The 122,734-nt window shown below is 51.2% G+C and overlaps 4 protein-coding genes, 1 long non-coding RNA gene and 2 other non-coding genes across 14 annotated transcripts; 4 read left to right on the top strand and 3 right to left on the bottom strand.

The window, feature by feature from the left end:
- The first annotated feature begins 23,932 nt into the window (after window positions 1-23,932).
- Window positions 23,933-24,005, top strand: TRNAV-CAC (transfer RNA valine (anticodon CAC)). The gene has a single exon. It is a non-coding gene; the product is annotated as a tRNA-Val (tRNA).
- A 173-nt stretch (window positions 24,006-24,178) lies between these two features.
- Window positions 24,179-24,250, bottom strand: TRNAG-UCC (transfer RNA glycine (anticodon UCC)). Its single transcript has one exon. It is a non-coding gene; the product is annotated as a tRNA-Gly (tRNA).
- A 429-nt stretch (window positions 24,251-24,679) lies between these two features.
- DPP9 (dipeptidyl peptidase 9) lies at window positions 24,680-49,175 on the top strand. Of its 3 annotated transcripts, none has more exons than XM_073324269.1 (21): window positions 24,680-24,841; window positions 26,763-26,852; window positions 30,695-30,948; window positions 34,324-34,436; window positions 35,575-35,748; window positions 35,974-36,142; window positions 36,326-36,439; window positions 36,700-36,828; window positions 37,332-37,393; window positions 37,665-37,765; window positions 39,701-39,878; window positions 40,732-40,897; window positions 41,047-41,123; window positions 42,780-42,932; window positions 43,413-43,548; window positions 44,567-44,712; window positions 45,144-45,290; window positions 45,453-45,605; window positions 46,347-46,489; window positions 47,161-47,272; window positions 47,846-49,175. In XM_073324269.1, exons 2-21 carry the CDS (start codon window positions 26,797-26,799, stop codon window positions 47,936-47,938), a joined length of 2,676 nt encoding a protein of 891 aa, XP_073180370.1. In that variant the 5' UTR covers window positions 24,680-24,841; window positions 26,763-26,796; the 3' UTR covers window positions 47,939-49,175. The 3 variants fall into 3 exon arrangements, with proteins under 3 accessions (XP_073180370.1, XP_073180369.1, XP_073180371.1); XM_073324268.1 differs by having other exon boundaries at window positions 41,044-41,123; XM_073324270.1 differs by lacking the exon at window positions 36,700-36,828 and having other exon boundaries at window positions 41,044-41,123.
- On the bottom strand, window positions 30,702-68,703 carry LOC140903273 (uncharacterized). 3 transcript variants are annotated; one of them, XR_012156203.1, is made up of 4 exons: window positions 68,443-68,703; window positions 50,550-50,734; window positions 36,685-36,785; window positions 30,702-32,137 (listed from the first exon to the last, which is right to left on the bottom strand). It is a non-coding gene; the product is annotated as an uncharacterized lncRNA (long non-coding RNA). The 3 variants fall into 3 exon arrangements; XR_012156205.1 differs by lacking the exon at window positions 68,443-68,703 and adding an exon at window positions 64,000-64,553; XR_012156204.1 differs by lacking the exon at window positions 68,443-68,703 and adding an exon at window positions 53,806-53,943.
- Window positions 49,665-66,055, top strand: LOC140903269 (procathepsin L-like). Of its 2 annotated transcripts, none has more exons than XM_073324271.1 (8): window positions 49,665-50,084; window positions 58,634-58,766; window positions 59,435-59,557; window positions 60,125-60,274; window positions 61,213-61,437; window positions 61,528-61,696; window positions 62,829-62,943; window positions 64,385-66,035. In XM_073324271.1, exons 2-8 carry the CDS (start codon window positions 58,644-58,646, stop codon window positions 64,482-64,484), a joined length of 1,005 nt encoding a protein of 334 aa, XP_073180372.1. In that variant the 5' UTR covers window positions 49,665-50,084; window positions 58,634-58,643; the 3' UTR covers window positions 64,485-66,035. The 2 variants fall into 2 exon arrangements, with proteins under 2 accessions (XP_073180372.1, XP_073180373.1); XM_073324272.1 differs by lacking the exon at window positions 49,665-50,084 and adding an exon at window positions 57,678-58,378 and having other exon boundaries at window positions 64,385-66,055.
- Window positions 68,524-76,582, top strand: MYDGF (myeloid derived growth factor). The gene is made up of 6 exons (XM_073324276.1): window positions 68,524-68,701; window positions 70,837-70,887; window positions 72,436-72,497; window positions 73,467-73,548; window positions 74,443-74,515; window positions 75,681-76,582. Exons 1-6 carry the CDS (start codon window positions 68,552-68,554, stop codon window positions 75,758-75,760), a joined length of 498 nt encoding a protein of 165 aa, XP_073180377.1. The 5' UTR covers window positions 68,524-68,551; the 3' UTR covers window positions 75,761-76,582.
- Window positions 71,089-100,036, bottom strand: TNFAIP8L1 (TNF alpha induced protein 8 like 1). 3 transcript variants are annotated; one of them, XM_073324274.1, is made up of 3 exons: window positions 99,781-100,036; window positions 88,033-88,281; window positions 71,089-81,307 (listed from the first exon to the last, which is right to left on the bottom strand). In XM_073324274.1, exon 3 carries the CDS (start codon window positions 81,300-81,302, stop codon window positions 80,742-80,744), a length of 561 nt encoding a protein of 186 aa, XP_073180375.1. In that variant the 5' UTR covers window positions 81,303-81,307; window positions 88,033-88,281; window positions 99,781-100,036; the 3' UTR covers window positions 71,089-80,741. The 3 variants fall into 3 exon arrangements, with proteins under 3 accessions (XP_073180375.1, XP_073180374.1, XP_073180376.1); XM_073324273.1 differs by lacking the exon at window positions 88,033-88,281; XM_073324275.1 differs by lacking the exons at window positions 88,033-88,281; window positions 99,781-100,036 and adding an exon at window positions 86,547-87,068.
- Between the last annotated feature and the right edge of the window lie 22,698 nt (window positions 100,037-122,734).

The following is a 122,734-nucleotide window of genomic DNA, read 5'->3' as shown; positions in this document are numbered from 1 at the left end:
TGGGTCATCATTTGAGACTGCTGTAACATGAAATATATGGCAGAATGCAGGTAAAACAGAACAGGAGACATACAGTTCTCCCCCAAGGAGTTCAGTCACAAATTTAATTAACATGCATCATCAGCATGGAAGCATGTCCTCTGGAATGGTGGCCGAAGCATGAAGGGGCATGCAAATGTTTAGCATACCTGGCATGTAAACACCTTGCAACACTGGCTACAAAAGTGCCAGGCGAACACCTGTTCTCACTTTCAGGTGACATTGTAAATAAGAAGCAGGCAGCATTATCTCCTGAAAATTGTAAACAAACTTGTTTGTTTTAGCGATTGGCTGAACAAGAAATAGGACTGAGCGGACTTGTAGCCTCTAAAGTTTTACATTGTTTTGTTTCCGAGTGCAGTCATGTAACAAAAAAAAATATCTACATTTGTAAGTTACACTTTCACGATAAAGAGATTGCACTTCAGTACTTGTATGAGGTGAATTGAAAAATACTATTTCTTTTTGTTCATCATTTTACAGTGCAAATATTTGTAATAAAAATAATAATATAAAGTGAGCCCTGTACACTTTGTATTCTGTGTTATAATAGAAATCAAAATATTTGAAAATGTAGAAAAACATCCAAAAATATTTAATACATTTCAGTTGGTATTCTATTGTTTAACAGTGCCATTAATCGTGATTCATATTTTTAATCGCAGTAAATTTTTTTGAATTAATTGCGTGAGTTAACTGCGATTAATGGACAGCCCTAGTATACACACACACACACACACACACACACGCTCAGATTCCCTCCCTGGTACTCACACACTCAGAGCCCCCCCCTGTTGTATGCACTCACACGCGCAGAGACCCCTCCTTATTCAGATACATGTGGAGACTTCTCCCAACACCCACACACACTCTCCCTGCACAAGCACATGGGGACCTCTCCCAGCTCATGCAGCGTGGCACTCTCACCCATTCACCTGTCATCCCGAGACTCTCAGCACCAGTGCATCACAAGCCTATCGCACGCCACACTGTGTCAGCAGGCCAACAGGCGCTCAAAGGTAATAATAAAGTTCCTGAAATGGCAAACCCAGCTAGGCTGGTAAACACAAAGCACTGAATCTTTCACAAGATGAGCAGAGATTATTCGGCTACGCTACACAATCCAACAACTCTCTCCTCCCTTCCCTGGCCCCTGACAGAGGCCCCAGAAGGGTTTGTGTGTCTGCAATAGATGTTGTCGCCAATAATTCCCCATGGTTGTTCCCACTGGCTCAGTTCCACCAGTGCTAGCCGTGGGGTAAGCATTAGAAGAGACAGGGATGCAGCTGTTATGGCCATTGTGCCATGAAGCTCTGTACCACTTGTGCTCGCACCATTGCTAGCATGGGGGCGGATGGAAACTGCATGCTGTGGGCCAGATCCTCAGCTGGAGTAAATCAACGTCGCTCAATTGATTTCAACAGAACTACACGGATTTATGCCAGCTGAGGATCTAACACAAACTGTTGTAGGCCGGAAACACACCCAGAACCAGGCGCTGCTCTCTTGCAGCAGTTACCGTGCAGGCTTTCCTGTTATAGCCTGCGATTCCTTCCCTGTCCCGGCAAGGAGGCAGGCGCTCAGCACCTTGCCAGATCAGGCCTTCAAACGGCTTTCAGGGGATCTTCTCTCCATGACCCACAGCCTGGTTTAGAATTGGGTGAATAGGGGCAGCCCCTGTGCACCTGCAAGAATCTAAGAGATGAAGTAACTTCCGCTGGTTTCAATGGAGGCTCATTGTATCCCACAGGTGGGAGGACAGAGCTGGACCCCACGGGTCTGGTTCTCCTGCTGCTTGGACCAGTTTTACACCAGATTAGATCTGTGGATGTCAGTGGAGTTACTTCTGAGTTACACCAGAGGGGAGAATCAGGGCTGAGAGCTCTACATGGTGTAAAGAAACAAACAAATATGAACTGGATCAAGCCTTTCATTTTAAAGGGCTGTGTGTGTCCGTCCGCGTGAAGGGAGGGGCACACCTAAGGCACCTCAGACTGGGCACCCTAAAAACCCAGGCACCCAAAATCTCTAATTGCTTTTGAAAGTTTGACTGCCAATGTGTGTAATGTTTCCTGGACAAACACCAAAAGTTTCCTGCCCCAAGGAGCTTACAGCCTAGATGTTATTGTATGCATACCAGTGCAGGGGTATGTGTGTGTGAGAGAGAAGTGCAGTTTTGGGGAGGGATGTGCAAAAGGCAAGCAGCAGGGTGTGTGTCTGTACCCTGGGCAGCACATGAGGCAGGCTATTTCTGTACAGCTTTGTCTCAGTACTGTATTCAACTCTGTGTGGATGTGTTTGAACTTGTGACATTAAGAGCATGAGAAAGACAAGGACTAGGAAGCAGTCATTCAGCCAAGCACGCCTGTCCTTGGTTAAACTTGTGTTTACCTCTCCAGGGCCAGACTCTCACGGTTGCTGAGACACTTAAAGAAAGTTAAATAAACAAGATTGGCAAATTAGAACAGTGGGGACAACACTTTCAAAAGCATCTAAGTGATTTAGGAGTCCTGTCCATTTTTATAAGTGACTTAGGAGCCAAAACCCCACTGACTTTCAGTGTGACATAGACTCTTAAAGCATGGAGAATATTTTGGAGATTTTCCCCTAAATTATGCGGTAGGATTTTCATCCGAGGCTAACTCCTTGAGCTTCTTTTTGAACATCCCAGCATCAGGAACGCTCATTTACACTGGTGTAAATCAGGATTAACTCAATAGGACCCAGTTGTGTAAAATGTGTGTAATCAGTGAGAGGTGAATCAAGCCCCACACAGTTAACTTAGGCTTTGCCTACACTGGGTTTGCTCCCATTAAACCCAGCTGTTCATAGGTTCCAGCACAAAGCCCTACTGTAGACAGGCAAAGCTGGTTTGAATCAGTGATAAGCTGCACCAATGCAACCTGTCTACACTAGGGACAGGATTCTTCAGAAGCGCTCAGCCTTGCCCTCTCTCTTCTCCCATTGAATCAATGGCAGGTCAGCAAGTGTCTGTTGAATAACTGGTGTGTGTGGGGGGGGGCACAAAGGTCTCTGAGACCACATCCCAGCTGCCACCATGCTAGCAACAATCCCTAGCCTCCTCTGCAGTGAGGGCTGGGCTAAGAGTTGTTGCTGGCTTGGCTGGAGCTGTGATTTGGAGGCAGCCTGTGGCGTACGTGTGTATGGAGATGAGTATGTCTGCGGTGCAGAACTGTCTCCAGGCCTGACGCAGCCATGACTGCTCCTCCAGCGTTTTACTTAGCACGGACAGGGTATCGGCTTTGCTGCAGAAAAGGCTAAATTCATTCCCACACAGTCCTGGGAGCAAACGCAGAAAACTTTCTGTCACAGGGTTTCGAAGAGATTTTTCTGACGGGGCTGCTCTCTGAGTCCTCTTCGCCAGCTGAAAAGCAAACTGTACAGAGAAAGGGGCCAGGGGGTCCCAGCACCGCTGGGGTCAGTGTGGAGACACTCCTGGTTTTCGTTGGGACAACTGAACGCAGAAACTGGCCGACTGTGAACGAATCTGCTACAAGCAGAGAAATTGATGGTGATGAGGGCCACTGTCTGGTAGACGAGGCCGGGTTTAAACCACAGCTTGGATCATCTGTTATTAGCCATTAGGGCTAGACAAATAATAATTGCTATTGATATGACAATATTACCTAGAGGGCCAGTGTTCCCTCTAATTCTTCCCACCCATGTGAGGAATGAATTTTGTTATGTGCACCAATATGGAGGTGAGGTGTGTGACACATGACCTGCATATGGGTGCACATAACAAAATTCATGTGGCGGGGGTGGGGCCGAGGGGTTCGGAGGGTGGGAGGGGGCTCAGGGCTGGGGCCGAGGGTTAGGGTGTGTGTGTATGGGGGTGAGGGCTCAAGCTGGGGCTGCAGGCTCTGGGGTGGGGCCGGAGATGAGGGGATTGGGCTGCGGGAGGGGGCTCAGGGCTGGGGCAGAGGGTTGGGGGGTGAGGGCTCCGGCTGGGGGTGCAGGCTCTGGGGTGTGGCTGGGGATGTGGGATTTGGGGTGCAGGCTGCCCCAGGGCTACTGTGGGGAGAGAGGACTTCCTCCCAGCTCTCTCTCCCCACAGCAGCACCTGGGTTGGGGGAGAGGAGAGCCTCTCCCCACTCCTGGCTCCAGGGCCGCGGGATAGGCGCCTCTCCCGCGGCCAGGACAGGTCCCTGGCTGGGCTGGGTTGGGGCCGGGGGAGGGGGAGGGGTGCGTCTCGTGGCTGGGCTGGGTTGGGGCTGGGGCCGGGGGAGAGGCATCTCTTCCCACCACAGCCCTGTGCACCTGCGTGGCTCTTAATAGGCTGCTGCATGGCCATGCACCTTAGAGGGACCTTAGGGCCCCAGCCAAGAACAGTGACCCGTTGTGCTAGGTATTGTATGTACATAGTAAAAGACAGTCCCAGCCCCTAAGAGATCACAATCTAAATAGGCAAAGAATCAGTTACAGGCCCTATTTTCACATGGGGAACCAAGGCGCAGAGAGATCCCGGGGCCAAGAGGACAAGGTCAGACAAAGCGTCTGAGGGAAAAGCAGGAACTGAAAATAGATCCTACGCCAGTGCTGTAACCACAAGACAAACCTTCAGCCCCAAATACAGCAGCCAGGTGTCCATCAAGATGTATTTGGAGTTTCTAACACCATTTGCTTTGGCCATGTTTGTGCTTCTTTGGCCTTCGCTTCCCCTGAGCATTCAAGTCACTGAGTTGAGCTGGGACAAATGGTCCCGGAACTCAGGCAGGCCTCACTGCAGAATGGACGCATCTGAGGAAACCGCAACCTGATGGCAGACATTTCATGAACAGCCGAAGGGGCTAAATTCATCAGCTAGATGATCTGTTGCAAATTATTCCCTTGGCTCTATGAGGGATAAATTATGATCGGTTTGCTTGGGGGATTAGTGACCTTTGTGAGGTGTGCTCATTGGATCTGGGTGTAACAGAGGGGATTAGCGGACAAGCTACATGCCTGGTTAAAATCTGGAAGGTAGAGCAGACACACACGTGCACAGGCTCGATAAAAGCTGGTGCAAACACATACGTGCCCCTGCATACCTGACTCTTTCCGTATCATGCAAGAGACAGGTGGAGTCATGATAAGGCCAGATGCTGACCTCAGTTACGCTGGCGTAAATCCAGAGAAACTCCATTATAGTCAGTGGAATTACCCCAGACTGATACCCCTATAGCTGCCATCAGGGCCTGGCCCGCTGTTGCTGATTCCTGTGCAACGTTGCTGTGGACACGTGTGATCCACTGTGCGATGCCGCGGTGTGTGCACATGTGCGTGATCCACTGTGCAATGTTGTGGCGTGTGTGTATGTTGTATGTGTGTGTGGAAAACCCACAAGAATCAGCTTCTGGTGATCAGAATGGCCCAGGGCATGGCCTAGAGCCTCCTTATTTAACTCTGGTTCTTTCTTCACTCCTCTTTCTTCCTAGTTCTCATTCCCTCCCTTTTTTTCATACTCTCTTTCTCCCTCCACCTCTCCCTTTGCTCCACTCACATTCATATACCAAAGCCTTTTTTGGGGGGAATAATTATGAAAAATAAAGCCCTTCTTCTGAGCTGCAGCGTGTCTGCTGCCAGACAGGGGTCTTATTCATTAAGGTAATGGTCTCATATGCATTTGGGTCTGTTATCAGCAACACTCTGAAGGGAAACAGGCTACTTAAACCTATTATATCACTTCTTTATTCACCCTATGCTGCCATTTACTCCTACATGACACTGGGCTCTAATAGCCCCAGTTCTGAGAAACCCTTTGCATTAGCCACAAGCAGCTCAGTAATTCACTGTTTTTATTCTTGGGAACATAGACGCCGACTGCACAAAAGCTCAGACACCGAGCGCTCGGCCGAAAAAGAAACGCTTTCCTGTGCCAGCATCCCTGGTGCAACCCTCTCCCGTCCCCATGCCCTGCACCCCGCTCCGCACACGACACCCTCTGCTGGAGGGCGCTGAGACAGAATGAAAGGCATTTGGGGCGAGTTAGAAGAGCAAGAGGGAGACAGACGGACACACTGCCAATTACTGAGATTCTGGTCATGCTTAGGACCCAGGGCCATGGCCCAGGGCCCCCACAGTGCTAGGCCCTGTACAAACACAGAACAAATAGAAGGCACATTTCCTGGCTCACTGGAAGCAGCTAGGGCAGATGTATTGGAGACCTGGGGGTTAGAATAGGTCCCATCAAAAGAGGAACAAACCTATCCTGGCCATGCTAAGGCCCCGCCATGGGGAAGATCAGGTGGATGGATTCCCTGTTGGTACTGGCAGAGCACTACTAAGGAGAGGTTTACAAGTTCAATGGGTGGAGAGCAGTGTGTTGCCAGGGTTTCCCTGAGAAATTCTACTGGAGCTGCACTTTGAAGGAAGAGAGGAGCCCAGGCCATCTGCAGTCTGCCGGGGTGGCAGCTCCTGAGAAGGGGGGTATGTTGCTTGGCACAAAAGTTGCCAGCCCCCTGAGTGTGTGTGTGTGTCCCCCAGAAGCTTCAGGCCTTGCTCTCCCCCAGTCTGAGAAAGGTCACATACCTCACACCCTTGAGGTTGCTGCTTTTCTGCTTCCCAAGCCAGAGAGGAGACCCTGCTGGTTGCAAAGACAGTCCTCCTAAGTCCTGCTCTGCTCTGGGCTTCACAGTTGTAAACCAGGAGCCAATCGGCCAGATCATCAGCTGGTATAAATCAACCTAGCTCGACTCTGAGTCAATGGACCTATGTGGATTTACACCTGCTGAGGATCTGGCCTGGTAGAGTGACTCCAGTGAAACCTAGATTAGGCACTGGCCATGGCTGTTTGATGCAAGCCCTTGGCTGGCCACACTTTAATCCCAAGGCACAAATTGTCCCAGGTGGAGCCCTCCCCTCCCCCTTCCTCCCTTATGCTCCTACTCTGGGGGTTGCAAGCACTTGATCAGGCAGAGAATTGAATGTTTAGATGATGGCAGAATTAATTCCAGGCAGGTACAATGAGACCTTCCTTGAGAGCCCTTGAAGGAAATGAAAGGCCCCTCATCCCAGCACCGAGCGGCAAATCCGTACACGCTGCCACTTCTTTTCAAACACACGCATCTGCTTCATGAAAGACAAGGACTCCGCTGAGAGCCCTGCCTCCCTCGTCTGTCATTCTCCTGCCTGGGCCGTGCCAAGTCGGCACGATGCTGCCATTCTCCTGGCTCTTTGGTCTCTGTGTCCCCAGCCTGCCTCCCCGGCTCAGGGAGGTGGCAGGCTCTGATGAGCGGTGTGTGTGCCGGCTGTGGTCTGTGCTGATATTTCCAATTCCAGCAAACGAGGCTTTCTGGTCACCCTAGGGGGCTGGGCTCCTGCGAGGAAACCCGCCTGAATTCTGCTGCTTGCCTGCAGCAAATAGCCTTCCTGGAAAAGAACAGGAGGAACGTTATGCCCATCTCCTCCAAAAAGGCACCAGCTCGAGATGAGCAGCAGCATGGTCTAGCAAGGGAGGGCACTAGCCTGGCCATTAGGAGAGCTGAGGGCTAGTCTTGACTCTGCCACTGATGTGCTGTATGGCCTTGAGCCTGTCACTTACCCTCTTGCCCTTTGCCCTTATCTGTTTGGATTAGGAGCTGTTTCAGACAATGATGCCTCTGACCATGCCTCTGTGCAGTGCCTAGTACAATGGAGCTTGGTTAGGACCTCTAGTTACTACTGTAATGCATGTGATAATAAGGAGATGTGGCTAAGCCAGGACCCCAGATCTGGTCCTCCTCAAACTTTGGGATGGTTCCTCTCCAGATCTGTATACTGGGTTAATGGCTCCCACGTCTCAAGGCTCAGAGACATGCAGCAAAGCTGGGCCTGACCTCCATGATGTCACCGATCCTCTTCTACAATATCAAATGCTGTCGTGGAATCCCCCATCCCTAAAGAGCAGCCAGGTTTCAGGACAACCTAGGGGGATCATATTTCCCAAAGGGGAAAGGGGACATCACGTGGGGCCAGCCCAAGCCCCCTGCCTGCCTCCTGCGTGGGGCTGGCCCGAGCCACTCACCGCTCACCCTGCCTGCCCCACGTGCAAGGCTGGGGTCACCGCTTGCCCTGCCTGCCCCCCGCACGAGGTGTTGCTGCTCGCTCGAGCCCTGCCTCCCCCCTGCATGGGGCTGGCATCACAGCTCGGCCCCCCTGCACTTCCCTCCGCACCACTCCCCACTTTTTTGACAAAAGCGGGCACGGGTCCCATTTGCTCTTGCCCACTGATTGTCAGCATGCCCACTTTTGCTAAAAAAGTCAGGACAGGGCTTAAACAAAAGGCCAAAACAGGACGGGGGGGGGGTCCCCCTAGGCTCTACATACTGCAGTTGCGGCGAACCCCTTCCACTCAATGCACTTTACTCACGTTCGTTCATTAGGCGCCACACGACCATTGGGCTGCAGGTCAATATCACGATCCCTTCTTCGGGAGACATGGAGAGGGCAAAGGGACCGGACTGTGGTCCCACAGCAGGCCGGCTGCAGAACGCGGGAGTCATTGTAACACTCAGCAACCCTGCCTCTGGGGCCTTTGTGCTAACCGCTAATACTCCCTCTGCTAGCCCTGCCACTGAGCATTATCACCAGCATCTAAACTCCAGCTGTCTTTTCCCCTTCCTGTCCTCTTAATGGACAGCTGTGTAGCGATAACAACCCGCTGCAGGTGTTTGCCGGGGGGCCTGGAGTGTTTTGTTACCACCTGTGCCTATCTCCCAGCCAAGGCAATCCCCTTCCCTGCTGGAAAGGAGGGCAGAGGCGCTGATAGACAGGAGGGGAAGCTGGGTCCAGGATCCTTCCAGGATTAACCCCAAGAGACTTCCATTTCTGTCTCTGTGAGCAAATTCTCCCTCCCCTTTCCACCAGGCTCCTGGCTGGTGCATCTGGCTAGCAAGCAAATACACCATCAAATACCTGCCTGCCAGATGTGCACAGCTGTACGCGTGCCACGAGCGAGCCATCTGTGGCCTATCCAGCGGTGCGAGCCGGTTGCGTTATCTGGGGTGGCATAAAGAGAACGTCTACGCGTGTGTTAAAGGAGGGAAGCGGGGCTCAGGAGACATGCAACCGAATTCTCTGCAGCAGGGTTAGAGCTTGATGCAAAGAGGATGAGGTGATGGGAGGCCACAGAGGTGCCTTAGTCAGACGGACCCGTTTATCTCCGAGCGGGAAATTGCATCTCTGCTTTTAAAAGAAAAGATGCAACGGGGTAAAAAAAAAAAAAATCCACGCTGATGAGGTTAAAAGCTCTGGAGAGCAGAGCCGGGCAGACGTACAGCACAAGCTGCCCAGGGAGACCAGGGCTGATAAAGAACCTGCTGCGGACAGGAAATGCGATTACTGGCCTGATCCTGCTTCCAGCCTGTTCTTTTGTGTCTAAACAAAGCAGGTCATGGCGGGTGCACGGCCGAAGGCTTGGATTTAACTCCAACCGCGGGTACGTTCTCACCTGGGACCTGCAGCCAGCTCCTTTGCCAGCGTGACGCCAATGACATCAACAGATTATTACTATCGGAGGGAATTTGGCCCTTGCTGTTTCACCCCGGCGCACTGTCATGTTCTCGCTCTGGAACACATCATGCAGTGTGTGTGTGGGAGCGACATAAAGGTTTCGATCAGCGCTCCCCTGGGACAGGCTGTAGGATTCCCTCGTGGCTGTGTCCACTTCAAGCCTTGAGGCCAGTCAAGCCATCCTGCCCCGTCCCAGAATCTTGTGTTTTCTTCCCCCTCATGCGAGCTCAAGCTTACCCAGAGACCTGTATGGAAGGCAGTGGTGTCAGGGATGCCCCCCAGAGCGTCTACTTTCACTGCCCCACCTGAGGCTTGTTTTCTCTCTCGATGCCTCTAATGAAGCTAAGTGGCTGCCACTTGAAAGTTTCCGCTTCCTGCCTCAGGGCTGATTACTGCTGAACTGGTAACGACAGCATCCCAAGGCCTAGCCTCAGCGGATGGCAACCCCCAGGGAAGGGGAAAAGGTAGTGATCCGTGCCCTCTGCTTACCGAGGGCCATTAGAGCACTGCCTGCCTGACCTAGGGGCCTAGGAGAAAGGGGGCTCGGAGGCCCGGCGTCTGGGACCAGGGCATATAGGAAACATGCACTAATGCACGAATGCATGATCTCCTTTGACACCCTGCACGGCTCATCTGCTGCGCGTTGATGTTACAGGCTGGGACAAAGAATAAGCAGGGCGGCTTTACTGGCCGAGGAACAGCAGCAATTCTCCACCGGCGCTTGGCAGAGGGGAGACTGGTTTCTCTGCTGTTTGTGTGTACGTGTAGCTCAGCGGAGAGACGCTGGATGTGGTTCTCTGTTTATCCAGTGAACTGGTGCAGAAGAGGCAGCTGCAGGGTAAGAGCTCCCCACTTCCCTCCACACACACGCCACCCACCCGCCCTGCTAACATGCAACTTGGCCTGGAAGGACCCACTGCTAAGGGTAAGAGAAGAGTGAATGCAGTGAGAAGGGAAAGAGCAACCTGATGCCAGGAATATAATACATTCAACTAGTCGTAACACCTAGACCATCGTGGGGGCGCTTTTCAAACAGCCCCTTCCCGAGGTAGGTCACTGTCAGTGCAATCAGCAAGTGACAGAGCCAGGAGAGGAACCCAGGAGTCCTGGCTCTGAGTGCCCGGCTGTCACCATAAGACAGCCCTGCCTCTCGATTCTCTTTAGACCCAACTCGACTCTCCTTAAGCTGGCGAGGTTGAGGGGGGGATGCACTGGAGCTCTCTGCTTAATTAGTAGCAATAGCTGAAGCACTTGAGAGACAAAGGCTCATCTCTGTCTGCCCCACTTTCACCAGCACTTGGGAGCCAGGGGTAGGGAGCAAGCCACTTGGAAGCCAGAAAGCGCCCTGGATTCTGTCACCATGGCTGCACAAACACAGCTTCCGTTATCTACAGAGAGGAACAAAACCCTCCTCCCGCCCCCTTCCTGTCTCAGCTGCAGCTGATAAAAGAAGGAAAAATAAACTAAAACATCAGGAAACAAACAGGCAGGGAATAAATCAGCCTCCTTCAACACATGAAGGGGCCTTGGAACCGCTGGGCTTGCTTGATGCAGGGACTTATATTTCAATCCAGCCTTGCCAGCCACTGGAGTTTCAACAGTTTGCAGCCAGGCCCCCCAAAATCATGAGGGTTTTAAAAAAAATAATACATATACGGGATCCCTTTTATTTGACTTCTGGTTTTGGAACCATTAGGGTTTGCATTTGTCTCCACAACCCCAAGGAACAGAAATGAGATTTTGGTGTATTCACATGACACCAGGGCTTTAAGAAAAGCGTCAAATATTGCACGGCTTGTGATAAACCCCTGAAAACTGGCAACACTGTGATCGCCACAGGTTCATAGAATTGAGGCCAGAAAGGACCATTAGGATAATCTAATCACACAAGCCAGAAAGTTGCATCCAGTGACTCATGCATCAAGTTTAACTTCTGGTTGAACTCCAGCATGGCTTTTAGAAAGTCGCCCAGTCTCAGGTTAAAGGATTCAAGTGACGCAGGAGCCACCAAATCCCAACGTAAATTGTTCCAATGGCTAATTGGAAGAATTAAGTAGGGGAAGCAAAAGTGGATGGGAACCTGGGAGGCAGTGACCATGAGATGGTCGAGTTCAGGATCCTGACACAAGGAAGAAAGGAAAGCAGCAGAATACGGACCCTGGACTTCAGAAAAGCAGACTTTGACTCCCTCAGGGAACTGATGGAATCCTTATTGAGGTTACAGGGACAAACCATCCCGATGTGTAGAAAGAATAGTAAATATGGCAGGCGACCAGCTTGGCTTCACAGTGAAATCCTTGCTGATCTTAAATACAAAAAAGAAGCTTACAAGAAGTGGAAGATTGGACAAATGACCAGGGATGAGTATAAAAATATTGCTCGGGCATGCAGGAGTGAAATCAGGAAGGCCAAATCACACCTGGAGTTGCAGCTAGCAAGAGATGTTAAGAGTAACAAGAAGGGTTTCTTCAGGTATGTTAGCAACAAGAAGAAAGTCAAGGAAAGTGTGGGCCCCTTACTGAATGAGGGAGGCAACCTAGTGACAGAGGATTTGGAAAAAGCTAATGTACTCAATGCTTTTTTTGCCTCTGTCTTCACGAACAAGGTCAGCTCCCAGACTACTGCACTGGGCAGCATAGCATGGGGAGGAGATGGCCAGCCCTCTGTGGAGAAAGAAGTGGTTCAGGACTATTTAGAAAAGCTGGACGTGCACAAGTCCATGGGGCCGGATGCATTGCATCCGAGAGTGCTAAAGGAGTTGGCGGATGTGATTGCAGAGCCATTGGCCATTGTCTTTGAAAACTCCTGGCGATCGGGGGAAGTCCCGGACGACTGGAAAAAGGCTAATGTAGTGCCCATCTTTAAAAAAGGGAAGAAGGAGGATCCTGGGAACTACAGGCCGGTCAGCCTCACCTCAGTCCCTGGAAAAATCATGGAGCAGGTCCTCAAGGAATCAATTCTAAAGCACTTACATGAGAGGAAAGTGATCAGGAACAGTCAGCATGGATTCACCAAGGGCAAGTCATGCCTGACTAATCTAATTGCCTTCTATGACAAGATAACTGGTTCTGTGGATGAAGGGAAAGCAGTGGACGTGTTGTTCCTTGACTTTAGCAAAGCCTTTGACACTGTCTCCCACAGTATTCTTGCCAGAAAGTTAAAGAAGTATGGGCTGGATGAATGGACTATAAGGAGGATAGAAAGCTGGCTAGATTGTTGGGCTCAACGGGTAGTGATCAATGGCTCCATGTCTAGTTGGCAACCGGTATCAAGTGGAGTGCCCCAAGGGTCAGTCCTGGGGCCGGTTTTGTTCAATATCTTCATCAATGATCTGGAGGATGGTGTGGATTGACCCTCAGCAAGTTTGCAGATGACACTAAACTGGGAGGAGAGGTAGATACGCTGGAGGGTAGGGATAGGATACAGAGGGACCTAGACAAATTGGAGGATTGGGCCAAAAGAAATCTGATGAGGTTCAACAAGGACAAGTGCAGAGTCCTGCACTTAGGACGGAAGAATCCCATGCACCGCTACAGACGAGGGACCGAATGGCTCGGCAGCAGTTCTGCAGAAAAGGACCTAGGGGTTACAGTGGACGAGAAGCTGGATATGAGTCAAGTGTGTGCCCTTGTAGCCAAGAAGGCCAATGGCATTTTGGGCTGTATAAGTAGGGGCATTGCCAGCAGATCGAAGGACGTGATCGTTCCCCTCTATTCGACACTGGTGAGGCCTCATCTGGAGTACTGTGTCCAGTTTTGGGCCCCACACTACAAGAAGGATGTGGAAAAATTGGAAAGAGCCCAGCAGAGGGCAACAAAAATGATTAGGAGACTGGAACACATGAGTTATGAGGAGAGGCTGAGGGAACTGGGGATGTTTAGTCTACGGAAGAGAAGAATGAGGGGGGATTTGACAGCTGCTTTCAACTACCTGAAAGGGAGTTCCAAAGGGGATGGATCTAGACTGTTCTCAGTGGTAGCAGATGACAGAGCAAGGAGTAATGGTCTCAAGTTGCAGTGGGGGAGGTTTAGGTTGGATATGAGGAAAAACCTTTTCACTAGGCGGGTGGTGAAACACTGGAATGTGTTGCCTAGGGAGGAGGTGGAATCTCCTTCCTTAGATGTTTTTAAGGTCAGGCTTGACAAAGTCCTGGCTGGGATGATTTAGTTGGGGATCGGTCCTGCTTTGAGCAGGGGGTTGGACTAGATGACCTCCTGAGGTCCCTTCCAACCCTGATATTCTATGATTCTATGATTCTAATTATCCTTGTATGGCCTGGCTCCACAAAGGTATTTAGACTCCTAACTTCCATTGCCTGGCTTCAGCTTCTAACCATGGGAACGTTGCGTGTACGTGAAAGGCTTTGTCTGTGTTAAATGTCTGGATCTGTTTTTTCTTTGGTGGGAAGTGCCCTGCCTCTGCACACACATTTCCGCTAGTTAATGTTTCTTTGGTCCTCTAGCAATGCAACTTCGCCTCCGTTGTTCTAATCTGGGGCAGGAGAGACGTCACTGGGAGATTTATTAAGAGAGGCCTCACAGGAGTGAGCCCTTGCTCTTAAAACTCCCCGCGAGTAGCAGACTCACCTACATGAACTTGTTTAGTTTGCAGATTTCAGATCGTAACAACAACTCACCAGGCCAGGCAGCCTTCAAAGATCAGGTTCTTGTAAATATCTCTGGCTGCCCTGATCATCGCCACAGGAACGGCCCTGTTCTCTGCTGCCAGATAAACAGTCACAAATGTAAATAACCCCTGTTGTAATAATACTAATTATTTGATAGCCTGGTCCGGGGCTGGAACCAAATTTCCAAGGCCCAAGAGCTGGACCCATGAGGCTATTTTCACTAGGTCTCTGACTCTCTCCAAGGTCCATCCATCAGCCCAGAGCTAAGAACAAGACTTCATAGAACCTCAAACATACGACACGGGAATAGATTTATTAGGTCACCCTAAATGGAAAGGAGTGATATCCAAGGGGTTAATTCTGGGGACTGTAAACCAAGCTGGGTTCTAAACCCAGCTTTGCCACTGACTTGCTGTGCGATCTTGTGCAGTGTCTCAGTACTTCCATCGCCTCTGCGGTACAATGGGGATAACAGGCCGGTGCTTCACAGCGGGGTTGTGAGGTGCAAGGAACGAAAGAAAGCTGGCTGGACAATTGGAGATCTTCAGATGGGGTGGAATCCATCCCCATGCAGAGGGACCAGAACAAGATCCATGCACCCGTAAACTCTGTGGCCCAGATTCTCAAAGGTGTTTAGGAGCCTAACTCCCACTGATTTCCTAACTGCTTCTGAGGATCAGCCTACTTGATGCACGGGAGAATTTGTTCTGCAAAGGAGTGAATTTCTCCCCGCTCTCCCCATCACCTACCGGTCAAGGCTGCAGAGTGTGTTGCCATCTCTATTGATTCAGTAGTCCCTGGCTAAGCCTGGGAAGCAGTGGGGTTGGCTTATCTAGGAGCAGGGTGTATTTTTGACCAGCCTGTTTTGTGCAGTCCATTCAGCCCCTTTTCTTCTTGTTAGAATAATTTTTATTGCAATATGTCCCCCTCTGCACCCGCCCCCTGTGCCACTTGCCTGGTCGGTCTTCTTTCCTTTGTCTGCCCCCTCCCTGGTCGTGTGACTGCTATGGTACAACCCCTGCAACTCAAAAGCCAGCCTGACCTAATTTGAATCAGTGCTATTGAATCCTTTCTTGTTTTATCTCCCGGCACAAGGGATGTGCTCCCAGTTCTATGGGTGGCCCAAATGAATGGCTAATTGGAGGTATTGTGAAGGCAGCTTTGTCTTTCAGCCCTGGTTGTCAACTTCCCTGCTTGATGGGGCTCTGAGCTCCCCTGAATGTCTCTCCATTCTTATGTAACAAATCATGCCAACTGTTGGGGCGGGGGGGGAGGGTTGGGCAGACGACTTTGGAGTCTATATGGTTTGTCACCTAAACAAAGCAGAGCATGACACCACTCATTACACCAGTGAAAAAGCCAGTTTAGAAGGGGGTAATTCAGCCAGTGCAGTGACTGGAGCAATACACAGGGTCATTTACCCCTCACATCTAAGTTAGCCCCTGCATGCTCTTTTACTGTTGTTTATACAACATTGAGAGGCTTGCAATTTAAACAGACAAAAGGCAGGAGGGGATACCACCTGCCCTTGGTCTCACAGCAGAATGGGAATAGATTCTAGGTGTCCTGATTGCGAGGCCAATGGCCTACCCACTGGGCAGCACCACCCCTCTCTGTTTTACTCTTTCTCATTGGGCCCATCTAGATTATGAAATTGATCAGATTTAAGCCTGTTTATTGAATGTGGCTAGAGTGACTGCAATGGGGTGTTGGTCCTTGTGGTCCCTTCGTGCCTCTCTGGGATTTTTTTGGGGCCTGCTTCTGCTCCTACGACTGCTGCAGGGATTGGATCCACTTGTGCCCTGCCGTCGCCTGGGCTGTGCTGTCTGTGTGAGGCGCAGCACAGACTCTGCCCTGTCCTGTCTCCAAAGAGTTCACTTATTCTTGGAGTTAAATAGGTCTTCGCGGTGTGGTTTGAAACCATCTGGTCTTGTCCAGACTGATATTCTCCCACCAGCTCTGCTGGTGCATGCAAAGGTGGGAACACTCCTCTGGCCTCTGTTTCTTTCACCATCGGGTCAGCTAGATGGGCTACACTGTTGCTTTCACGGCTGTTAGCCCCACAGGGGCTATGCTGGCAGTGGTGGAATGCTGGGAGACATTAACAAAAATGTGAATGCAGACACGGTCCCACAGCTTCAGTGTGGCTACGGAACATAATTTAAGATCCAGACCCTACCACAATCTGAAAGCATGTTTACAATATTGCCAACCCCCAGACTCATGAGCCAGGTCCTCAAAACATCACGAGATTGGCTTAAAAATCACGAGATTTTAAAATAAATAAATAAATGGGGTTCTTTTGATTTGCCTTCTGGAATCTGAGCCTTTGGGATGCATTTGCATCACATTTGCAAGCTTTTCTCTGCAGCCACCAGGGCGAGAAGCTTACTTTGTTTAAAACATGGAAGCCAAGATCCTTATGTAACCTCATGACTGCAAGAGCTGGGGCTTTCAGAAAAACTCCAAATATTGTGAGACTCACCATGAAATCATGAGATGATTTGCAGATGATACAAAACTACTCAAGACAGTTAAGTCCAAAGCAGACTGCGAAGAGCTACAAAGGGATCTCACACAACTGGGTGACTGGGCAACAAAATGGCAGATGAAATTCAGTGTTGATAAATGCAACGTAATGCGCATTGGAAAACATCATCCCAGCTGTACATATAAAATGATGGGGTCTAAATTAACTGTTACTACTCAAGAGAGAGATCTTGGAGTCATTGTGGGTAGTTCTCTGAAAACATCCACTCAATGTGCAGCGGCAGTCAAAAAAGCAAACCGAACATTGGGAATCATTAAGAAAGGGAGAGATAATAAGACAGAAAATATCATATTGCCTCTATATAAATCCATAGTATGCCCACATCTTCAATATTGCGTGCAGCTGTGGTCGCCCCATCTTAAAAAAGGTATATTGGAATTGGAAAAGGTTCAGAAAAGGGCAACAAAAATGATTAGGGGTATGGAACGGTTTCTGTATGAGGAGAGATTAATAAGACTGGGACTTTTCAGCTTGGAAAAGAGATGACTAAGGAGGGACATGATGGAGGTCTATAAAATCATGACTGGTGTGGAGAAAGTAAATAAGGAAGTGTTATTTCCTGCTTCTCATAACACAAGAACTAGGGGTCACCAAATGAAATTAATAGGCAGCAGGTTTAAAACAAACAAAAGGAAGTATTTCTTCACACAACGCAGTCAACCTGTGGAACTCCTTGCCAGAGGATGTTGTGAAGGCCAAGACTGTAACAGGGTTCAAAAAAGAACCAGATAAATTCATGGAGGATAGGTCCATCATTGGCTATTAGTCAGGGTGGGCAGGGATGGTGTCCCTCGCCTCTGTTTGCCAGAAGCTGGGAATGGGCGAGAGGGGATGGATTGCTTGATGATTCCCTGTTCTGTTCATTCCCTCTGGGGCATCTGGCATTGTCTGCTGTCGGAAGACAGGATACTGGGCTAGATGGACCTTTGGTTTGACCCAGTATGGCCATTCTTATGTTCATATGAGAGTTGGTAATACTGTGTTTGTCACTGGCTCAGGGATCAAACTAGGTGATTGAACTCCCAGACAAGGTCATATTTATTGATAGGTCCTTAGTGAATGGAGCCTTCTTCAGAAAAAGATATTCAGGACAATGTTCGGGAAGGCAGCCCTAATGGTGGCAAAAGGCTTTGGTTTATTCTGTCCCTTCATTGGCAGACCTAGTTATTCGGCCTCAGATCCAGCCAGGAGCATAAGTAAGTTTAAACCCATGATTTAGCCCCACTGAAGCCTACAGTAAAGTCAAAGGGACTGCTCATGCGTTTAGAGTCACTTGTGTTCAAGTGCTTTCCTGGATCAGGGCCAAGGACTGATGTAACTGTGTATGGAACCCAGATACCATGGTGCCAGGTGAGGCAGAAAAGCCTAGATCGAGAGAGAGATTCATTCAGTTCACATGTGAGTCTCTCTGATGAGTCACTCTCCAGCATACGGTTTTCTTTTCTAAAATTGCACTGGCAGTGAATTTCTACAGGCATTGAAACATGTCCTTGAGGAGCATAAAGCCATAGACACGGCCTCAGCTCCAATCTCACCAAGACCTATCCAAATAGATGTCCCTGGAGCCGGGTTCGCGTTGACATACACTGGCAGGTGTTCAAACAGCCTCCTTCATCTCGTGGCTGTTCCCCAGCAAGAGCTGCACTCACTTACAGAGACACAGGCACAAACATTCCAATCTTACAGGAAGAGCTGGCTTCCTCCTCTTGCCTACCGGAACAGTGTCCACATATGGACTTTGTGTGTATGTCCCGATTGGAGAAGAGGTGGTTAGAGGAGATCAGTGCTGGGGTATGTTGCATGCACAATATTGTGCAAGCTCTGATTTCCAACAGGAGGGATTTTTCTTGTGATGAATGGCAGTTTCTTTTTGCTCTTCATCAGGACTTATAGCCCAGTAGGGATCAAAGTGGTGCAAGGAAGCACAGCTCTTACTGACATTGATGGGGTTGCATCTACTTATACCCAGCACTGAGCCTGGTCCTTAGAGCTATCCGTACCTTTTGGTGCAGAGGACAGATTGGGCTGGCTTACAGCAGTTCAATGAGCGACTACTTTTCCTGGGATGGGGCTTCCACTTGTGCTCCAGAATCCAAGCTTCAATTTATTAAAATAATAATAATAATCATCATGATGATAATTAACTCGTCAACCCTTATGGTAGCAAAGAAAAACTTCAAACTGTAAACTGATGCAGTGACATCTGCCTGAGTCTGTCAGCTGCCTGAAACAAGATCTCTGAAACAGGTGCGAACTATCCCTACTGTTTGCAATGAGGTATTAACACTGAAGTCTAATGTCAGCATTAACTAGTTCACTGCTGACCAAAGCATGTAAGAAAGGTGAGGGATGACCGTGTTATGGAGAGCTGAATGGCCTCAAGTTGAGTGGGCAGAGTTGGGCTATGGGTGGGGCGTGGTCTGTGGGCGGGTCGTGGGCTGTGGGCGGAGCTTGGGAGAACATCTCCACTCATGTTCGTTCCACTCTCAGTATTGCCAAGCCCTTTCAACATTGGTCCATGGTTAAAAATCCTGAGTCAGCCCCTCCCCCCCAAAAGCACGAGATTGGCTTGAGAATAAATCATGAGGTTAAAAAACTAAAAGAGCATAAAAGTTTGGGGTCTTTTAATTTCTCTTCAGATTTCTGAGCCTTTAGTTTAGACAAGGGTCGTGTTTTCATGGTTAAGTGGCTCGCACACTGGACTGGGATGCAGGAAATGTGGGTGCTTTTCTTGGCTCTACCACTGGCCTATGGGGTGACCTTGGACAATTCACTTCCCCTCTCTGCCTCAGTTTCCCCATCTCTAAAATGTGGATAATGATGCTGACGTCCTTTGTACAACGCTTTGAGCTCTGCTGATGAAAGTCGCTATAGAAGGGCAATCTGGTGTTATTATTATTCATGCTTCTCTTTGCAGCCATGAGGGCTAGGAACATAATTTTGTTTAAAAAAATATATGGAAGCTGAGTGTCTCATATAGTTGTATGATTCCAGCAACTGGGGCTTTAATAGAAACACCAATTATCATGAAACCCGGTAGAGCTGGCAACATTGCATGGTGAGCCCTGGTTGTGGAAATAACCTGTTGGGTGACCTTGGGCACCTCTCTGAGTCTCAGTTTTCCCATCTGTAAAATGGGGTTAGTGGCGCTGACCTCCTAAATAAAGGATCCTTTGAGATCGATTGAAAAAGAGTTAGGGGTTATTATTATATTGTGCCCAGTCCTGCTCAGGGTTACCCTGGTAGTGCTGCGTGGTGGTCACGGAGAGCAATATTTGGCCCACGGTGTACTGGAGCAGCTCTGCTTGCAGGCAGGGCTTCTGCCCAAGAGTGTGGAGCAGGCAAGGGAGTTGGCCCAGGCCGGAGTGGGCTGCTCGAGCCCTCTGAATCTCAGTCAGGGCTCTGGCGCCTCCCTGCTGGCTGGCTCCATGCCTCTGACATCACCCCGCAGAGCTGTTGCCCAACAGCGCTCCCTCAGGACACCAGCAGAACTGCACCCAGCTTTGATGCGGCTGCAACGGAGGCTGATTTACTCCCCACACGGAGTTCCCTTCTCTTCCCCCTTCTCCAGCAGCAGGTCCCTCACTCCTTCAACCCACCCCCAGAACTCCTCCAAGCTCCCTCCACATCTGTAGGATCTCGCATTACTGCCTTCCCTACAGGCCCCTCCCAGAGTCTTGCTCAGAAGGCCAAGGACAGACCTCTTGTTGCTACTGTCAGTTGCTCGGAACTCTCTTTCCTGAGCTGTGGGATCCCTGCTCTGCAAGGAGGGGAAGGAAGGCCTGTCCTGTATTCCTACTGTTCTGCCGACACCTGGTGGCAGCTGCATCCACACTAGCAGCAGCTTGGAGGCGGGTGGGTTGCTCAGGGATAGCACACATGAGCCATACAGAATGCAAATCAATCCAAGGAAAATGCAAAGCTGAGACTCCCTGCCAGGCTGTCAGACAAATGAATCAAGCTGCTGGAATAACATGAGGTTGTGAATGTACCAGCTCGGGCTAGTCACTTCTTCCGTGGATGCCCTCTACTCTGCGTGGGTTGGAATGGCTCAGGGGGCTGCTTACAGGCCTGAAGGCGAGGGACTGGGGCTGGTAGTGGAATGGAGGATATGAATGGAAGATGCCTACTCTGGCCCAATTTACGAAGTGGCCCCTTATCCTAACTTTTAGAGGAGTCCAGCAAGATGCAGCGCCCAGTTGCTTCCTTGTGGGTTCTCAGCAGTTGTGAAAATCGGGGGTCTCAGGCCGGACACCACAAATATGGAAGCACACAAAATTGTTGGCCTCTGTCATTCTGAGCTGGGCTTGTCACAAAGGGCCATGAAGGAGATACGCGGCCCTTGGTCTGTGCATGGATCTGCAGATTACACGCATTTTAACCCTCTGCAATTGAGGGGTACTGGGTGTTGAAACCCCCTGTGTAGATATACGATATGCCAATACCACGGGATGGATCCCGCAAGACAGCAAACACCCTCATTTCCCATTGATGTCAACAGGAGCAGAGTCAACTCTTCACAGGATCACGCACATATTGCTCTTTGTAGTTATTACTAACAATATATTATACTACTCATTAATTACAATGGCCCATATTCAGCCAAAGACTTGACCATGTGCTTAACTTTAAGCACGTGATGTGTTGCCAACCATCATGATTTCATAGTATTTGGTGGTGCTTATTTTTAAACCCTCAGCTCCTGAAATCAACATGAGGCTCTCAGTTTTCATTTAAAAAATGTAAGTTTCTAGCTCTTCTGGTTGCAAAGAAAACCTGGAAATGTGAAGCAAGTGCACCCATAATGTTCTGAAATCAGAAGACAAATAAAAAAACCCAAAATTTCTATTTTTTTTAATCTCATGATTTTGGGGGCCTACCTCATAATTTTTTAGTGCTTGGGGTTGGCAAACAAGTGACAGATGTCAGTCACGTGGGTTAATGCATGACTGGAAGGCCGCCTTGGGCCCAGATCCTCAAAGGCTCATAACTGCCATTGAACACGATAAAAGCACCCGTGGAATAGAACAGTATAAACAAGAACCCATGCTTCAATTCATCTCTAGGCCCTGATTCTGCAAAACAATTATGTCTGGCCATAGCTTGATTGATTGATTTAGGTTATTCACACTCCTGAAGTTAAAACACAAACATTAGTGTTTGCTCCAATATGCGTTATGCACACGCTTAAGTACTTTGCAACATTGGTTCCAATAATACTTAGCATTTAGACTGCACTTTATAATATGTTCAAAGTGCTTTACCTACGCTGACTTACAACCAACTAATAGTGTCGCTTAGTTGTTATTAATAATCAACATTTATTTTAATAATCAGTAATGAATTAATAGTACTTAACTTTTAGGATCCCTGCGAGTTCATTGCAGGGCTGAGGTGTTGTATTGCTGTTTGTATCTCCAAAGTGATTTATGAATTTTTGCTTACTCTATTCACAGATTCGCAGTATTTATAATTTATATTATTAATAATCCAAATATTTTAGAATCAGTCACAAATCTATTATTTTTAGCGTTGATATCACACCCTAGTTTTTCAGCTTGTTTTGTGAACGTTAACTACATTATTATTATGTGTTGTTAATTAATAATAAAACCACCCCGTAATTAATAAATTAAGAATAATTAGGGCTTACATTGCACTTTATATTGCTAAATTACAGGTTTCAGAGTAGCAGCCCTGTTAGTCTGTATCTGCAAAAAGAACAGGAGGACTTGTGGCACCTTAGAGACTAACAAATTTATTAGAGCATGAGCTTTCGTGGGCTACAGCCCACATTATCGGATGCATAGAATGGAATATATAGTAAGAAGAAATGTATATACATATAGAGAACATGAAAAAGTGGAGTGAGAGGCTAATTAATTAAGATGAGCTATACTCTGTCCACATATATATTCAAGTGACACCATCATAGGACCTAATCACATTAGCCACGCCATCAGGGGCTCGTTCACCTGTACTTCTACCAATGTGATATCTGCCATCCTGTGCCAGCAATGCCCCTCTGCCATGTACATTGGCCAAACCGGACAGTCTCTACCCAAAAGAATAAAGGGACACAAATCCGACATCAGGAATCATAACATTCAAAAACCGGTAGGAGAGCACTTCAACCTCTCTGGCCACTCGGTAACAGACTTAAAGGTGGCAATTTTGCAACAGAAAAGCTTCAAAAACAGACTCCAGCGAGAAACTGCTGAGCTTGAGTTCATATGCAAACTAGACACCATTAAACTGGGTTTGACTAGAGGCTGGGAGTGGCTGGGTCATGCCACATATTGACTGTATTTCCCCATGTTAAGGAGCCTCACACCTTCTTGTCAAGTGTCTAAATGGGCCATCTTGATGATCACTACAGAGGTTTTTCTCTCCTGCTGATAATAGCTCATCTTAACTAATTAACTTCTTACTCCACTTTGTCATGTGCTCTATATGTATATGTATATGTATATGTATGTCTTCTTACTGTTTGTGCCATTCTATGCATCCAACCAAGTGGGCTGTGGCCCAGGAAAGCTGATGCGCTAATAAATGTGTTAGTCTCTAAAGGTGCAGCAAGTCCTCCTGCTCTTTTCACATTGCTAAAGTGCTCCTTGCCTTCTTCTTCTGTGTTTGCCCTGAGTGTGACTGCAAAGTAAAGATCAAATAACCTCTGGCGTCTAACATTAATTAAAAAAAAAAAAAAGGAGGACTTGTGGCACCTTAGAGACTAACCAATTTATTAGAGCATAAGCTTTCGTGAGCTACAGCTCACTTCTTCAGATGCATATCGTGGAAACTGCAGCAGGCTTTATATATACACAGAGACCATGAACCAATACCTCCTCCCACCCCACTGTCCTGCTGGTAATAGCTTATCTAAAGTGATTGTGCTGGAAATCACTTTAGATAAGCTATTACCAGCAGGACAGTGGGGTGGGAGGAGGTATTGTTTCATATTCTCTGTGTATATATAAAGCCTGCTGCAGTTTCCACGATATGCATCTGAAGAAGTGAGCTGTAGCTCACGAAAGCTTATGCTCTAATAAATTGGTTAGTCTCTAAGGTGCCACAAGTCCTCCTGTTCTTTTTGCAGATACAGACTAACAGGGCTGCTACTCTGAAACCTAACATTAATTAATTACTCAGTCTTTTCAGCAGCAGCCCAGAACACACAGATTGTTAAGAGATATCAGGACTTATGACAGAGCTTTTCTCCGCCGGTTTCCGTAGTGTAGCGGTTATCACGTTCGCCTCACACGCGAAAGGTCCCCGGTTCGATCCCGGGCGGGAACATAGTATACACTTTTTAAATCTATTTCCTCAGTTTCATGCTCATTGAACATCAAGGTTTATGAACCAAGAAAAAATATTAGACTAAAGGTTGATCATTATTTACCACGAAGCAATTAACGACTAGTGTTTAAATTTAATTTTTGAATGAATTAAGAAAAGGTAAACGATAAGGCTGCGTTGGCCGGGAATCGAACCCGGGTCAACTGCTTGGAAGGCAGCTATGCTAACCACTATACCACCAACGCGCTTCTGACAAAGCTTCTTCCAGAGTCCTACAGGAGAACAGCACAACTCTGGGACTGTACCACTCGGCATGTCTTAGAAGGGGATAATGCTACGAAAGACTAAACCAACGCCAGTGTGGGAAAGAGGGAGGGCTGGGCAAGAGAGGGCCCAGGCTCCAGGAGGGGGACAGAAGCTTCTTTCTCTGTGTGCCCTCCTCCCATTAGGTTTAGTTCCCTCCCTGGACCGTCAAATTCCCGGTTGAATGGTTCCATCCCCCTCCTGGAACGTTGGCTTCCCCTCCCCACCGTGCAATGGTTGCTCCCAAGCTCCCCTATCCTCGAGAGTGGTTCCTCCCAAGCGCTTCCGCCCGGTGAACCTCCCAGGGGCGGGCTGGTTCCTCGCGGGCCTCCCCTCGCCACCCCGAGGCCGGCGCGCTTCCGCCTCCGGGTCAAAGGTCGCGCCTGAGCAGGCCGCCCCTCCCCCTTCCCCTCCCCGTTTCCGGGGCCGCTGTCTGAGTGTCCGGGACATGGAGCGGGAGTGAAGGAGCCGCCGCCCCCCCCCCCTCCCCGCTGAGGAGCCGCCCCGGCCGGGGGAGGACGCCGAGCCCCGGGGTGAGTTCGGGGGGGGACCCCGCTCCCCATCGGGGCTCTGACTCCCCCTCCCCCAGCCTGAGGGGGGCTGCCCCCCACAAGAGGGGCGGGGTCACTGCCCTCCTCCCGCAGGGCCGGTGGCGTGGGGGGCTCTGCCCCGGGGGAGGGGGTGTCTCTGGCCGGGCCTCTGTCCCCATTGCCCAGGAGCATGGGGAGCCGACCCAATGCCGTGGGGGGGGCTGTCACTGGCTCCCCCTCCCCAGACTTCCCGGGAGGAATGGGGAGCCTCGCCCCTATTGCCCTGGGGGTGGGGGAATGTCACGGCCCCCGGGCCCCCCCCCGAGTCTCTTCGAGGGTGGGGGCGTCTGCTCCCCGGGCTGCCTCCTGGGGGTGCGGGTGGGGGGGGGAGGAATACGCTCACTCCTTATTTTCACAGGCAACCGTCGACTCACTTTTGGCAGGTGGGACAGAGGTTACAGTGACAGAGTCCAGCTGCCCTCTTTGCCTGGCATTGCCTTGGCAGCCGGCTCCCTCCTACGGAGAAATAACCGCTCCTCTGGCCTTGCCGGTGACAGGAGCTTGGGCAGGGCTCCTCTGCCTCGCCATTAATGCCAGTGGCTGTTGGCAGCTGCTTCACACCAAGCCCCGTTCCTTTCTGTACAAGTTCTTATTGATTTGCCTATTCTGGGGTAGGTAGGTAGGTCTCAGAGCTTCCAGACAACACAGGGAAACATTTAAGGCTGGTGGGCCTGGAGGTGACAGACTCTTTGTGGGGCTGGCAGACACAGCAGCAGCAGTCCAGGGTCTTGCTGATGAGATTATAATTGCCCATGTCCTCAGCCTCTCTGACAGATTTCTGATTCTTTAGGTCCCATTAGTTTGGGCCATCTTCAGTTGGGATCCATGGGCACTGCTGTGGCTCTTCTGCATAGAATTTGATCCCCTAAGGGATTGTAAAAGGGTATCCCTTGGATCACTATCCAATCCCAGTCCTGATGTGGTTCATATGCACATCTAAAACTATCTATGGGATGTTTCTGCCTACTCCCACTTTGAGCTTTCCTGAGTCAGGGAACATCACTGCCGGGACCTCTCCCTGATGGAGCGGGCAAGTGAAATAGCTTCCGTACCTAGCCTCCCCTGGTGTACTGTTGGATGGATAGGAGCTGGTTGTTGTTTGGACAGGCCCAGGGGTCTGTTAGTGAAGACTGTTAGTGCTGCAGATCGGGGGTGTAGCTACAATCCAAAGGTCTGCTAGAGAATGGGTGATGAGGTGGAGGTCCCATTGTACTTTCAGGATTTTCTTGGCTAGGATTTTGGGTGAGGGAATAGTTATGTGTTAAAGACACATTCCTCCTTATGGTCTTAAGGAGCAATAACATCTTGTAAATACCAGTGACCCTGGCTGTTCTGTCGCAGTCATCAGGCTGTTGCTGAGACAGAATTGCCAGCTCTGTAAACAAGTGGGGGTTATATTCTTGGGGGAGCTGTGATGCTGACAGTAGTGGGCCTGCTGACCCTCTCTCTGGCTCCTGGAGGTGCCCCTCTGTTTGGCACCTGCCTGAAATATATGCACCAGGTTTGAGTACTCTAATCTAGGGCCGTACAGAAATCTGGGCATTAAAGATTGAGATCCCTCAGAAGATTTTAACTGGGAATTTTGCAGAATTTTGACTACCTGCATGGGTCACTGCATACACTGAGCTTCAATGCTGAGGAGCTAGGAAATCCACCTCTTAAAACATCTGAGTATTAATATCCCCTATGGATTAATTGGAATGGAATTGGACTGTAAAGCAAAGATATCCCCAGAAAACTGCTCAGTAGGCCCCAGGTTGTGTTGGCAACATGATTGATGGAGGGCTCTTTTTATAGTGTTTCATTCCCATGCCAGGGGGAACTGCGGTTACATGAGATCTGTTCTTTCTCTCTCCTCATCTAGTTTCCTGTCTTGCCCAAGGCTCGCTGAGTAGTTAATGCAGAAGATAAAGAGGGTTCGTCTGGAAAACGAGACTGCAGGAAGTTGGAGAAGGTAAATTTCCTGGTCTCTGTCAGGGTCTTTGTGGCCTTTGGGACCAAGTGGTCAGAGGGCTACAATCAACATTCTGAATGAGTGATAAACCATCACCTGTTAATTCTGCCCATTACATCCTGTGTCCAACTGTATCCAGAGTGCCTGAAATGCTTGAGGAAAATTACCTCTTTTCTACTGAATTTAGGTTCCAGGCTTTAAAAGGTCTTTGTCTGCATTTTTCTACTCTAATGGTCCTTGCTCCCCTACCTTTGCTGTTTCTCTTCAGCCTAACTTTATTAAATTTCCCCTCTCCCCAAAACCTGCAGCCACGTAACCTTGTCAGATGTGGCAGACTAAGCAAGATGGTAAAACAGTATATTTGGACTTCTTCAGATTCTTTTGTGATGTGGTTGAGGAATACTGAATGTAGGATTAAAGGCTGACTGCTCCGTTTCTGCTGAGATCATCTTGGATCTTGGGCCATGTCTATGCTGCAGAGTCTAGAGCAGCATCTCTGGTGCCGTAGCTGTGCCAGTTTAACCCCATTGTGTAGACGCACTCTGCAGCGATGGAAGGGTTTTTTCTGTTGCTGTGGGAAAACCATCTCCCTGAGTGACTGTAGCTAGGTCAACAGTAGCATTCTTCCCTTGACCTAGCTGCATCTACACCAGGGGTTAGGTCTGCATAGCTGTGGTGCTCAGGAGTGTGGATTTTTCTCACCCCTGAGTGCTGTAGCTATGTCAACCTAAATTTTAAGTGTAGACCAGGCCTCAATCACAGTGTGTTCTACAGACAAAATTCATCAGGGAGGGGGATAACCCCAGGATATTTTGGAGTGCCTTTTTCTACCATCTAATTGTTAGCAGTGGGGTTAGTCACTGTGGAGTAGGTGGTTGCAAGTATGTATAATCTGGGTGTGAATGGACTGTCCTGAATTTAGGTCATTGAAACCTGATCTGGCCTTGAAAGCCCTTCTTGTGAGGAGCAGTGTTGTTTGAATGATCACGTCACTAACCTTGAAGAGGCTTCACCAACTGGATGGGAATTAGCTGTAGGGTGGAATGTATACAGTTGCATGAAAGCTATTTTGTTTTACCAACTGAGTGGACTTTTAAGATCCAAGTTGCAGTGGGATTTGGGAAGAGAGAGGCGTGTTCCCCAAATCACTGCTCTATCCTTTTTTATATCCTTGTGTTCTCTGTGATATATTTTTGATAGGCAGCAGTTTGCCTTGAAACACAGTATTAGTTGCTTTGAAGGGGAAGGACATTAGACTGAATTTAATGCCCCCTGTATGGTCCTGGGTGCACACTGGAGAGACTCAAGACCATTGATGCTCTGCAAAGTCTTGGGAGAAAGTTCCTCAAAGCTTGTTCCAATGTTTCATCACGTTGTCTGCTGTCTCTGCCACTTTGGCTTTACTTGTGCTGCCTGCCGTGGTCTGATTGGAAAGTACTTTTCTTTGTTTAATTTTCAAGCTGTGATTTGTTTTGTTGTTTGGCTTCAGGGTCATAGATATTAGGAGTAGTGGGGGGAGGTTTATTTTGAGAGCCCCTTTCTGTAGCTTCCACATTGTATTCTCTGCACCACTGAGAGACTCAGGAATTGGAAGCTGCCATTATACTCTGTAGCTGTAACTTAAGGGAGTCAAGCTGTATTTTAGTTCAGGTTTTCTGGCCTGGTGTACAGTGGTGTGGTCTGCTGGTTATGCAGAGCCCACTCCATTCACTGGGTCTCAGGCAGCAGATTCTGTGTGTGGTTTGGATTGCTACTTGGCTAATCTCAGGTTAGTCTCTCAGAATGAAGTCGGGAAAGTAACAGATTGGAGGAGGAACTGTAAAGACTTTCCTTTTCCCTCTTGGTTAAAGGAAAAGAGGTTTGTGTTTTTGACATCACAAGAGGTATTTATTCATTAAGAGGGAAATCAAGTTGTCCTTGTGCTTGAACATTGAAAGGCATAATTTTGTAGTACAGAATACATGTCTATTGACAGTCAAATGAGATCAAGATGTAGGGAAGGAAACTTTATTCTTAAAAGGCTATTGGAAGGTTGTGGGGAGTCCCCTAGGAGTGCTGAGAGATTTCCTGGCAGAATCATTTGTGAGATAAAGTGGATTGAGATGAAATGATCTGATCTAACACTGGCTTATAAATTAACCACCCACCCCCAACTCCCGCCAGAACCAAAGTGCGAGAGGGCCTGCGTGGCGCTGAAGCTGCACTTTCAGAGATTTGGTGTATATTTCATGCAAATTAAATACTCAAGTCTGACAGGCACATGGTCGGATGTCCTCCGTTCAGAATGCAGACAAATCTCTTAAGGGGCAAGCTGCATTCACTCATTTAAGAAATGTGACTTTAAAATGGAAGTCTTGGTTAACTCAGGGTGGTTTAGAACAGGGGTCTCTCTCTCTCTCTCTCACTCTCTTTTTTTTTTGGTAAACTCCTATAGACTTATTTACTATATTGTTAGATTGCTGCAGCCTCTAAGATGGTGATTCTGTCAAGGTGATGAGACTGCTCTGGTTTCATTTATTTTCCAGCACACTGAAATCTTCAGATACCCACGAATAGCTAAATGTCCCAGAGTAGGAGCCTTGACCCCATAAGATGACCATGAAGAAAGATGGTCCAGCCATTAGGATGTTAGCATGAGACCATGAAGAAAGATGGTCCAGCGTTTAGGGTGTCAATTCCCTGCTCCAGCACAGGTTTCCCTCAGTGCGTCAATTCCCATTTGTAAAGAAGCACTTGCTAACAGCATTGGCCTACCTCACGTGGCGCTGTGAGGCTAAATGCATGCAAGATTGAGGTGCTCAGATGCCATGTTAATAGGTAGGAATAGGAAATAATAAAGGGACTAGTGCTGTGGTGACTTGAGGGTGCCATTACAGAAATGTCACTTTTTTTAAAGAAGAAAACGAGTCTTGCAAATTAGCTTGCTACTGGTTACCTGGGTCTATGCTCCCTGGGCCCCAGTTCCACTGAGAATAAGGTCCCTACTCTGACTTGTGAGCCCTTGCCTCATCTGGAATAAGGTTGATCAAGGGTAGTGTATCCTGCTTCATATACAAATGTTGGACTGTGCAGATCCCAGAAGTGACTAATGGCTGGAGGGGCTGGACTGGAAGGTTTTATGACTGTGGGAGTTGGGTTGTGGGTTTTATATAATGTGATACTTTGGAAATCAATGAGGGATTCCTGCTGATTATACAATAAGAGTCCAAGATATGCATTATTCCTGTGCCACTTACCATTAGCCAACTCAGTTGCACTGGTATCTTATTTTGTCATTTGTGCCACTTCACTCCTGGTTGCAGCAGCACTTCAAGTAAGTCAGGTGTCATGCCTTCGCTAAACTTATTTGAGTTGTGTATCTGATCTCTCTGCAGGACAGGAAGGGGACTTTACTCAGGTCAGAAGTTTCTCTGTGTGCTCACCCATACATTGATGGTATCTTCCAATCAGGGCCTATCCCATCTCAATGCCTGGAGTATGTTTCACTTAGGTCAAATGATTAAGCACTTGCTACACCAGATGTTTTCCTGCCCTGACTGATTTAACAGTTGACTTTTTTTCTGGTTTCAGAGTAACAGCCGTGTTAGTCTGTATTCGCAAAAAGAAAAGGAGTACTTGTGGCACCTTAGAGACTAACCAATTTATTAGTTTCTTTTTTTCTGGAAGAAGTCCTGCAAATGAGTCTTGGGCTCAGTTAGCATCCTTTACCAAGTTGGGTGTGGGAGATGGAGTATTCCTTTCCATCTGGTACTGTTTATGTTTAACTGAGCTCCCTGTGAGCGGATGGAATGTGCCTCATCCAATCCCCCACATTAATTCATCTCCTACACCTTCTTTCTCAGTTTCTTGACCAGTTCCGAGGAGGAAGAGAGGATGACTGCAGTGGATGCGCTGTCAGACAACACTGAAGTGGTTGAGATGGAGGACGTGCCTTCCCAGTTCCTGGTGGAGAAGCATTCGTGGGATGGGCTGCGTGACATTATTCACAGCAGCAGGAAGTATTCAGGCATGATAGTGAACAAGGCGCCCCATGATTTCCAATTTGTCCAGAAAACAGAAGAGTCCAGCCCACATTCTCATCGCCTTTACTATCTGGGTAAGCCTTGCTTCAGCTAGCCACCTTCCTTAGCAGGTTACCGCAATAGTCCCTTGGCAGAGTCAAACCTGTCTCTGTGTCCGCAGGGTAAGCTTTGTTGGCTGATGTCTTCATTCAGCAGCCCAGTGCCAGAGAGGAAGGGGAAAAGAAAGGATGGTCTTGTGGTTAAAGCACTTGGGACTCGGAAGATATGGGTTCAGTTCCTGGCTTTGGTGTAGGCTTCTTGTACGATCTTGGGCTAGTCACTTAATCTCTCCATGCCTCAGTTCCCCCAATGTTAAATGGAGATAAGCCTGCCTCTCTCCTATCCTTTGTTTAGACTGGACACTCTTCAGGGCAAGGACTATCTGACCATTTACCTATAGTGGCTGACCCAAACAGGGCCCCAGCTGGGGACCTCTGGGTGCTGCTGCTTCTCCATTTCTCATGTGGACTTGGTTTGGTCAGTTCTCCGATCTATGGAGCATTTCCTCAAAAAAATGGGGATAATTGGTTCTTTAAGCAGGTTGGCTATCTAGGGACCTGAGGACTCTCCCTGTGGTTCTTGTATCCTTGCAAGCCGAGTGCAGTTCATTGATTGGCTAGGTGATATCAAGTTTTTTTCATAGAGACAGCCCATCAGTCAGCCTTGTTGCTATTTTCCCCAATAAACTGGAAGAGTCTTACCTCGGTGTGGGTGTTGAGGATAAATCAGTGTTTATAAACGCTTTGACAAGAGGAAAAATAACTAGATAAGTGTTGGGTATTAATGATGTTTCCTAGAGAAATATTCTCTTCCTTACCGGAGACTTGAGAGAAGGCAGATTTTTGTGCTGTACCAGTTTATAGTTATAGGCAGAACCATGATGTAACTAATAAGCAACAGCTAAATACAGTGGCTGGATTTTATAAGGGCTGGATAATTTTATGGTCAGTAATAATTAGTTTTACAGGCTGTGAAAGAGAAATATTTCATGCTCCAGGGCAAAAGCTAATCGTTACAGGGCTCAGTAAAGAACTTTCTCCATGTGTGACACTCCACACAACTGACCATGTTTTCCTGCAGTGGCCCCATTTTCCTTTGAAGCCTTGGATGCTGGATTTGATGAACCAATGGTATGACCCATTCTGGTAACTCTTGTGTGCCTGTGACTGTTACTTATTATAGTCCTCAGTACATTTTCATAGAGAAATTAATGGAACGGGCACCCTGCAAACAAGTTAAACAGATGTGTTAAGAGGGGGGGAAAAAAGCATCTGGGCTCTTAGAGAGAGAGCATGGACAATAATGGCTCTTCATTAATTAAGTTTGTCCATATGTCAGAGCAGAATAGACCCGTTAGACCCCTTTGGTGCGGGTTCTTTGGCTACCTTTTGTCACTTACACCAGATATTTTAAGTACAGTAGAACCCCAGAGTTATGAACACAAGAGTTACAAACTGACCGGTCAACCACACACCTCATTTGGAACTGGAAGTACGCAATCAGGCAGCAGTAGAGATGGGGGGAAAAAAGAGCAAATACAGCACAGTACTGTGTTAAACGTTAACTACTTTAAAAAAAAAAAGGGGGGGGGGAGTTTGCATTTTTTTGACTAGTTAAGGAAACTGTTTCTGTACTTGTTTCATTTAAATTAAGATGGTTAAAAACAGCGTTTTTCGTCTGCATAGTAAAGTGTCAAAGTTGTATTAAGTCAATGTTCAGTTGTAAACTTTTGAAAGAACAACCATAACGTTTTGTTCAGAGTTATGAACATTTCATAGTTATGAACAACCTCCGTTCCCGAAGTGTTCGTAACTGAGATTCTACTGTAGTTGGCTTATGAGTCTCATTTGATGTTAGTAATTTTTCTCCATAGTGTCAGGAGTTTCTAATTCATATTCACAGCTGAAGTTGTACAGTAGAATGACAAAGACAATTCCCGTACCCAGTGTTAAATGATGTATCCATATGTTTGATGTTTAACTTTCATTGCTCCTCAAGAAGATATATGGAACGCAGGAGCAGATTAGATATTGGCTGACTATTTCAAAGCAGTGTCTAGTAATTCGATTTCAAAATGTCTTAACTTCAAGGCATTCCCACAATATTGAGTAAAACCTTCCTACTCTATTACAGTCTCATTAAGCTGGGGTTGAGTTACCTGTTCTATTTGCTCTGTACTGCATTAGGTAGGTACTGTGTAGAATCTGGTTCTGAGTTAAGAGATGTGCCTATTGACGTTTCACCATACCAGTATTTTCCCAAGTTTAGCATAAGTATTGCTTTCCAAGCATCAGTGTGGATCTTATTGGAGAGAGGAGTAGTCATAGACAATATTAGTGGAGTATGAGAATATGCATAGATGGATCTGGAGGTTCACAGGTTGTTGTAGTCATGGCCTTGAGAATGCATCTGTAGTATTATCTATGTCCCTGACTACATCCTGTTCTGTTTGAACATGTTAGATCTTTCCTGGGCTGTTCCCATAGACTCTGATGTTGTATCATGGCAGATGCTGCTTATATTAAACACCACATGCTCAGCATTTCAGTGTTTCTGCATCTCTGAAGATTGTATGCTCATAAGTTGCTTTGCTTCCGGAGTACAAATATATTTAAATGTTAATTGTTGTAAAGTGAATTTAGTGACAGGTTAACAAGCTTGGAGACTGAAGGCTTCCTTTCCTGCACAGAATAGATGCCACAGGGACAGCAGCATGGCAAGCTTCCCCCACATGGCATCCTGTCAGCGTACTACAACCTTGATCTAGAGTGTCACCACCAGTAAGGGTGAAAGGAAACATTCATTGTCTTTGGTGCCTCTGTTGAAACTGCCAGCATAGTTGCCAGCTGTGTTAGGATTTTGATGTTGGAAATTGGACCGGCACAAATAATTTCATTTGACCAGGCCACTGAACAGCCAGCATATAGCAATGCCTTTTGGCCACTGTTAAACAAAGCCACATTTGAACCTGGTCCCTAGGACCTAAAGGTTTATATTCCTGTAACAGGCTGACTGTGTTAGCAGATCTTTGTGGTACTGAGGAATGCTAAGAGGGTTCTGCTGACTCAGACACACACAGCTACAGGGGTTAGCTCTCTAGAGTGAGGATCTAGGGTGGCGGCTGAGCAGCCTGTAGAGAGGAACCCTAGGAGCAGTCAAAGCTGGGAGAAGGTTTGAGTAAACTTAGTCCTGTTGAAAAATTTGCATGTCGGTAAAACTAAAGCGTTTGGACCCTATGCAGTGAGTGGACTGTGTAAGAGCAGGTTGAGAAAGTCCTCTCTTAAAAAGCCTCTGAGCCATCTCGGCTTCCTGAATATTTAAGAAAATGGCCTTGTTTATCCGCCTCTCCTGGGTTAGTCCTGGCTGACTTCTCTGAAATTGCCACGATTATTTTGTTTTGTTCCATACAGGGATGCCATATGGCAGCCGGGAGAATTCCCTTCTTTACTCAGAGATTCCCAAAAAGATACGGAAAGAGGCCCTGCTACTCTTGTCATGGAAACAGATGCTGGATCACTTTCAGGTGAGGAGATGCAACATACTCTTTGCTGTGGTGGTGCACAGGGACCCAGGCTGACGGTAGGATGTTGGAGTGGTAGCTGGTATATTGGGTACCACTCTGTTGGACTGTTGGAGTTCAGTGAAGTGGCATGTAAGGCAGGAAACAGGGGCAGGGGTTAATGCTGTGGGCATGGCACTGATAGAGTGCTGTGTAGGAAGATGTCTTCCAAGGTAATACGGGAGAGTGGCTGGTGTGCCAGGCATGGGGCTGGCAGTGAGAGCATGGAATAGCAGCTGGCAGGCCAAGGACAGGTTTAACACTCTACCTAAGTCTCTTGTTGCCTGCAGTCTGCCTGCAGTCATAAACCAGTAAAATAAACTGGTGGGAGAATAGACCAGAGCTCTGGCTGTCTTGGCCAGACTCCCCACACCTGTCCTCCCTCCATTTGCACATTGATTATCATGTTATTTTTGATAACTTCGTGCTTTTATCAAATGTGTGGAATAAGGTTCAGTCTGCTGCCTGCATTAGAATCATAGAAGATCAGGGTTGGAAGGGACCTCAGGAGGTCATCTAGTCCAACCCCCTGCTCAAAGCAGGACCAATCCCCAATTTTTGCCCCATATCCCTAAATGGCCCCCTCAAGGATTGAACTCACAAGCCTGGGTTTAGCAAGCCAATGCTCAAACCACTGAGCTATCTGACCCCCCCCCCCCCCCCCATTCTAAACATACATTGCCAATTAGACTCTCATAAACCAGATTGAATTGGATCTTCTCAGAGTCCCCGTGAAACTAACTCAAGATTCCTGGAAGCTTTATATGAGAGGACATGGATAATATCATTAGGTTAATTGGCTGCTCCTAATTTGCATAAAAAAGCAGCAGCTCTTCCTCAGTTTTAAGGTGGAGGTGCCACTCATGGACTACAGGTCCAAGTCTTTGGCTCAGATCTAGATGGGGACATTGCAATTGGAAGGTCATGGGGGTGTAGCCTTCATGGACCATGCTTTCACACTAAAGATGGCCATGCTGTCGTACTGCTGGCTGCATTTGGCTAGTGGGTTATAGTCTGGCCACTCCTGGATTAGATGGTCTCATTAATAAAGCATTGCCATTCCTTCAGACCTGCATATTGTCTCTCTGTCGTTCGCAACCAGGCAACCCCTCACCATGGGATGTACTCTAGGGAAGAAGAACTCCTGAGGGAACGCAAGCGTCTCGGGGTCTTTGGAATCACTTCCTACGATTTCCACAGCAAGAGTGGCCTCTTTCTTTTCCAGGCCAGCAACAGCCTCTTCCACTGTCGAGATGGGGGACAGAATGGCTTCATGGTGGGTCCACTAATGGCTCTGTGGGAGGTTTGAGGGATTCTGCAGCTCAGCGTGGTGTTCCCATAGTGAATACCTCTTGAGCTGGACCTTGGCTCTGGTCTGCCATCAAGTCTTGTTTTCTTGGTCTTGGTTCCCTCGTGGGTGGGCTGGATCTATCAAGAAGTTTGTGCCTTTGTTTGAAGCTGAAAGCAGAATAGGGGCACATCCTGTGCCTTATTTCCCCAGGTGTCTCCAATGAAACCCCTGGAGATCAAAACCCAGTGCACGGGACCTCGAATGGATCCCAAGATCTGCCCGGCCGACCCCTCCGTCTTTTCATTCATCAATAACAATGACCTGTGGGTAGCAAATATTGAGACGGGAGAGGAGAGACGGATGACTTATTGCCATAAAGGTAACCGGAACTGCTCCTCCACATCTGGAGGAGAATCACCTCTTAGACCAAGAGTCTGACTAGAAGGATTTACTCCTGTTGCCCCCCCCCCCCCTTTTTTTTTCTTTCCATCTGAGTCCCATTCCCTTTCTGGATCAGTCTTTCCATTAACTTCAGCCGCTCTCTGCTCTTTTTCCTTTGCAGGTTTATCCAATGTGTTAGATGACCCCAAATCGGCAGGTGTAGCCACATTTGTCATTCAGGAAGAGTTTGATCGGTTCACAGGGTACTGGTGGTGCCCCACAGCCACCCTAGAAGGTCAGTGTTCTGCTTAGCCCTGGAGAGACGGAGCTGCATTTGTAGCATCATTATTGGCCCCTTTAAGGTGCTGAGTTCCAGGTCATTCATTAGGGGCTGTGTGCTGGTAAATATTTGTGTGAATAGTTAGGTGCTGCATGATTCTAAGGGAGATGTGGAAAACCAGTAGGCCCAGTATGTGCTGCTGTGGGAGTCCTGGCAAGTCGACACAGTTGGGGAAACTGCGTGAAGGCAAACAGGCCTACCTTGTTTTATCCTAGGTTCAGAGGGTTGGAAAACGCTGCGGATCTTGTATGAGGAAGTGGATGAGTCAGAGGTGGAGATAATTCATGTTCCTTCACCTGCCCTGGAGGAGAGAAAAACAGATTCCTATCGGTACCCCAGGACAGGTCAGTGAGGTGCAAGAGTGTGACTAATGCAGCTGCTGCCTCATGCGGGCTGAAGCATCATCATCTGTGCTATTGACTTTGCATTATTAATCTAGACACTTACCAGGATTTAGGAGAAGGTCCATAAATATTCAGGACAGTCTCCAAATCTGTCAGCACAAAGGTCATTACAGGAAGGACAGCTAAAGTCCAGTTTAAGTAAAGGGATTGCTGTTACGAGATGGAGGGTATTCCTTTGTCACACTGCTGAATGCACTTGGAATCCCACCTTCTCCATGCTGGGAATGCTTGCTCATGCATTCATTCACATGGGCAGGCATATTTCTCCACACACTGGTGTGGAGGTAAGAGCAATTCAATCTCAGCATTGCTATTCCACAGGTGTATATCCACACACAGCCAGATAGCATCAGGCTCAGATTTTTGTTCTCCTCAAGCATGGGATGCTCAGACCGCTTGGCGTCTGATAATGGTGTTCTCTCTCCTTGCTTCTTCCTCTGCAGGTAGCAAAAATCCCAAGATCTCATTAAAACTGGCAGAGTTTAAAATGGACAGCCAGGGAAAGGTAAGTAGTGATTACTTCAACAGGAGGGTTCTCCCGTCAGCATAGGTAATCCTGACGGGCGGTAGCTAGGTTGACAGAATTCTTCATCTATTGACCTAGCACTGTCTAAACCAGCTGTTAGTTCGGCTTAGCTACATTTCTCAGGGATATTGGTTTTTCACACCCCTCAGAGACATAGTTAGGCTGATGTAAGTTTTCGTTGTTGACCTGCCCACAGTGTTGGAACATCCTGTTTTGTTTTTTTTAATACTCTTTTGGTCTCTTGTTGCAGATGGTGTGCGCCCAAGACAAGGAGCTGGTACAGCCTTTTGCCACATTGTTCCCTACGGTGGAGTACATCGCACGGGCTGGATGGACCAGAGATGGCAAATAGTACGTAGGTTTTTCTACCACACACTACCCCCACCCACCCCACCAGTTTACTGAGCTATACAGCCACTCAGTGAAGAAATTTGCCTCTCCTCTTTTGCCATGAAGGCCTGGTTTTAAACCCACAAAAGCCAGAAGTCTTGGCTGCGCTTGACTCAGCCCCTGCAATAATATGACCTTAGATAGCACATGTGCTAACTGACCAAGTGGAGTACAGGGTGAAGGGCTTCATGTTTTTTAGCTTTTGTGGGTTTTAAGCCAGAACCGTAACACTGCCACAAGTGTAAATGACATTGATGTATTAAGTGTGACCCTCCCCGCCCCCAGGGAATTAAATAAAACTCCATGACTAGGACAGTTAACCCATAGGCACATGGACAAAACACTCCTGCTAGGAAATGAGGACTTTATAAAGGGTCACATCGTTAAATAGAACAATGATTTTGTCCTGCTTCTGTCTGTGACCAGGCCAGATGCATTAGAGGAAGGTGAAAAATTCCCACAATGCACCTAGTCTTTTGTGCATTCTGTATACTGGGAGAACTCATTTGTCTCTGCAGGGGCCTAGCTTACACTTTTGGAACGTTAGTCTCTTAGCTTGCATAGGTATAAAAGTTTTTAATGGTCATAACATCCAGTCCCGAAGGACTGAGTGAATCTGTATTGGAGAACTTCTTGTTGTTTGGCTAGATGAGAAGAGGGTCTTGTGTTAGGGTGTGTGTATTTTCTAAGGGGTTCCTGGCAGATTTAGCTACATGATTCCTGACATGCTTTCCTTTGACCGTATATCTTTGGACTATTCTGCCGTACTTGGAAATGGAGACCTTGGAGGTGAAGGTCCCAGCTCAGTGATTTCTCACACATTCAAGCACATCATGTTCATTTTTCCCCTTCCCCCACGCAAACCTGGATGATTCTCAGACCTGGTGTGGCTCTTTTTTTCTTGAAAAGTGTTACAGGACCCCAAAATAGCATCGGGGGGGGGTGGCGGAAATCTTTCCTACTAAAATATCTTTAATTTTACTTAAAAAGCTTGCTAAGGTTTTGGCAGGCTTCAGGCCACATCATACTTGTTTTGGCTGTTTATAAATTGTGTTCAAAAGATGTAATTTCTGTGGCTGATCAGTAACTGGAGCATGATGCTGCACTTTTCTTTGGGCCTGTTCTTGATTATTCCACCATGCCCTAGCGCTAGGTTTACCCAGCCTTACATAGGAACCATAAGGCAGCCTTCCACTCCATGATACAACTGCCATGCACTAGGGCTCATCTAGGTAGGCAGGATTCATTAGTTTATGAAATCAGGTCATGATCAGCAGGGTGTCATTCATAGGGGAACCTGCTTCTTCAGGAAGGCTTCATCTTTCCCAGGTTTATAACCCTCTTCTGCTGTGGTCACAGGCCTGAGGGGTGTCCAAACCAGGCAGTGATGACCTGCCTCCTCTAGCCAGGAGGACAGCAATAGAGCACCACTCCCGATTAAGCAGCTGTCTTCCTTGAGGGACTCGAAGCTGAGACTGGAGCAACTCCTTCAGTTTGCACTGCTCTTTGGTCTGTTCCTTTCCCCACTCGCATAGCCAGGCAGCAAGGAAGCTGCAGAGTGGTTTAGTTTCTTGTTTTGTTTTAGGAGCTCATGCTAAAACAAGTGGCCCTTGCTACCCAAGGAGAGGGACTGCCCACTGGAAAGTTAAATTCTAAACATGTAGCGCAGCTAAATGAGTTTCTTTGTAAATGGCCATTCTAGTAAATCTGTCTGTTACCCATGGATGCCTTGGGATACATATTTATTGGAAAGACTCATACAAACTTGAAAGGGCGGAATGAGGGGGAGCTTAAATCCTCTCCTCAGCAGAGGGAAAGCTAGTGTGCTCTTGACATCAGAGATCTCTGTTCTGCAATGCTGTCAATTTCACCTTTGATAACTTCTCTCTTTCCCAGCGCCTGGGCCATGTTCCTAGATAGACCACAACAACGACTCCAGCTAGTCCTCCTGCCTCCAGCACTCTTTATCCCAGTACCAGAAAGTGAGGAGCAGCGCATCGAATTTGCCAAAGCTGTGCCAGAAAACGTCCAGCCATATGTGATCTATGAAGAAGTCACAGATGTGTGGATAAATGTAAGGGCACGGGGCTGTCCCAAATTAGAAACAGGCCTTTGAGTTTTTCCCTTTTCTCTTGAGTGTGGGACGTGCATCCAGATTGGCCTATGCTGAAGCAGATTGCCCTAGGAGACTGATAATGTCCATGGCCCATGTCAAATTCTGATTGTTCAAAGGACTGGTAGTGGCATAATAAAGAACTGTCACCTCTGAGTTACTGGTCCAAGCCTAGGTTGGAAAAGACAGTTCATGGCAGTTGAGTGGCCAGAGTGAAATGAGTTAGTGAGTCTGACTCTTAGTAGATAGCTGTCCACCTTGTAGACATCATTAGCTGTGGTGCTAATTGACTTCTTTGTGAGGGTTCTGGCAGAGGGGTCAAAGAGTGAAGGGATCTTGAAGAATGAACTATCCTCAGTCCTAGAATTGGTTCCTCAGTCAGGGTTGAGGTAATTGATGGACACAGGACGAGGGGACAGAGTTTGCATTCTCTGGGCTATCCTTTTTCTGTGGATAAACAGGACTTCAGTCCGTGTCAGTCTGATGCATCTTGGTTTTACAAAATTCCCCGGGGGTGGGGAGGGTTTTGCTGGACATAGCCATTCAAAAGGCTGCGTGGGCTCACTTGTGTCCTGGTCTGTGGGGTCAGATGGAAAGGCTGACGTGCCTGGTTTTTTAAGCACACAAGGCTTTCCTTTGGTGAGACCGGTAAGTGAGGATCGGGCTTTCCCCACCATCTGTCATTCTGATTTCCCATGAAATTGCATGGGTTAGCGTTGGCTCCCTAAGCTGTGCGTTGGCTGTGTTGTTCCAGCTTCGATTAGCATAGAGGCTGCCTGGCTCATGGTGCTTTTGTCCATCTCTTGTCTGCTAGGTTCATGATATCTTTTATCCTTTTGCCCAACTGGAGGGTGAGGAGGAAGAGCTCTGCTTCATCCGAGCCAATGAATGCAAGACCGGCTTCTGTCACCTGTACAGAGTCACAGCCATCCTAAAGCAGAGCAGCTGCGACTGGACTCAACCATATGTCCTTAGCGAAGGTGAGAGCAAATCCCCTCCCAACTCAGAGGAATATTCCCTCTCCTTTCTGCCTCACCCTTGTCAGGAGGGCATTTCTAAAGGTACTCAGCTCTTATGCTCTGTCAGTGGGGATCTAGGTCTCATCCTTGCACTCCCTCTTTTCTAGAAGACTTCAAATGTCCTATCAAAGAGGAAGTTGCCCTGACCAGTGGGGAATGGGAGGTGTTGGCGAGGCATGGATCCAAGGTACCAGTTATCTTTATTTTCTCTTACAGTGCTCTGCTTCTGTACTCACTACCCACAATCCTGGCACATACCTCGTGCTACAGGCTCTTGGGACCAGCTACAACCATTTAAGCTTCATTTTGTTTCTAGTTTCCTTTTTTATTGCTGCCTTCGCTTCCCACAGGAGCACTGTAGCTGGGTGCACAGAAAGCTGATTGCCTTTAATCAGGTCTCTTATTGCTTCTTCTGGGAAACCACGTGGGTCAGGCCATAAAAAGGAGTAGAGTCTGAGGTTCAATAGCCACAAAAAGACATTCTGTGCAAATCCATCGTGGGGCTGGATTGCAGCATTTTAACCCCAAAAGGCATTTGGGAATCAGGAACATTACCTGGTGCTTGGAATTATCTGCTTCCACCTAGCTGATCCCTCTGCAGAGTGTTGCGAGAAACAGGCTGGGGAATTTAGTGTGATGGGGGTGGAGTGGGGTGCAGAGGAGGGAACTGTGTATCCACAGAATAGCCAGATAGGTGTTTTATTAGCCTGCTACTGACTTATGGAAGGCCCAGTTCCTTTCTGCTTTAAGAATGAGGTGGCCCTCAGCCTAATCGCTCTGACCTGTCGGTTTCAACTGAAATAATGAACCTGTTTGCTCAGCCCCAATTAACTTGGATTTTCACTCACTTCACACTCTTGAGGGCATGCGGCTACTCTCAGCAGCTTTTCCCCACTCTGGAATTACTTATGTCCCTCACAGAGAGGATCCCTGTGGGACGTGCTGTTCGTTTTGGCCACAGTATTGTTCTGCGCACACGATGGCTGAAATTGTACTGGCATCAATTATTTCAATGCATTTGTTGCTCTGCAGGGTTCTATCCCTGTCTTCTTGGCTAATGTAGATGGATTCCCCCCTCCCCCCCCCCCCCGAGAGCCATGCTGGCCAAACTCTGCTGCAGACCCCAGCTAGGCTGGGCTAGGAATAGCATTTAGGATTCACAAACCTCAAGTTCCACGTGAAGTTTCTAAAACAGGCCAGCTAGCTATTGTGGATGGAGCTAAGCTCTGCTAGAACTGTGTAAAAGCCATATTCTAGTCTAGCGTAAATGCAGCATGACCTCATCCAGGCTGGCTGGCCAGATCGTTTTAGAAACTGCTTGATCTGGAACTATGATTAAACAGAGACATGGAGTTGAATTGGGTTTGGGACTCAGTCATGGGGTAGTGGCTATTCCGCCCCCCTGCAAGGAGTGTAGAGCATGAATGTATAGCGTGATTGTTAGAAATGTTTTAGGTCCACGTTGGTCAGGGAAGCAATGCTGGAACACTGGGTAGATGCATCTGTGCTTAAACATAAATTCAGTCATAATGAACAGAGCCAAAATATCCTTTTTCCTGGCTTTGTTCCTTAGCACATAGGCACAGTGAGGCTTCCCCTGGACAGCTGGCTGCCTCCTCCGGTACAAACGACTGGGCGTTATCCTGTCCTGTAGAAGCACTGTGTATGTTCTGTAACTTACCAGATGAACAGACCTTGTGCGCTAACCATTAATACCACAAGCACCTTGTACCGCTGTGATGTTTTTGATTTAAGCTGACTTTGCCTGGTGACAGATCATTGCAGTGGGGCAGGAGCAGTCAGCTGTTTTCCTTTGACACTGAGCCCTCTGTTCTCTTGGCAGATCTGGGTGAATGAGGAGACGAAGCTGGTGTACTTCCAAGGCACGAAGGACACCCCATTGGAGCATCACCTCTATGTGGTCAATTACGAGTCCCCAGGCGAGATTGTACGGCTCACCACACTGGGCTTCTCTCACAGCTGCTCTATGAGCCAGGTCTGTTTGCCCCATCCATAGGATACCATGTAGGCTCCCTATCTTCTGGCTAGTATGAGTCCTGGCTTGTAATGATCCATGAGGCCTCCCTTAGATGCCATGGCTGCTTGTGACTGCTCTGCTGGACTCTGAGAGCCCTGATGGGAGTGATCCAGTGCCTACCATGATCTGCTGATGGGACTCCATAGATGCCATCATGGGAAGTAGAGGTCCATGCTGGTGCTCCTTTGGAAGGCTTCGTGATGGACTTACTCCTCTGAAGCAGTAGTGTGATGTTAATAGGCCCCAGAGAGAGGAGTCCTATCTGGCTCATGTGGTAGGATGGTGACTGAGCCATGGAGGTATGGGAGGGTTGGGGCGGGGGGGGGAATAAACATCGGCTGGTTCTCAAGGCACTGATAGGGATACAGACCCTCACTGAAGTGGCCTGAGGGAATAACCATCTTTGCTTCACCCCCATCAACTGTTTCTTACTTGTAGAACTTCGACATGTTCATCAGCCACTACAGCAGCGTCAGCACCCCGCCCTGCGTGCACGTCTACAAACTGAATGGCTCCGATGACGACCCGCTCCACAAACAGCCCAAGTTCTGGGCCAGCATGATGGAGGCAGCCAGTAAGTCTTCCCCAATCCCCTCTGTGCTAGGCCATCTAGCCAGGAGCACATCACTGATACCAGTAGCCAGCTGTGATGGAAGGGGAGAGATAAAGACCATCAGATGGCAAATGACCTGGCTAATTTCCACCCTGCCATGGTGAAGTTGTGAAATCCTTGGGGAGGGATCTCTTCAGTGCATTGCTTGGCACAGCCTGGGCATGGCGGGGGGCTGGAGGGCCCTAATGCTATACAGTGGTGCGTCACACTCCTTGCAGGGTGCAGGTTAATGGCTGCCTGTTTTAGTGGGGGTTCTTTACTGCGATGGTCTACAGAGGGGGATCCACTAACTGCTTCATCCAAGGAATGTGTGTAGCTGCTGGTTCTTCCTTTTGGTGCCCATAAAGAATTATTTTCAGCTCACAGCAGCTGTTGCACCCTGCTGGGCAGGCTTTCTCCCTCCACCCCATCCTCCTCTCCCCTTACAGGGTCACACTGGAGTTACAGTGGGCTGTGCATGGTACAAGGGGCTCGGTGCCCAACTTGGTGGGGTTTGTAATGGGTTGTCCCTGCGCAGCAGGTGGTCAGTTGCCATGTGCAGGTGGACAGGGCCATGTATCTTATGAGAAAGTGGCAAAGAGTCCTGTGGCACCTTATAGACTAAGAGACGTGTTGGAGCATGAGCTTTCATGGGTGAATACCCACTTCGTCAGATGCAACCGACGAGGTGGGTATTCACCCACGAAAGCTCATGCTCCAGTAAGTCTCTTAGTCTATAAGGTGCCACAGGACTCTGCCACTTTTACAGATCCGGACTAACACGGCTACCCCTCTGAAACTATTTTATGAGAGGGGCTCTTGTAAGGAGGTTTTGCTAAGATCTGGGACATTCTGCCCCACCTGAAAAGGAAGGTGGGGAGGGACCCCTGGTCTGAGGCACGTTGGGCAAAGGTTGAACTCAGGTTGGTTTGGGCTGGGGAGGATGATGAAAGCATGTTGTCCTTAACCTGGTAGCTAGCGTCTGAACTGTTTCCCTCAGGCTGTCCTGCAGATTACATCCCCCCTGAAATCTTTCACTTCCATACCCAGTCAGATGTAGAGCTCTACGGGATGGTCTACAAACCTCATAACGTCCAGCCTGGAAAGAAGCACCCCACGGTGCTGTTCGTCTATGGAGGCCCTCAGGTAACGACCCAGCCACAGCCAGGACCAACAGCTGACCTTGGCTGTCCTCTGAGAGCCTAGTGGTGCCATCCAGGACAGAGCTCTTGGTAGTTCAGCTCTGCATAGGGGGGTAACCCTCTGAGTGATTGGAATTGGACAGCTTTGCTTGGAGTATTGTAAACCCCTTTCAGTGAACTGCAGATGGCTTCTCCCATTTAATCCATAACCACATAACTTCCCAAATTAATGGCTTTTGCCAATCCGGCAAGCTTGGTTGCCCAGCTCAGAACCTGATGGAATCTGGGAATGGCCAAGACTAGCTTTCTGCTAGTACAGAGCCCAGCCACACTCAGTTGCTACTGTTGGTGGCCTCTAGTGGGGTGTGTAGGGCTGAAAGGCTAAAGATTTCACTGAGGGACTTTCCATGTGGCTTGTCCTTTCTCCTGCTCTAGGTGCAGTTAGTGAATAACTCCTTCAAAGGTATTAAGTACCTACGGCTCAACACGCTAGCGTCTCTAGGCTACGCTGTGGTGGTGATTGATGGAAGGGGTTCTTGCCAGCGAGGACTCAAATTCGAAGGGGCCCTAAAAAACCAGATGGTAATACCCTGTTTTACGGTGTCTCCTTCCGCTTCCTTCCCTCTTCCCGGCTTGTTGAGCAGCCTGTGTGTGTCCGTGTTTCCGTCCCTGCCTTGTTCGGTGTCTCTTCAGTTACAAGGGAGGAGACAAACTGACTTACACCTTTCCGTTACCTCCTCCTAGGGTCAGGTGGAGATAGAGGACCAGGTGGAAGGTTTACATTACGTAGCAGAAAAATACGGGTTCATCGACCTGAGTCGGGTAGCCATACATGGCTGGTCTTACGGGGGCTTCCTCTCCCTCATGGGCCTTATCTGTAAGCCCCATGTATTCAAGGTGAGTCTGGCTAGGGTCAGGTGTCCTTCTCTAAGTCCCTGCTGTGTCTGGGAGGAATAATACCTGGCAGGGAGGACTAGGGCTCTGCACCTGTCGGTGGCCTTTACTCTTTGCTGCCCTTGGCGGCTTGTGGACCCAGACTGTAGTGAAGGGTGAAAAGTTCCCTCCCCTCAGCCTGCTGCTATCATGCCAGAGCTTCTCCCCAGAATCAGGCAGGTCAGCATGCGTCACACTTGCCCTCTGGGTTCGAGACCAGGCATGGCGTGTGGGGACTCAGGCAAGTGGAGTTTAGGCACTGTGCAGAGGGAGACACTAAAGTGTTCTGAGCCTGCAGACATATAGGTTAAAGGATTATTTGTTTGTTCATGGCACCGAAGAGCCCCAGTCCTGGGCCAGGACCCCATTGTGCCGGGTGCTGTACAAAGACAGTCCCTGCCCCAAAGAGGTTTAATTACTCTGCATCCCCCAGCGACAGGCTGTAGCATAGCTTCCCATGAGACTGTTACTGCCAGTACTGCGGTAGTAATTTTAAGTCTTGAATGGGAAGGAAAATAACAAATGGGGGAAAAAAATTCACCAACCATCTAGACCTCTAAGTCTCTGACTCCCTGGTTGTGGGATACTCTGGTGTAAATGACCAGGGTTGGCAGGGGAGAATCACCATGTGCAGAAACAGATGGGCTTCCCCCCAAAAAATGTCCTAGAAAAGGAAAAATGAACCCCCCCATACATGTTTGGCAGGTTGCTATAGCAGGTGCCCCTGTCACTGTTTGGATGGCGTACGATACCGGATACACCGAGCGGTACATGGATGTCCCAGAGAACAACCAGCCAGGTTATGAGGCCGGCTCTGTGGCGCTGCATGTAGAAAAACTCCCCAATGAGTGAGTACTGTGGAGTTGGATACTTATAATTGGAAATCCACCCTCTGGGCACTTGTACTATGAGGAGTGGTAGAGAATCTGTAATGCTTTCTGGTGTGTGTGGGGGTGTTGACGTTATTAAAAAGCTCATAGGAATAGCCCTTCCTGGTTTTATGATTGTTCCTTGGGTTCTCCTCCCTGGTTCCTGAAACTCAGCTCAGGCAGCACGGGCCAGTGTACAGCATGTCGGGTTGCTGGTCACTAGTTAGCACCAGTGGGGTCCAAGTCCAGGGAGAAGAGCCCTGGCCAGAGCAGGGCACATCTGGTTGCTGCCAGTCACCTTCCAGCTGGGCTGGCCTGAAGTGCTTCACTTGGAAGGAAGATCAAGGTGCAGGAAGATGATGACCAGGGAGTCTAGCTAGAGGGGCTGGTTGGGGAAGAGTCTCTTCAGCTTGGAGAACATCTGTCTGGAGGGCCCTGAAGGTTTGTTTGAGTGGTTCCAGGACCCATTTAGCCTTATTTCCGCTCAGCTCATCACTGCCTTCTGCAGCGAGCCAGAGTGGCATTGTGCTCACCCACCCTCCTCTTCCCCTGCCTGTGGTGCTGCGCCATGCCCAGGGGGGTAGTGCTGGCTAGCATCTCACCGCTCAGGGCTCCGCTCTGATTCTCATCCCATCCCATCCCATCTCCAGGCCAAACCGCTTGCTGATCCTCCATGGGTTTCTGGATGAAAACGTGCACTTTTTTCACACCAACTTCCTGGTCTCCCAGCTAATCCGGGCTGGAAAGCCTTATCAGCTGCAGGTAGGAGGGACCTGGAGTGAGGTGGGAAGGTCTCTTTAGCCTGGAGGCAGTGGAAAACTCCCCCCCACCACCGCCCCCCCAATCCCTCCAAGGGGAAATATGAGTGGACCGTGGATGCTCCTGCACCTGGAGAAGCAGAGAGTTCTCTCCTATGACTTCCTGTGGCAAGGACTGGCTTGTTGGCAGCTGACTCCACAGGCCTGGCCAGTAGGTGGCACTGTTGCTACTTGATCCGCCGCGTGTTCCAATGCTGAGTCGTAGTTTGGAATCTGGACTCTCACCCTCTTGGCTGGTGTCCGTCCTCCTTCCCCTGCACTCTGCGGCTGGGAATCTCCTTTCCCCCGGTGGCCTCTGACCTCGGGCAGTAGATACTACTGCTGCTGCCGCTGAGTGGGCTTCTCAGGCCTTTGGCTTGCAGTTAGCCGGCCACCGTAATGGAGTGCCGGGGTCGCCGTCTCTCCGGACCGCCATTTGCTCCCCTAGAAGGGACTCCGCCTTCTGAACTGAGAGGCAGGCTAACGGGAGGGAATGACTTATTCCTAGTTAACGGCCATCCCTTTTGCTTCTGCGCAGATCTACCCCAACGAGAGACACAGTATTCGGTGCCCCGAGTCCGGAGAGCATTATGAAATCACACTGCTGCACTTTCTACAAGAATACCTCTGAGCGCACAGGCCTCTGCAAACTGTTGGACACTGACAGCTCAACTCTGCCTCCTGCCGCTGCCCCCCCAACCCCGAAAGCCACCTCATCCAGTGCACAAATCACTGCGTGCCCACCCCCACCGGGGGTGCTGCCTCCAGTGAGGGGGAGGGTGGAAGTCACCCCTCCTGTTTCCTCTGGATGGTGCCACCTTCCTTCACTTTCCAAGCTGGAGCTCTGCCCTGCTCAGCTGCTCACCTCTCTGGCCTGGCTGTTAATGCTTTTTTTGCTGCTACTCCCTCTACACTGGGAAATCAGTGGACTGTCTTCAGAGGCTGAGGTCTGCCTCTCTCCTTTTTCCTTCCACTGCACCTCCATGCACCTGCCTGTGCTGGAGATGGATGAGCCGATTCAGCAAGCTGCCTTAAGCCAGGAGGGAGAGGATGATCCACTGCTACATCCTGTGGGGTTTGATCACTGCTGCTGCTTCCTGGCCGTACATGACGAGCATCTGAGCCCTGGGATCTGAGAAGAGCTCCGAAGAAGCATGCAACACTAATCTCTCTCTCTCTTTTTTTTTTTAAATTAATTTTGCAGAGCAGATTGGGGGAAGCAGCTGGGGTTGGTGACAGTTAATTAGCCTCTTTGGGCACCTTTCTCCGATCGCCGCTTGTGGGCAGAATCGTGCCAGCAGGGAGCATGGCAGGTGCAGCATCTGGCTACAGCCAGAGCAGCACTCGCCTGTACAGAAACCGCAGCTGCAGCATCTGGATTTTGCCACACACGATGGATATTTATGCAACTACTTATTCCGCCCCCGCTCCCCTGTCGCCTTCCTTCCCCTCTACCCTTCTTCGTGCTGTGTCCCGACCCTGCCTTTCTCTCCTCACCCGTGCCCTGAGCTTTCAGACATGCACTGAAATTGGCTGTGCTTCAGTTCTCTGCGGGTCAGTGACTGTTTCCCTCGCGCATCTATTTGGTGAACACTCTTCTGGTTTTTATTTTCCTACTCAACAGGAACTGCAGTTCCAGGGAGGGTGGGGTCGAGCAATTGCACCTCAGGGGAGCACCCACCCCCCAAGCCAAGGGTTCTGCCAGGGGCAAAGAAAAAAAAAAAAAGAAACCCACCCTAATGAACCACATCAACTTGCCCTCGAGTATTTTAAGTGCGTATTATGAAAAGAAAATATTTTTATGGATTCTTATTCTTTTATAATTATGAGTGTACGATGTAGCGACTTATTAAAATATTGGAAGCAGACCCAGCAGTGCTCTCAGTGGTCCTCAAACTGCCTGGGAACCCTAGGGAGGGAGGCAGTGGCTGAAGCGGCTGGTGTGGGGAGTGCAAAAGGTCCTGTTTTGTTGCTGAGCACTGGGAATGAACCACGCCCTTACAGCACTCCTCAGGGGAAGCATGGGTGCGGGGTTGAAATTGCAGGCAGCTGGGACTCTTGGATTGTAGGCCTGCCACCAGCTGAGTGCCTCCTTGGGGGAAGATGTGTTGAAAAAGGTTGGCCTCAGGTCTGTATTTTGGTCCCTTAATAAGTGGCCTGACTCTTCAAGAGGAGCTGAACCACCAGCAGCAGCTCCCCCTGGTCACTGTGGGAGTTGAACGTGCTTGCAACTCTGGACATCAGGCCACGTAGGTACATTTGACATCTAAGGGTTTGATCCCCACAGCGAAATGCGGGCAGGTGGTCCCCTGGGCAGAGCCCCTCTGTGTGGCTGCTCAGGCCTGCCTGTGCTCCTCTTATGGCATAATTGGGGTGGGAAGTTTGAAAAAATCAGCCTTAATTTGACCCTCTGTGTAAGGGAGTAATGCATTAATTAAGCCTGAGAGAGCTGGTGGTCCTGTTCAAGTTCAGAGTATTATCTCAGAGCCAGGGCATCTACCGGATCTTTGAAGACCCCAACCTAGAAGATCCTCCGGCCTGGTGGCTACTCACAAATTGCCCCCCCTCCTCCCCCTTCTCTTCCATCTTGGCCTGACTCTAGCTGCTTCAGGAAGTCCTGTTGGGTAACAGACTGAGCAGCAGGGCTGGGGGAGGGAGGTGGAGGAAGTTGCACACATCTGCAGTTCCCTGAGTGAAGGTACTGGTGGCCCCACATTGCAGTGAGAAAGAGAGAGATTAGAGTGGCTTGCGCTTTCTCCTGGCCTTTGGAGATCCAGGTAAGTAAGTGCCAGTCAACAACAAAGCCTTTGTGTGTTTTCGGGGATTGTTTCTCTTCTGTCTTCCTTAATCCTAACCGCTTCTTCACCACCAAAAGAGCGATGGATTGCAGGACAGACCCAATCCCTTTGAGCCCCTATTCCCAGCCTGCTAGGTCCTTTCTTTTTCCTCCTCCTCAGACTGTGTGGTAGGCGACTGGTAATGAGCCAAGAAAAAGAACTTTAAAAAAAAGTCCTTCTGAAGCGTTTACAAACCTCTCTCAGCTACTGCAGTCCCCCAAGCTCACCCCTTGCATTTGTGAGACTCTTCCAGGCCGTGGAGGGTGGCTGTTTTTCCTGTGTGGGGGATTGAGAGCTTGCAAGGCAGTAGCTGGGAAATCAACCTTCTCCAATCGGGCACTGCCGACAAATTATGTAAAGAGCCTCCACCTTATTTCTTTCAGCTGCCCCTTACCTTCTCCTTACCTCTGTGTCGCTGAAGCCAGGTTCAATGCTGCTTGCTGCATCTCTCTCAGAAAGGTAGCTGCTGACAGATGTTAAATGACTTGCACCTGGAAGTGAATGGTATTGGGGGATTTGGTGTGAGTGTTGATGATACTCCATTAGACTGGGACTGATCACCTGAGCTGGCTGGGAAAGGAATTCTTTCCCTGTGGAAAAATTGAAAAACCAAATTATTTGTCCATTTTTTCTGGGTTTTCTGCAATGTGGAAAATGTTCTGATTTTAGGGGCCAGAACGTTGTTTTTAAAATCACAATTTTTTTCAGTTTGTGGTTTTGACAAATACCTGGGTTGTTTTTTTTTTTTTTTAAGAAAAATCAGTTTAATCAAAAGTCACTTTCTGCCCCACCCCCAATGTTTTGATAGAAAACTTTCTAGCATTTCCCTTGATTGCTGCACAGTGTAATATTACTGTCCAGTAGTGGTGCAACTGTGTGGGTCCCAGGATATTTGAGAGAGAGGGTGCATGAGGTAATGAAATCTTGAAAGATTACAGCCCCCACCTTGCCTCTCTGTTTAGTGTCAAAGTAGCTATGGGTCTTTGGAAGCCATTAGACCATGCTTAGTTCATGGGAGTCCTGTGTGTTCAGGGGGAGAAGCTTTGAGCCCTTTGATCGCTTTTTCACCACTGCTGAAACTGTATTGCCACATTCTGGAGGGTTGTTGCTCAGAGAGGCAGAACCCGCCGCTCTGCATTATTTACAACACTGCAGTGGTTTATAAGGTGGTGGCTGGAAGACCAACGCATTCCTGGGGCAAGGGGTGTGTGGTGGTGGGGGGGGGGGGGGCCCTGCAGCCCTGGTAGGGGGAGGATTCTTGTTATACAGCTGGAAAAATAAAGTATAAAATACACCAGAAAATTCTCCTGAAGGGATTTCACTGAAAACATCTTTACCAGCTTCTAACCTTCTGCGAGCCCCCTTCACACGATGGTGCCAGCAGCTATGTCTAGCACTCACGTTTGTTCTCCATTAACACTGTGTAGCCTTGCAGTGCCTTAAACAGCTCCTCTTTTCCACCCCAGAGTTAGCTGCATTTTCGACGTGGAAAAGGGGATTCCTTTGCACTAGCCCTTCAACTACTTCTAGGCTGTTAGGCAGGATGCCATTCTCCAATACACTGAACATTTTGTAGAAATTCTACCTCTGCTCTAACTTTAAGGCTGATCTGACTCATGCAGTTGCTTGACAGCCAACACTTGGCTTCAGATGCCCCTTGCAACCTTAACTATAGAATGACTGGCCTTGCTCCGCAACAGCGAGGTGAAACCGTTTCAGCTCTTTCTGGCTGAGGTGCACTGATTCCAGCGATTGGGCTGGATTAGCCAGCACCCTATGCTACATCCACACTTGACCCTGGGGTAAATGACTGTATCAACACCACCGTTCCATTCATTTTACACCTGCTTGGCCTTGGGGTAAATGATTGCACAGGGGCCAGGGAAATGGAGAATCTGGTCCACTATTTAGAACCTTACCAAAGGGTGAGCTAAGGCATAGTGAAAGGGGAGAGGAAATCATCTTGTTCCTGTGAAGCTGACACAGGAGTAAAGGGATCTTTGGGGATGGTCTTTCAGCCGCAGTCACAGCGGGATTCTGAGCTGTCACAGGCTTCCCAGTGCAAGGCACCCTGCCTCAATTTCCGCTCTGTAAAATGAGGTTTACTGATATTGCAACAAAGTCTAGAGGCCCCAGTTAGGGAGCTGTATGGAGGATGGTTTTGCAGCTCCTTTGCCTGCTTAAGTGCTTGGAGGGAGGAGACTGTCAGATCTATCTCCCCGTAACCCTAGGCATTAGACACCTTTCCTACAGTTCTCCTGAGCTGAGTCCCAGGGGGTAAGGCCCTGAGCTTAGAATCCAAGGCTCAATCCATCACACACAGCTCTGTGTTCACTCACGCTTTGCAATAAGCCTTGATACAAAGCAACAGCCTTCTCTCTTCCCTCCCTCGGTTTCTCTGACCTTATCCATCACACGTTCTATTTCTGCCTCCGATCATACTGCCCACAAACGGTTCGACTTAGCGCTGCGGGAGGACGTGTAATCGTTTTCAGCAGCCACAGCCCAGGAAGGGAGGGGAAGCACTCTACCGTTTAAAAATATTGTGGACACGTTTTCTCCCCGCAGTAATTTTCAACTTGGTCTTTGGGCTGGGCTGGCCTCTGGCTTTCTGGCCAATAGGAAAACCAGCTTCCTAGAGATATTTGTCCATGATGCTTCTAGTCTCTTGCTCATGAGGAGGGTTGGATGTTTTTTCAAATCGATAAATGTCAGTAATCGTAGATGGGGAGGGGGAGGGATAGCATTGGCCTACTAAACCCAGGGTTGTGAGTTCAATCCTTGAGGGGGCCATTTAGGGATCCGGGGCAAAATTTGGGGATTAGTCCTGCTTTGAGCAGGGGGTTGCACTAGATGACCTCCTGAGGTCGTCCCTTCCAATCCTGATATTCTATGATTATTATGTGCCTTCATCACACAGGCACAAACTGACCAAAAAAAATCCCACTGATGATGATTGAAACTGACAGGCAAAGTAGCTTGATAACTCAGAGTTTGATTTAAGGCTCTTGACTTTTTGTATAGTTGGACAGGTGATGTTGCCAGCGGGCGTTTTAATGGTTTATGAAGCTTTCACTTGTTGAATGTCAGCACCTACTGTTGTTAAATCAATATTGCCTGACCCTCCCCCCAACTTTCTGCAACTGTGAAAAATAAAAGATAAAAATTGGTTTTAAGCATTTCCTCCCTATCATTTTGCACAGCCACAAAAGCTTAAATTGATTAAAAAAACCTTAAAAATTGTCTGTTGAAATTATAAAAAAAATACAACTTGAGCTGTACCACTCAGCTTGTGACTTTTGCCAGTTAGCAGCAGCAAGCCTTGGGCTAAATACCCAGGGGACACATACTGAACTCCCAGCCTCTTCGTAACCGACCAAGCTGCAGGTGGAGGGCTAGAGGCAGGGTCCCTGCCCCAAGAAGCGCAGGGAGCGTCTAGCCACTGCAGGGGGGAGACTCGTGCTCGCTCAAGCTGATCTAGCGCCGAGACCAGTATGGTGGATGGTGTGGCTCTGCCTAGACACCTGAGCTTGGACCCCAGTGGGCAAACCGGGTGGCTTGCCCGAACCGCTGCCCACGCCAAATGTCTGCACCTGTGAGCTTAAGCTAAGCGAGCGTGAGTCCGGCTGCTCGCCTTGGGAATCGCGCAGTGTAGACGTACCCTTAGAGTTCAGCCAGAGAGGCTGATCCAAGCCCGAGGTGCAGCAGAACCAAGGTCATTGCTGGGACGCTTCACAGAAACAGCTTGGGCAGGAAGGAGTGGAAGGCGAGGGAGCTGACAACGAGTGAGGCAGCGCCGAGGGGCTGTTTGAAAGAAGGGGTGGAGATGAGAATGGGAGACTGATGCTCCGGGGTAGCGAAGTGTATTAATGATGAGGCAAATTGTACAGAAATGAGAAGTGATGGAATCGATTAGACAAAGTCTGGGCCAAAATCACTTGGGGGAAGAAAGCTACCAGAGGGGCTAGCGGCCCTGGGCTAGCGGCTGGCGTGTGCTACAGCCCCCAGGATCTGCTCTGGATATGGAGAGAAACCTTCTAAATGTTTTTAATGAAATAAACACTGCTGGGAATTGTGTGATTATGGGAGACTTGAACTGCCTAGATACAGAGTGGAGGATAAGTGCTACTAATAACAGTAGGGCCCAGATTTTCCTGGATGGGACAGCTGACAGCTTTCTTCACCAAATAGGCGCTGAACCAACAAGAGGCGGAGCCATTTAGATTTGGTTTTGGTGAGCAGGGAGGACCTCAGAGAAGAGCTGGTTGTAGGGGACAACCTTGGCTGGAGTGATCATGAGCTAATTCTGTTTACGTTAAATGGAAGGATAAACAAAAAGAGCTCTGCAATTAGGGGCCTTGATTTCAAAAGGGCTAACTTGGAAAAATGAAGGGAATTAGTTAGGGAAGGGGACTGGACTGAAGAACTCAAGGATCTGAATGTGGAGGCGGCTTGGAATTACTTTGTCAAAGCTGCAGAAGCTCTCTGAAGCCTGCGTTCCAAGCAAGGGGGAAATATTCGTAGGGAAGGGTTGCAGACCAAGCTGGCTGAGCAGACATCTCAAACAGGTGATTGAGAGGAAGCAGAAAGCCTACAAGCAATGGAAGATGGGAGGGATGAGCAAGGAAAGGTCAGAAAGTGTGGGATACAGTGAGAGCTGCCAAAGCAAAGCTGGACCTTGCAAAGGGAATCAAAGCCAATAGTAAAAAGTTCTACAACCATATAAATAAAAAGGAAACAAGGAAAGAAGAAGTGGGCCCACTAACCACTGAGGAGGGGGTAGAGATTAAAGATCATCTAGGCATGATCCAACCCCTAAAAGAATACTTTGCCTCAGTTTTAATAAGGGTAATGTGGAGCCTAGGGGTAATGGCAGGGTGGCTAATGGGAATGAGGATATGGAGGTAGAAATGACCACGTCCGAGGTGGAAGTCAAACTCAAAAATCGTAATGGGGGCCCAGATAATCTCTATCCAAGAATATTAAAGGAACTGGCACATGGAATTGCAAGTCCAGTAGCAAGGATTTTTAATGAATCTGTACACACGGCGGTCGTACCATATGACTTGAGAATGCTAATACAGTTCCTATTTTTAAGAAAAGGGGGGGGGAAAGTGATTTTGGAAACTACAGGCCTGTTAGTTTGACCTCAATTGCAAGGTCTTGGAACAAATTTTGAAAGAGACAGTAGTTAAGGACATAGAGCTGAATGGTAATTGAGATAAAATATAATGTGGTTTTATAAAATGTAGATCTTGCCAGACCAGTCTGATCTCCTTCTTTGAGAAGATAACTGATGTCTTACACAAAGGAAATGCAGTAGATCTAATCTACCTAGATTTCAGGAAGGCATTTGGTACAGTTCCACATGGGAAATTAGTTACAATGGAGAAGCTGGGGATTAATGTGAGAATTGAAAGGTGGATAAGGAATTGGTTAAAAGGGAGACAACAACAGGTCATACTGAAAAGTGAATTGTCAGGTCAGAGGGAGGTTACCGGTGGAGTTCCTCAGGGATTGGTTTTGGGACCAATTTTATTTAACATTTTTATTACTGCCTTTGGCACAAAAAGGGGGAGTGTGCTAATAAAATTTGCGGATGACAGAAAGTTGGGAGGTACCGCCAATACTGAGGAGGACCGGAATATCGTACAAGATGATCTAGACGACTTTGTAAACTGGAGTAACAGAAATGGGATGATATTTAGTAGTGCAAAGTGCAAGGTCATGCATTTAGGGACTAACAAGAAGAATTTTTGCTCTAAGCAGGGGACATATTAGTTGGAAGTGACAGAGGAGGAGAAAGAGCTGGGGGTATTGGTTGATCCGAGGAGGACTATGAGCCGTCAGTGTGATGCGGCTGTGAAAAAGGCTAATGCAGTCCTAGGATGCATCAGGCGAGGTATTTCCAGTAGCGACAGGGACGTGTTAGTACCATTATACAAGGCACTGGTGAGACCGCATCTGGAATAGTGTGTGCAATTCTGGTCTCCCATGGTTAAGATGAATTCAAACTGGAACAAGTGCAGAGAAGGATGATCCGAGGAATGGAAAACTGACCTTATGAGAGGAGACTCAAAGAGCTTGGCTTGTTTAGCCTAACCAAACGAAGGCTGAGGGGAGATGTGATTGCTCTCTCCAAATATATCAGAGGGAGAAATACCACGGAGGGAGAGGAGTTATTTAAGTTAAGAGCCCATGTGGACACAAGAACAAATGGCTATAAACTGGTCATCAACAAGTTTAGTCTTGAAATTAGACCGTTTCTAGCCATCAGAGTGAAGTTCTGGAACAGCCTTCCAAGGGGAGTACTGGGAGCAAAAGCCTAACTGACTTTGAGTCTGAGTTTGATAAGTTGATGGAGGGGATGGGATGGTGGGGCAGCCCATGATGGCATGTAACTGATCTGCGACTGCTAGCAGCAAATATCTCCAATGGCCGGTGATGGGACACTAGCTGGGGAGAGCTCTGAATTATGACAGAGAATTCTTTCCCTGGTGTTTGGCTGGTGGGTCTTGCCCACAAGCTCAGGGTCCAACTGATCACCATATTTGGAGTCGGGAAGGAATTTTCTCCCAGGTCAAATTGTCAGAGGCCCTGGGGTTTTTTTTGCCTTCCTTTGCAGCGTGGAGTGCTGGTCACTTGCAGGTTTAAACTAGTGTAAATGATGGATTCTCTGTAACTTGAAGTCTTTAAACCATGATTTGAGGACTTCAGTGACTCAGCCAGAGATTAGAGGGTCTATTTCAGGAGTGGGTGGGTGAGATTCTGTGGCCTGCCATGGGAAGGAGGTCAGAGTAGAGAATCATGGTGGTCCCTTCTGATATTAAAGTCTATGAGTCTATTGGGGCAGTTAGGAAAGAGCAGAGGGGGACAGAACTCCCTGTGAGCGGGGAAAGAGGGTCCCAGAGGTTCCTACCTGCTCCCAGCCTGTTCCAGCCCCTCTGGGTCTCAGCCCCTGCTCCCCCGTGCCTGCTCCAACTTCTCTGGGTCCCACTGTTGCCTCTGCCCCCCTCTCCCCCCGTGTGCCCAAGTTTAGAATATTTCCATTGCTGGTGTGCTCACCCTCTGCCCCAGCTGCTTCCACCGTCCCTAGGCTGCAGCAAACCTGCCTGGCCGGTGCCTCACTTGGGGAGAGTCCTATTTCCTGTTGATCTCAGGCGTTGGGGAGGGGCCCATCAGTGGGCTGTCCTGGTGCTGCGGTGTTCACGCAAATGGGGTGAGCCTGGGGGAGAACTTCCAGATGTAGCGGCATTGCCAGACTGGGTCAGACCCATGGGCCAGCTGGTCCAGTCTCCCAGCTCTGACCATGGCCAGCATCAGACACTTCAAGGAAAGGCGCAAAAAAACTCTGCTGTAGGCCGATGTGAAATAACCTGTCCCACCCTGGCAATCTCACCCTCCTCATCCCTAATACAGAGCAGTTTGAGCCCTGAAGCCTGAGCGTTTCTCTCCCTTCCGGTTAGCATTAACTAGAGCCACTGGTTCTTCCGGTTACGCACAGAGAAGGCCAAGCCCTCCTTGAACCTCGCTAAATTCTTGGCTGCAAAATGGTGACGACCCCCTGGGGCGCAGGGCACACCAATGGCAGGTGTACGGCCGCCGGCAGCATGTTGCAATAGCCCCGCACTGCTGGCAGGGAGGAAGCCGCAGGCTGAGTCATTTCCAAGCGGCAAAGGCTGGGGGTTTTGTCCTCAAGCAGAGATGCTGACGCAGCCGTCAGGTTGATCGGAGTCATGATATGATCCGTGAGAGCCGGCCGTGCACTCGGTCCTGAAGACAGCCAAGGCGCAAGTGCAGTCCCTGACCCAGGGAGCCTAGAGTGGCCGTGCGGACGGCACCCAGGGCTGTACAGAGACACAGGGCCCGGGAAGCAGAGCCGGAAAACCAGATCTTCAGACTGCTGCTGTGTTCTATTTTCTAAATCTCTGTTGAATACAGTGGGAGGAAGGAGGAAAGTGGCCAGTGTGCGACCAGCGACCTTGCAGCTGGTGGGAGGAAAAAGGGCCCAGCCGATAGCTCTGAGCCTGGATTCGTGTATGCAATACAGGGCTTGGCAGGACCAGCTGACACAGCCCCAGGCTAGACCTGGAGCTTGGGCCCCGTCCTCGGCCCCCCAGCTGAGCTGAAATCGAGGATATCATGGGCAATGGCTGACCTTTGAGGTGTTAGCAGCTAGAAACTGGACTGAGAGCCACCCACTGATTCCTGGTAGCCGCTCAGCAGCTGTTCAGGTGATGGCACATTTCAGCCCTGGGCTGGATTGGAGCTGCCAGGCAGAGAGGGGTCTTTTACATGAATTTCCTAGGTCTCTGTGTTTGGAGGTTTCCCCATCAAGTTGCTGGCAATGGTGGGGAGGGGACGTCATAGCCTGAGTTACAATTGGGAACTGAAGGCAAGCTGCTCTTCTTGGCTCCTGTGCCCCTCCGTGCCCTGGCTTGGTGAGATGCCAGGATTAAACTCTAACAGGTGCGTTTTAACCCACCCAGCCTGAGAGAGATGCAGTGGCCAATGCTGGTGGGGTCCCTTGTGGTCCTGCTGGATGTGTCCGGGGCACTGGACCCTGCCCTGGAGGAAGGCTGGCGAGGATGGAAGGCCTTCCATGCTAAGGAGTATCCTGAAGTAAGTACTCCATCTCCTTCACTTCCTGGGCGCGCGATTTCCGCGCTCAGCTGCATTTGAACCAAACCGAGTGGCTAGAGCCTGAGCTTTCAGGATTTGGGGGTAAGGGAGAGGAAAGTGGCGAGCAAGGCCTTCTCGCAATCCAGAGCTTCTAGACCCAGCTGCCCGAGAGCGAGCAGCACCCACCAGGCCCGGCAAAGAGTTCCTGGAGAGTCAGGGTGGCTTGGCTGGGAGGTTGTAGAATGGGGATGTCAGTTACCCCTGTAGGGGAGCTCTTGCTTCCTTCCTCGCTGGGTTGTGATGGGGGATGGAGCGAACCTCAATGGCTGTAGGGGTTTGGCTTCTCCTCCCACCCTCTGGGAAGCCTCATGGCTCCCCCAGCTGGTGTGGGGTTTCAGCTTCTCAGGAGGGGTCCAGCCTCTTAGGCTGGATTTTGGCACATCTGCTCCCAGCTGGAAATAGAGAGATTCAGGTGCTAATGGAGCTGGGAAAAGGAAGGGTAGTCTCAGGGGGTGCCCTACTTAGCCAGGCGTGGGAGAGGAGGGGGACATGTGCTCTCCCCACAGACTTCAGCTCCTGCGAGCAACTGTGGTGCATGGAGAACGTTTGCTCACAGGGTGTGGGGGCCGCGGCCAAGCATAACCAAGCTGTTGCTCTGTCCCTGGCAGGAGGCGGAAGCTTTCCGCAGGGCGGTCTGGGAGAAGAACCTGCGGCGGATCGAGCACCACAACCTGGAGGAGTCTCTGGGGAAGCACAGCTACGGTCTGGAGATGAACCACTTCGGGGATCTGGTAACCTGCCCCCCCAGCGCAGATCCTGGAACTTTAGGGTGACCAGCCAGCAAATGTGAAAAATTGGGACGGGGTGGGGGGTAATAGGAACCTATATAAGAGAGAGACCCAAAAATTGGGACTGTCCCTATAAAATCGGGACATATGGTCACCCTATGGCACTTAGTTGTGGGGTGAGGCACCTGTCGGACCACACCCGAAGCCTCCTCCTTCGTTTCTCCCCCTGCCTCACATGACTCCCCCCTTCTCGCTGGGCCCGGCAGATCCCAGCCTTCCTCCTTCCCAGGATGCCCACCCGTGACTCCGCTCCCCTCGTCCCATCCCCCTCCATACCCATGGCTGCGGTGCAAGAGCCTCCTCCTATGCAGCTCTCCTTGCCCGCCCCATGGGCCTGCGGCCCCCTCTCTCAACATCATCAGCTGTCTGCTCCATCTGTACCCAAGGGGGTTGGGTGCCAGGGGCAGGGCTGAGAACGCAGCTCCTCTGTTGGCCAGGAGTTCTCTGTGGCGCTGGCCGGGCGTTCCCTGTCGCGTGCTCTCTGGATTTAAAATTTTCCTTCCCCTCCAGACGGACGAGGAGTTTAACCAGCTTCTGAACAGTTTCCTAGCTGAGCAGCACGGCGGGAAGGGGCCTCTCTTCCAGGAATCGGCTGCTCGGGAGATTCCCAAGGAGGTGGACTGGCGCGCAAAGGGCTACGTTACCCCCGTGAAAAACCAGGTGGGTGCTGGAGCAGAGAGCTCCCTGCTCGGGGCCTAGCCCCTCAGCTAGCCATGGAAACCTCCTGGCCCCAGAGCCTGGGACAAGGCAACCCACAGGCGGGCCTGGCTGCCCATCAGAACAGCGTCGCTGCCTGTGGTTTCCTGGGCTGATGGATGGAGGCTCCGGGCGCCCTTTGCGGCCCCTCTGGAATGTGTGCTCAGCCTGGGATCCTACAGGACAGCCTGGCAGGTGGGGTGGCAGTAGCTAACCTGCGTGGAAGTGGTAGGCCCTTGGCCTATCCTAGTTTTCATGAAGCTCCATGGAATGGGCCTTTGCCCCCCTGGGGCCCTGCCTCCGCCTCCCCCAAGCACCTTTGCCTGGAGCTTGAGTCTGATCCAGACCCTGCTGTGCAGGAGTTGGGTTCAGTTGTTTCACGTCGGCCACATGCCCCGCCGGGTTGGGATGGGAGCTGAGACCGCTAAAAGCAGGTGGTGGTGGGAATCTCTTCCCCTGTCTGTCTAACAGCAACCGCCAGAAGGAACAAGTCCCAGAGGTGAGGGTCCCCGCTGCAAATCCCCAACCCCCAGTTCTGCAACAGGACGGATGGGCAGCCAGAGCACCCCAGCTGCTCTTTGCTAGTGCTGCTTCTGCTCCAGTTCCCCGGCCTCGCGTTGGGGCTCAGACTCCCTCCTGCCACTTTCCAGCAAGCAGGAGCTTGTAAGGCCCTGACGATTATCTAAGCCGACGGCCTGCATCACATAGCCCAGAGAACCTCCCGCTGGGATTCTTGCACTGAGCCCAGCAGCTCCCAGTTGAGCTAGAACAGTGGTTCTCAACCTGCAGCCCCATCAGCACCTGGCTGCAGCCCATGGGACATCCTCAGGGCCATACGGGTAAACAGCTGAGAACGTCTGAGCTAGAACCTACCCTCCACCTACCCGCCTTGCTTTCTGCAGGGCCACTGCGGGTCATGCTGGGCTTTCAGTGCCACAGGAGCCCTGGAGGGCTTGGTCTTCAAGAAGACGGGCAAACTGGTGTCGCTGAGCGAGCAGAACCTCATGGACTGCTCGAGGAGTCTGGGGAACAACGGGTGCCGCGGGGGCTTCATGACTCGGGCCTTCCAGTACGTACGGGACAACAAGGGCATCAACTCGGAGCTCAACTACCCCTACTTGGAGAGGGTAACGTAGGCGAGCATAGCCTTTGGGGGCGGGCGGCGGCTTCTCCAGGGAGTGCTGCCCGAGCTCCCGTTCCATCTCCTTTCTCTGCAGGACCAATTCAGCTGCCATTACAACCCCCAGGACAACGCTGCCAACTGCACCTCTCTCATGCAGATCCAGGTGGGCAACGAGACAGCTCTGGAGCAGGCGGTGGCCACTGTCGGCCCAGTCTCCATTGCCGTGGACGCCAGCACTTTCCACTTCCGCTTCTACAAGTCAGGTATCAAGCATCCCAGAGCGTCTCTGGCCAGAAGGGATCACGGGGATAATCTAGCCCAGTAGGCTCCAACCTTTTTTCCATTTGCGGACCCCTAACCTTTTGAATGGAGGGGCGGACCCCTTTGGAAATTGTAGGTATAGTCGGCAGACTCCCGGGGGGTCCGCTGACCACAGGTTGGAAGCTACCGATCTCGTCTGATGTCCTGCGTAATGCAGGGCGTAGGACTTCCCTGAATTAATTGCTAGAGACAGCAGATCTTTTAGGAAACCTTGATTTAAAAATTGCCCACGAGGGAGAATCCACCATGAGGCTTGATAAAATTGTTCCAGTAGTTAATTACCCTCACTGTGAAAAGTCTGCCCCTTATTTCCAGTCTGAATTTGTTTAGCTTCAACTTCCAGCCATTAGAGCACGTTAGGCCTTTGTCTGCTAAAGAGCCAATTCTCAAATATTTATGCCCCATGGAGGTACTTCGAGACTGATAAGTCACCCCTTAGCCTTCACTTGAAGCTAAAAAGACTGAGCTCTTCAAGTCAATCACTATGGGGCATGTTTTCTGAGTGATGTTGTTATACCACCCTAACCCCCCCGGTTTATTCAGCAGTACCTCGACAGGAGGCTGTCTCCGGTCAACAGAGCTACTGCTTCTCAGGGAGGTGGAGCACCTACCCTGACGGGAGAAACTCTCCCACTGACACAGGGAGCGTCTTCGCTAAGCGCTACGGTGGAACAGCTGGAGATGAGCCCAGATTCTTTGATTGTCGTGATGGCTCTGCTCTGAGCCCTCTCCAATTTATCGACGTCCTTCTGTGCAGACCAGAATGGGGCACGGGATTCCAGCACTTCAGCTCAGGGCTTTTTCACTGAGCTGTCCGGGCTCCCATCTGGAATTACTGGGTCTGTCACAGCTCACCTCCCAGGGGGCACTTTATTACCCCGTTCCACAGCGGAGCCTGCTATCTTACAGCCGGCAGGGACAAACGACAGCTCTGTGCTGCTCTAGGGGCTTCAATCCAATGCCCTGGGGGAGCTTTTCCTTCCGATCCGCTGGGACCTCCCCGCAGGGTCTGCTTCTGCTCCGAGAGGGAGAGACCCCCGACAGCTCATCTCACTCCGGCTTTGCTCTCCCCAGGAGTCTTCGCTGACAGTGAGTGCAGCCACACCGTGAACCACGGGATGCTGGCTGTGGGCTATGGCATATCCCAGGAGAATGGGACGAGCGCTGCCTACTGGATCCTAAAGAACAGGTGAGGGGGAGTAGCCAAGCGAGAGAACTCTCCCCAAGGCACACTCATGTCTGTCGCTGCATCCAAAGCTGCCTCTGACCCATGCCCACTGTGAAAATGCACCCCCCACACTTCCTCCCCAGCCCCCAACTGTATGTGTACACACATCAAAACATCCCCCCCCCGCCCCCAAGATGTGCACACTCCCCTCAGAATGCAAGTGCACACACACGTAAACTCCCCCACTGCAGGACACTCTATGCCAACTCAATCCCACCCCCCAGCATGCAGGTGCACACATGGGAACTCGCAACCCTTCACCCTGCTCCCGAACCACATGCATTCCCATGGCCTCGGGATGGGCACTCATGCACCCCCCACCCCAGAGATCTGTCTCGCCCTGGGCCTGTCTTCGGATTTTTGCTGTCTCAAAATGAAAGATCTAAGCAGCTGCCAGGAGCCAGGCGTACGTGGAGCGAGCACTGAGCAAGCCTCCCCCATCTAGCACTGCCATGTGGCTACTTTCCCCACCCTCTCCCTGGCGGCTCCTGAAATGAGAAGGCCGAGCTTGCTCACTGACGGAGGGGTATTCTGGAGAAACAGCTCCGCTGAGGCTGCCAGGTTACTCCACTTGTGATCTAAGGCAGAGGGGACGAGCCAGTGGACAGCACCCCAGTGCAGCGTTTGGTCCCTTCAGTGGATGATCTGGAGAACCTGGGATCAGCCAACATACAGCTGGGTTAGGCAGATGCTCAAAGCATCCTTGAAGCTGGCCTCTAGCACGGAGGTTTTCAAACTTTTTTTTTCTGGCGAAAATTGTTGATGCCCGCGACCCAGCGGAACCGGGGCTGACGGGTTCAGGGTGTGGGAGCGGGCTCTGGGTTTGGGTGGGGCCAGGGATGACAGGTTTGGGGTGCAGGAGGGGACTCTGGGGTTGAGGGGGGCTCAGGGCTAGGGGTCGGAGTGCAGGAGGGGGTCGGGGCTCTGGGCTAGGGGTGCAGGCTCTGGGTGGGGCTGGGGATGAGGGGTTTGGGGTGAGGCTTAGGGCTGGGGCAGGGGATTGGGGCGTGGGTTTACCTCAGGTGGCTCCTGGGCAGCGGCGCAGCGGGGGTGCAAAGGCAGGCTTCTCGGACAATGGGAGTCTGGAGCCAGTGCTCGGGCGGTGCACGGAGCCCTGTGGCCCCCCGGCCTGGGGGGCGTGGGGGGGGCTGCTGACTGCTTCCAGGGCGCAGCGTGTTGTCAGAACAGGTAGAGATTAGCCTGCCTTAGTCGGGCAGCCCCGCCAACGGGACTTTTAACGCGGCGCCTTCCATTCCGCAACCCAGTACTGGGTCGCCACCCGCAGTTTGAAAACCACTGCTCCCGCATATTGGGACAACTTTTCTCTCTCATTACAATGTTCAAACTTCCTTCAGCTCCCACAGAGATTCTCTCATGCTCTCTTCACTTTATCTTCCCGCAGCTGGTCTGAGCAATGGGGCGAAAAAGGTTACATCCGGCTGGCGAAAGGAGCCGACAATCACTGTGGTGTGGCCAATCAAGCAAGCTATCCCATCTTGTAGCCAGAGCTGGGTTTTCCTCCTGCCCTAGGCCTGCATGGCAGAAGACCTCACATACTGCATGGGGTTGTTTTTTTTTCTTCCCACAGTCTAAATGACTTGATCTTCGTCTTCAGCAGGGAGATTCTTTTTTGCTCCCAGCAGCGATTTCTGGGCTGTTTCTTAGCTGCGATTTACTTAGCTTTAGAAGCGATTAAAAGTTGTGCAGCAAATTGCTCTTGCAAGCCTGGGTAAGTCATGTTCTGGTCACGCCGCAGCATTGCTGAACGAGGCTTTGTGCCCTGTCCAACGGAGTCATAAAATAAAGAATGTTTTCCTCTCAGTGTGAAAACCAGTCTCCTTGTGGGTTTGAAAGATGATTAAAGATGCTTCTCCATAGGAGCTTTCTATGCACCTTACAAGTTCCCTTAGCCATTCGATCCCATTTTCCTCTTTAGCTAAAGCCCAAAAGCCCGTGGAGACCGTGCCAAACTGGCTGCCAACAAAACCACAAAGAAGATGACGGGAAAGTATAGAAGTGCCTGTAACCTGAGTCTGTATTATCTAAGCACTGGCTATGCGCAGGCACTGTCCAGGACCGCAGAGCTTACTGTCCTGAAGAGATGTATTTACATAACAGCCAAGGCATATGTATTTACATAACAGGAACAAGGCAAAACGCAATATAAATAGCTCCCATTACATTTGCTCTCCAGTCCCCTTTATTCAGATATGATGATGCCAGGGAGAAGGAAACTGATTAGAACCCCATCAAATTCTCTATATAAATTTTTCATTTTATTTTTATGGGGAATTTTGTGTTGTTTCATTTTCTCCAGCTGGAGGAGGGTCAGGTCCTGGCCCCAGTGGAGTAGGAAGCTGGGGCTGGGGAAGGGGGTTTGCAATGCAAGCCCACCCCATACTCTTTGGCCCTGTGTGCCAGCTTGCAATGCTACTCACTCAAATTTGGCCCAGCCATCTCCCACCGTCCAGCCACCCCGTGCGCTAGGTCCCCGGGCTCAACCTCACAGGCTGTAGCTGCCACTGCAGGGGAGTTTTTGTTTTATTTTACATCTTGTTTTTTCATTTTATTTGGTATTTGCAAAAAAAACCACGGGACTATCAAAATGACCATTACCCAACAACGGTAATGTTTGAGTAAAGCAAAAGGGGAGTACTGCCCAGTGGTTAGAACTGGGAAGCATGAGAAGAGAGCACTATTGGGGCTGGTCACGTCCCATTTCTGTACCTCAGTTTCCCCATCTGTAAACGGTTAAGAAGCTAGGATAACCTCGCTGGCACCTGACCAAATGACCAATGAGGAGACAAGATACTTTCAAAGCTGGAGGGGGGGAGAAACAAAGGCTCTCTCTGTCTGTGTGATGCTTTTGCCGGGGTCCGAACAGAAATGGAGTCTTAGAATTTAGTAAGTAATCCAGCTAGATATGCGTTAGATTCTGTTTTCTTTAAATGGCTGAGAAAATAAGCTGTGCTGAATGGAATGTAGATTCCTGTTTTTGTGTCTTTTTGTAACTTAAGGTTTTGCCTAGAAGGATTCTCTATGTTTTGAATCTAATTACCCTGTAAGGTATTTACCATCCTGATTTTACAGAGGTGATTCTTTTACTTTTTCTTCTATTAAAATTCTTCTTTTAAGAACCTGATTGTTTTTTCATTGTTCTTAAGATCCAAGGGTTTGGGTCTGCGTTCACCTATGCAAATTGGTGAGGATTTTTATCAAGCCTTCTCCAGGAAAGGGGGTGTAGAGTTTGGGGAGGATTTTTGGGGTGGGGGGGGAAGGACGTTTCCAAGCGGGCTCTTTGCCGGTTATATATCTATTAGACGTTTGGTGGTGGCAGCGATAAAGTACAAGGGCAAAAGGTAAAATAGTTTATACCTTGGGAAAGTTTTAACCTAAGCTGGTAAAAATAAGCTTAGGGGGTTTTCACGCAGGTCCCCACATCTGCACCCTAGAGGTCAGAGTGGGGAAGGAACCTTGACACCATCCATGGCAGGTGGATGATAATACCAACCAAATGCCCTGCCGTGGTGGGAGGCTTTCTGTTTGTAAAGCCCTTTGAGCCCCACAGTGAGGTCTCATGTGCTTGGACCCCTTTCCCATCACTCCCGCCCTTCTAGGCTGTATTCCTTACTTGTTACTGAGGCAGCAGGTGGCTGTGTGTGAGGACTAAAGCTCTCAGCTGAAAGCTAGAGTCTGGGAGGGAGGCTCCCAGGGGAGGCCCGTGCCAGGGAAGGCCAGAGAAGCCAGCAAGACTGGTGCTTCGTGCCTGAGACTGTTCAAATCTGTGTGTGTGTGTCCAGAATTCTGCTCAATGAGCCTTGTTACTGCTGTAGCTATTCTAGCCTATTCTCAGGACGCTGCACCGAAGCTGCCCTGTGCCTTGGAAACCTGGTTTGACAAGTTGCTTTGCAGCACACAACACTCAACCCAGCTGGTGTCCTTCATGCTAAGCCTCCTGAGATTTATGAGAGAATTAGCAGCTCCTTCAGCTTTATTTGCCCCTCGCTCTATGAAATCGCAAGCTGTACTTATGGTATAAATCAAGCATTTCATAGCCAGCTTCAGAAACAGTTAGATTGATTTCTGCGCTTACAGGCAGGAGAGCTGGCTCTCCGCAGCACCTCTGTCAAGGAGCAGCCAGTCCCTCATTTTCAGTAGGGGGGCCTGGGCTGCTTAAGGTCGTTGCATGAGCATATGAGCCAGACCCAATGGACACTGACCTGAAAGAGATGGAGGGATAAGGTGACCAGATGTCCCGATTTTATAGGGATAGTCCCGATATTCGGGGCATTTTCTTATATGGGCACCTATTACCCTCCACACTCTGTCCCGATTTTTCATACTTGCTGTCTGGTCATCCTACGGAGGGAAGAGGAGATTTTTTATTTTATGGTATGGGGCTGGCAGGACTAATTTAGTGCTGGCCTATTTGACAGCCCTGGAGAATGAAATCCTCTCTTTATAAAACGTGGGCAGCAAGCAGCAGTGCAAGCTTCTCCTATGGTGTGCGGGCAACATAGTGACCGGTAGGGGGTGAAAAGGATGCATTCGATCCAGTGTTGTTGTAGCCATGTTGGTCCCAGGATATTAGAAAGACAAGATGGGGGAGGTAACATCTGTTACTGGACGTCTGTTTGTCCAGCAGAAGATATTATCTCACCCATTCAATCCTCAACTCCTCTGCAGGCCCCTTGCCACGTTGCTACTGCTCCAGAAGGGCACCGTGGCAATGGTGATGCACGTGCCATTCCGACGAGAAAAGGAGGACTTGTGGCACCTTCGAGACCAACCAATTTATTTGAGCATAAGCTTTCCTGAGCTACAGCTCACGGCATCGGATGCATTCATTAGTGGCGTTGCCAGAGTAAGGTCACCACTGATCACCTCGCCACTGCCCAGTGCCACAGGTCGGTTGCTCTGCGAACCCGCTCCGGGCAGCGCCAGGGGAGAAAGCCGGCGCCCTGGCAGAAGGAAAACGCCGGTGCCACAGCTCTACCTCTGCGAAGAGAAGCTGCCGCAGCGGTCGCCGCCGCACGCCTGGCGAACGTCGTCCCCACGAGCCCTGCGCGGTGCCCGGGCGGCATCCCCGCTGCGCCGCTCCTTCCCATGTGCGGCTACGAAAGGCCACTGCGGCCGCAGAACCGCACCTGCACGCCCCCGTGCAAAGCCAGCCCCTCTGCCCCGCTCTGCAAACAGTGCGCTGGGCCTCCATTGTGCAAACACCGCCTCCCTCGTGCAAGCGCCCTCGTGCACGCACTGGGCCATTGCCCTTGTGCAAGGGAAGCGCCCTCGTGCACGCACTGGGCCATTGCCCTTGTGCAAGGGAAGCGCCCTCGTGCACGCACTATTCCCCCACACCACGCTGGCTCATGGCAAGGCGGGGGGCCCGGCCTCCCCCCTTGCTGCCCTGAGGGCTCAAGGGAGTAGAGTCCCCAAAGGGTTAATCTACCCGCCAGGTACCTCTGCCCACATCCAAGATGGCCGCCTGGGGATGCGCCTCACGTGGGCCGGCCCGGCCTCGTTCTGAATTGACCCCTCCGCCTCGCCGTACGGAAGCTTCTCTTCCAAGATGGCGGCGCCCAGCGGAGCAGGCGCCAGGCGGCTCTGGGCCGGGCTAGTCCCCGTTCTCCTCCTGTTCGCCGCGGCCGAAGAGGGGCCCAGCACGGCCGAGTTCGACGTGCGGCCCGGCGGGATGGTCCATTCCTTCTCCCGGAGCCTGGTGAGGGGGGAGGGCGCAGTATCCCCCTCCCGGATTGGCTGAGCCACACGTCGCTCAAACGTCCCGCCACTTTGATTGGCTGAGAGCCAGGGCGGGAGGGGTGATGACGCGGCACTGGGAAACAGGGCGGGTCTCAATGGGGCCGGGGCCGGGCCGCTTCCGGCCAAGCGGCTCCTGGCGGGGGCAGGCGGTCCTGAGCCGGGGGGCGGTCCTGAGCCGGGGGGCGGGGCATCGGGCCTGTAGCCCCGCCCCCACGCGGCAGTCTGGAGCCCCTCCCCGAGTTACTGGGGGGGAGGGTCGCTCCATGGGCCCCTCCCCAGTGGTTTTTTGGGGGTGGGGCCCTATTCACCCGTATCCCTTTCCATAGGAAGAGGTAACCCCCCCCCATACACACCCAACCTCCACCAAACGCCTGGGGTCCTGTGGGGCCCCCCCCAGGTTTTCAGGACAGAGGGTTCCTATGCGGTTCCCCCCCCCCCCCCCCCGTGGAGGGCACTGCGGTGTCTGTGACTGGACCCCTGCCAACCCCCAGTGACCCACAAGTGTCCTGCATCTGAGCCCTGCAGAGACTGCCCCCCCCAGCCCCGTCGCCAGGCTGCACTGGAGGCTGCATGAGGGAAGGGCCGCGCCAGTCAAGTGCGGCCTCCAGGCTAAGGGTTCCCGGGCATCTGGTTTTCGACTGGAACGCCCGGTCGAGAAACGACCCTGGCGCGCAGGCGCCAACTTCCCTTGGCGCCGGTGGGCGCTTTTGTCCCCACTGCTCCGCCCCCTCCCTGTCCCTGTTGGACCCCTCCCCAAATCCCCGCCCCGGCCCCGCCTCTTCCCCGAGTGCCCCACGTTCCTCCTCCTCCTCCCCTCTCCCTCCCAGCGCTTGCCGCGCAAAACAGCTGTTTCATGGCGCAAGCGCTGGGAGGGAGGGAGAAGCAGGATGCGACAGTGTGGTCAGGGGAGGAGGCGGAGATGAGCTGGGGTGGGGAGCTGCTGGTGAGTGCAGAGCACCCACCAAATTTTCCCTGTGGGTGCTCCAGCCCCGGAGCACCCACAGAGTCGGCGCCTATGCCCTGGCGGCTCCATTAAAAGTCCGGTTGGCGGTGCAGCGGGGGCCTGGGGCTAAGGCAGGCAGCCTACCTGCCCTGGCTCTGCGCTGCTCCTGGAAGCAGTCGCCAGGTCCCTGCATCCCCTAGGCACTGGGGCGCCCAGGGAGGCTCTGCGCGCTGTCCCAGGGCCAGCTCCGCAGCTCCCCCTGGCTGGGAACCACGACCAATGGGAGCAGCGGGGGGTGGCGCCTGTGGGCATGAAGGCACCTGGAGTGGCTGCCCGTGCACCTAGAGGCCACAAGGACCTGGTAGCCACTTCCTCAGAGCTGCAGTAAGTGCCACTGGGACACCACACCCCAACCCCCTGGCCAAGCCAAGAGCCTCCTCCTGCACCCCAAACCCCTCATCACTGTCCCCACCCTCAGCTGGAACCTTCACCCCCCTGCATCCCAACCCCCTAGCCCAGCCTGCACCCCAAACTCCTCATCCCCAGCCTCACCCTAGAGCTCACACCCCCTCCCGTGCTCCAAACCCCTCGGCCCCAGCACAGAGCCCCCTCCTGCACTCCAAACCCCTCATCCCTGGCCCCATGTGACAGCCTGCATCCCCAGCTGGATCCCTCACCCCTTCCTGCCCCCCAAACGCCCGCCCCACCCTGGTGAAAGTGAGTGAGGGTGGGGAAGAGTGAGCAATGGAGGGGGGGGTGGAGTGAACGGGGTGGGGCGTAGCCTCAGAGAAGGGGCGGGGCGGGTTTGTTCGGTTTTGTGTGATTAGAAAGTTGGTAACCTTACTCCAGGTAGCTTACCCAAGCAGGGGCCTTGCTGCATGAACCCAAATAAACTTGAACCTGTGCATATAGGAAACAAGATATTTAGCCATGTTCTGGGGGAATTGTGAGCACTTCACCCCTTCCTCATGTTTGGAGAGAAAATTTAAGGGCTTTTGGCAAATCAAAACCTAAATTCCCCCCCCCCTAGCTTTTCCAGGTTACATATGTTCTGTGCAATGCCAGGCAAAGTGCATATGCTCAGCAAGTAGCTAGTACCATAGCGTGTCCTGTTTCAGAAAGACAACTGACTTTTCTCTGCTGTTTTCAAGGGGGATCACACCTGCACGTTCACATACGCTTCTCAGGGAGGGACTAATGAGGTGAGTTATTTGAGCACTTCACTTAAGAAACACAGGTGCAGAGGCTCCAAGAAAGTAGAATAAGAAACCTCTCAAGAGGTCTGTATGTAGGATGATTGTATCTAATCACTTTGGTCACCATTTTTCTGGGTCTCTGGAGAACATTAGTATATTTAGATTCCTAGACCTTGCAGTGTAAGAATAAGGAACAGTTGCATCTCTCTTTCTGTGCATAGAAATGATTTTATAAAGACCTCTGTTTCTACCACAGCAACCCAAAGTGTTTAAACGTCTTGAGATACCCCTCTACCCCCCCCACAAAAATAATGAATGACTTAAATTAATAAGTGTTGGGTCTTTTCCATTGCCTTCTGATTGTTGTGCCTTTAGGATTCGTGTATTCAAGCTTTTCTCCACAACCACTAGGGCTAGAAATTTGGTTACAAGAGTCTCTTGTAATCCCCTGACTCAAGGAGCTGGGGCTTTAAAAAATCAAACAAATACCATGAGAGTTGGAAACACTGCATGTCTGCAAAAGAGAATCACCTGTGTCAACCTCACCTGTGGATGAAGTCTGTGTGTGCTACAATAAGGCTGTGTTTAGCAAGTCCTGGATAACTGGAAAGCTTATATAGCTTTGTGGTTAGTTTTGCTTTTTTGCGAGTGTCTCTCTAGAAGAGCGTGACATTTTCAAACCCCTTACTGGTACTGGGAAAATGTGTGTGCAAACAACCAGCAGGCTTTCTGTTCTTAAAGATGCTTGAAGACTTTATTATTCCTTGTATTGCAATAGTACATAGGAGGCCCAGGCGTGGATCATGGCCCCATTGTGCTAGGAGCTGTACAAACACAGAACAAAATGAGTTTAGATTCTTGTGGCAGTTTCCTCTGGAGAAGGGTCTGCCTCTGACCCTCTTCCTGTAGCATGAATGGGGTTATGGCTTTTCTAAGGTGGGGCATGGGGGGGCTGCTGCTGCTCCACTCTTTTATTGATACTGGCAAGAAGCGGAGCTAGAGGAAAGGGGTCCCCTGTGATCCACCCACTAGAAGTGAAGTATTAAAAAGAGCCACAGGTAGTTAAGTGGCAAACGGTGTTTAATTGTGTGTGTGCGGTTTTAACAAATCACCCTTTATCAATGCAAAATTTGTAATGAAAGAGGTGCCGGGGCTCAAGCAATTTTTTTACTTACATAACTGATGCGCCAATCCAAGAGGTGCCAGGACTCTGAATTGCCAATCCCAGAATTGCCAATGAATTGCCAATGCCAGGGCTCTGAACTGCCAAGCCTAGAGGCCCCTGGGCTCAAGCAAGCCCTGGCACAAATTAGGCACTACCCTTCGTTTGAGAATCATATTCTGCCCTTCTCAAGCTTTCTCTCCTCATGCAATAAAGCCACAATATGAAGAATGTGACTTTAAGTTTCCAGTCTTGGTCTTTCTCATGAGATCCCTCCCCGGGAGTGTCAGTTGTATCTGGGGAGGCTTGTGATGTGCGTAGCTAGCATCATTGCATTGGGCATGACTGTAAATGCTACCAAGATATACTGTTCAGACCTTTTCTCTCCACAGCAATGGCAGATGAGCATTGGAGTCAGTGAAGATGACAAACTCTTCTCCTGTTCAGTGTGGAGGTGTGTTGAGTCATTTAAGAATATGCCGTGTTCTCTGTACCTGGTCCTTTGAATCTCCTCTGCTCTCAGTATTCAGTTCTCCAGAGAGACTCTCTGTTTGGTAGACTCTGCCCCACTTTGCACTCTCCTGCAGAGGTCTGAGGCTTTTGGGAATATGTTTGGATCTGTTAGGGCTCAATTTCAACTCCAAATTGCTGCCCCTTTCCTTTGTTCGGTGGCGTGTCCCTCCTCATGCTGCAGCTGGGATCTTCTACACTGAGGCCTGGTCTCCACTAAAAAGCTAGGTTGACCCAGCTACATCGCTCAGGGGTGTGAAAAATCTACACTCCATCACAACTTAGCTGTGCTGACCTAACCCTCAGTGCAGACAGCGCTAGGCCGACAGAAGAATTCTTTTGTCGACCTAGCTCTCGGAGGGGTGGATTACCTTCGCCAGTAGGCGAACCCCTCCCATCGGCATAGGTAGTGTCTACACTGAAGCGTTCAAGTGTAGACAAGCCCTCAGACTTAGTTGGCAGCCAGGATTCAGGGTATAGATAAACCCTGCCGTCTCCTAGCCTTTCCTCACTAGGCGGAAGTACAGGAGAAAGGTGAGGTACGTTCCTGAAGGAACAGTACACCCTGTGATCGCTACGCATGCTCTCCCTGCACCTCTGTCTTTTCTTGGGCCGGGCCAATTCACAACAGGGACACCCAGCCCCCAGCAGAGACCTGCTTTCTTTCAGAGCATTTCTTCCCACCCCTGTTGGCCAGTAAGAGAGATACACTTCACCTCCTCCCTCGGCTGAGCACGATGTCTGTAATGCTTCCACCCACTAGCTGGGGAAGCCAGGGGACGAAATTCAGATCCTGATTTCCCTGAGTGGCAGTGATGTTCTAATTGCCGGGCCGGCAGCACGCTCCTGTTCTGTGCCTTCTGGATAACCTTTTCCCTCTTTCAAAGTCAAAGATTTTGCTCTTTCTTTTCAGGCCTCAGGGAAAGTCTTATCTCTTCTTTACCCAGTTTAAAGCTGAAGTGAAAGGAGCAAAGATAGAGTATGGCATGGCTTATGTAAGTCCCACCTGATTACTTTGAATGGGCATATGGGAGACGGGCTATAAATTGGAATGTTCAGACAGCTGTAGTATTAAATGCGTACAATGAAATCATTGCTCAGTTGTGCACTGAATTAAACCATGGTTCTGGTCAGAAACGTGGCTACAAAGGGACCCTCGTGCAGCATAGAGTACCTGCTCCCTGAAAGTTTTTGACTAGTTGCTGGCTTTATGGACACCAGTTGCTACTCTTCTCACTAGTTCAGAAGCAATGCTGCTATGGGATACTTGGCGGGGGGCGGCAGCGGAGAAGAGGGGAGTTTTGGCCCAATCCATCCAACATTCATTGTGCAGTGGGTAAAGCATATGTTGGACCCGTTAAAAGATACAAAAGGTTTATAGAGAACCACAGAAATGAGAGAGAGAAGACTTTCTACTTCTGTGGTTCACAGCTTCTTCAATACTGCAACCCCATGTTCCAAAAGAAACAACGTTTTCTCCTCCTCCCCCACATTTTATGTAGCCATTAAGAAAGGAAGGGTGCATATAACCCCATGGAACCTGTTTATGACCCCCATGGTCCAGTCCATTCCTCACACCGTACTCCTAGCCAGTGCACTAGCCACTCCCTGCCTGCTATTCTGCAGTGCTTTGCCCTATGCAGTTCTAAATGTCTCACATGATGAGCCTTCCCAGCACCTCCCCAGGGAAATAAATTCAATAGGAACTAGGACAAATTCCCAGAGATTGGCCTTTAAATTTCCTTTGCTGATTTAATCCCTTGACCCTCGTTGTTACAAGCTACAGGAGCCAAAGCAATCTTTGGCAGTGAAGCCAGTTGATTGTTTTGTTTAACATGGAAGCTCTCTGGATTAGCTCATATGGCAAAATTTATTTGTTCCCATTTCAGTCCCAAGCTGCAACGGGTGGACAGAGCGATATCCCCTTAAAGGCGGAGGAATTTGAAATCACCGAAACCACAGGTATGTAGCTATCTAAAGAGCAGAGTGTCAGAGGGACTCGTGAGGGCAATTAGGTTACTTATCCAACACGAGAGATCTCTGTATATCCTGGGGAAAAGGCATTCTGTTGCAAATAGGCAACAGAAGTATGGAAAAACTACATACACTACCCAGCTGATGGTTAAGATATATTTTAATCTACTGCTGGAGCTTGGCAGTCCAATAGGAGACTCATGGGAAAAGGCACCTGGGCCCTGGATGATTCCGAATCACAGGTGGTGTGTTAATGGTAACGATGGATCCTGAGCTCTTTGGGGTAGGAACTGTCTTTTTGGTGCTTGGCTGTACAGCACGTAACAAAATGGGGCCCTGATCCCTTCCTGGATCCCATAGGTGTTACCACGCTATGTAAGTGCAGGGGGGACAATGACTTTATTAATAAGCCTCTAGTGCGGGGGGTTCTCAGGGCAAGTTTTTTGGTGGCCTCAGTGTGTGGCCACCAACTCTTCCTGGTGGCTTCCCCTAAAATACTTAATTAGCTTTAGGAAAAAACAAATAAATATGCCCATAGCTATGTCCAAATCATTGTAATTTATTTATTGCTAGCTAGTAAGTCTGTTATGAAAAGTGGTATTAACAAGCATACAAGTATCGCTTTTCACAGCAGACTTACTTAAGCTCTGGATGGAAGGGTTGGGGGAGGCAGCGGGGGGAGCCCGAAGCCCTGTGGTCAGAGCCTGCTGCCTCTCTGTCCTGCCACCCCAGAGCTGAAGCCTAAAGTCTGAACCCCATCACTCCTGAGAAGGTGGGGACTCACCAGCTGCCTGGTCCTCCAGCATTATGCCCCAGATGTCTCCACAGGGGGAGCAGGGCCTAACCCCTGCTGGCGGCCCCAGCAACCAACACCAAGGTGATGCATCTTGGAGCAACAGGGAGGGGTCTCTACTTCCCTACCCTCCAATAACAGTCCAGGAGGCTATGGCTGCAAGAAAAGACCCTGGTGGCCACATGCGCCCATGGTGGCTGCATTTCAGAAACGCTGCAAATGCACTCCACATCGTAGAAGGTGATCAGTGCAGTTCAGTTTTTGATTTGCCCCCTCGATCTCTTGGAAGGAAGCGGGGGTTCTAATAGTTGATGCTTCATCGTCCATTTACTCCCTGTTGTGTGTTTTCTCTCATTCCAGTGGCTCACAAAGAAGGCAAGTTCCGTTCCGAACTGTCCAAACTAGTGATTGTAGCGAAAACGCCCCATGATGAGTTGTGATCCGGGGACCTAGGGAAGGGGCTTGTCTCTCAGCTGGAGAAGCTTGATGGATAAAGGGGACTTGTTCTTATTTGCTGGTTGTCTAGGGTGTTCTTTCCTGTTTCCCACATAGAAGTATATCGGGGTCCACTCTGAACTAGACTTGGAGGTGTTAAGTCAGACACCCTGTCTTGTGTCAGAGTAACCATGTGCCTGAGGTGCTAGAAGTCTTTGCAGCTGGAGACTTCCTCTGAGATTCTTGATCTGTAGCCAGCCATTCTGTTGCCTGCTTTCTGCTTCAGTGATCAGCTGAATAGGGTAAAGCTCTCCTTTAGCTATGTCTCCTTATCTTCCTTGCTAAGCAGAGCAATGCAGAAAGATAAGGAGCAGGGTTTGCTAAAGGAAAGTAGTTAACTCTCTAGTCTCTGGAGAGGGAATAAGATTTCTGCCCAGAAGCGTGACAGGAAGAACAGATTAAATGGGTAATATGGGGGGGGGGGTACAGAACCGGCCAAACCCATTCACTTTACTATCTGGCGGGTGATCACCAAAGAACAGCATTTGGTGAGCTGAGGAGGAAACTCTGCCCTGTTGCCCAGATCAGAATTTGGTACCTTGGCATAAGAAAAGCAGAGCTGTGGGGTTCACACAGGCCTTGTTTATTCCGATACAACACAGAAATCCATCCAATGAGGCATCCATTATTCAATACAATTCTGGGACTATTTTCGTATATACTGAAGTGATTTTCTTATGTAGACTAATAACTGTGAAGGAATCCAGAATTCCCTTCATAGGTATATAAAAAATAAAATAAAGTAGAGCATCATGTCTCCAGGTTCACTTAGATTGGTTGCTCTTGCTGTTCCAGCTTCTTACTGTCTCTGTGATTGGAAGCCCAGAGTGTGGAATAGCCTTTGCTCGTCAGTTTGACATCCAGTCAGGAGACACCTGCAAATCCTCATACTGGGTCTCCTTGGTTGGGAGGTTGACATGTCACAAGACAAAGGCCACTGAAGGTCAGAGAGATAACCCACGATCTATGTCTGAGACACCTAGAATGCAAAGGGTCAATTGCAACATTGAATCCATCCGCCTGTGAGAAGCTGTATCAGACATTTCATCATCTATTGTAGGCCCCAGCCATGGTGCAAAGACAACACTAGCTCTATGAGTTTGTCCCATTCTCCCAGTAGCTGTTGCTGGGTCACTTGTCTGTTGGACAGTAGTTAGAGACATTTTGTAGAGTCCACGTGTTCTTCGGAAGTCGGTTGCTCCCTTGTACTGAGGTTTTTAGAAGCCTACCTGATTTCCAGAGATGCTGAGAACTCGTAGCTCTCAAAGACAGAGAGGGGGAGATTTGGGGGGGGTGTCAATTGGGGAAAAAACGGAAGTTCCAGGCAAGGCCCATGTCTGAGGGATCCTCCTTGTATAGTTGCTATATAGACATGTTCCTGGTGAGTTTGGAGGTATGCCACATCATGCATGGTCATATCAGTGACTCATGATTGAGGACTCTTGCTCAGTCCAGAGAACTTTTCACCACAGAGACGTTCCACATAAATGATGCTGAGAACAGAGCAGTAAAGCATTTTCCTGTCAGCGCTCCAGCCCTTTGCTGCCGCATCAATCAGACCGGTTCCGCTTCGGTTTCTCTCTGCAAATCTGCCAATATGCTAGCTGCCTATTGACAGGCTGTTCCAGGCCTGGGCCTCTCATCAGCATAGACTGACAGGCGCAGGATGGTAAAGTAATATGGATTAAACCTCCGCTTGCAAACTTTTATAACGGAGAGCCCCAGAGGTGAAGAGCTGCTGTACACAGCATGCCCCTGGGCTCTTATATTCATGCACCTGTAGCCACGCCGTTCCCCTGCATCCCCAGCTGCTTTGCACAATTACATTAGCTGCAATAGTTTGGAATAAGCCAAATTAAACACAGGAGGCTGGGGCTTTGCAATTTTAAAAGCCTGAAATTTATCAGTCCCTCGACCCAGCAGCAGAAAAGGAGCTGTGTATGAGAGGGGCACAGCTGCTCACTGCTCTAAATCTACCGGGTTAGCATGAGCAAGCTCCTGAAGGCCAGAGCTGCTGCGCCTGCAGACATCCTTTGGAACAGGAGGTCACTGAGATAAGGCAAGGCTGCCTTTGTGAAGCAGCTGCTCTGCTTAAAGGACCATTTTCAAAGCACAATGCAGGGATCAGAGTGCTGAAGACAGGCCCTGGATGGTGGCATCCGGTTCAGACCGTGCTCTTGGCGAGAAAGGTGCTTTCACCCCCTGCCTTTAGTTCGTTCTTAAAAGAGCGAGAAGCCAAACAGAGGATTTATCTGGGGCTGCCCCCTAGCGTGGCAACAGAACTGTGGTAACACTGCTGCAGAACTCAGTACTCGGGTTTGCGTGCTAAAGGGGAACGACCACCCCGCAGCCCCTCGGCTCACGTGTTCTCGTTCGCGTTTGAAGTTGGGCCCCTGGTTGAATGGTGGCAGCATAGTAAAGCTGTCAAACTTTATTTAAAAGAAGGGTGGCTGGATGACTTGAATGGCTGGCCAATGGGATTATAGAATCACCTAATTGACAGTGCTGCAACTGGTCTCCACTGGTCTGGGGGCTAATTCCCACTGAATAGGTGACCACCACAATTGACCCCTCCTGGCACCAAGTTAGCAGGGGGTGATGACCTAACTACCTTCTTGCCCTCTAGAAACAGCCCCTCCCCATCAGGGCTGCGGGAGGGGAAGAGGGAAGCTTGCCCAGCCACTGCCCACCTTGTACCTGCTCTGTGGATAAAAGTGGATGGTTAAGGGCTGGAGCACCATAGTCCTGAACTGGAGGCAGTGTGGCTTAGTGAACAGAGCACTTGCCTGGGGCTCAGGAGAGCTGGGTTCTATTCTCAGCTCTCTTGGGGACCGTGAGCAATTCACCTCCCAGTTGCGTGCCTCAGTTTCTCTATCCATAAATAGAGACAATGCTACTGATGTCCTTTCTAAAGCACTTTGAGATCCACAGATAAAAGACGCTAGGTAAAAGGTTGGGATTAGTAAGCAGGGCTGTGGTTCAGAGTCACACACATTCTAAAGAGCGGGGGCTGTCCGAGGTGACACACAAAGTGCCTAATCTGAGCTCTTGCTCCCCAGCAGCCCAGCCCTGCATGGGGTTAAATGCCCTCCACTCACATGAACGTGGGTAGGATCCCTGGGTCCCCCAGGCTTTGCTGCTGCACCTAGAGGTACACAGTTCTGCACCTCTGCTTTCCTGGGCAGAACCCTGGTGCAGAAAAGGAAAAGGCCTTAGGCTAGTACTTCTGTTTAAATAGCAAAAGCTCTGCGAGCACCTGCCAGCGATGTGCCCTGCTTACTTACAGCATTTGTAGCCAAACCCTGTACTGTGCTCCGGTGGAAGAGACAACTTTATTTCAGTAACTCACCAGGGCTACGTGGTTGGGGGTTTTTGTTTTTTTTTTAATTTATTGGAATCTAAGATGTCTCCAACCTACGACATACTAGGGAAAGCCCCCGAGGACCAAATCTAAACAGTTACATTGATATAATCAGCCGGAGGGGCTGACGACAGAGAAATTCAGTTTGGATTTCAGAGGAGGAGGAGGAAAGTACACATTTGCTATTTGGTTTGAAAATACAGACTCCTCTTTTCCCCTCTAGGAAAGGAACATAGACAGAAAATAATGCTCCACCATTCTCAGTTCGAAGGAAGAGGCTGCCTCTGTAACTAGCCCAAAGTACTCACTGGGCAACAGTCAGGGGGGCAAGTGGTACCTGGAGCATGGCCACTTCTTGGTGCACCCCCTAGTTTAGGCCTGACCTGTGTTAAGCTTTGAACCACAACAACAGTGTCTCAACCTGACCACCCTCGCTGCAGCCTCTCCCCCCTTCAAGGGTCCCTCCCCATCCTGGGACCCTGTGGGTAGGGCCCTGCAAACCTGCAGATGTCTGCTTGGTATCCGCATCCGCAAATATGGTCTGCGGATATAAATTTTGTATCCGTGCAGGGTTCGACTTGTGGGGTGATCCATCCAAGCTGGGTCCATCCCTATGTGAAATCCTCCCACTATCCATAACTTGCCCCCCCAGGAGACAATAGTGAGGTAAACACCACAACCCAATTCTTGCTTGCAAGGTGCTAATACACTTTCCCCGGCCGAGGGGTGCTAGACCATAGCATGGGTTTGTAAAGCATTTTAGAATATGGCTCATCCTTTTCTATGCTGGCCAGGGAAACCCAGCCAGCATGGTTTGAACTCCAGGATAGACAGCCTTACATCTTGGCAGTGGCAGGGGCATCTGAACCACTCCTCCATGCTCTCTGCTTGAATTAATCTTAACTAAGAAAAAAAAAAGTTACACACAAGACAAAGTGGGTTCCTCTCCCTCACCAGAATTAAAATAGATTTAGAAGTGAGAGAGATTCTGCTACAGCAGGACTCCTTGGACTCTGAATTTAAGAGCACTTGGTGGATAAACATATATACAGTGAGACCAAGGTCCTTTAACCAGAGAGCTCACGTACTGTGGGGCTTGGCCTCTGATGGGTTAGAGACACTGGGCTGGGTTCCAAAGCGGATATCAAGCCAGTGCAAAGAAGAGCATTTGCTCCAGTCTCACTCAGACAAACAACCCCGCCGCCTTTGGTGTAGTTGTCCCCCCGTGGGGTAGAGACGGAAGCTGCTTTGTCTCATTTTAATTTCCTTAGGGAGCTAAAGTGAGGTGAAGAGATTCCAGCTACCAAGACAAGTAGCAGATTGTAACCTCATTTAGACAGACAGTGAAGAGTCCTTGGTCTTCATGAGAGAAAAAAAAAAAAAAAAGGAAAGAGCAAGACGTTTAGCACTGTGGAGAAAGAGTGCGTGAGAAGGCCTGACCCACTGAAAACAACAGACGTCTTGCCGTTAAATTCACGGACACCAGAATGCAGCCTGGAAAGTCCAGGTAGAAGAGAGCCAGGCAAAGAGCCAAACAGTTGCTCTCAGGCCTTGTCTTTGCTGGTTCATATGTTGTCCTCATCCAGCATTTTGTTGACCCCTTCACAGATCCTCTGCAGGTGGGTGCGGTAGGGTTCGGAAGGTCCGTACAGCGCCGACAGGAACTCGTAGTCCGCAAAGTGGTTGAAGACGTGATTGATCCTGGAGTGGGACTTGGCCGTCAGGTGGGTGTTGACGGCCTGGTGGAGCAGGTCGCGGCACTCGTTCAGCACGCCGGACATGACCCTGCGGTCGAAGGTGAAGTCTATCTGGTAGAAGCTGACGGCGGTCATGGCCAGCGTGTGCACTTTCTTGCGGAAGTGCTCCATCAGCCGCAGCTCGTCGGCGCTGAACTGCCGGTTGCGGTACAGCACCCCCAGCTTCATGACGATCTTGATCAGGTTCTTGATGATCTTCTGGGCCTCCTTGCGGTTGTGGGTGAACTCCTTGGTGACCCGGTACAGCTCATCCAGAACCTCGCTGCTGGTGTCATCAATGAAGATGTTCGCCATGGTCTTGGAGGCCATCTTGCTCAGGAGCTTTTTCTGAGCCTGCAGAACCAAGTTCTTGGTGCTGAAGGTGTCCATCTTCTCTGGAAGGGGGAAAAGAGAACAGAACCGTGTGATTCAGGCCTTGTCCTGGAGTAATGAGCCCTCCCTTCCCAGCACAGGTCCGCGCGCACACAAAAGCATCTTGGTCTAATAGTTAGAGCAGAGGGAGCTGGGAGTCTGGCCTCCTGCAGTCTGTTCCCAGCTTTGGGATGGGAGGATGGTCTAGTGGTCAGAACAGGGAAGGTCAGAGCATCAGGACGCCTGGGGTCTGTACCCAGCTTTAGGAGTGCGCACGGTTTACAGAGTAGGAGACTAGGAGCCAAGAGTCCTGGGTTCTTTCCCCCTTTCTGGGAACAGGTGTAATCTAGTGGCTAGGTATTACAGTGGGATAAAATTCCCTAAACATCAAAGGAAGGTCAATGCACTGCGTACATTGGAAAGGCCCATTAGACCTCTATTGCTCTCTTCCCACCTGAGATCTGTATTGCTACCTATGCAGAATGGGATTTATTACCAGTTGTTTTAATGTGCCCTCCTTAAAATCTGGCTCATTTCCTTGAGGGGGAGACCCGCGTGACACTTGTTGGTCAACGTGTGGCTGGTGAGCAGCTCTTTAGCACAGCAGAGCTCACACCCCGAGAGTGGGTAACATTATAAGCCACGTTTGCTGATATAATTTTGTTCAGTCCCTGCAAGCTGCCAGAGAGCAGCACTCCTGCTGGTTTCCTTTTGTGTTTCTCAAAGCACATCAAAGCACTTGATTTCTCCGGCTCCCTGCTATGCCAGAGTTTGGATTCTGGAACCGATTCAGTTTCCTGGCTGGATGATAACCTGTGCTCACCATTACTCAGGGACCGAGTCTCCTGCGCGCCCCACCGGCGCTGCGTGAGGGAATTTGATTCTTGCAAGCCCACCAAAGAAGAAAGAAGTGAGGAGCTCATAAGCAAGGTTATCAGCTTAGCTGATGGCTGCACACAGATGAATGCAGCAATTCAGGCAAGAGAAAGACCGAGAGACAGGTTACAAGACCTGCCTAGGACTCACAAACACAAACCGAGCCACTTAGCCAGTGATTGTGTTAGAGACTGAAACAAGTGAATGAAGCAACACAGGTGCTGGGATTCATCCTGCCTGGAACAGCAACACACTACAGACCATCGTAACAACAAGCTCTCATGTTAGGACAGATGGGAAAGAGAAGCAGGTCGGTGATGCAGCTGTTTCCATATGGTGGGACCTGTTTACGCTGAATCTGAACAAATTTGGTTTGGCGCTTTCATTGGCTCAAGCGATCGGAGTTTAAGTCCCAGCTCTGCCACAAGCTCCCTGTGTGACAGTCACTGACTTGCTCTGTGCCTCAGTTTCCCCATTGGCAAAATATGGGTAACAATCCTTCCTTTTGCCCGCCCCTTGTCTGTCATGTGTGTTTACAGCACCTATCACAGAGGTGGGCAAACTATGGCCTGCGGGCCACATCTGGCCCATGGGACCGACCTGCCCAGCCCTTGAGCTCCCGGCCCTGCCCCTGCTGTACCCCCTCCCCCGCAGCCTCAGCTCGCCGTGCCGCCAGCGGGGCACGGGGAACAGGGGGAGGGGTTGGATAGGCGTGGGAGTCCCGGGTGGCCTGTCAGGGGGCGGGGGTGGGGATAGAGGTTGGGGCAGCCAGGGAGCAGGTGGGGGTTGGATGGGGGTGGGGTCCTCGGGGCTGGGGGGAGTCAGGGAACAAGGAGCAGGGGGGATTGGATGGGTCAGGGGTTCTGATGGGGGCAGTCAGGGGACGGGGGCCAGGCTGTTTGGGGAGGCACAGAGTTCCCTACCCGGCCCTCCATACAGTTTTAGCACCTCGATGTGGCCCTCAGGCCAAAAAGTTTGCCCAGCCCTGACCTAGCACAACGGGGCCTTGATCTTGGTTGGAAGGTCTAGCTGCTGTTGTAACAATAAATAAAAATATGTGTTTCAATGCGTTGACCTGATGGGCAAAAATTACAGCGCTGGCTTTGGGAAAGCTCTGCTTAGAGGGAAGTTATTCTGGGACTTTGGCCACAGCCATTGTGTGTATATGAGGAAAAACACATAAGAGGCAGTCTATGTTTGTACAGCTCTGAGCACAAATGGGTCCTGGTCAATGACAAGCGCTCACCAGGCGCTACGATAATACAGATCATACAGTATGGGGAGGTAATCCAGGCCACTGGGGTGAAGCCATTCATAAATCGATTGCTTGGAAGCATTTTCAGTGTCTCCCTTTCCTAAATAATCCAGTTTCAAACGTTTACCCTCCGGAATCGTGCACTTTAATATTTGTACTTTAAGCTTTCGGCACTTGCTCTCTGAAAGTCAGGCCTCTTTAAGGTGTCTCCAGGGGGCCCCCAGAATCACTAGCCCTTGCTGAAAATGCACATCTCAAAGGTTTTGAGTAACACGAAAACTGGGGTTGCGAGGGCTTTACTGGTCAGCGGAAATGGAGTCATTCAAAAAGGGGCAGGGACTGAGGACACAGGTGCTATGGATTATAAATCCTAACTCTTAGCTGTGGACCACCAAACACTTTACAAAGGAGGGCAGTATCATTATCCCAACTTTACAGATGGGGAAACTGAGGCACAGAGTGGCACAAGGTGCGTGGCAGGAATTGAAACCAGGTCTCCTGCATCCTAGTCCTCTCCACTAGGGCACACTGCTGTTTGTAGCAAAACAACAGACTGTGATTAAAGGAGGGAGCATAGTCTAGTGGTTAAAGCACTGAATTTGGAGTTAGGGGACCTTGATTCCATTCCTAGCTCTGCCGTACATTTCTTGGCAGTCACTTCACTTCAGTGTGCCTCAGTTTCTTCATCTGTAAATTGGGACTAATAATACTTACTGTAACAGGGTCCTCTGCCCACCCCTCTTCCTGGGGCCTGCTGACTGCCCCAAGAAAGCCCAGAGAGGCTTCCTGTTATGCAGCACCCGTGTCTTTATTTACACACACAGTTCTGCCACCGCCAGTGTTGAGCTATGTACAAGGCTTACAGGGTTAGTTCCCTCCTTCCCAAGAAGTCAGCCCACAGCCAGGAGACTGCCCGTTCTCCTGGCAGCCCCCCTTCATACTGGCTCCCAGCCCTTATAACTGCTGGCTTGTCAGGCCCACAGGTCCATGGAGCAACTCCCCAGGCCAGGCATCATGCCTGTTACACCAGCCCCAATCTATTTCTCTTGATTGGAGCTGGCTGAGCAGGGGCTAATTAGGTGCTTTTGCAGCAGCACCCTGCTACACTTACCTACTTGACATGGGGGGGGAAAGATAGTTAGCTCAGGTTTATAAAGTGCTTTGAGATCATCCAGTGGAAGGTGCTTTAGAGTAGACCATCACACAAGATCATTGTCATCCTAGGATTTACATGGGAACAATAGTCCAGCTAATAGAACTGGTGACTCTGAATCAGTTCCTCATACAGCTAAGGAGAACTGCCCCAGGCCGGATGACAAAGGTGCTGGTGGAAGCCAGTGCAGCGAGCCCCAGCCAGCTGGGAATTTTCCATTGCAAGTTCTAAACCCCTGCAAATTGGGGGCATTCATGGAAAGGCTGGCCCAGGCTTAAGGAGGGTATAAATTAAGCGAGCAGTAATAGAGCAGTCAAAACCTGTACTATTACACGATGTTCCACGCAGCGTTATTTACAACCCTTTGGAAAACACAAAGGTTTGCAAGTATTTCCTTTTATGTGAAAACATTGATTTTAACAGCGTGAGGCTGGAGCTGGAGCTGCAGGCATCCTCCTAACAGGACAGGCATACGAGAGAGAAGTTGGTGCCGAGAGAGAGGGCACTTGCGATAGAGGAGAGAGAAAGCAAGCGAGAGAGAAACAGAGCTGCTCAATCGGGTGTGGGCGGCAGTACAGGGGCTATGATTTAGCACCTGCATTTCAGAAAGTTAACTTCCCCTGCTCGTGGGAGGCTGCAGTTAGCTTTGCTGTGGCCGTGGCCCCGGTAGGGCAGCTCTGCTGTCTGCCAGTGTCTTTTCGTCCAGGGATCTTTCCAAAGACAGACGACCCAAGTTGAGTGAGCAAGTGTAGTGATGTGACAGCTCTGAGCAGCTGCCTTAGGAGAGATGGCAGTGGGGAGAAGGTTGGCTAGACATCTATTTCTCTGTGGTGGAAGCCTTCTTACACTGGCCTGATCCCCATTTCACAGATGGCAGAACTGAGACCCAGAAACCGTACGGCCCTAATTTCCCCTGGTTTCGCAGAGGAATCATTTGAGGCACCCTGGGTATCCCCAGTTCCCACTGACTCTCTCTGGACCTGAAAGTGCTCAGAACTTTGGGAAAATCAGGCCCCTTTATGGTGTCTCAAACCGAGCACCCCCAAAAAGCTGGGGCTTCCAAAATCCCTGGTCACAGCTCAAGGCCTTGGCCTAAAAGATGTGGGGCTGACTTACCCAGTTGTCCTTTCAGAGCAGAGCGAAGCTGGGCTTTTAAAGGGACCATTTTGAGACTCTAGCTTGACTTCCTGCAGAGCCCAGGCCGCAGAACTGAACGTGAGCCGCAGAAGAGAAAATGAATCGGGCATGTTTCTGAGCATGCGACCTTACCAGCGGAGATCCTCTCTGCTCTGCACAGACATTACACTTCCCAGGGGCTTTTCTGGGAGAGTAAGGGTTTGCGTCCCTGTCGTTGCCCAAAATGTCTGCTCTTTCCAACCTGCTGATGCCTTATCCATCCAGCCAGTGGCTTCACCCCAGAGGTGGCTGCATTTCAGTGCTGCTGTGTGCCGGCAGTTTGCAAAGTGCCTCGGGATCATGAAAGGCACCCATATAAATAGAAATTCCCACACCAAAACCTTTGTCAGCTGAGGTTGGCTAAGTACAACCTCCACCCACACAATCCTTTAAAAACAAGGAAATGCCCAGCAAAGGGAACCGTCTCTAAAGAGCCCGCAACACCCAGACATCCCTGTAAGCAACCATGGCAACAAGCACCACATAACACTCCCTCGCACTATTAATTTAACAATGCCTGGCTCTTACATAGCACTGTTCAGCCACAGATCTCAAAGCGCTGTAGAAGGCAAGTATCACTGAGACGGAGAGAAATGGAATCGTTGCAATGGAGGGCTGGAAGGGCCCTTGAGAAGTCATTTAGTCCAGCCCCCCCACACTGAGCCAGGACCAAATAACCCTAGACCATCCCTGACGGGGGTTAGTCCAACCTCTTCTTAAATACCTCCAGCGATGGGGATTCCACAACCCCTCTAGGTCATCTGTTCCAGAGCTTAACGACCCTCTGAGTTAGAAAGTTTACCTTAATATCCAACCTCAGTCTCTCCTGCTTCGAACTAAGGTGACATCCTCTCGTCCTACCCTCGGTGAACACAGAGAACTGTTGGTCACCGTCCTCTCTATAGCAACCTTTTACATATTTATCACGTCCCCCGGCCTCGGCCTTCTCTTCCCTAGAGCGAACAGGCCCAGCGTTTCAACCTTTCCTTACAGGTCACGTTTTCCAAACCTCGTCTCACTTCCGCTGCTCATTTCCCTTGCGTCTCAGGGAGCAATCAGCTTCAGGTCACCCCGCCGGCCAGCTACAGAGCCAGGAGCTCAGGTCTCTCCAGTGCCAGTCTAATCTCCTCTCCAGAGAGCCATGGTTCATCCAGTTCTAAGGATCGCTCCAGGTGTGTGTAGGAAGCCAGGGGGCTCTAAACGGGACTCGGCAGCATCACCCCGGACTTGGGGAATGAATTAATTAATTCATACTCCTTCCCTCGTGCCGAACCTCTCTCTCCTGCTAATCCGTTACTATCCTCTCAACGTGCTCCCCCGCCCCCCCCCCCAACAACATGGCTCACTTCCCGTTGGGCAGATGCTACCGTTTAACGAGTGACTGGAGACTTCCCTCAAATGAGACTTTTCCTGCTCAGATTAGCCCGTCACGCAGAGCCTCCTACTTGTTCCATTGTTCACCTCGGCGCTGCTTTATCAGCCGACAGAGAAAGAGGCAGTTTTGCCCCAGCACAAGTTAGAGACGGAAATAAACCAGCAGATTTCCTTCCTGTCACTCATGCTTCCAGCTCTGCTGGAGTTTGAAAACACCTCTAAAAAAACCACAACAGCCTCTGAAAGTGCCGTTCGGTCTGTGACACGGCTGTGGGAAATGGAGCAAGGCTCTGCTTCTGTCCAGAGGAAGGATGGGGCAATGGTCATGGGGCTGAGGATGCAGCGTCCAAGACCACAGACTTCTCCGCTTTCCCTTCTCTTCCAGACCCCTGAAGTTCTCTCAGATCTCTCTCCTGCAGTTGGGAGCCTTGACACCCCATTGTGACCGTGAGGAAGGATGGCTCAGTGGTTTGGTTGCACTCCTACGATGCAGGAAACCAAAGCTCAATTCTCTGCTCGCCCAAGGTCACGCAGAAAGTCTGCGGCCAAGAGTTGCTTCCCAAGCAGTGGGTCACGACTCACCAAGGGGTTGCAGGAAGGTTTTTAGGTGGGTCACAGGCCTGGTGCAGAAGGGTCATAGCCAGGTTGCAATGTGCAGAGCAGGGAGCCAGCCCCCTGGGACAATACTTAGGGTCCTGGGTGGGACTGTACTTGGGCAGCTACACTGCTATCTTTAGCCAGCTAGTGCAACAGGCCTACCCATGTTGCAATTGCATCCCATTAGTCATGCCGTGCCTCAGTTTCTCCATATGCACAATGGGAAATAGCAATTCCCTACCTTGCAGGGGTGTTGTGAGGATAAATAAAGATTGTGAGGTGCTCAAATACTATGGTGATGAGGACCAGGCAAGTACCTTAATATACAGACAGACCTTCCAAGGCAAGATGGAATGCTCAAATTCAGGATTCAGTTTCTCTCCTGCGTCGAGGATTCAGCCACTGCTACCTACAGCAGAGTAGTGAGCTGCTTTCCTTGCCTCGCTGGATGGCATGAACCATGTTAGCTGTTCACTGATGTTGATCTGGCAGCCTGGCTCTGCACCGAAGCATGTCTTTGGCTTTGATTCAGTGGGGTTCGCTGCCAGAAGTGAGCGCTGAGGGACCTGGTGATAGGCGGGATTGGAACGAGGAAGGGCCAGGCACCTGGAGCAATTCATGCCTCACGCGTGGGCATGGAAGGAGGCACAAAGACCAGGGTGGGGGAAGGGATGGTAAGACGGATTCATCATCAGAGCAACAGGGAGCAGCAAGAGACCACAGCAGAGAGATAAGCAGAAGCGGCTTCATGCAAAGCCTTAAAGGGAAGAACAAGAAGCTTGAACTAGACATGAAAAGTAGGGGGAAGCCAGCAGATACACCCTGCTGTGGGCAAAGATAAATCCAGTTAACACCGTTCATCCACAGGGATCCTTTCTGTACCTGTTCCTCTCGGCCCCAAGCCACGGATAGTCCCTTCCCAGCTATCATGAAGGGGTTCTGAACACAAGGCAGTTACAAACGGGTTCATTTGCAAATGTGAAGTTGGCACCCGGCGCAGAGTGAGTTTGCAGCTCTGCAGCAAGGGCAACTCGCAGGGAGGGAAAAAAAAACAAACTGACTTTTAGGAAGAGCTTAATTGAAGGGCATGCAGCGGAGAGAGCATCACCAAATGCCACCCCCAGATATCAAGTGACAGCAGTGACCTGACCAAGCTAGATACCACACAGCATCAGAATCAGATTTCCCTGGCTGATCAAACACAGAGGACCTGGCGTAGAGACAAACGCAGCCCTGGACTAAGAATCTCCCTTGACCTCAGCAGTGTTGCAGCTATTTAGACCAGGTCTGAGTTTTAACCCTTTCATCGGGGATGATGCGCACCGCAGGCCTGCAATGGCAGATGAGCATTTCAGTTCTCCCATAAACAACATGGCACATCCGGTGACAGCTTCACGGTTCCCTCAGCCCCGCCTGCTCCTCAGATGCTGACACAAGCCTTCTTCTGTGGGTACATGTAACTGAGATAAAGCCTGATCCCCGCCCCCGGCCCCCTATCCCCAAGAGCGGTGTACATCAGGAATAACTCCCGCAGCTGCCAGCGGAAGCGAGGGCCGAATCAGGCCCGATGGTTTAAAAGCATCCACCTGTGACGAATCAGAAAACAGGCACTTCGTGACTCTGAAAACACTGGCATCCTGTCCGCACCCAGCGGAGGCTGGTGACATTTGAAAGGGATTAGGCAAAACTGAAACATACAGGTGTGTGCAGGAAGCCAATTTGCAGCGCCACATCCAACTCAGGCCACTCTGTCCTCCCAGGGGCCTCTGCTATCATCACGGCTCCGCGGGGAGTGGGCTTCAGAGCCTGAGCCCAGCCCGCTCCCATTCCACAAGCTGGGAAGGGAGCGGAGGTGATGATTTGTTATTTCCCACTCTGCCCCTCGCTACTCTCTCCCCCCGGCATTTCTTCCAGACACTGCGCACCTGCACTGCTTCCACTCCTGACGATGCTGGTCTCAATTACTGGAGCAACTGTTAGCCGTTCCCCTTCTCCCGCCGAACACCCACCCACCGCTCCCTTGATGGCGGGATGAATATTTCATAGAGCAGCACAAAGGCGCTTTAATAATTTATGGGTCAGCATGGAGAGAGAGCGTACAGCATGTGGAAAGAGGAGAGGAGAACAGAGCAGACAGGCACCTTCTCCTCCTGGCGCTTGTTAGGGCCACGTTCGCATACCCATAGAACCCCCACCCCTCCGGTTTTGCCTGGATTTATAACTTGCAGTCAAGTTTCCTCTGGTGCAAAAGTTCTCCGCTCAGAGGGCACGTTAAACAGCGGGAGTGGCATCTGTCCAGCTGGTTGCGGAGTGGATTGAGATGCTCCCTGACTGCCCCGGAACTCAGCTCTTCCACCATTCCCCTGCCAGCGCGGTGGAAAGCAAGCATGGCAGGAACGCCTCGCTGCCCGAGGGCCTAACCTGGGTCTGCTGGAGAGCGGCCTTTCACGCCAGAGCCGGACAGGAGCAAAGCAATCCGGTGCGCTGTGCTTCACTGTGCCATTATCTTGTCTACACTGGGGCAAGGCACCCTGCTTGGGTCTGGTTCTTAGTCACACGGAGGCCCCTTTATGCCACCCTGGCAGCACAAAGGGACCTTGAAGTAAGTGGAAAATCCCCTGTGCAGAGGGCATCCCAAAGGGGTGCAGAGCTGCACAAGGGCTATCCCTTATACACACACATTTAAACTTCTGCCCGAGTTTGCGGGAAGTCAGCCAGGCTCTGTAAAGGGGTGAAGGAATTTCAACAACTGTCCTTCTCTTTTGCTTCTCTTCCTGTGGCTCTGCCCTGCCGTACCACCCAGCAGTTCTCAGAGCCGCTAACGGACACTAATTTAATTAAGCTTCACAGCCACCCCAGGGAAGCGTTGCCACCCCAGGGAAGCGTTAATACGACCATTAAAGAATGGGAAAGAGAAGAGTGAAGTGACGTAACCACACACAGCAAGCCCATGGAGTCACCAGCTCTAACCATTAGGTAACACCCCCTACATCAGCCAACTCCAGATGCCCTTGGCAGCACTGTTCTGACAGGCGTCAGGATCTCACCCTCCCAGGCCTGACTTTTAGTGGTGTTTGAGGGTGGGGGAATAAATAATTAAAGTAGTACCTCATCTCCTGCAGCCTCTGTTGTTACCTGTTGCCATGGGCGCAAACGGCCTTGATAGCTACAACTTCCCCAGCAGCCCCATCGCTAACATCTACCAGCTGCTGGAGAAACAAGTCAGGCCCTTTGCAGGAGTTTTTCCTGAAGTGGCCAAATGTAAGAGTTGATCAGTAGCCAAGCAACCTCCGCCCGGGAGGCAGACTGTGTGCACAGCGGGTGGGTCCAAGGAGGAGAAGGAGACGGAAGCTACTGCGTAAAGACCCTCTCCCCGACGAAGGAAGCAGGAATCCGGTGAGCCACACAAGCCCAGACATGTGTACACACAGCGGTGGCCTATCCCATTTATAGCACCATGCCGGCCCAGCGTCACTGTTATTACCGGCTGCATGGTGGTGGCACAGAGGCACCGGAGTCGTAGACCAGGGCCCCCAGTGGTGCTCGGCGTTGTTCAGACACGGAACACAGAGACGGCCCCTTCCCCAAATTGCTTACAGGGAAAGGGTCCTGGTTGGGCTGGGACCGGGGGAGAAGACGTGAGACTCTATTCCGGGAACATGGGCGGTTTTGCCTCTTGGTGCAAGCTGGGCCTCTCACTGCTGCAAGGCCCACGGGTGGAGAAACACTGTTCACTGGATGCTGTGAAATGAGTTCGCGAGGCCTCAGTCCAGGCCCCAAAAGCATAGGGCTATGACACTGGGAAACTGGCCTGACTCAGGGCTGCCTTGGCCAGGCCTCCTGCTGCTCACCCCTGCCGTTGCTCTGGCCCCCAACGTCCCAGGTGCAGGCCCCAGCCAGGCAGCGGGGAATTTATTAGGGGACAGCTGGCTATGCAGCATAAAGGGAAGTGCTAATGAGTTATTGTAAAAGGCCCTTGAGGTTCCTGACCCTCTGCGGCACAGAGAGCCCTGAGCGCCTTTAATTAGCCACCCAGCAGTGGCAATGGAAGGTCCCCCTGCCACCAGCATGGCTGTGGGGCATACTCTGGGATTTCAGATGGCTAGGATGTTCTTTGGTTTCTCTTGCTGAGGCCCATCAGCTGTGACTGCTGTAAGCTGGACACCGGGATGTTCAGAGCCGGACTGAGAACTTGCCAATTCATTTCACAGAATCTCCCAAACAGCCTTTCTCAGCTCTCCAGCCCCCCCGTCGGCCCCTCGCTGCTCCCAAGCGTGGAACTGATTAGGAGTGGCAGGAAGCCAACAGACACAGCAGGGCGGAAACCAGAAGCCATCTGAAATAGATCTTAGGGTTTCTTCTTTGTAATAGGCCACAGTCACTAATAATTCTGTTCCGACTGGGAAATAGCCAACTCAGTGCAAAAACCAGAGATGAGCCTGAACCAGAACCCTGGCTCTGGCTCTAGACTCACAGCTCAAATGTATCCCTGTAAGGAGACAATCCACCTATCGGAGTCACTCAGATACTTGTGAGGACATGGGATAAGAACTTTCGACAGATCTGAGCTATTCATGTAGCTCCCAGGTGACAGAGTGCTGGGACCAGCCTGGTGAGCCAGCACTCTGATCACTGGGGCTCCAATCAGCTCCCCCAGAAAAGGCTGAGGGATATAAGGAGGACAGAAGGAGGAAGTCCTGGAGGTGGCAGTAATGGTGATCCGAGCTAGCTGAGCCTGGTGTATACAGAGACTGCCCCTTCCCGCGCTCTGGAATATTATGGCAACGATGCCTGGGACTGGGAACGGATCACATGATGTTGCCACTCAACAGAGGGAGTCTGAGAGGTTCCTGGGGCATCCGAGGACAGGGACAGATTGTGCCCTGTTGTAGCCTGAGCCTCAGTTACTCCGTTCCTGCACTGGAGATAGGGATGCTTTATGTCACCATTGCATGCCCTGTACAGGATCCTGCCTGGTCCCAGTAGAGGAGGCCTGGGCCTGCTGTGACTTACACACCCTTTCCCACAGCCCTCAGCAGGCCCTGAGAAATAGAGACTACCTGTGATACAGGGCACTTGGCTGTGCCCCCAACCTGCTCCTACATCAGGGCCAGGGAGCAGGACCAGCATAGGCCAGTTCTACATTGGCTGGGAAAGCTCCCTGAATACAGGGAGGGGAGATTCTTGGAGGGAAGGGGTGCTTCCATCCACCTTAAGGTACCTTTCCACTGGCCCTCAGTGTGCTTGCTCCCATCACAGCAGCATCCTTCCAGCTTTGGGCATAATTCCCTGGGAGAGGCAGGAAGCAGGACCGGATGGATCATGCTCTGTCCCAGAATGGAGCAAGGATAAGGAAGGGAGAGTTATTTTGAGGCCTCTCTCTTGCTTTCGGCTACCTCCCTTCCTTGTCGAGCTCAGCTCAGCAGTTCTCTCTTCTGGAGCAACTTCCTCCCTTCCTTGCTCAGGAGGATGGTGATTAAGGAGGCTCATCAGGAAGAAAGCTTTCAAGCCCCCATGCGGAGAAGTCTCAGCTGACTGGCACACTGAATGCTCCCAGCTGACGGGGTCTGCGCCTCTAAAAGGATCATTGCAAATATTAAGCCACTTTCGAAACAAAGAAAGATTCTCATGAGGCGGGGGGGAAGCTTGTGGTAGGTGCACCCCAAGTTGGGTCTAATGGGGTGGCTGGCTGGGCAGGTGGCGAGCAGTCATGGTGCAACTCTTGCCGGTTTCACTGTTACCCCCTTGTCCACACTGTTCTGTTGGTCTCATTCCCCATCTCGTTTTTTGACATAAAACTGAACACAAGCCAGGACTGCGTAACTTACCGCTGGACTATGCCAAGGGCCGTGGGTCCCTGATCTACGTGTGACTGTGTTGCAAATAATGAACAACAACATTTACAAGCTGTGTTCTAGGCTTGCTGCATTTATAAGTTTGCTTTTAAGCAAACTGATGGTCCAGTGGTTATTAGACTCTGGAGCCCTCGGGTTTATTCCCAGCTCTGCCACTGACCTGCTGGGTGACCTCAGGCAAGTCACTGCCCCTCTCTGTGCCTCAGTTTCCCTATCTGTAAAATGGGGTGATGCTGCTCAGAGGGACTAAGAGGGTTAGTTCTTTGGAAAGAGCGATAAAGTCCTTGAATGGAAGGTGCTAGAGACATATATGATGTTACTCATGAGATCAGGAACACAGAAATTGACAGTCAGGGTAAGACCTATCATAGAATCATAGAATATCAGGGTTGGAAGGGACCCCAGAAGGTCATCTAGTCCAACCCCCTGCTCGAAGCAGGACCAATTCCCAGTTAAATCATCCCAGCCAGGGCTTTGTCAAGCCTGACCTTAAAAACCTCTAAGGAAGGAGATTCTACCACCTCCCTAGGTAACGCATTCCAGTGTTTCACCACCCTCTTAGTGAAAAAGTTTTTCCTAATATCCAATCTAAACCTCCCCCACTGCAACTTGAGACCATTACTCCTCGTTCTGTCATCTGCTACCATTGAGAACAGTCTAGAGCCATCCTCTTTGGAACCCCCTTTCAGGTAGTTGAAAGCAGCTATCAAATCCCCTCTCATTCTTCTCTTCTGCAGGCTAAACAATCCCAGCTCCCTCAGCCTCTCCTCATAACTCATGTGTTCCAGTCCCCTAATCATTTTTGTTGCCCTTCGCTGGACTCTCTCCAATTTATCCACATCCTTCTTGAAGTGTGGGGCCCAAAACTGGACACAGTACTCCAGATGAGGCCTCACCAATGTCGAATAGAGGGGAACGATCACGTCCCTCGATCTGCTCGCTATGCCCCTACTTATACATCCCAAAATGCCATTGGCCTTCTTGGCAACAAGGGCACACTGCTGACTCATATCCAGCTTCTCGTCCACTGTCACCCCTAGGTCCTTTTCCGCAGAACTGCTGCCTAGCCATTCGGTCCCTAGTCTGTAGCTGTGCATTGGGTTCTTCCGACCTAAGTGCAGAACCCTGCACTTATCCTTATTGAACCTCATCAGATTCCTTTTGGCCCAATCTTCCAATTGGTCTAGGTCCTTCTGTATCCTATCCCTCCCCTCCAGCGTATCTACCGCTCCTCCCAGTTTAGTATCATCCGCAAATTTGCTGAGTGTGCAATCCACACCATCCTCCAGATCATTTATGAAGATATTGAATAAAACCGGCCCCAGGACCGACCCTTGGGGCACTCCACTTGATACCGGCTGCCAACTAGACATGGAGCCATTGATCACTACCCGTTGAGCCCGACAATTTAGCCAGCTTTCTACCCACCTTATAGTGCATTCATCCAGCCCATACTTCCTTAACTTGCTGACAAGAATACTATGGGAGACCGTGTCAAAAGCTTTGCTAAAGTCAAGAAACAATATATCCACTGCTTTCCCTTCATCCACAGAACCAGTAATCTCATCATAAAAGGCGATTAGATTAGTCAGGCATGACCTTCCCTTGGTGAATCCATGCTGGCTGTTCCTGATCACTTTCCTCTCATGCAAGTGCTTCAGGATTGATTCTTTGAGGACCTGCTCCATGATTTTTCCAGGGACTGAGGTGAGGCTGACTGGCCTGTAGTTCCCAGGATCTTCCTTCTTCCCTTTTTTAAAGATTGGCACCACATTAGCCTTTTTCCAGTCATCCGGGACTTCCCCGGTTCGCCACGAGTTTTCAAAGATAATGGCCAGTGGCTCTGCAATCACAGCCGCCAATTCCTTCAGCACTCTCGGATGCAACCTAAAATCCATCTCACCCAGCATCCTGTCTCTCACAGTGTGAGAGGTGCAAGAACCCACCACAGCAGCTGTCGGGTAATCTGCCTCTCACCATAGTTCTCACCCTGATCTCTAATAGTTAGCGATTGGCTTAAACCCTGAAATTTAATATCCCTTCCAAAAGTATTGGCAATAACTATGACATATACTCGTTATCTCTTTCTGAATCTTGCAAAGTTCTTGGTCTCCGTGACTTCTTGTGGCAATGAGTTCCACAGTCTAATTATGTCTGGTGTGAAAAAGTAGTTCCGTCCATCTGTTTTGAATTTACCACCTTTTAATTTCAGTGAACATCCCCTAAGTCTTGTGTTAAAAGACCAGGAGGAACAGATGTTCCTAATCTATCGTTTCTAGACCATTCATTATATTATAGAATCTTATAACATCCCCTTTTATTTGCCTAGTCTCTAAGGTGGTCGTAATAATAATCCTCAGCTTTTATAGAGCTTTATACAGCAGTAGATCTCCATGTGTTTTACAAAGGAGGTCAGCATCATTATCCCCATTTTACAGATGGGGAAATGGAGGCACAGAGAGGGGGAAGTAGTATGCCTAAGGTCACCCTGCAGGCCAGTGGCAGGGCTGGGAATAGAGCCCAGGTCTCCTCAGGCCCAGTCCAATGCTCTCTCTACCAAACAGTTCCAATCTTTTCAATCACTCTTCATAGGAGAGACTTTCTAGGCCGTTGATAATTCGTGTTGCCCTTCTTGGAGTCCCTTCTAAATCTGCAATATCATTTTAGAGAGGAGTTAAATGGCTCCTGTCATAAATATAAAGGGAAGGGTAAACCACTTTGAAATCCCTCCTGGCCAGGGGAAAGCGCCTCTCACCTGTAAAGGGTTAAGAAGCTAAAGGTAACCTCGCTGGCACCTGACCAAAATGACCAATGAGGAGACAAGATACTTTCAAAAGCTGGGAGGAGGGAGAGAAACAAAGGATCTGTGTCTGTCTATATGCTGGTCTTTGCTGGGGATAGACCAGGAATGGAGTCTTAGAACTTTTAGTAAATAATCTAGCTAGGTATGTGTTAGATTATGATTTCTTTAAATGGCTGAGAAAAGAATTGTGCTGAATAGAATAACTATTTCTGTCTGTGTATCTTTTTTGTAACTTAAGGTTTTGCCTAGAGGGGTTCTCTATGTTTTTGAATCTAATTACCCTGTAAGATATCTACCATCCTGATTTTACAGGGGGGATTTCTTTATTTCTATTTACTTCTATTTTTTATTAAAAGTCTTCTTGTAAAAAACTGAATGCTTTTTCATTGTTCTCAGATCCAAGGGTTTGGGTCTGTGGTCACCTATGCAAATTGGTGAGGCTTTTTATCCAACATTTCCCAGGAAAGGGGGGGTGCAAGTGTTGGGAGGATTGTTCATTGTTCTTAAGATCCAAGGATCTGGGTCTGTAGTCACCTAGGCAAATTGGTGAGGCTTTTTACCAAACCTTGTCCAGGAAGTGGGGTGCAAGGTTTTGGGAAGTATTTTGGGGGGAAGGACGCGTCCAAACAGCTCTTCCCCAGTAACCAGTATTAGTTTGGTGGTGGTAGCGGCCAGTCCAAGGACAACGGGTGGAATATTTTGTACCTTGGGGAAGTTTTGACCTAAGCTGGTAAAGATAAGCTTAGGAGGTTTTTCATGCAGGTCCCCACATCTGTACCCTAGAGTTCAGAGTGGGGGAGGAACCTTGACAGCTCCTTTCCCTTCCTACTGAGCTGCTTTTTTAAACTGGTGGATGGGGCTTTAGAAGACAAATCATGCCCCACTGTCACCTGTTCCAGCAGAAAACACCACTGATTTTAGATAAGAACATAAGAATGGCCATACTGGGTCAGACCAAAGGTCCATCTAGCCCAGTATCCTGTCTTCCGACAGTGGCCAGTGCCAGGTGCTCCAGAAGGAATGAACAGAACAGGGAATCATCAAGTGATCCATCCACTATCGCCCATTCCCAGCTTCTGGCAAACAGAAGCTAGGGACACCATCCCTGCCCATCCTGGCTAATAGCCATTGATGGACCTATCCTCCATGAACTTACCTAGTTCTTTTTTGAACCTGTTATAGTCTTGGCCTTCACAACATCCTCTGGCAAGGAGTTCCACAGGTTGACTGTGTGTTGTGTGAAGAAATACTTCCTTTTGTTTGTTTTGAACCTGCTGTCTATTCATTTAATTTGGTGGCCCCTAGTCCTTGTGTTATGAGAGGTAAATAACACTTCCTTATTTACTTTCTCCACACCAGTCATGATTTTATAGACCTCCATCTTATCCCCCCTTAAGTTGACTCTTTTCCAAGCTGACAAGTCCCAGTCTGATTAACCTTGTCTCATATGACAGCTGTTCCAGACTCCTAATCATTTTTGTTGCCCTTTTCTGAACCTTTTCCAATTCCAATAGATCTTTTTTGAGATGGGGCGACCACATCTGCCCGCAGTATTCAAGATGTGGCTGTACCATGGATTTATATAGAGGCAATATGAGATTTTCTGTCTTATTATCTGTCCCTTTCCTAATGATCCCCAACACTCTGTTCGCTTTTTGACTGCCGCTGCACATTGAGTGGATGTTTTCAGAGAACTATCCACAACGACGCCAAGATCTTTCTTGAGTGGCAACAGACCACAAGGAACAAGCTTTGAACAAGGAACAAGCTTTGTTCTCTGTTCTTCCATCCTATCAAGCCATTCAGGGCATGGGGCAATAAATGAAACGGATTCTGAGCAATCACTGCCTCCTCAAATCCCAGCGACAGGCTGGTTGCCCCTTGGACTGGGGTCGCACTTCAGTGCTCTTGCTCGGCACCAACACAGTTTACTCCCCTGGAACCAGATCTTCAGTAGAGCTCCACTCCCACTTTGATGCCCAGGTAAGCAGCCAGGTGCTCAGAAGAGTGCAGCGTGTTGGGTGGAAACCTGACCCCAAGGAGAGCTGCTGAGTGCTGAGGCCTTGGGCAAATCCTGCCCCCGGTCATGGGTGCTGAGCCCTTGAAAAATCTGGGCAGGAGAATGGAGTTGGTGGGTGCCATGTTGAAAGGGCTGCAGGAACACTGGGCCCTGAAGTGGCATCAACATCCCTCCTACCCCTTTAGTTACCCCAGGCCAGGGAAATATTAGTAGATGGGGTCATACATCGGGAACAAGACAGCATCCCACATCATCCTCCCTGACCCATACAGTCTGCAGCATTCGGAGTGGGCATTAACCGTTACTGCCGGTATTCAGACACTACACCGGGGAGCACTGTGCAATGGGGCTTTCCCCCTCTCTGATTCTGAGGAGGTGGGAGATGGGCCTTCCTAGAACCTGCTGGCATGGGGACAGGGGGCGAAATCCCCATTGCCCGCCCCAGAGATTGGCCAGCATTAAGGATAGCAGAGAGGTGCCTCTGGATGCAGGGAGAGAACAGAGAGCACTGGCATGAAGGTGAGATACGGGCCAACTAGGACCCACTGGCAGAGAGAGGAGATACCCACTGCCACCGAGCGACAAGGGAGAGATATCAGGACAGGCTGGTGCTGCAGGAATGAAGAGATGCCCATTAGGGTCTTGTGCCATGGGGGGAGAGAGAAAGAAGGTGGAGCTGGGGGGCAAGCCCTGGTGGCGGGGGACAGGCGGGAGGATGATGCCCAGTGGGGCAGGCCCTGGACCGGATGTGTGTGTGTGGTGCCCGATGGAGGGGAGGATGCCTGTCGAGGGATGGGGGAGGGGGATGGAGGGGGGACGAGGCCTAGCCTTGGGGGGGATGGGGCAGGCCCTGGGGGAAGAAAGGGGGGTGATACCCTGCAGATCAAGCCTTGCCAGGGGGGGGGGCAGACGAGAGGGTGATGCCCAGCTGGGGGGGCCGGGGGACAGGCCCAGGGCCGAGCAGACGGGAGGGTGATGGCCAGCTGTGTGGTGGGGGGGGGGAAGAGGGCAGGCCCAGGGGGAGGTGGGCAGACGGGAGGGTGATGGCCAGCTGTGTGGTGGTGGGGGGGGGGGGGGAAGAGGGCAGGCCCAGGGCCGAGCAGACGGGAGGGTGATGGCCAGCTGTGTGGTGGTGGGGGGGGGGGAAGAGGGCAGGCCCAGGGGGAGGTGGGCAGACGGGAGGGTGATGACCAGCTTGGGGGGGGGGCGGGCAGGCCCTGGCCGGGGAAATGTCCCAGACGCCCGCCGCGTGGCCCAGGGCTGCGCCGGTCGATTCCCGGAGGGGGACGGGGGGGGGCTCTTTAACCAGGGCTCAGTTCTCCAGCCCGACCCCTCCCGGGCCGCCCCCCGGTCCGGTCCGGTCCCTCCCGGGCCGCCCCGCACTTACCCGCCTCCGGCGGGCACCGGCCCGGCGGGGATGCGCGTCCCTCTCCCGCGGCCCGACGGCGGAGCTCGGCGCCCGTCCCGCTGCCCGGCCGGCAGGGTCCGGTCCGCCGCGGCCCCCGCCCCCGGGCTCTCTCTGCCCCCGGGCGGAGCCGGGTCACGGGGCCAGCGGCAGCTCGGCGAGCCCCAGGCAGCGCTCCCGGGTCCCGCTCCCCGGCCCCCCCGCGGTGAAACCCGAGCCCAGCGCAGCCCGAAGTTTCAAATTCAAGGCGAAGTCGGGGGAGGGGGGGGTTGACGGAGCCGCCAGCCAATGGCAGCGCTGGGCTAGCTACAAAGTAGCCAATGGGGCCCGGGCGCAGGGGCGGGCTGCACTTGGGGTTTGATATGGGGGGAGAAGCTGCCCCCTGCCCCGAACAGGCTCCTTGGTTCCCTGCCCGGCCAGGGGAGCCTCTGGCCGGGCGCTGGCACCGGGAAGGGCCCCTGCCCCAGCCGGATCAGCTCTGCAGAGCTAAGTGCTGGAGCTGGGGGAGCAGCTTGAAGCGGTTCCCCATCATTGGGTTTGCAGTTTGGTGCGATGACTCGCAGCCCACCCCCCCCCCCCAGGCAAATGCAGCCCGGGTCACAGAATCATAGAAGATCAGGGTTGGAAGGGACCTCAGGAGTCATCTAGTCCAACCCCCTGCTCGAAGCAGGACCAATCCCCAATTTTTGCCCCAGATCTCTAAATGGCCCCCTCAAGGATTGAGCTCACAACCCGGGGTTTAGCAGGCCAATGCTCAAACCACTGAGCTATCCCTCCCCCCTGCCAAAGCCTTGGCCTCTTTTGTCTCCCAGGCTTTCCCTCGCTCTTCCCTCTGGCTTTATTGCCCTGTTTTGCTTCCGCCAGCAACTCCGGAGGCTCTTGGCAGCTCCCTAGCCCATCCCGGGTCACACCCTCCCCGGGAAGCGGCGTAGGCTGCAATAATAAGAGTAATTACCAGCCGTGAGCCTGCTCAGCCCTCAGCCGCACCGTGGCTCAATGGGGCCCCAGCAACAGCTCTTAGCTGGAGAGAGAAGGGTCATTATCCCCGTTTCACAGATGGGGAAACCGAGAGACAGAAAGTCACCTGCCTTGCTGTGAGTCAGTGGCAGGAGCTGCACCCAGGAGTCTTAATTGTTACTCGCCCTCTCCAACCACTAGATTACACTGGGACGGGTTCGGTCAGGGAGACCCCCTTGGGACTGCCACCTGATGTGCTGAGATTACCTCTGAGCCTGTTTTCTCTGCCAGTTTCGGACTTCAGAACCCTGCCTTGTTGAGCCAGAGTCCAAACCACCACCCCAAAGCTGCAGACTTAACTGAAAACAGCTCAGCAAGTACTCCTGTCTCCAGCACCCAGACACCCAGCTCCCAAGGGGATCCAAACCCCAAATAAATCCATGTTACTCTGCATAAAATTTACAGGGTAAACTCATAAGCTGTCCACCCTCTATAACTCTGATACAGAGATCTGCACAGCTGTTTGCTCCCCCAGGTATTAATCACTTACTCTGGGTCAATTAATAAACAAAAGTGATTTTATTAAGTATAAAAAGTAGGATTTAAGTGGTTCCAAGTAATAACAGACCGAACAAAGTACATGACCAAGCAAAATAAAACAAAACACGCAAATCTAAGCCTAATACATTAAGAAACTGAATACAAATAAAATCTCACCCTCAGAGATGTTCCAATAAGCTACTTTCACAGACTTTTAGACTCCTTCCTAGTCTGGGCCCAACCCTTTCCCTTTCAGTCCTTGTTAGTTCCAGCTCAGGTGATAACTAGAGGATTTCTCATGACTGGCATCCACCTTTGTTCTGTTCCACCCCCTTTCATATCTTTGGCACAAGGCGGGAATCCTTTGTTTCTCTCTGGGTTCCCACCCCTCCTTTTAAATGGAAAAGCACCAGGTTTAAGATGGATTCCAGGATCGTGTGACATGTTCCCATGTCCTGTGAGAATTCATTACCCACTGGCTGGCACACACATATACAGGAAGGCTACAAGTAAACAGAGCCATCTACAGTCAATTGTCCTGGTTAATGGGAGCCATCATGATTCTAGACTGCCATGAATGGCCCACACTTTGCATAATTACAATAGGACCTCAGAGTTATGCTACATAACCCTAGTTTCAGATACAAGACTGACACATTCATACAAATAGGATGACCACACTCAGTAGATTATAAGCTTTGTAATGATACCTTACAAGAGACCTTTTGCATAAAGCATATTCCAGTTACATCATATTTACACTCATAAACATATTTTTATAAAGCATATGGAGTGCAAGGTCACAGAGCTGGGAATAGGACCCAGGAGTCCTGATGCCCATCCCCCGCCCTGCTCTAACCACTGGGTGCTCTAGCTTGCACTTTATTTCAAACAGCCACCTATGGGCCCTGGGATGCAGACAATAGCCATCAGGCAGTATACTTGGCCATACCCTGATCCCTCCAATCCATTCACCAGTGCCAGGGGCTGGAAGCAGGGTAGAGCCCTTATGCCAGTTCTATGCTGGCCAAGGAGGCCCTGTGCACAGGGGGCCATTTCTGCCCCCTTTAAGGCCACTTTATACTGCCAGGGGGCTAAAAGCATGAGTTGCTACGGCTTGAGCTAAATGACCCAGCCTTAGGGGGTGTCTACACTGCAATCATGGGGCACAGGTGCTGGAACCCCCTGGCTTGAAGTAGTTTCCATTCTATACAGGGTTTATAGTTTGCTTCAATGGCTCAAAGCACCCCTGTCATGGGGCATGCTTGCATTTCAAGCAGACATATCCAAGCTAGTGTGGGTCCTGGAACTGTGAAAATGCAGCTGCATGGCAAAGGTTGGACAAGCCCACCCAGAGCCCTGGGGTCTTGCTCTGGCAGTTAGCCCATGCTGAAGCCAGCACTGCTGTGGCTTCACTGCTCTGGAACCTGATCTAGTTAGATTTGAAAGCTAGCTCAGGTATGTCAGCTCGAGCGGCCATCACCCCGCAATTGCAATGTAGTCAGTCCCTCAGCTGGGTGAAGCAGCAGTCTTCTGTGGACTGGCCACTACAGGGAGACTAACACCCACATTCTGGCGGGAGTTACACCAGCACCTCTGAAAACGGGGATCTAAAGTTCCCTGATCCCTCACCCAGCACATCATCTCCTTGCAACATACCTGCCTTGAGAAAGGCTGCTCCCAGACACGTGTCACCCCATAGCCCTAATGCAATCATGGCCTTGTATCACCCCAGAGTGTCACCTCAGACATGGACTCAGAGACTTTAAGGTCAGAAGGGACCATCGTGATCGACTAGTCTGACCTCCTGCCCATTGCAGGCCACAAAGCCTCACCCCCCAACTCCTGTGATAGTCCCCTAGCCTCTGGCTGAGTTACTGACATCCTCAAATCATGATGTAAAGACTTCTAGTTACAGACAATCCACCATTGACACTAGTTTAAACCTGCAAGTGACCCTTGCCCCATGCTGCAGAGGGAAGACAAAAAACCCCAGGGTCTCTGCCAATCTGATTCAAGAGAAAATTCCTTCCCAACCCCAAATATGGGGATCCGTTAGACCCTGAGGATGTGGTGGGCAAGACCCAGCAGCCAGACACCTGGGAGAGAATTCTCTGTAGTAACAGGTTTGCCCTGTCTAGATTTTGACCACAGCTTTTTTCTGCATCAGCCAGGTCCCCTGAACAGACCTTCCCTGCATTAACCATTCCATGGCCGAAGTTGAATCGCCTCTTTCTCTGCTGGTAAGTTCAAATGTTTATTCAACGTTCATCTTTTATTTTAACGGCTCAGATTAACATCATCAAAGCAGCTGTTCCCTGGAAGCTAGGGCTGAAGCCAGAGAAAAGAGCTTTGTTACTTTGTGGTAGTTTGGCCAGAGAGCAGGATGCAGCTGGAATATTTAGAATCACAGCTGTCGACAATGTTCTGTCCACTCCTGGTGCCTGGAGGAACAACAGTATTCCCTGGACAGGCCGTGTACATCCAGTACTGGACAAGTTACCCCATGGAGCAAGAGACTTTCCATTGACTTTAGTGTACAATGAATGCATGTGTTTGAGGATATCGTATATGCGCATATATTTGTATATGTGTAGGTGTGTGCCTGTATGTATATGTGTGTATATTTACATATGTGTGTGACTATATTGATGTGTGTACACATGCAGGGGTGTCTGTAAAAGGGTATATATTTATATGGGTGTAGATGTGTAGGAACCGATGTAGGTGTGAGTGTGTGTTGATATGTGTCCACGGGGTGTGTGTAGTCATGTGATTATGTTTAGGGGTGTGTACAGGAGGGGTGTGTATGTATGGAGGTATTTACACGTGTGCAGATGGATAGATTTGTTTGTGTGTGCTTTTCAGTGTGTGGGTGCGTGTATGTGGAAAGGGTATTTAGATATTTCTAAAATTGTGCATCAGTGTGTGTTTGTAGGGGGTCTGTGTATGTATAAATCTGTTTGTGTGCAGTGGACAGTGTATACATATTATGTGCACACAGATATTTATGTCTATGTGAGTAGGGGGGTATGATTGGTGAGGGGAGGTGTGATTGCCTTTATATGTGTGACTGTAAATGTGTGAAATGTGTATACACGTAGATGTGTGTGTGCTTTAGGGGGTGTATGTTTATGCATATGTGTGTGTTTTTCTATGAGTGTGTGTGTGAATAGGGGCCTGTGTGTGTGTTTACATGCATGAGTGTATGGGAATGTCTATACTGCAGCTGGGAGCAAACTTCCTAGCTCAAGTAAATGGACATATGCTAGCTTGGCTCGAGCCAGCAAGTAGCACTGGGCTCACTTGGGCTGGTCACCTGAGAACAAACCTACCCGGACCCTGTGGGTCGGACTCGAGCTCGCGTGGGACCCTGGCCAGCTAGCTGGAGCTGTTGCCAGTGCTACTGTGAGCTACACGGCTATTTTTACGGTGCTTGCTCCCAGATGCAGAGTAGACATACCCTATGTGGGCACTGGAGTGTGTGTGTGTTTGTGTGTGTGCGCGCATGCGTTGGGAGGCGTGTGTTTACATGTATGAGTTTGTTTGCATATAGGGGTGTAAGCGTGTGTGTTTACATGTGTGTACGTGTGCGTAGAGGGGTGTGTGTATTTATACATATGAGTGTGTGTGTGTTTAGATGTGTGAATGTACGTGTGCGTTATGGGGTGTGTGTGTATTTATACATATGAGTGTGTGTGTGTTTAGATGTGTGAATGTACGTGTGCGTTATGGGGTGTGTGTGTATTTATACATATGAGTGTGTGTGTGTTTAGATGTGTGAATGTACGTGTGCGTTGAGGGGTGTGTGTGTGTATTTATACATATGAGTGTGTGTGTGTTTAGATGTGTGAATGTACGTGTGCGTTGAGGGGTGTGTGTGTGTGTATTTATATGTGTTTTGAGCGGTGTTTTGAGCTCTGGAGTGGGGACGATGGCCGTGGACCGGTGCGCCTTTTGGCCTGCTTTTCCCAGGATGGCACTAGGGGTCTGCAGGCTGTCAGACAACCTGGGCTCCCTCCCTGATCCGGGCCCCTTTCCGGCCGGCTCACACACATTGCACACAGAGATCCATTCAGTCAGCCAGCACTGTGAGGAACGGCATGCTGGGACCCCTAGTCAGCTTTGCACACCTCCTCTGCCTTTGGAGGAATGTCAGAGGCACACAGAGGACAAGTCTCCAGGGTGCAGATAACCTGGCAGCATCTCTCCAGGGTGCAGATAACCTGGTCTCAAAGGTATGTATAACAAAGTTGTAAATGTCGTCGCTGCAAAGGGCGCGATATACAGACCAGCTCCAGTTCATCTCTCCTACTCAGTGGCAAGCGATAAAAGAGAGATGATCTTGCATTACAAAGCTGGCTTGAAACCTCAGTGCTGGCCTCGGAGACTCTGGTGCCCTAAGCAAGATTAGATCACAGAACTCCACATGGGGTCAGAGACAGGAGAGATTTTAGATGGAATATCTTAAAGGATGGTTTTATGAATTCACCTAACTTCAGAGGAAAGAGGCCAATAGCAGCAGATCACTGTCTTCTTGTGCTGTGCTCTACAGAGACACCCACCCCCCGCCTGTCTGGTTACAGCCAATTCTAAGTTCCTTGTCTTTTTATTTGCCACTCAGAGTTCCTGTCCTGCAGATCTATCCATCTCTCTGTTCCAAAGACAAGACACCAAAACATTTCATTAAAAAACCCAACCCGGTTGCTAGGCGACTGCCAATGTACTTACCCTTCACATCACTTACAAAACTCGAGCAAATAAATGAATCACTGAGGACATCATAAACCTCATGCTGCTCACATGATAAACACAAACACCCTGACATCAGACACTCAGCAGATGTTAATCTCTCTAAGTCCACTGAGCTTAATAATAATGCCACCTCGCTCTTTACATTGGTAGATCTCAAAGCACTTTGCAAATTAGGCCAGCATTATTATCTCCATTTTACAGTTGGGGAAACTGAGTCAGAAGGCGGGGAAGTGACTTGCCCAAGATCACCCAGCAGGCCAGTGGGAGGGCCAGAAACAGAACCCAGGTATCCTGAGTCCCAGCCTAGTGCTCTAGCCGCTAGGCAGTACTGCCGGAGCTGGGCTGATTAATGCCAGCTGAGGCGCTGTCCCCTCTCAAGTACAAGGAAATGCTTATCCTACCATACATGTAAGGCCTAAGGCCTGGCAGATCAAGAAGGAGCCTGTATCTCTTCCAGCGGACGTTGGACTGGACAAGAAGTGGATACCTCTCGTTCTGGCAGGTGAGTTCCATTTGTGGTTGTCGCTCCTTGGCCCCCACGTGTTCCTCTCCTGAGGGGGAGGGAGGCTGCTGCTGTCCCCTGGTTTCATTACAGTGGAGCAGAACCAGAGACTGAAAATCCCTGTTAGGGCTCCTCTGGCTGATCCTCTCCAAGTCCCCTGCAGTGCCCTCTCCTGTGCTTTGCCACGCTGCGGTTTTCCATCTGTGGGGCCCCATCGCTCACCCGGGGAGACTATCCCAGGGGCCTAACCAGTCTCAGCAGCAGGAGACACATTCCTGCTGTTTCACCCACATTTTCCCTTTTCTTACCTGCGCCCTACCGCCCCACCTGGAGTCGCCTTCAACATCCCCCGGCGCGGCGCTCTCGCTTTCCAGCCCACGGTCGCCACGGCCCTCCTCGCCCCGTCACGGCCTGCACAGGTCCTGGAGCACCAGCTCATGCACCGTCCATCTCCAGCCTGCCCCAGGGCCGTTGTCAGCAGAGGTGGAGGTGAGCCCATCTCAGGGGAGACAATAGGCACTATGCTGCTCAGTTGCCATCCGCGGCTGGCACAGGGAAGAGCCCGGACCAGCCCTCAGCTGAGGCCGTGGCCACAGCTTTGGTTGGCAAGGCCAAAAAAAGAGAAGAAATCTTTGCAGGAGGTTTCATGAGGCTGGCAAGTCTCTGACATGTTGAGTTATCCGCTGCCAGGAGAGAGCGATTGCTGCGAGTCCTGCCTGGATTGTGCTGGCTGGCCTGTCCCCTACATCAATAGGCGGCTTTTGCTTCTCAGGCTGGTAACCTTCATCCCTAAAGACCGGCCTGGGCTATGCTGTCACCGAGTCACAGGGTCTGCCTTTGCCGGCGCAGTGAGCCGGGTTTCCCTGGGAGTGGGCGTCTCTCTGGGCCGTACCAGTGCTGGGCCGTGGTTATCCAGGGTGCCGGGAATACAGCCGCTCGGAAGCAGGTTAACCCAATCCAATCGCCCTGCAATTGGCCTGTGTGATTTTGCTGATTCTCGAATGACTGAGCCCCCCCTGTACCCACCCCTAAACATAAGCGGTTCCTGGTGCTTTGCTGAATGCTGATTGCTCACCAGCCGCTGAGCTGAACTGCGGGGAGGATGCTTTGCCACACAGCCCCTGCTCCCGCTCAGCTTAAACAGCCTCTTTCCTCCCCGTCTGTCTGCAGTGAGCCCAAGAGGCCCACGAGCAGCTCATCAAGGCCCTACGAGGAGGTGAACCCAAGCCCGGTTCTAACCTCCTTGACTCACCTGCCTGGGAGATTTTTAAAGCAGGTTCTTTGCGCAGGGGAATGATTCCCTCCCCTCTTCCCACCGCCCAGCCCAAGCCTCTGAGCCTGTGTAGCTTGGTGTCCCAGCTTTGTGCAGGCAGGAAAGAAGAGACAGGTAAATCAAGGAGAAGGATGGATGTGCGAGCACCTCGGGCATGCTAGTCTGGAAAGAGAGCCCTCCTCGAAGAGACAAGCAGGGCTACTAGGGGAGGTAGGAGAGACAGGGGCTCCAGCTGATTGTGGATCTGGTCCATCTTCTCCCAACCCCGCTTCCCCCCACTGGCTGCTGAGACTACAAACCTGCAGGCCTGGGAGATGCCCTCACCTGGCAGAAGGGAGAAGCAGGTGGAGTTCCTAAGAGATCTTCCCTGTTGCAGCTGGGACTAGTGTGTGCTTCGGCAGCCATTTGGGTACGTTAGGATCACAGGGCATCAAAGCTGGAGGTGCGGCGGCTCTGGGCTACTGTCTTGACCCCACGGCTGCTGGCTGCCCGGCTATAACGGCCCCCCTTTGCTGAGCCGGGAAGGAGAGCCTGCGGCCCCGGCAAACGCACTGAGCAGCCGGAAAGTCAGCTCGAATCCCTGCCAGAAGCTCCTGGGGTTTGGAGAGGGAATAATCCCAAAGAGAGAGAGTCCAGTCCCCCCCCCCCCCCCCCCCGCCCAGATCAGCCCCAACCCCTCCCACAGCTGCATTCATTGAGCCTTAGCCTCCGGGGGAGGGGATGGATCTTAAAGTGATGGGTGTTTTATCAGCCCCAGGGATAAGTGGGTGGGTGAGCAGATTAGACTAAGGGGAGTGGTGTTTCCGTCAATACCCATCGGGGGGCTATTCCAGGGTAATGGATTGTTGTCTGGTGTCTTCTCAGCTCCCGCCATGGGCGGTTCAGTAGCTGGTTTTTCTCTGCTGGCCTTACTTCAAAGGCTTCTGTGTTCCAGGTAATGTGGAAGAGGAACAACTTTGCAGCTGATGCCTGTGAGCAGCAGGGCTTCTTGTCCGGAGGAACGTAACACCGAGGGCATTGCCAGGCACCGCACAGGGTTGCTTTAGGCTCTGGCTGCACTACCTGGGGTTTGCATCCAAAGCCTGGGAATGTGCATGGAGGATCCAGCCTCCAGGAAAGCCACAGAGCTTCTTAGTGGGTGAAATTCTCTGGCCTGTGTTACACAGGCACCGAGAATAGATGATCAGTATGGTCCAATCAATGGGTCAGATCCTCAGCGGGCAGACATCAGCATCACCCGGTGAATTTCAGGGGGGCTACATTGATCTAAGCCAGCTAAGGCTCTGGACCTATGAATCCAGAAAAGTTATCCTTGAATACATTAACCCTTAGCACCATAATGTGCTTTTCTTTCAGAGATTTCAGCAGAGGGTAGGTATCATTATACAGCTGGGGAAACTGAGTCATGCAGCAGGAAAGTGACTTGCCCAAGGTCACCTAGAGAGGTAGTAGCAGAGACGGGAATTGAACCCAGCTCACCTGACTTCCACACACTGGTGCTCTCCTCTGAAGCGCCTTGTCTGTGTTGCTATTTATTGCAATACAGTGCTGGCTACACAGCCTCTAGGGAATTCTATATCCCCACTCTGGAAACAGCTTGGAACGACGCTGAGAGCTGTTACGCTTGACCTCAGCGCTGGTGCAATAACACGCCACTTGCAAAGCACCTATCCCCCTTCCAAGGCTCCTCTTTTTGCCCTGGCACCTCAAGAGGGTGGCAGCAGATGGGGGTGGGGCATTGTTTGTGAGAGCCAGAGGGTTGGCGGAGAGACTCCTGCCTTATGCTGGGTTGGAGTTTTGCTGGGGCCGGGGGTTGATTTGATTGGATTGTTATTTTAAACCAATGCAGGGGTGCCCTGAGTAGCAGAGGTAACATCCCTGTCAATCAAAAGAATGAGTCATGAGGCCACCGGCGAGATCAGAGCCCCTCTGTGCTAGGTGCTGTACAAACCCAGGCATTGCTAGACCGGAGCAGACCACCGGTGCGTCTAGTGCGCTTCCTGCCTTAGACAAGGGCAGCAGGAAACCTGGGGGTCTCCAGACAAGGATGCCAGCAGGGAAGAGCCTGCCTGGGACTTGATAAGGAACAGTCTCGCCTGATATCTGTCCACTCACCGCACTGACCTCTGCACAGGCCACCCGCCATGGCTAAGTCCTTTTAAGGGAAGGACGTGGATGTTGCCTTACGACCCCGGCCAGGACACCGCGCTGGGCACTGGCTCTGCTGTTCCTCACAGTGCCGGGAAAGCATGTGCCGGTGCAGATCTGCTCCGTCCATTCCGGCCGGCCTGGCCCCTGAATGCAGCTGGGTGGTGGATGGATCCTCTGCTGTCTCATGCCCACTGTTTTGTTCTCTGGGACTGGCCCGAGGGTGGGAAAGGGGAGGCGTTAAAGCCCCCCTGGGGGCTCCTCTTCAGCCAGGTGCAGAGTTTCTGGCATCGGGACACAGGCGTGGCCAAGGTGCGACGCAGGGTCCTGGGCTCCCCATCCCCTTGATCCACAGCTGGGCTTTGCTGTCTGGCCCGTCTCTCATCACGGCACTGCTCCACCGTGGGGCCACGTTGCAGCTTCCCTGAAGCTAGGCTGATGGACCACTGAAAGCCTCTACCTTGCTCCTCCCACCCATTCGGTCCATGCTCGCTGGAGACCCAGCGACGAGGCTGTGAGAGCCGTGAGGCCCGACTCGCCCCCTGCCATTTCCCCGCAAGCTGTTTGTTTGTGAGTGTGAATGTGGGGCCAGAGTCAGAACATGGACAGGTGCGAGGTAATCTTCCCCCTCACCTCCTGGAGCCAGTGTGTGTCCCACTTGACCCCAAGGGGCCAGTCGCTGCAGCCCTTTCTGTCCTTGGCCTCTCTGCTGGGCATGCTGGCAAGGGGGCCTTGCACGGCCAGCGGTGATGGTGGTTTTGTGACGTGGAGACCAAGCCACTGTGCCTCAGCAAGCTCATTGCACCATCATAGAGTCGTAGGACCGGAAGGGACCTCGAGAGGTCATCTAGTCCAGTCCCCTGCACTCATGGCAGGACTAAGTATTATCTAGACCATCCCTGACAGGTGTTTGTCCAACCTGCTCTTAAAAATCCCCAATGAGGGAGATTCCACAACTGCCTAGGCAATTTATTCCAGTGCTTAACCACCCTGACTGTTAGGAAGTTTTTCCTAATGTCCAACCTCAACCTCCCTTGCTGCAATTTAAGCCCATTGCTTCTTGTCCTTTCCTCAGACGTTAAGAACAATTTTTCTCCCTTCTCCTTGTAACAACTTTTTACGTGCTTGAATCCGTTTCGCTGGCACACAGCGATCGCCCAAGCAGCCCCACAGCTGAGAACACAGAAGCCTTCCCTGTCGCCAGCCTGCAGGAAAGGGCTATCCTGCAGGATCCTAATTCTGAAGGGTGGCATTAAAGGGATTACAGTTGGGATTTAGAGCGGATTAAAGCCAGGATTAAGAGGACCCGTGAATGGAACCTCAGCGTCACGCTGTCGCTGGGAAGCATGCAAGCTCCTCGGGTGAGTTGTCGCCGCAGCTTTCCTTTCTGTGCTGCAGAGGCAACCACCAACCCCGGGCACGGATACAGTGGGCATTAGCCCACCGCCTTGTCTTTGCCATGTGCATTTTTGATTTGCATTCATGCTTTATCTCCAGCAGAGGGCATCCTTCCCCTGTGGTTAGGCCAAGAGCTACAGGGACAAAGAGGCAAGTTCTGGAGAGAAGATGATCATTCTATGTACTTGCGATGCTGAAAAAAAGACCCCAGCGTCTCCTTTTGCTCCGGTGTTGCTGTCTCTTTGCTGTCAGTTTAATACAGGCATTTCCCCCGCCTGCGTGCCCTCCGCTCGCCTGCCTGTCTCTTCGAGATCACTTTACATCTGCAAACGTGTCTATAATTCAGGGGGAGGCAGGGAAAGAGGCACAAATCCGAGCGACGGCTTGGTTAGGGGGATAAAAGCAACCAACCCAAGCCGGGGGGAGCAGCCCTACAGCTGTACTGCAGGAGCCATCCCCAAGGTTATGCTGGGCCAGCACTCGGATAGGAAACTGCTGTGTTCCCTCTGAGTCAGCACTGCGCCACGTGCCAGCCTCGGGAGGGGAGATGCTGCTGCTTCCTGGGATGCGGGACGGAGAACCAGGCCTTTGCAGTCACTAAAGATCCCCCGGTGTTCTTGGAAGTCAGGATATGAGCTCCAGTACTTGGCCTGGGTGCTAATTAGGGTTTCGGTTCACAGAGTTTAAGGTCAGAGACCAGTCCCATTTGATCATCTCGTCTGACCTCCTGTAGATCACAGGCCATTCAGTTACACCTTTATGGAGCCCAGTAATTTGGGTTTGGCTAAGGCATGGGCTTCCAGTCCTGATTGGAGGACATCCAGAGCTGGAGACTCCACCTCCTGCCGGGAGAGTTTGTTGCCATGGTTAATTATGTTCTGCCCTCGCCCTCCCATTTGCTCCTGCAAGTGGACACGCTCAGCATGACCCATGGCCGCCCTGCGCCCCGCGTGGTCATTTGCGCCGGTGCAGTACGCCACCATTCCCATGGGGTAGCGTTTGACGCTCACTTTGCACGACCGCGAGTCACTGCCCCAGGGGCAGGGCCCAGCGAGTCAGGCCCAGCTCCTGGCCTGACTGATTGGGTGTCGTGGCTGTGTGCTGCTGTGCACCCCAGAGACGGATGCTTTCCTCTGGCGGATGCGGCGCTCTTCGTGCTGAGGGTCTCGGTGTCGTGTTTTAACCCAGGGCTGCTAAAAAGACCAGAAGCTAGTCTACATAGGGTGACCGCTAGGGGATGCTGCACCAGACCAGTAGGGGGGTGCAGAAGAAACACACCTTAAGACCCTCTCCCGCTGCTCTGATCCCAGATCAGAAACCCCGACCCGCCCCCAGAGGCCAGCGCAGAGCCTGATGGGGCCACTCCGACCAAAGAATTTGCTTCCACCAAACACGTCGCCCGGTAACAGGAGCAACAGCTGCCCCCTGGCTCCTGGACAGTTGCGGCACCAACCTGCGCAGCATAAATCACCATCGCCGGCTCATCTGTTGCTTTTGGCCACTCGCGGCGACCAGAAATGAAGCATGCGTTGGAGACAGACCGGCACAAACTGGGAGCCCCGCGAGACGGTGATAGATGGCATGGGAGCCGATCGGGCGGCCCAGGAAGTGCCAGAGAAATGCAGCTTCTTCCCTCCAACAAAGACGGCTTTTGTCCAGGCTCTGCTGAGGCTCAGCTGCATTGTTAGCCCGACTTCACCTCCCTGTTGTTCTCCGCGTGTCGCTGTGGAGGTTACAGGGTTTCTTGTGATGTAGGGACAGCGCGGCAATGACTCCCAGCCTCTCAGTGCATACGTGAGCCGCGTTCCCACTGCCAGCCAGGGCAGCCAGCCTGTGGGTCAGCGTTCCCACTCACAGCCAGTGCAGCCAGCCTGTGGGTCAGCGTTCCCACTCACACCCAGTGCAGCCAGCCTGTGGGTCAGCGTTCCCACTCACAGCCAGTGCAGCCAGCCTGTGGGGCAGCGTTCCCACTCACAGCCAGTGCAGCCAGCCTGTGGGTCAGCGTTCCCACTCACAGCCAGTGCAGCCAGCCTGTGGGTCAGCGTTCCCACTCACAGCCAGTGCAGCCAGCCTGTGGGTCAGCGTTCCCACTCACAGCCAGTGCAGCCAGCCTGTGGGTCAGCGTTCCCACTCACAGCCAGGGCAGCCAGCATGAGGGTCAGCGTTCCCACTCACAGCCAGTGCAGCCAGCCTGTGGGTCAGCGTTCCCACTCACACCCAGGGCAGCCAGCCTGTGGGGCAGTGTTCCCACTCACAGCCAGGGCAGCCAGCCTGTGGGTCAGCATTTCCACTCACAGCCAGGGCAGCCAGCCTGTGGGTCAGCGTTCCCACTCACAGCCAGGGCAGCCAGCCTGTGGGTCAGCGTTCCCACTCACAGCCAGGGCAGCCAGCATGAGGGTCAGCGTTCCCACTCACACCCAGGGCAGCCAGCCTGTGGGGCAGCGTTCCCACTCACAGCCAGGGCAGCCAGCATGAGGGTCAGCGTTCCCACTCACACCCAGGGCAGCCAGCCTGTGGGGCAGCGTTCCCACTCACAGCCAGTGCAGCCAGCCTGTGGGTCAGCGTTCCCACTCACAGCCAGTGCAGCCAGCCTGTGGGGCAGTGTTCCCACTCACAGCCAGGGCAGCCAGCATGAGGGTCAGCGTTCCCACTCACACCCAGTGCAGCCAGCCTGTGGGTCAGCGTTCCCACTCACAGCCAGTGCAGCCAGCCTGTGGGGCAGTGTTCCCACTCACACCCAGGGCAGCCAGCCTGTGGGTCAGCGTTCCCACTCACACCCAGTGCAGCCAGCCTGTGGGGCAGTGTTCCCACTCACACCCAGGGCAGCCAGCCTGTGGGTCAGCGTTCCCACTCACACCCAGGGCAGCCAGCCTGTGGGGCAGTGTTCCCACTCACAGCCAGGGCAGCCAGCCTGTGGGTCAGCATTTCCACTCACAGCCAGGGCAGCCAGCCTGTGGGGCAGTGTTCCCACTCACAGCCAGGGCAGCCAGCCTGTGGGTCAGCGTTCCCACTCACAGCCAGTGCAGCCAGCCTGTGGGTCAGTGTTCCCACTCACAGCCAGTGCAGCCAGCCTGTGGGTCAGCGTTCCCACTCACACCCAGTGCAGCCAGCATGAGGGGCAGTGTTCCCACTCACACCCAGTGCAGCCAGCCTGTGGGTCAGCGTTCCCACTCACACCCAGGGCAGCCAGCCTGTGGGTCAGCGTTCCCACTCACACCCAGGGCAGCCAGCCTGTGGGGCAGTGTTCCCACTCACAGCCAGTGCAGCCAGCCTGTGGGTCAGCGTTCCCACTCACACCCAGTGCAGCCAGCATGCTAGGGGAGCATTCCCACTGCCAGCCGGTGCAGCCAGCATGCTAGGGGCAGGATAACCACGCAGTCCCACACCCAGTGCAGCCAGCATTTTCACTGCCAGACTGTGCAGCCAGAAGCTGAGCACAGGAGTCCCATTAAGCTCCTGTGAGTGCAGCAGGATTCAGACATCAAATCCAGGTAGTAGCCAGACCTGTGGGCTCTGAGCGGGGGCCCTCTCTCTTCCCTCTCCTCGTTACCTTTTGTCCTCCATCAACAGCACATCCACATCTTCATGCACACCCAATCTTGAGGGGCCAGATCCTGCCGTCATTACACCGGTTTGATGCCAAGGAGGGTGTAACCCAGATCAGCAGTTGGCCCATACATCAGCAGAAGGGCCCTCTTCCCCTCCCCCCAAATTTGGGGGCGGGGAGGGGGGAGAGCATCCCACGGCCCCCTCTTTGTGTAAAGGAAATTGAATCCCCTCGGAAGCAAGTGCTCCTTGTTTTTGAGGAGGAAGCCTGCCTCGCAGACACTGCCAGTCAATATTAAATGAAAGCCTGTGTTGCATGAAAGGAGAGAAAAGAAAAGACAAATGGCATCTGGGCCAAACAGACTTTCCCTTTCTTTCTTTCTTTCTTTCTTTCTTTCTTTCTTTCTTTCTTTCTTTCTTTCTTTCTTTCTTTCTTTCTTTCTTTCTTTCTTTCTTTCTTTCTTTCTTTCTTTCTTTCTTTCTTTCTTTGTCTTTCAAAAGCAGCCCCTTTAGACTAGCTAATATTTGGTGCCTCATGCAATTTCCCAGCACTCCGGTCCCCCTTGGAAGTAGGTCAGGGTTCAGAGCCTGTCTTGCCATCTCTCACAGTTTGTTTGAACACTGTTATTTTTAATCTATAAAAAATTCCTTCCCTGCCTCTGAAGACCTGGGCTTGGTCCCTGATTAACTCGGCTCTGCTAGTGCGGGAGCCCAGCCGATGCCCATTAATGCACAGCTCAAGGCTTGCAGCGCTTCTTGCTAAGGGCAAAGAAAGAATGAGACACCCTGGGCAGCCAGATAGTTTAGAGCGAGGGAGAGGCCAGGAGAGGGCAGTGGGAACGGGATGGACTCAGAGCACAAGGCTCTTGGGTTTATTCTCAGTAACACTCCCGGGCTGGTGCTCCCAGGTTCCCGAAACGCCTTCACCGGCAGCTGGCCTAAGCACTTTGCAAACCTGAACAGAATCCTCTGCCACGACACCTCCTGCCACTGGTGAGGTGCGGGATGGAGGGCAGAACTCGCTTCCCTGCTGCCTTTGGTTGTCAGTGGCAGCCCTTGGGGTTAACCCAGTTTGCATCCAGGTCAAGCTGACCTGGCGCCTTTTCTACTTTGGTCACTGACGCCTGAAATGCTGAGTCAGGAGACTGGCACGGCAGGGTGGGGTGGGGTGGGTTTCTTCAGGAGCATTAGCAATAGATAGATAGATAGGTAGATAGATGGGGTGGATGGGGATAGATAGATAGATAGATGATAATATTGTCTCTGCTAAAGAAACTCATCTGACACCCTTTTAAGCCCACATGCTCTTGTTTCTCTGCTGGCTGCTTGTTACCCTCCAGAGAGCAGTGCAGGCCAGTGGTCTGAACACCGGGCTTGGTGCCAGGCACTTCTGAGCTCTCATCTTGTCTCTGCCATCAGCTTGTCTCCAGGCCTCAGGCATGTCCCTTAACCCCTCTGCCTGGGTTTCCCCATGGGGCATGATGCAATCCACCCAGTTGCCTTGGAGAAAGCCCCTTCTCTTTGCTGATACAGGGAGGCCTACGGCCAATAGCAAGGATTCAGGTTACACTGGCCACCACCAGGACAGGATGGCTTGGAGCTGTAGGCCTCAGGCGCACGACAGCTAGCCTCCCTCCCCAGTGGAACCAGACCGTCAAAGCCTGGGCATCTTGATTCAGCCCTTCACCCCGTGGAGGCAGAGAAATAGAACCCAAGCTCTTGTCAGCTCTCCGGGACTGTGGGCGCTGACGATTCCCATGACACGTTCCATAAGGACGGGGTGTCTCGTCCCCTCATTGGCGGGAAGGTGAGTCTGTGCCAGCTGCCAGCCCACTGCAGAGGTGGCTGCATTTCAGTGAGGGGTCAAGGGCTTCTGGAGCGTGACTTAGTAAAGCTCTTTGGGCTCCTTCAAGGTGACTTGGGCATGTAGCTGCACTTGTCACACATCCACCCACAGTGAGCCATCAAGCTGGTGGACAGGTGCCTTCACCTCCCCAGCAGCCCTACGGCTCTACTGCTTAAGCTAAAGAAGCAACTCCCTTCGCTGCTAGCAGTAGTAGGGCTGTTATCCTCCAGGAGTCCAGCCACTAGAGAAGGACGCTGCACCCTCTTTGCCCACAGGTTGTGCATCCGCCCCTGGGCTAAGGAGGCCCCCCCCCGCCCCAGTCCTGCATTGACTTCACGTGTAGGACAGCTGCCAGCTGAGGCCAAATGTTTTCCATCCAGTTGGCTAATGAATCCCTGCAGCACGGTTCTCTCAGAGCCCGACTCAGCCAGAGCCTCCCTCCCTCAGAGAAAACCGCCTCACTCATCTCACAATCTCCCTGTTGTAACCATATGGAGCGTGTGGCTGGGAGGTATTAATACACATGCCCTTGGGGGAGTTGCTTGTACTCTCGCTTGGGTTTTGTCAGGATTTTTTTCACATTTTTCTGGGCCTTCCCAGCGTTTTCCCTCACCAAGCAAAACAAACAAAGCTTCTCCCCCAGCCCATCGCGCAGCTGCGAGGCGGCCTCACAATGGGGCTTTCTTGCTGGAGTTATGAATATCGGCAGGGGGAGGTCACAGAATTCCCCCAGCGACTGCTTTCCCCGTTCATTTTCGCCAGGCCTTGGAAGGCCCCCGCCTTTCCCCGGCCGGAGAGCTGGCAGGAAAATTCATTCTTGTGACCACTTCAGGAAGCCGTCAGCTCTGGAAAACAACAGGCATCCAAATAACGGCGTCCAGTAGCAGTCAGCCCTGGAATTACTCCATCCCACCGGCTGAGAGGGCGGGGATCAGACCCAGAAGACCCTGTACTCACTAGGCGTCAGAAACGAGGCTCTGCCATAACTCTCCAGCAAGTACGGAATCGCTTCCCGGGTGTCAGCTGTGGCATACCTCATTCTAGCCAGTGTCAGATGTGAACTAACTGTAGCCAGTAGGGGCCAGATACGGGATAGCTGGACCCAAAAGCCATTCGATTACTATGAGAGAGCCTCAGCCAGACTGGACCTCCCTCCCACCCCTGCCATCTTAGGTGTGGTACGTACACTGAGTTCCTGCCCTGAGGCCAAGCGTGGGAGAAAGGAACGATCATTAATCCCATTTTACAGATGACAGACTGAGGCCCTGGGAGATAACATGGCCTGCCGGCTGTCTGTGGGAAAGCAGGGAACTCCACTCAATCCTCCGCAGTCCCAGTCCATCCTTCCCCGCTCTCTAGCCAGCTATGGACTGACGGTATCTAACAGGCAGCAGGCCTAGCGCGCCTGCATCTTCATTCCATTACCCCAGTCAACTGGCTCCTATGAAGCCACACAGGACACGGAGCTGGGGTTACAGGAGGGAGACTCAGCAGGAGAAGCAGCTGGGTGTGGGGTGCACGCCACCACCGGCAGAGATGGAGTGTCCAATCCATGCGGTCTAGGTGACAACTGTGCCTACCAGGCGTGGGACACCCAGCAAACGGAGCTGATGCTGAGCTCCCTTGCGCCAGGTTCACCCGTGTCTAACTCCGCTGGCCTTCGTGTCAGCGAGGGGCCCCGCGCAGCCACGAGCCGCCAGGGGCCGAGCGAGAACAAGGCTGTTTCTAGCAGGCGTCACTCACAGAGCAACTTTTCCACAGGCGCCGCTTGGAGCAGGTGTCAGGCAGAGGCGAAGGGGAAGGAGGGAGGCCCGGCGGGAACATCTGCCAGCCCAGCCGGGCATTGCAAAGGCTGTGACCGGGACTGGGCAGTTTGGAGAGTGCCACACCCAATGCAACCCCCCCACCCCTCCAAGATCATAACCTGGCCTGGCCATGCCCCTGGGATCCAAGACCCCTCGTCCGCAGTGCACTGAACGTGAGCTGGCATCTTTGAGTGGGTCTGGGGAGCAGGGGTTGCTCTGTGCATGTCATCTGGGGTGGTGGTGGGCAGAGTAGGTGGCCACCAAGAGCCACCAGGGGCACATCGGTCAATGAGTGGCTGGCTCAGCTCTAGCTGGGGGACAGGAGGGGGGAAGCCTTCTCCCTCTGAGAATGACTGAGAGCCCTAACCCTAACCCCTCCCCTGCCCAGGCCCCTTAATCCCTGCAGCCACTGGTGGAGATTTATGAGGCAGTTTTGGCTCACTTGCTTTTTCCCTAATGTCTCTCGACACACCAGTCTGCTGCAGGGCTCTGTGTGCCGCATACAGCCAGGGCCTCCCGGCGCAGCCCCCCGAAGGAATCTTGCGGATCTCAGTCAGTCGCGGCTATGAAACCCCTCCGGGGACGGACGTGGACCAGCAAAGTTTGTCAGCGGGGAAACAAAACTAGTTCCTTCTCTTGCACTCAGCTGAGGCTGCAGCTACCGGGCTCCGGTCCCCTGGGGAAGGCTGCTGTGTTAGGAAGAAGCCTCCACTCCAGACACTCCAGACACTTGTCTGTAAAACACAGAACTCAGTGTTCCTGTCCCGAAGAGCGCGTTGAGGTGGGGATCCAGGGATTATCAGCCCTGAGGTTAGCCTGACCCGCCCCCTGTGCTCCCTTTGGGTAGAAGCCATGGACTGGGGTAGATCCTTTGCAATTCCCTAGGGAATGCCCCTTTCAGATTGAGCTATATAGCTTTCAATAGGAAATATCCATTAATGTATCAGTGAGGTGCAATTAGGTGCCCAACTCCCATTGAATGCTAAGAAGGATCTGGATGTCTAACTCCCCTAGGAAGCCCCAGAGTGCAATAACTCCCCTAGGAAGCCCCAGAGAACCCTGATCATCTTAGAATATAACAGAGACCGGACATAGCCCAGGGTGACCGCCCAGCGAGACGGAGAGAGGATGGGTGAGGAGGCCAGACTAGGAAGGATGGAGTTGAAAGGAGGAGAGAAACAGCTCCGAGGGTTGGCAGTTGGACGACAGACAGCACAAAGCTGAGAGTGGCAGGAGGAGGATGAAGCGGTGGGAGGAAAGACCTGGGAGGAATCCAACAGTTGAAAGGCATCTCTAATGGACTCCCCACCACGTGGCTCATTAGCAGGGATTGAGACTCCCCAGCCTTCAGCGTGGCAGCCCTGCATCTCTACCCCTTAAGCAAAAAAAGCAACTCCCTTAGCTGCTAGCAGTAGTAGGCTGTTATCCTCCAGGAGCCCAGCCCCTAGAGCAGGACGTAGCGCCCTGTCTGCCAACATGTTGCACATCCACTCTGGGATCAATTCTCCAGACACCAGACTTAAATAGGGTCTGGAATATACTCCCTATGTCCTCCACCTCTGGGATTGGCCCATGGGCCTCCCAGCCATCCATACCCACGATCACCATAAAGCCGTACCACGGGGCATGTGGCTCAGATTTCCATCTGTTAGCAACGGAAAGCTCTGGTGCTCCCCTTCTGCTGAGAGCGGCCCCTGCAGAGTAAAGTCCCCAGAGCCCTGCTGTACTGGGACCCATTATGTTGTGCATTGAGACACCCTGCCATGCAGACTCAATTTCCGACTGGATTTGTTTACTATGGCAAAGCTCTCAGTGGCTTTACATTGCTTTCTCTCTTCCTTCTTCTTCCCGGTGGCTCTCGCCCCCTCCCCTCCCGACACATCTGGCTCCCCGCCCCATCCTCCGACACATCTGGCTCCCCTGCCTTCTGTCTTTGTTTGTTTGTTCACAGTGCAGTGGTTTCAAATGTTGGGAATCATTAGGCAATTAAAGCTCTGTCGAGGCTGTCGGCGGGAAGTGCCGCTCCTCGAAACCCTCTGAGATGCCACGAGCAGGTCTCCCGCCTGCTTGGCAGGGGGAGGGGGTGATTGCCAGGGGATAGGGCAGAGGCAGCTGTCCAACGTCCATGCCTCTACTACACAGATCCTAGGAAAGCCGTTCTGGAAAGGTGGCTGCGGGAAGGTCCCTCGTGAGTAGTGACTTTTGTGGCACCGTTTACAAGTCAGAAAGGGCCTGGTGGCCCATTATGTTGCCCCTCCCGCAGCCCTTTCCTCCAGTGCAAAGGGAGCATGAAACGCCACCGTTCTGATCCGGTAGCAGTTTACTCCCAATTCACGCGCGTGCAAACGGTGGCATGAGGGGCAGGGCAAAGGCAAAATCAGCCCCAAGAGGCAAAATCCGCCTGGCATCTGCAGGCGGGTCTCTGTTGCAGTCACAGGCTCAAGATGATTTACCTGAGCTAGCTTTAATCTCGCTAGTGCGAATCCGGGAGCAGCGAAGGGTTCCCGGCGGCTTTGCACAGCCTCACTGCTCCGGAACCCGAGCGAGCTAGATTACCGTGATCACAGGTACGTCAGCTCAAACGGCAAGTACCCTCTAGTGATTGCTATGTAGACGGACCCTGAGAGTCGAGCTGGGGTCTTTCCATACATCACCCCCAGGTGTCTGCCCTCGTGACCCCTGAGCAGCCACCAAAGGGCAGGGGGGTAAGCGAGAGGCCCCGTTGTTGGATTTTAAGCCCAGCGCATCCCTCTCTGATGCCCAGAGGGGACCCTCTGTGTGTGAATCTCACCTCCTCCGTGGGTGCCGTCACGGCCCCATCCCCATGCTGCATCAGGGAGCTCTCTGCACTGCCCACTGGGGAGGAGCGGGTGGGTTTTGCCTGGAAATATGTTCTCCAGAGGGGGCTCCGACCGCTGCCCCACTTTAGAGGCGGCTGCTGCTGGGATTCGGCCGCCCTCCTCAGAACAAATGCCAAATGATTCAGGCCCGTTTCCCAAAACTCTCTTCTAAAGTCTGCCAACGGTCGCTACTGGCAGAGCGCCTCATATCCCCACACTCGGGTTCCCGTGCTTTCTGCAGAGAGGCCGCACTGCGCTGTTACAGGAGGCCACGGGGGACCATTCGGGGCAGCGTCACCTGAGCACGGATGGGCGTTTACGCCGGCCAAGGGCAAGTAAATCATACACTCCGGAGGCTCCACTTCTCATGGCAGCCATCACAGCTGCCCAAACTCATAGGAATCAGGGCAGATCGAAGGGTGCAAAACAGGGAACAGAAATCCCAGAGGAAAGAGGGGGGGATCTTCCCTCCAGTGTTAACTCTAAATGACCTCTCCTCCACCCACATCCCCGAAGTTAGGGGGAGCGGCCTGTGTCCACACACCGGCTCTGTGGCTCACGGCAGCTCGGACTGTTCTCAAGCACAATGGCTTTGGCTTGGCTGGAGTTTTAGGAGACAGTTGGACGCAGGTAGGAAACCCGATCGCACATCCCACCTTTGTGGGTGCGTCCTCACTAGGACAAAGGCGGGGGATGTGGGAGTCTCCCCTTGGGGTCACTACCATGAGTGAAAACCCTCCTGAAGACGGGGCTATTTGTCACTTGCACCCAAGTTAGCAGGCCACGGTAAACCCTACGCTCCCTCGTAGTCTTTACCTCGGCCGGCGAGCTGCAAATGGCCTTTTTCTTCACTCAGCTTTTACCTCATGGTAGTCACCACATGTTAGTGGCCGTGAGTTTAGCGGGCACCGGTGTCGTAGTAAAGACAAGGCCCTAAGCCTAGATTAGACGCGGCCAACGTGCATGTGTCTGAAGAAGCTTCTGGGTGTGTATCAGGTCACATGTATGTGAGCTAAGAGCGTGTGTGCATGTTCTTCAGGGATATGGAGGGTTGGGTAGGTGGGGGGTGACCCACAGAGCCCTTAATGCCAATTGGCAGAGGGCATAAGGGGTGCAGAGGGGTTTACAGGGATCCCCTGTAAGAGTGTGCCAAAGGGTGGCAGGCGAGGTCTCTCCAACAGCCAGGAAGGCACGGGTCGTCCTAATCACGGCGCGATACAGGTGTTACGACATTTAAGGAGTTACGGATCTAGACTGATTGATATGTTCTTAAGATCTGTACGTTACAACAGGGCACCAGAAGGTGATAACTAGGGGGTAGGAGAC

Source organism: Lepidochelys kempii, chromosome 25 (assembly GCF_965140265.1).
Source record: "Lepidochelys kempii isolate rLepKem1 chromosome 25, rLepKem1.hap2, whole genome shotgun sequence".
NCBI lineage: Eukaryota > Metazoa > Chordata > Testudines > Cheloniidae > Lepidochelys > Lepidochelys kempii.
Note: the sequence above shows the minus strand (reverse complement) of the source record. Positions and strands in the feature narration are given on the sequence as shown.

Bases quoted from the DNA above. Each gene is read 5' to 3' on its own strand.
- DPP9 (XM_073324268.1), top strand. From the start codon at position 26,797: ATGCAGAAGATAAAGAGGGTTCGTCTGGAAAACGAGACTGCAGGAAGT. The intron at 36,440-36,699 runs GTCAGTGTTCTG...GTTTTATCCTAG, and splicing joins CCCCACAGCCACCCTAGAAG to GTTCAGAGGGTTGGAAAACG. The intron at 45,606-46,346 runs GTGAGTCTGGCT...CATGTTTGGCAG, and splicing joins GTAAGCCCCATGTATTCAAG to GTTGCTATAGCAGGTGCCCC.
- LOC140903269 (XM_073324272.1), top strand. From the start codon at position 58,644: ATGCAGTGGCCAATGCTGGTGGGGTCCCTTGTGGTCCTGCTGGATGTG. The intron at 61,697-62,828 runs GTATCAAGCATC...TGCTCTCCCCAG, and splicing joins CTTCCGCTTCTACAAGTCAG to GAGTCTTCGCTGACAGTGAG. The intron at 62,944-64,384 runs GTGAGGGGGAGT...ATCTTCCCGCAG, and splicing joins TACTGGATCCTAAAGAACAG to CTGGTCTGAGCAATGGGGCG.
- MYDGF (XM_073324276.1), top strand. From the start codon at position 68,552: ATGGCGGCGCCCAGCGGAGCAGGCGCCAGGCGGCTCTGGGCCGGGCTA. The intron at 68,702-70,836 runs GTGAGGGGGGAG...GCTGTTTTCAAG, and splicing joins ATTCCTTCTCCCGGAGCCTG to GGGGATCACACCTGCACGTT. The intron at 73,549-74,442 runs GTAAGTCCCACC...TTCCCATTTCAG, and splicing joins TAGAGTATGGCATGGCTTAT to TCCCAAGCTGCAACGGGTGG.
- TNFAIP8L1 (XM_073324274.1), bottom strand. From the start codon at position 81,302: ATGGACACCTTCAGCACCAAGAACTTGGTTCTGCAGGCTCAGAAAAAG.